The sequence below is a fragment of the Hydra vulgaris genome, chromosome 11 (assembly GCF_038396675.1).
Source record: "Hydra vulgaris chromosome 11, alternate assembly HydraT2T_AEP".
NCBI lineage: Eukaryota > Metazoa > Cnidaria > Hydrozoa > Anthoathecata > Hydridae > Hydra > Hydra vulgaris.
The window spans coordinates 12,100,695-12,244,873 of NC_088930.1; the positions used below are offsets into that span (position 1 = coordinate 12,100,695).

The 144,179-nt window shown below is 27.4% G+C and overlaps 6 protein-coding genes and 2 long non-coding RNA genes across 16 annotated transcripts in view; 1 reads left to right on the top strand and 7 right to left on the bottom strand.

Annotated features, from left to right (window-relative positions):
* LOC101240177 (uncharacterized) overlaps nucleotides 1-6,302 on the bottom strand; it is a 54,831-nt gene extending 48,529 nt beyond the window's left edge. For 4 of the 5 annotated variants that reach the window (XR_010641774.1, XM_065810123.1, XM_065810124.1 and 1 more), the window contains exons 1-2: nucleotides 6,225-6,302; nucleotides 3,380-3,413 (exon numbers count right to left, since the gene is read on the bottom strand). Coding sequence is in view for 3 of the 5 variants with exons in the window: in XM_065810123.1 (XP_065666195.1) it covers nucleotides 3,380-3,413; nucleotides 6,225-6,248 (58 nt within the window). In the remaining 2 variants the exon portion in view is untranslated. Of the gene's footprint in view, nucleotides 1-3,379; nucleotides 3,414-3,720; nucleotides 3,783-6,224 lie in introns of those variants that run through there. The other variant, XM_065810126.1, reaches the window with a different exon arrangement.
* A 29,658-nt stretch (nucleotides 6,303-35,960) lies between these two features.
* LOC105850223 (dickkopf-related protein 3) lies at nucleotides 35,961-38,479 on the bottom strand. The gene is made up of 3 exons (XM_065810127.1): nucleotides 37,696-38,479; nucleotides 37,225-37,592; nucleotides 35,961-36,318 (listed from the first exon to the last, which is right to left on the bottom strand). The coding sequence occupies exons 1-3, from the start codon at nucleotides 37,894-37,896 to the stop codon at nucleotides 36,264-36,266; spliced, it is 624 nt and encodes a 207-aa protein (XP_065666199.1). The 5' UTR covers nucleotides 37,897-38,479; the 3' UTR covers nucleotides 35,961-36,263.
* A 3,432-nt stretch (nucleotides 38,480-41,911) lies between these two features.
* On the bottom strand, nucleotides 41,912-45,090 carry LOC136087189 (uncharacterized). Its single transcript, XR_010641609.1, has 2 exons — nucleotides 44,939-45,090; nucleotides 41,912-41,988 (listed from the first exon to the last, which is right to left on the bottom strand). It is a non-coding gene; the product is annotated as an uncharacterized LOC136087189 (long non-coding RNA).
* A 9,767-nt stretch (nucleotides 45,091-54,857) lies between these two features.
* Nucleotides 54,858-71,016, bottom strand: LOC100202793 (uncharacterized). 4 transcript variants are annotated; one of them, XM_065810130.1, is made up of 7 exons: nucleotides 70,820-71,012; nucleotides 59,779-59,870; nucleotides 59,663-59,698; nucleotides 59,316-59,397; nucleotides 58,402-58,431; nucleotides 57,045-58,310; nucleotides 54,858-56,495 (listed from the first exon to the last, which is right to left on the bottom strand). In XM_065810130.1, exons 4-7 carry the CDS (start codon nucleotides 59,359-59,361, stop codon nucleotides 55,561-55,563), a joined length of 2,277 nt encoding a protein of 758 aa, XP_065666202.1. In that variant the 5' UTR covers nucleotides 59,362-59,397; nucleotides 59,663-59,698; nucleotides 59,779-59,870; nucleotides 70,820-71,012; the 3' UTR covers nucleotides 54,858-55,560. The 4 variants fall into 4 exon arrangements, with proteins under 4 accessions (XP_065666202.1, XP_065666201.1, XP_065666203.1 ...); XM_065810129.1 differs by lacking the exon at nucleotides 59,663-59,698 and having other exon boundaries at nucleotides 59,753-59,870; nucleotides 70,820-71,016; XM_065810131.1 differs by lacking the exon at nucleotides 59,663-59,698 and having other exon boundaries at nucleotides 70,820-70,959.
* Nucleotides 71,017-71,532: 516 nt separating this feature from the next.
* Nucleotides 71,533-90,940, bottom strand: LOC100209924 (uncharacterized). The gene is made up of 17 exons (XM_065810132.1): nucleotides 90,737-90,940; nucleotides 90,425-90,461; nucleotides 89,679-89,732; nucleotides 89,308-89,387; nucleotides 83,373-83,477; nucleotides 83,215-83,298; nucleotides 83,015-83,057; nucleotides 82,547-82,702; nucleotides 82,112-82,267; nucleotides 81,841-81,987; nucleotides 73,694-73,858; nucleotides 73,509-73,611; nucleotides 73,349-73,404; nucleotides 72,973-73,137; nucleotides 72,822-72,891; nucleotides 72,143-72,305; nucleotides 71,533-72,026 (listed from the first exon to the last, which is right to left on the bottom strand). The coding sequence occupies exons 1-17, from the start codon at nucleotides 90,854-90,856 to the stop codon at nucleotides 71,889-71,891; spliced, it is 1,842 nt and encodes a 613-aa protein (XP_065666204.1). The 5' UTR covers nucleotides 90,857-90,940; the 3' UTR covers nucleotides 71,533-71,888.
* Nucleotides 75,525-79,353, top strand: LOC124813304 (uncharacterized). The gene is made up of 2 exons (XR_010641775.1): nucleotides 75,525-75,770; nucleotides 78,261-79,353. It is a non-coding gene; the product is annotated as an uncharacterized LOC124813304 (long non-coding RNA).
* A 1,005-nt stretch (nucleotides 90,941-91,945) lies between the features above and the next one.
* Nucleotides 91,946-118,402, bottom strand: LOC101239705 (sorting nexin-4). 2 transcript variants are annotated; one of them, XM_065810133.1, is made up of 15 exons: nucleotides 118,054-118,402; nucleotides 114,290-114,383; nucleotides 112,689-112,718; nucleotides 112,478-112,570; nucleotides 111,977-112,048; nucleotides 109,731-109,778; nucleotides 107,422-107,477; nucleotides 103,790-103,862; nucleotides 100,551-100,612; nucleotides 100,406-100,471; nucleotides 97,165-97,257; nucleotides 95,217-95,331; nucleotides 94,973-95,130; nucleotides 94,585-94,699; nucleotides 91,946-92,410 (listed from the first exon to the last, which is right to left on the bottom strand). In XM_065810133.1, exons 1-15 carry the CDS (start codon nucleotides 118,206-118,208, stop codon nucleotides 92,363-92,365), a joined length of 1,278 nt encoding a protein of 425 aa, XP_065666205.1. In that variant the 5' UTR covers nucleotides 118,209-118,402; the 3' UTR covers nucleotides 91,946-92,362. The 2 variants fall into 2 exon arrangements, with proteins under 2 accessions (XP_065666205.1, XP_065666206.1); XM_065810134.1 differs by having other exon boundaries at nucleotides 112,478-112,555; nucleotides 118,054-118,356.
* A 16,109-nt stretch (nucleotides 118,403-134,511) lies between these two features.
* LOC100212263 (DNA-directed RNA polymerase I subunit RPA2) overlaps nucleotides 134,512-144,179 on the bottom strand; it is an 89,623-nt gene continuing 79,955 nt past the window's right edge. The window contains exons 26-30 of the mRNA XM_065810136.1: nucleotides 137,008-137,133; nucleotides 135,296-135,423; nucleotides 135,162-135,209; nucleotides 134,928-135,044; nucleotides 134,512-134,839 (exon numbers count right to left, since the gene is read on the bottom strand). Of these exons, the coding sequence (XP_065666208.1) occupies nucleotides 134,621-134,839; nucleotides 134,928-135,044; nucleotides 135,162-135,209; nucleotides 135,296-135,423; nucleotides 137,008-137,133 (638 nt within the window). The 3' untranslated portion in view covers nucleotides 134,512-134,620. The remainder of the gene's footprint in view (nucleotides 134,840-134,927; nucleotides 135,045-135,161; nucleotides 135,210-135,295; nucleotides 135,424-137,007; nucleotides 137,134-144,179) is intronic.

Sequence of the window (144,179 nt, forward strand, 5' to 3'; positions counted from 1 at the left end):
ACCTTTTTTTGTTGTTGCTATTAACATTATTATTAAAGCTATTATTATTACTATATCATACTATTACTATTACTATTTTTGTTTTTAATGTTATTAAAAATTTTACTATAACTATTATTGTTAAATATTAATAATATTTGTATTTAATAAAATTTTGTAATTTTAGAACAACTTCAACTATTATGTTAGCCATCAAATTTACAACAAGAAAATAAAATGTTATTTCAGTCATACTCTCATTTACACCATGTGAGACATGTTTTCAAAGTCATTAGGGGCAAATTGTCATATAAACATATGTCATATTTACTTCCATACTTTTTTTTCCATTAGTTATAAGTGTAAAGATTTCAGATTAATGTTAGTTATGCATACAAATCTTGTTATATGTAACAACATTAGTAAAATTAACTAGAGACTAAGCTTTGGCATTATAACTAGGATATAATGTAGAAGCTTTATTATTTATTTGTTTTTTATCCTATGGTGACCTAATTATTAAAATGATATTATTATGATACTATTAAAATCACATTGGACTTGACTTTATTAGTTTGCTAACACATACCCAGCAAATATTTTATAGCGGATTTTTAGTGGATCTATGTAGGCTTTTTGAGCGGTTTACTGAATTTCGCTCATTGGTTATTTAGTGGACCATTGTTGGCAGCCACCGGAATTGGCTAACGAATGACTAGCCACTATATCACATGTTGAAAAGTTATCGGCTGGCAACTTATAGCAGATGCTGCTAATGGACCACTAAGCAACCTGAACAAAACTCGCTGAAAATGTCTGGTCTACTGCGGATATCCTATAACAATGTTTTCAGAGTATATTCTGACATTATTTTTTAATTTAATATTTTATAAATCATGGTGCGCAGTAATGAAATGAAAACCAAGAGAGTAATCACACTGCTAAAATCAGAATCTTGATAACAATGATAGCTGTAAGGTTAAATAGCTCAAGAAACTCTACATTTTAATATCAACCATAAAAGTTGCAACGTGCAACCTTAGTTTTTAGAATATTGATATATTTAAGGATTATAATTTAAAATTTTTAACTTTAGGTGAATCGATAAATTATGTATTTATTATGATGTATATTTTATTTTATATTGACTCGAATGCTTCTTTTTGAACTTTGCATCAGATATTTGCTTTGGTCTTTGGTACAAAACAGTGTTAGAAAACTAGCAAATCAGTTTGCTAATAAATTGGCTTGTAAATCAAAACAAATATTGAAATAACAATGTCTCAAGTTTCTAAGATATTCATAAACAAAACTATGATCTTCTGTTTATGGTTTATAAATTCACTTCAGCATCGAGTTTGTCTTTGTCATTACAGAGCCTTCAATATTTTATGTAGAACCAATTTCTTAATGCTCTGTGCTTGTGACACCAGATAAACTGAGACCATTACCAATAACATTCGAAAGAAAGTTTTCTTTTTAAAGGGTTTACTTCATAGAGCATATTTTTTGAGCGTTTTTCCAAATGCATTTGACTTTATAAATCTACAGGTGTGTTAAGATATAATTATGACAGCCCCTCATTTCATGATAACTTCCCATACCATAGAGGCTTCTTTTTCAAAGGTAACATGTTAAAAAAAAAATAATCTAAAGCTTTTTAGAGCTTATTTATAAACAGCTATAATAATAAACGAATAAAATAGTTTTAAAAAAAAAATCGACGAAATAGTTTTTAAAAATTTTAAAAAATCTAATACTTGTATAAGCTTAGCATTTTGTACAATTTTTTAAGATGTGTTTTAAAATGATCATTAACAAACAGTATATTTGTTGTAATATTTTACTTTTTTCAGCGTGCAACTTACCAAAAAGTATTTGCATTTTTTAACATCAGTTGGTTTTTTAAAAAAAATAATTTCTGAATTTATTTTTTTTCTTTGCTATTTATAACATTTACTTTAAAATGTTTGCTAAAAATTAACTGGAAAGTATAAATAATAACTGGCGTCTCGTTTAAACAGATTTCTACTTAGGCATATGAAAATATCCACAATATTTAACACACAACGTGGTTGCACAAATAAGAAAATATATGCAAAGAGGTTTTAAAGTACTTGAAAGATTCAAAGCATTATTTAAGCTTGATTTGCATATACTTGGTTAAGGGTACGAGTTATGTTTGCATTGTATTAGTTGTATAAACATTATAAACCATTTTATCTAATTTTATAATCAGTCAGAATATGAATACAAGATCTTGTCAAGACAGTAAAGTCCAAGACCAAGACATTTGGCCTCAAGACCAAGATATAAGTTTTTAAGACCAAGACATCAAAAAATAAACCCAAGACAAAGATCAAGACTTTAAAAGTCCAACACAATAATGCTCACACATGTATGTATACTTTTAGGCCTTTAGTTGATTTAATATTTTACCATTTATACAGGTTACTCTATTATAAATCGTAATAACACATTTATTATACAATTATGTCATTGAATATTGTGTAATGCACTGTTGCAGTCTACAAAAGGTATCTTTAATAATAACAGAAAACTAATTTAAAAAAAATATTATTAAAAACAAAATGCATTAAAAAAAAATTGTGCAAGACCTTCACACTGAGAAGCTAAGAATAGCACACATATAGCTGACATGCTAGGCTATTAGCCAAGACAAATACGAAGTGGGAGGGTGTGAAATCCCCATTTAATGAACTTTTATAATATTAGTTGGCAAATTGGAATCTTTTATGTGCCATCAGTCGGCAAAATAGGACTCTTACTATTTATCTCAAGTCGACATATTGGGGAATTAGAGAAATTTTTTTTTTAATTGTTGGAAGTCTATAAAAGTCAAAATAAAGAGGGTCCTTTCCCCTCCCCCTCCCCCTTCCCCCAACACATACGACGCCAACTCGCGCAGACCCAGCCAGAAATAAAATTTAAAGTTTACATAATCTACATAAGTACTTTATGTTTTTAAAGTGAAACAGACCTATCCATCCGAGACCAAGATCAAGACAAATGCGTTAGGTCTTCAAGCCTTAAGACTAAGACCGAGAGCAAGACAGTTAAGTATGAGTTTCGAGACGTCTCGAGACCAAGAAGTTAATCTCGAGAGTTACATCCCTTGATATCGGCCATTTATTTACAGCAAACATACTATTATTAAAACTAATAATAACTAAAACAAACCTATTTAAAGTTTGTTTTAGTTGTTATAAATTATTATTTTCAAATTTTTTCTTGATCATAACTCCCCCTCCCCTTTTTTTTTTAATCTAAGAAACCCAAGGCCCCCCAATATCAAAATTGTGGTTACGGCTCTATAAAGTATGACATAAAGAAGTAAACTTTAAATAATTGTAAAATTTTTAAATAATCACAAACTTACATGTTGTACATTGAACAGGTATTCCTATAGATATCTGAAAATAAAATTTGGTATATTTTTTTTATTATTTTTTGTATGTTAATAAAATATTTATATTAAAGTAAAATGGGAGCAGTTTAGTAGTTGCAATAATTAGAATGCTTATGAGTCAATTAATTTTCATACTACATTGAATGCCTAAAAACAAAACAAAAATTTAATTGTTTTTAAAATAAATTTATGATATATTTAAAACAACCCTGATTATTTCATTTTTTTAATTATTTTTATCATTCATCTGCTATATATCAATGAATATCAATATTTATGTCAACAGGCAACTGGCAATAGAGTAAACTGACCTGTATCTGACGGTGTCCTAACTATGGACTATTTTCAGTAGCTTTAATGCAGAGTGGTATTAAACTGCTATAAAATAAGATGAAATATTTTAACTTTGTAATTTTTAAACTTACCGTTTAAAGTACTTAGTTGCTCATTCTTTGAAGTCATTCTTAAAACATTTGATAAATTTTTTTTTACCGGAAACTTTTGGTATTTATAATGACATTAAATTAATTGAATTGCTTTAAAAACTTTATATAAGTTAATGCGTATTCTGGTGAATGTTTTCAAATAAAACAACTATTTTTATTTTTTAATTTCTAAGATAAAATTCAATTCTGGCATTGTATAAATATATATATACATACTACTACTTGAAAATCTATTTTTAACTCTTCTATCCAAATCGTCCCTAACTAGCTCATTTAATTACAAACCGGGTGATTTGGATTTAGCCATACCATAATTTCTATAAGTTTTTCAATACTTTTCTCATTTGAAATACACAGCATACACAGTTTTAATTCATTATTTGTATCATTATCCTCTTAAAATATGAAATTTGGTTCAATTGTTATATTTCCAGAAAGCAAAGCGTAGTCCTGATAAATTTGTAAAAATCCTTTTTGTTAAGTTTGCTATCTATTTTTAGTATTTTAAGTTTGCCTTTTATTTTTCTGGCTTATTATTGCCAAAACACGCCCAAAACTATAACATTATCTTCACCATGTTTAATTGTTGGCACTGTACGCTCTAGCAAAGTCTTTAGATCGTGAGATAAATACTCTTTTGTCTAAACCGTCAATATGATATTGAATTTGTTCGCTCAACCAGTTTTTCTAATTATGTTTTATTAATTACGATTTTTTAGCTGCTACTCATCCTCGGAGACCGGCAGAATATAGTCGCCTTTTAACTGTTGAAACTAACACCTTATATTTTGCTTTAAAGTTACCTTTATATATTGATCTTTAGCTACTGTTGTACTGTTATGGGTAACACTCCGTTTCTGTCTTGATTACAATTGATTTTTTGTTGTATTTTTAATGTATAATAAACCCTTTATATAGAAATACACAGTTTTTTTGCAGTTTCTCTTTAATTTAATCTTCGCCTTTAAATGAACAAATTGCACTTTGTTTATTTATTGTTAACTTTGACCGTTTTGCCATTATAAAATTAAAAAAATATAAACGTGCAAAAAGACTACTCTAATATAATTTAATTAGCACACTGTTATTAAAGAGATATTTTTTCGGTCTGCTAATAATAACTGACAGAAAGATTTAACAAATAACTTTGGTAACATAGTTGCATAAACAAACTTAGTTTTACCAATTTCATTCAACAAATTCAATGATGAAATTAGTTATATATATGTATATATATATAACTACTTTTATATTTTATATATATATATATATATATATATATATATATATATATATATATATATATATATATATATATATATATATATATATATATATATATATATATATATATATATATATATAGACAACATGAGATTTAAGCAGTATATATATATATATATATATATATATATATATATATATATTCATTTATTAATTTATATATATATATATATATATATATATATATACTGCTTAAATCTCATGTTGTCTATAAATTTTCTTGCGCTGGCTGTAATGCCAGTAATGTTGGAGAAACCTCCAGACACTTGGCAACTAGAATAAATGAGCACCTTAAAAGTGATAAACAGTCTCATATATTTAAACGCTTAAGTTTATCTCTTAATTGCAAAAATTTGGCTAACTGTGATTCTTTTGAGATTTTGGATAATGTCCCAACCAAAAACAAATCAAAGATAAAAGAAGCTCTCCACATTAAATGGGAAAGTCTCTCACTTAATAAACAAACCTCACATTATGCTATAAACTTATCTATTTAATTTGACTGTCAGTTTATTTATTATTACTTTTTCAGACAGTTGGTTATTTTGATTGGTTATTTACCGAGTTATTTTGTAATAAATATATTGGTTTATTATGTATTATTTTTTGTCCGTTGATATTTCTTTGTAAAGACTTCTATTTTTTAATATTTATTTCAGAGTTTTTTACTATTGTAAAATAATCTTTGGAAAATATAAATTTTACGAAACATGTCAAGAATAAAAAACGTCGTGTTATTTTTAAAAATAAATATATATATATATATATATATATATATATATATATATATATATATATATATATATATATATATATATACATATATATATATATTTATATGTATATATATATATATATATATATATATTTACATATATATATTTATATGTATATATATATATATATATATATACATATATATATTTATATGTATATATATATATATATATATATATATATATATATATATATATGTATATATATATATATATATATATATATATATATATATATATATATATATATATATATATATATATATATATATATTACATCTTGAGAAATTTTTAATAAGTAAAGCTTACCAAGAAAATAACTTCAAGTTTCATTTTGTAACAATCAAAGTAAAAACTTTTACTTTTTTACTATTGACTTTCAAGAATATTTAGAAAAAGAAATGCATAAATAAAATACATATTTTATTGGGTAATAAAATATGTATTTTAGAAATATTAATGAAACAAAACAATCGCGTATTTAGACCTTCAAATTAAATCTGTATTCATGAAAAATATTTTAGAAAGAACAACTCTTTTCACCAGTACTTAAAAAAATCAAATATTAATATGAAAAAATAAATTAATAAAATGAGAACCAAAATCAACGAAGTTTATACTTTTTAAAAGAAAAATGAAGCAACAGATTATAAATTGAAAATTAACAAGATGTCCAAAAGTTATATTTGCAATATTATTTTAAAATTTTTTTTTTTTGTTTCTTTTTTTTTCTTTTTTTTGTTTCTTTAAAACGCGTGAAAAAGATAAATAAAAGACCGTAGAAAATTTTTAAATGTCTTTTTTTGTTAATGGTATTTAGAAAATAACTTATTTCACCTCAAGATCCAACAGTTCTGTAAAAATGTTCAGAATTTTAAAGTGCATTAATTAAATAGACACTAACAACTTCCTTAAGTCATATTATTAGTCATAATGATAAATGTGTTAACTTTTAAAATTTCTTTTTACGCTAAAAAAACTTTATCATTTTTAGATATTTTTACTTAATACACGTTTGATTGGGGTCGCATTCAAGAATAACACATTAAAAATAGACTCTTATGTGTTCAACTCTTTTTTTAAAACTACATTTTTATGTTTTTATTTTATAAACCCTTAAGAGGTTTGAAATTCTAGAAAATAAAACGTATAAAAGTTCTCACTCTTTTTTTATTGGTCATTTTTTTAGATGCCGAGAACATTTGAAAAAAAAAAGTGAGGCAACAGTGGTCAGCAGAAGTTATGACAACAGCTATTAATGCCGTTAGAAAAAAAGAAATGGGCTATCTAAAAGCTAGCAAAGTCTTCTATGTCCCTCGGTCAACTCTGGAACGCAAGGTAAAATGCAACGATCATCCAGTACAAGTATTGACCAGTCTCCCACTTGGACGAAAACCCATTTCCTCTTCCAAATTTGAATCAGATTTGGCTGATTACATAGTAGAAATGGAAGCCAGGCTTTTTGGCCTAACCAGCTTAGATATCCGTAGACTGACCTTTCAGCTTGCAAAAATTAACGGTATTCCCAACCGTTTTAACTCTGCAAAAGAAAAAGCTGGAAAAGACTGGCTAGCATCGTTTTTAAGACGACATTCACACTTATCTATAAGAACCCCATAATCCACTTCCATTGCAAGAGCTACAGCATTTAACAATTTAAATGTTTTTTTGACCTTTTGGAAAGGGAAATCGATGAGAAGAAATTTAAATCTCATCAAATTTTTAATGTGGATGAAAAAAGCATTACCACTGTCCAGTCCAATAATGCCAAAATAATAGCACTGAAAGGGAAAAAACAAGTTGGCATCCTTTCTTCAGCTGAAAGAGGACGGTTGGTTACTAAAATACTTTGCATGAGTGCATCTGGGACATATATCCCACCTATGTTTATTTTTCCTCGGCAGCGCATGAAAATTTTGTTAATGGACGGCGCACCAGCAGGATCTACTTATGCCTGTCATAAGACTGGCTGGATTCAACTTGAATTGTTTACCTAATGGCTCAGACATAAAAAAAATGTGTAAAGCCTAGTCCGGAAAGCCCTGCTTTACTTATATTAGATGGTCATGCCTCACATACCAAGAATTTGGAGGCCATTAATTTGGCTAGACAACATTTTATAACAATTATCTGTCTCCCACCGCACTGCACTCATAGAATGCAACCTCTTGATGTTGCATTTATGAAGCCGTTATCTTCTTATTATGACTCTGAGATTCAGATGTAGCTCCGCTCACATCCTGGGCGAATTGTCACAGAATTCCAAATAACTTCTATATTTGCGAAGGCCTATCTGCGCACTGCCAGCCTCGCAACAGCAGTTAATGGATATGAAAAGACTGGAATTTGGCCAGTGAATAGGAATGTATTTGAGGAGTGGGAGTTTAAGGCGGCAGAAACAACAGAAATGCCTGCCCCTGAAAGTGAGATAACCCTTCAATTGCAACATCCGCCAGTGGCCTGCACCTCTAGTGATACACCCATGTTGGCTAGTGACATAAGTCCTTACCCGTAGCCAAAGAAAGGATGAACAGATGAACAGAACCAGAAGGCGTAAAGGATTTACTACCGTGCTGACAAGTTCCCCTTACAAACAATCGCTTAGTGAGAAGCCTGAAAAAAATGAAAAGACAAAAGGAAAATTAAAATTGGAAAAAAAACTTTTTTCAGCCGAAAATAAAAAGTCAAAACAAACAGGCGCAACAATGACGAGTGCGTTAATGGTTGATAATGACACTCCATGCATATACTGTACTGGCTTATTCTCGGAAGATGGCCAAGGAGAGCAGTGGGTCATGTGCCAAACTTGCAAAAAATGGGCCCACACAGAATGTGCAGGGGCTGATGGAGACGAATTTAAATGTGATTTATGCATTGACAGCGATTAAAAATTGAAATTCTTTTTTATTAACCTTTTCTTTTTTTTGTAATGTTAACGCTGTTTTTATTTTTATTTATAAATTTTTGTTTTGTTTCATCGATTTATTGATTTATAAGATCTTGCATAACTCATTACCATCCTTAGCTGACATTGATCAGGTGTCCCATATTACCCCACCCTTGAGGGTAATATGGGATACCCAAACATTTTCTGTTTATTAAATTTTCTTTAAGTATTGAAGCTTTTAGGCTCATCTTTTACAGAAATGATATTTGATAGCTATTGAAACTAACTGACTATTAGCAACAACATTATTTTTTTTAAATTTCATTTTTATAGGTCGTTAAAATTAAAATTAATACCATATTACCCCACTTTCCCCTACTACATTTATATCAAAATAGCCCAGGTGAATAAAAATGAGCAATTGCTTTTACTCAGTAATTGGTCACCTTTACGTGAATAAAAACTTTAGCAATTTTAGTTAACTTTTTATTCACGTAAAGCTGAACAATTACTGAGTAAATTGCTTAACTTTACGTGACTGAAAATTTAGGCAAAACTTCTTAGTTTTTATTCACGTAAAGCTGATCAATTACTGAGTGAAAGTAACTACTCATTTTTATTCACCCGGCCGAATATCATTCATTCAGTCGTAAACATTTGTTTTTAGCAGCAGCAGTTTTTCGAACATCGTATCACTTAGACAATTATGTCTTGGCGTTTGGATTTGTCCCGCTGTGCTAAACAGTCGTTCAACTGGAGCCTACGATGGTAGAGTGGTATTGAATTTAACAAACAGTGACCGAACAATCTTATACTTATTCGGAGCATTTAAATTTGTATCTTTATCATTCAAATACAACATGCACTCTTGATGAGCACCATTTTTTGCACCAGCATTTGGAGTGTCATCATTATATACAACAAAATTTTCAGTTATGCTGTCAGTGGTCACATTGAGATTGGTCGCTGTCGATGGTTCACTAGAAGCTAGTATGGCATTTTCAAATATTTCTATGCAGGTAGCTTGTTTATTAGTTGGCACCCACCGTAACTTAAACAGTGGGTGAGAAACTGCTGCAACAATCCTGCATGAATTATTGACATCAAATCTCAGCTTATTTTCAAAACGAGTTATCTTTTGTGCTAACATTGCTGCAGCAAATAATTTAGCATGTTTTAACTGGCAGTTTTGAAACGCTTCCAATTTCGCTTGTAAGCTATGCAAATGTGGAAACACATGAACATAATACACATTATCCCCTTGTAAAGTATCCAATGTTGTAGCAACAGGTTTCATTACCATGACATATTCTTGCAGGCTTTCTATTTCTTGCTTTTTAAATTTTGGCGCACTCAATGCATTACATATATCATTAAGTTTGTCACATAATTTAAGTAATAGCTTGATAGCATTGTACTGAGAATTCCGACGTGTTGGTACGCGACAGAGTATTGCTTTGTCTGTAATATGTGACATAGCATCTAATGCTTTACTACTTCGTCGAGTTGCATTCCATATTGAAGTGTATTTTGCAAGTGCTGCTCGGTAAATGCGCTTAAACGCACTATCTGTATCACATGCTTTGTTAGCATCATTAGTTGTCAACAGATTCAGTGAATGGCAGATACATGTTTCTTGAGATGGCAAAGAAATTCTTTCAGCTAAAGAATCATCATCATCATTGTCATCATCATCATTTTTTAATGAAAATAAAAGAACGTCTCCAATATTAATTACTACAACTACTGTAAGTGTGATAGTTGCACTTACACTAGTTGTTGCAGCACTTGTAGTTGACTTTTTAACAAATTCTCTGAATGCTTTTCCAAAATTTGACGCATTGTCGGTAACAGTTGCTGAGATTTTTTCAACGTTAAGGTCATATTGACGATGAATTTGAGAAATCATTGCAGCAATTGTGTCATATGTGTGACTACCATAAAATCGACTGCAAGTAAGGGGTACTGATGCTTGTGAAACAGAACTAGATTCGTTTAGAGGCATTTCAATAAAGTGTGCAGTCATGCCAAGATAACTTTTTCTATTCACTGTTCATATATCAGCAGTTGTGCAAACAAATGATGCTTTTTGCAGTTTGCTTCTTATTTTTTCATGCATCTCAAAAAGCTTTGGATTTAAACGTTTGTTAACGTTAAGCATCATGAGTCTTGCGACACATAATGCTTACGTTAGGATTGGATCCACGAAGCAGTCGACGAAAAGCCGGTTTTTTGACGGTAGCCAAAGGACTCATCTCTTCAGCAATGTAATCCACAATTAAGTTGTCAGCTTCTTTTTGCGATGTAATACGACGTTGTGCTGATAATTCTGATACTGCTTCATGGTAAGTAGTTTATTTGAAATTCTTTATAGCAGGGCCTCCATCAGCCGCTTTTTCTACACTAGCTTTGCATAGCTTACGCTTCTTCTGAACATCTGCCTTATGTAACTTATAGTCTCTAAAGCGATTCTTGTGCAAGTTCTATACAGTAAACATAAAACCTTTTAAAAGTTTTTACTTTGCTGTAACTGAGTAAGTATTGTAAATTTCGATTAATATTAATTTATACAACAACATTAAATAATTGCTTGTTGATAATCAATTGCATATTATTCACAAAAAAAAAATTAATTTAACTAATACCAAATTGAAAATTACCTTCAAATGCTTAACAAAGTTTGATGCTGATGCCAGCGTGCTCGATAATGGTTTTGAATTACGTACACATAATAAGCATATTGCTGATATTTTATTACTTTTTTTTGATCTGGCTACGATTTTAAAAAAGGTACCATCTACAATGGCTGGTAAAATTTCATTATTTTCTTGATTTTCATTTACTGATTCAAAAGTCTTTTTATTTTCGCTGTTAACCGCAGCCATCTTTAATTTAAAATAATTCCCGCGATATAACTTAATAATTACCCTAATGAAACCAAGGTAGATAAATAAAACAAGAAATAATTCAGAATATTAAGATCTATACAATACTTGCAGTAGAGCCATAATTATGGCTCTACAGCACGGTATAAGACAATAAAGTTTTTGAAAATTTTTTTCACTATTTGACTAGAAATAAGAAATAAAAAATTTTAAAAACAAAAACTTTCAGCGCTAAAGTTAATATATAGTTTTGTTGTAAAAAATTCTGCTGAGGTTGAATGATGATGAGGATGAACCTTTTTAGAAGTGAATATCAGCCAATCCCATAATTTTTTAATTCATAAATTTTTTTTTGAATACCAATTTTTATGAGGAGTGGCTAATGAGTGGCGTAGAGGTCATATTTATATTAAAAAAATATATTTTATTTTTATTTTTTCTTGATACAAGTATTCGTGCCAATTGTTCAAAGTTATGCTTTTAATGATTTTCGATTAAATTTAAAGCAATTTCCAAGCGTTGGCGCGAATAGATTCTGATGTCAAATCCAGTTAATTTGTTCAACAATATTTTCTTAATGTGTTCCTGTATCAAAAAAGCATTGTGCCAAATAATTTAAGAAATATGTTGTACCTATCTATCACTAACTACGATAGATAGTTAACACTTTGGCTGTTGTAAAGTGATTTTATTTTGATCTTTGAGCTTTTTTCTAGCCATACGACGAACTTTATAATTTTTACCTCATTTTAATATTAAATGATGTTTTTTTAAAAAATACTGTTACTGGAGCCTTGGACAAAACAAATCCAAAATGGTTTTCTAAAAAGATTGGGTTTCTTTCAATCTTTTGTTGTAAACTAAACTAGATCAAAATATATCATGTGATTCAAAAATATATATACACATTTTTCTGTGGTTTATTTAGGTGCTCCATGAAGACCTAATGGTCGCATCACAGAGCACCGTAGAAAAGCATTTAACTTGGAAGTTTACGCTTGCTTTATGTCAAAAAAAGATTAGGCATCGAACCACAGATCAGTGAAGGATTCTGTGTTTTTGGTGTTTCAGATAGCTAATAGACACAACGCAAACTCCAAACATTTTTATATTTACACTTATGTCAAAAAATGATGGTTTGCAAAATATTGCGATTATTGGAGGCTGGGAACAAAAAAGCCTAAAATTTCATCCCCCTGCCCCAAATGTGAGAGCAACAAGTAATTGTTTATTATTTTTAATAACTGAATTATTAATTGAGTTATTAATTGAATATTAACTTAGTTAAAAATAGAAAAAAAAATAATTTTTTTTCTATTTTTAACTAAATTAATATTCATCAATAAACTTTAAGTTTTATAGAATTATCTCTCAGCATTCATAAAATATGACCATATAAAGTTAAAACCCCCCTTAACTTGAGTGGATCACAAATTTTATAAGGTCATAATTTTTGAACGCTTAGAGATTGTAAAACAATACATAAAGTTTATTGATGAAATTAAAAATTAGGTAAGAATAGCAAAAAGATTATTTCAACAACTTGTTGCTCTCACGTTTGGTGTAGGGAGGAGGAGGATAAAATTTTAGGGCTCTTTTGTTCCCAGCCTCCAATCATTGCAGCTTTTTAAAAAGCATAGTTATTTAATAAAAAAAAGGATTTTGCTCCGTGTTAGCTATCTTAAACACCAAAAAATACTGGATCAATAATTGATCTCTTGATCTCTTTTTTCTGAAGCAAACTTGCTTCAAAATTTCATTATTTAAACGCTGCAAATGTACAATAAATATTTATATACATATAAATTTTCAGCCTAAGGCAAATATCTCAAGAAAATAAGTAAAAAAATAATTTTTACATGTACTTTTAAGGTTCAGAGTCTGCAGTTAGGTATCAGATCAAAATTCATAGAACCATTCAATAACAAAAGAAAGCGAGAAAGCAGTCGCCGTTGCTAGCTCCTTGAATCCACTCTTTTTTAATGGTTTTTTTACAAAAACTCTTTATTGGAAGTAGCTTCTGAAACTTCTCCAAGCTCATCACACGCTCTACATTATCTTGAATAAATTTTACGCATTTTTTAAAACTATGACCTAGAATATCAAAATTAACCAATAGTCTGGTCAAATATATTATCAACAAAAACTGCTTTCAGAAATATTTCAGCTTTAATTCTATCCGTTTTTACATCTTTTCGGACCTCCCTTTGTTTTTAAATACAGAACTTTTTACCATTTTTATATGATGATCTCGGTCAAAAGATGCTAACGCCAGCACCAAACACCTCTATGGTTTTACCATGATTGGAATTTCACCTCTGCAGCAGGCTCAATATACATTTACCAAAAGTCTTGTTGATCTTAAAAGTGTAAATTAAAAATAATACAATGTAGATAAAATAAGGTTAAAACTGACACTGTAAAAAACTTATTTTATTTAATTTTGACATAAAAAAAAAATCAAAACGCTATGGATTTCATTTTTATTATATTATTACCGATTTTAAGAAAAGTCTGTCATGGGAAAAAAAACACCGGTTTGGAATTATTTTCTTTGTATTTTACATCTGATTTTAAACCGTTTTGCAAACCATTGCTTTTAAACAACTTGTTACTTTATGTCATAAATTATTCTTAATAAATGAGACTAAAATATCAAAACTTATGAAATAAAGTTTTACTTTAATAATTGCAGAATCAGAGAAGTTGCAGGTCAAAAACCGCGATGACCTGGAGAGAGAAATGTACTCAGCCATTCTATTGATCTCTGAGTATTTTATTACACAGAATAAGAAATTGCCAAATTTTAGACAAATGCAACTTGAATTTCATGATATTCAAGGCGTGTGAAACAGCTCCAATTTATTAATTTTCACCTAATGGTCTGATTTTTTCCCGCAAGTTCACAATAATCTCTGCACTTCTCCAAAGTCTAAATGTAAATAATCCTAAAATTAGAAAGTTATACATTTTTTTTTACTTTAAAATCACTTTAAAAAGGTATTTTAAAGTGAAGTTGTTTTATCTTTATCTACTATCTTTTAACCTTTTTTTTTAATGATATAAATAGTTTATTCTCCGGCTTAACAGCTTTATTTACGGCTATTGCTATATGAAGTTCATCGACACGATGGCAGGAGGTTAACAAGAATAATGGTCGGTCAGGTATTAATTGCAGTAATCAAAAGTTTATCTGATCTAGAACTAGTCCAAAAAAATATATAGCTCTTACTATATTGGTCTAAACTTTGGGGCATGGAATTTAATATAAATAAATGCAAAGTAATAAGCTTTTATGGTGGTTTCGATGTTTTAGACTACTCTATTGGTATGCTTAAGTCATCAAACACTCTTATTCCTTTTGAAAATGTTGATATTGAAATGTCACTAGGAATTTATTTCAAAAATAAACTTAAGTGGTCTGATCAAATAATTAAAGCAGCATTAAAAGCTAACTAGATACTTGGTATTCTTAAAAGAACTTTTATTAACTGGAATCCTATTATGTTTTCAAAACTATATACTACCTATGTTCGTCCGCTGCTTGAGTTTTGCGCTCCAGTGGAAACCCCTATTTAAAGAAAGATATTGAGAGACTCGAACAAATTCAACGCAGAGCAACTAAAATTGTTCCTCAATTAAGAAATATGAACTATGAATCTTGATTGGAAAATATGGGATTAACAACACTTTCAGAAAGACAAATGAGAAACGATTTGATTCAGTATTTTATAATCTACAAGAATTTTAATGAAGTCAAGTTTCTAAATCCAAATATAACTCCCACTTGTTTTTCAAGTTTTCCTGAAGGAAACTTACGAAACAAAATTTCAATTCATAAAATGTCTGAAACTGGTGATGAAATCGGCTTTAATGTTGACAAGAATAATCAAACAACTCTTTGCAAAAGGAGTTTTGAGCGTCCTTCTAAAGTACCGTAAATAATAAAAAATTAAACTACCCAGTATACTGTGTATACTGTATATATACTGTGTACACAGTATATAAACACTTAATACACAGTATACTGTGTATTAAGTTTATTTAAAACTCTTTCTTCTTTATTCGTTGTTATCTTAAATGCGCTAAATTTTTTGGTGCAATACCAATAAAAACAAATTCTTTACTGTGCAAAGAAGAAAAAAAAATTAATATGCAAAACATGCAATCGGAATTATATTTAATGTCAGAGCCGGTGCAAAGGCCAAGCGAAACATGCCATCGCACAGAGGGTCAGATATCAAAAAAGCTGGTCAAAATATAAAAAACGTTGTTTTCTTGCTTTGACAGCTTTTATGTTTTGAAGTTACTGATTAAATAGACAAAGTAAATAGACACGCATTAATTCAACTTTATTACTCAGTTATTCGATGCCATCTAAATTATTCAAAAATTGCATGGGTTAGTGCTAAAAAATGTCAATTAGATCTTTATCCGCAACAGAAGCATATAGCACGACTAATAAACTTTAAAGATCGTTTTACTCATGCAAAACCACTTTTATTTGAAATGAGTATTTTTAATATTTATCAACTAAATGTTTTTAACGTTCTTTGCTTTATATTTAAATGTAAGATAAACTTAACTCCTATATCTTTTTAAAATTTATATGCAATAAAGCCCAAAAACAAAAATGATCTAAGAAATGACCATTTTATTTATCAACATTATTCGCATACAAATTTTGGAAGGTCTCTTATATCTTATCGCGGAGCTTTTTGTGGAACCAAATAGTTTTAAAAAATTTTGATTTTTCTCAGTTGGTATTTTTCTACTTTCAAAAACAAACTGAAAAAAGTTATTTTCTCAATAGATATTATTTTCGAATTCTTTTGATCTCGTTTCTCTTTTATAAGTGTTATCTAAATGTAATTTAAAATATTTGGTTTTAATTTTCATTGTTTTGTTAAACAGTGTTTTATAATTGAATTGCCTTAGTATGTTGTGCCAGGGATATTCTTTGATATAGAGTCTTGCAGTTGCTGAGACGTAACCTCGAAACTTTTCAACGTCGATTTCATGTCCACTCGAAATTGTTTGCAAAATTATATGAAAACGGTGGATTAGTTCTTCGTAAACACCAATTATCAAGGTTTACGTTTGAGTGTTTTCAAAGAAATTTCGAGCGGTGTTTCCGTCATTCGTGCTGCCCAACCCATGCTCTGGCTAAAAATTCCAAATTGCTGTTTGAAAGCTTTTTGGATGCTAACTTTCATTGTTGCTTTTTCCTGTTTATCTTCTTCTTTAAGCCATAACCATTTTTTCATTTTTGTTTTGTATCCCAAATAAATACAGCATTCAAAACATCGAATTCAGGCGTGTAGAGTTGACAGTTCGTACTGTAGCTAATCGGTGTTTACCGGTCTTTGCAAAACTTTATCAATGTTATTAAATTGCTTGGAAGTTGCCTAGCAAAGATAACACCGATGGACAGATTTTGTGTTAGTAATAGCATTGCATACTTTACCATCTATCATGGTCATACTTAAATTGTATTGAATGAAAACATTTGTCATAAGAATGATTGTTTTTAATGGTTGGAGATGTTCGATCTGTTTGTCAAAATGCGTTTTCTCATTTAAAAAAGCTTTCTCGGTTTCCTTTGTAAATTGCCATTTCGGAGGTCTGCAAAAGAGGGTTAATGATGGCTTTGGATTACTCCATAAGAGGTTTTCTTCTTTCGTTTTTTGATTTACACCTGCAAGTTGCAATGGAACAAGCGAAGTAAAAAATAAACTTGCATCTGATATAATCGGATCTTCAAAAGTCGTTTTATAAATGTTCTGTCCGTCAAAACCCTACTTGCAAATCAAAGTCACATTCAATATTTCTGAATCACTCTTATATGTATTATTGTCTTGGTTCAACAGGAAAACACGTTGAATGGTGTGGTCTAATAAAGCTTGCAACTATACCTCGTCTTTTGATTTGGTAAAACTAAAGGTGTTGTAGTGGAGGGTAGCAACATATTTTTGCTGCCAATACAGCTGAGTATGGTGGATAAAGTGTATTTAAACCGTTTTTTTTTTTGCAAGATTTCTTAAATGCTGGTACAAATCTTTCGTCAAACTTAGGTCTAATAGAAATGCTAAAGCTTCATTTGTATCATAAAAGGCTGGCAATGATAATGATAGTTGTAAGCCTTCCTTGTATTTTGTTTCTTTGAATGGACTTGACAGTATAACGTCGTTCACAACCTTTCAGCGTCTGAATGCCCTGAAGATTAAAAACTCATTTGCGTAGCGAAAGATAGTTCGGCAGGACTGAACTTTGTACGCGTCTCTTTAGTTCTTCTTCTTTTGGACCTAAATTTTGACCGAGTTTCAAAATTTACGGTAGGCCGATCTGTCGATTTATTTACAGTTACACGTTTTGCGTCAATCTAAAAATTTACTGAAGTTTTTAACCAGTTTTCGTTCTTTTTGAAAAAGTAATCTTGTCGTTGAGCTGCTTCCTTATATTTTAAAACAGAAATAGTAGGTCTCATGTCTTAGGGAATTGAAATTACATATTTAATTTTTTCTGTTAATGACTTTTCCAAATGTTCTATGATCTATTTTTTTTTTTTTTTTTTTTAAGTTTACAATGTTAGTCGTGTTACATATTTCAAAAGCGTAATACATAAACATTAGTCGTAATACAATTACGCAAATAATACAATTCAGCGTACTAACAAAATAAAGCTAGGTTTCCAAAAGAAGATCATAAGGATCTTATCATCGGAACCTTAAAAAGTAATATTTATAACGTATATATATATATATATGTAAAACATAAATATATATATAAAAGATTTAACGTATTTACATTATGCAAAGATACAACACATTTTAATATATAATAAGCTGAAGATTTAACAAATAAATTTTACTTACATTTTTAGTATTTTACAATTTTAGAATGTTGTCCATAGAAAGAATTATTATTTTTAACTTAATTTTAAAAACAGGAAGAGTAATAGAAGGATCAAAGTTTGGTAATACTATTTTATTCCAAAGATGGGGTGCACGATATGAAATACAAAATTGGTTCAACTTAGTTCTACAAAAAGGTTCATTTAAAAAACTATAATTTCCTAATGTGTATTTATTTATTGGTTTTAAAAAAAAAAGGTCATTAAAAAAAAATAAAGATAGATCGTTTTTCCATATAAAAGTAAAACATAAGACAGTAAATACGTTCAGTTTATAAACATCTAGAACCTTCATATTATCAAAAAAATATTTTGAATGTGAAAAGCGATCCGCATAATTAACTACGCGGATTACATGTTTGCATGATGGCGATAAAGATGTTGTAATTTACTTTTATCCGTACTTCCCCAGACAATGATTGCATAATTTTGGCTTTGTATAAAATGCCAATATTTTTGGAAATTTTTGTGCTTACATGATCAATATGTTTTCTCCAAGTAATATTCTCATCAAGATAAACATCTAAGAATTTTATAGCAGTATCTCTTTTTATTATTGTTTCATCAGTATAAAATTGAGGCATATTACTTAGTAAAAAACGTTTTTTCGCGCAGGAGTGAAAGATAATCCATTTTGTTTTGTTAATATTTAAACTTAATTTATTAGCTTTGAACCAATTAGAAATAAGATTGAGTTCTTTGTTTGTAGTTGAAAAGAGTTCATAAACATTAGTATGGGATAAGAAAAGATTAGTATCATCAGCGAACATTATACTTTTCAATTTGGAAGCATTGTTTAAGTCGTTTACATATATTAAAAATAGTAGTGGTCCGAGAATAGAACCTTGTGGAACACCACAGGTTATGCTCAGGGGTTCACTTTGCTAACCATCATTACTATATGTTGTTTTCGATTTGTAAAATAGCTTTTAAACCATTTTAAGATTTTATTGTTTAAACTATAATGTTTAATTTTTTTGATTAAAATTCGGTGATCGACCGTATCAAAAGCTTTTGATAGGTCAATAAAAACACCTAGTGTATATTGAGATTTTTCAAAAGATTCAGAGATGTTATGTATAAATTGAATAATGGCATGTTCAGTTGAACTCCCTTTTCTGAAATCATACTGATTGTCATGAAATAAGTTGTTGTAATTAAAATAATTGTATACTCTGTTGAAGATAATTCTTTCTAAAATTTTAGAAATTATAGAAAGAACAGAGATAGGACGATAATTACTGATATTGGATCTGTCGCCTTCTTTATGGATAAGGGTAACCCTGGCAAGTTTTAAACGTTCAGGAAAAATACCTTGATGAATAGATGCTCTGAAAATTTTAAAAAGAATATTTTTTAATTGTTCGTAGCAATCTACAACAATATTCCCGTTTATTTCATCTGCACTAGGGGCTTTTTTTTTTTTTTAAGGATTTGAAAGCTTTTTCAAACTCATCAAATGATAGTTCGGCAGATAATTCTTCAGAGCAAATATCTTTGTCAATAGGTACCAAAAAATCATAAAATGAGGTTTGGGTATTTGGTATTTTTCTTGACAGAGTTAATCCAATTTCAGTGAAATATTTATTAAATTCATGAGCTATTATTTGTGGTTCATACAAGCTATTGTTATCGACTTTCAGCATTTGTGGCAAAGAGCTTGAGCATGTTTTTTGTTTTCCAGTAATTTCTTTTAATACTTTCCAAGTGCTTTTTGAGTCATTTTTAGCTTTATTAATTAATTTTGAATGGTAAGTTTTTTTGTAATTTTTTCGAATTTAAAAAAAATCACTTGCAAATCGTTTGCAAAATATTCTTTTGTTATAATGCATATCTCTTTCCTCGAAAGTCCATATACGGCAACCGGTGGCATATTTTGAAACCCTATACAGACTCAGAATAGGCAGAGATATGCGCAATCTGATTCGCTGATTTTGAAAGAGAGGTTTTTGCGCGTATGCTTAAATCAAAACAAATGTCAAAAAACGTATTGAATAATAATAATAAAGTGAATTTGAGTAATTTCATAAAAAACCAAATAATAATGGCAAAAAAGATTATGATTTTTCTATCCAATTTTGTGCAATATAGTACAAATACTTATACAAACCCTCACAACTCAAAACATTCGTAATTTAGAAATTATACAAACCCTCACAACTCAAAACATTCGTAATTTAGAAACACATTTAGAAATTGCACACATGCAAATTCAAGTGAAATATTTCAAGAGTTTATACATTCAAAACACATTTTATAATAACAAAAATATTCATAGCACGACAACTTATTTTGTTGTTTTTTTTGATAATTTTATTTTCTTTTTTTTTATTACTCTTTTTTCATTAAAACGTTTGATTTTAACCACTTAGTTTAGTTTTTAAAATCTTTTTTTTTTCAATCAATACAATACAAAAAATGCCACAATCATTTGCCATAATCCACTTTTATTTATGCCATAATCCACTTTTATTTGGTTAACTTATTTGACTTCAATACTTTTTCTTGCTTTTAATGTCAGTGTTTATATGTAACTGTACAAAAATTACTGTTCTGTAGACAAACATAAATATCACTTCTTTTGTTAAATTTTCAAATATTTTATAACTTAATGTAGCCTGCCAAAAAATTTTTAAATTTAAAAAAAGTTTTTAATGGTTTAACACGATGTTTTATTAAAGTTACGTAATAAATAAATATATCAGCCTCCTCCAAACTATGGTTGAAACAAAGCATGAAAACAAAATCTCCTCAGAGTCCATATATTGACATGGAACATGTAAGCTAGTTTTGCAATTAGTAAACATTTCCTTTTTTAAAAAACTCTAATTTTCAACTCTTTATAATAAACATGTAAATCAGTTTATAAAAAAAGTTCTTCACCAGTAGTCACGTAAAACTGCATATAAACTTTGTATGCAAAAGTGCTTCACTGTTAGTCTCGTACAACATAGTTATATAAACTATGTATTTGAGAAAGCTTTAAGGCCAAGAGCATATTTTAAGAGAAACACATTTGTAGATTTTTTCAAATTTACTTCAACAAATTTTTTTTATTCGTTTCTTAAAATTAACAATAGATAAAATCTTTATCACCAAGATAAACTTTATTGAAATTTTTACAATTGAAAATTCTCTTGTACAAATAGATTTTAATACATTTTAAATACTCTGAAGTGTTGATAGTAACACATGTTTTGTATTGATAAACTTAGTATATCATAACTTTGAAATTTATTTCAAAAATCTGTTTGTTTTGATTTTAATTATATTTTTCAACAAAATCGCACATGCCTCTCTTTCAAAATCAGCGAATCAGATTGCTCATTAGTAATACGTCTTATCTTGAAAGTCCGTATACGGCAACCAAATTTTAAACAGAATTTATTTATTTTGAAATTTTTATTTTAATAAAAATGTATAATGTAGTCCCTCCGTTCCGAAATACTGTTCCGATTTCAGGTTGTTTTTTTTTTTTGTTCCAAATTACTATTCCGATTTGATTTTATTGCTAATTTTGATGAGAAAAAAATAAAATATCTGTAATTAAATGACTTATTTAGAAAATAAAAAGTTATTTGAAAATGTTTACCAAGGGCCTCGACAACGGGAGTACAAGGGGTCCTTGCGCCCCCTCGAGATTTTTGCAAAAAGATTTATTTTTTTCACCAATTGCGTTTTTTGCGTACTTTATTTACTAGTTTAGGTTTTTTTGGAGCAGCATATGCAGCAAGCAGTATATGCACATACCGAATAATAATCTAGGTATCTATCTTATTTTTGTATATCTCTTTGTCAACACAAGCTTACATATGATAATATAATAAAAAATCCAAATTATTTTTGGTTCTCGCTCTCTCTTTTATTCATTTAAAAATATTCAAAGCACATTTGAAATCATTTTAAACCAAAATGTTGTCTCCCAGCGGGCACACGACGTTGGAATAACGTTGAAATAACGTTGGTTGACGTTGATCAACGTTGATCAACGTTGATCAACGTTATTTCAACGTTATTCCAACGTCGTGTGCCCTCTGGGCTGTTTCTAAGTTTATTGTTATTGCAGTAAATGCAATAAAAGCGCTAGCAAATAATCTTGATTTTTTTGTTACAGATTTAAAAACAAATAAAGGAATCTATTAAGCATGAAGTATTCAAACTAAATGGCTTTAACCACTATTAAATAATTTAATACAAAATAATAATTTTTCAAAAGCTAATACTATATATAATTTTTTTTCAACTAAAAATGTTACAATGTTGTTAAATTTTTAAGTTTAAAATTTTTAACGAATCGGAACAGTTTTTCGTAACAAAATATTTCATAAAGAAAACATCCTTTTTAAAAATTAATGTTGGTAAAAGATAATTTATTACCATGAATTGTTCATAATATTATAGAAAAACATCTAAATATTATATAAAAAAAATATTATTTATTAATTAAAACATAATTTATTTTGAATAATTTTTTAAATTGAATGCAAATCGAAACAGTATTTTGGAACAGAGGTAATATTATACAGTAATTTAAATGAATTCTATCCGTACATCGTCGTATAAAAAGAATATGACTTGAAGATTTAAATTACTGTATAAATTTCATATAAATTACTGTATTAATACATTTTAATACATTACTGAATTATTACTGTCTAAATAAATTTGAATTACTATATAAATACTTTTAATACAAATGCTAATAAATAAATATAGACATACTTATGTATGTCTATATTTATTTATTAATTCATTTATAAAATATTTAAAAGCGTTAAAAAAGCATCTGCACAGTGTATGTACAATGTTTGTGTTTTGGTTTATATGTAATTTTTTCTTAATTTAACTATGAAGTTAGTAACTTTTTTAATGAAAAATATTTCTTAATATTAGTTATGTCATTAAAAACATAACCAAGTATTCAGTTTAAAATATGAAACATGGAAAAAAAAGGGAATGCAATCATTTCTTGAAGATTGGAAAATAGTAATCACTGTGTGGCGGTGTGTGTGGCGATCACTGTCTTTTTCTAAGTTATTCATCTCACTGTGTAGGAAAAAGCTACTTTTAATATTCTTTATAATGCGTCCAGACGTCAATTATAATTAAAATTGTACAAATGAAGTTCATAATTAAATAATTTTACTTTCATTTTTTAAGATGTCTCAATAACGACATTTTGCAACTGTCGTATAATACAAAGATTAAAAGTGGAGTTGGTACTAGTAGGTGGGGGTCATCCATAAATGATGTCAGTAAATATAGGGGGGGGGGGAGGGAGTGCTGGAAATTTTTAACTAATTGACAATGGGGAGGGGGTGTTGAGGCCAAAATGATGTCAATTTAAATTATTTTTTTAGTTTTAATAAGCAGATTTTAACGGTATTTACACCTACTAAATGGTATAGAAATGATCTTTTGTTTGTGTGGAAATAAATATTAAATGCGGGGAATTTGATATTTTATTTTATTAAATTATTTATAATATAATATTATAAATTAATATAATAAGTTTCCCATAGACATTAAATTAATAACAACTACTAACGTAAAATTAAAATTACTATCGTTTTATTAATATATTACCATTTGACTGCGAATCAAATTATATTAGAAATATTAACTCTTTGTATATAAAATTCACAATCGTTATTCGCTACCTAGCGGATTATAAAATGTGGTTCAAAGTAAATTCATAAAAGTAAACTCATAAATTTGTCATTTTTTGAAATTAAATTGTCGTTATTTCAAATACGAAAGTCTAATTGCTCTCTAGTTGATTGTAAAACGTGATGCAACGCAAACACATAAATTCTAATGAAAATTCGAAACGCTAATTTCTCCCTAGCGGGTTGAAGAAACTCTTTTAAAAAGCTTGCGCTAACGATGAGCAAAATCATTATTCTGATTGTGATATAAACAATACTAATAAATCAATATTAAAATATGAATAAAACCGCATTACTTAACTTATCGATGGTCTCGTATAGAAATGCTTATCCCGATAAAAAAAAGGCTAATATCCAGAAAGAAGTCCATAGTATATGGAATTCATTAAAAGAAGAGAAACTGGTGCATAAGGATCTTGAATCAAGAGTAATGTATTTAATCAATTTATTTAATGAAAAGGCAATGAAGTTCAAGAGCAAGCAATTATCATTTTGGGCCAATATACCAAAACAGTCTGCCCCCACGTATACTCCGCTTGATTTTGACAAGAATTCCTCACAGTTTGTTGAGCCCACCAATGAGCGATCTGTTATTGATGATCAACAAAGTGCATTAACTTTGAGTTTGTTGACCACGAAAAATCAAAAAAATGCAAGAACAGTGGCTCATGATTGACTCTGAGATGCTCAAGATCGACTCTGAGTGGCTCAAGATCGAATTCTGAGATTGCAGCTTTAAATTGTGAAGTTTCTGGACTGAAGACTAGAAAGAGAAGTGGATTCATTGCTGAAGCTGAAGAAGATGATTTGAAAAAGAAAAAGAAGAAACTAGCTCATCTATGGAAAGAACTGGCCAAAAAAAAGTATGATCAAGCTCAACAGAAGAAAACCAGAGAACTGAAAAATGCTAGAATGGAGGAAATCTGCTAGGAGCATCCAAAAGTCAAAGAAAAACTAAAAATTTGAAGGAAACCTGGTCGACTGTCATTAGAAGTAGATCAACCTCTTCTTTTGAAGGCGATAATGGATATTGCTCTCCATGGTTTGTTCCCTTGATGAAAGACGTCGGTCAGAGGTTCTTCGGGTAATGATAGCTTAGCTATGTTCGTTAATATTGTATTTGTTAGAACTTTTACCTTAATTAGAACTTGCACTATTGTAAATATCCTTGAAATGTTAACAACTAATTTCAAGATTTGATTTGAATATAATTTACGAAATAAATCCCGTTTTCTGTAAAAAAAATTAATTATATCCAAATATATTTCTTTATCATTTAGAGCATTAAAACTCTCGACAAATTGACATCCGAGATGAACAAAATTGGATTTGCAATCAGCAAGAGCGCCCTCTATACTCGTCTACTTCCAAGAAGTTATGGAACATTAGACAGGCAAAAGGCACGTCAAAACAGTCCCTGTTAGATTGATCAGTCCTTAGAATGAATCTCATTTAAAACATGTTGACGGACTCTTTTGCAATTCAACTAAAAAATATTTGGAAGAAGTTTGTTCTGTTTTAGGGTCAAATGAAGTGTGTTTATTAGCCAAGACAACAAGGCTAGAGTGCCAATTGGAATCACAGCAACCAAAAAACAGGCGCCGTTGTTGATGCATTTGGAGTACCGGGTAACTCTCCCGGACCACGACTGGATCGTGGCTGCTAAACACAAGCTTATACCATCTGTATACGTTGAAAATACGCCAGAAAAACAGATGCTGTTACTTAATCTGGACCTACCACCATTGCTGTTCGATCAGGAAAACACGCATCCTTGACTGCCTTTGCTCATGGATTAGACTTTCAGCGGCTCTTGGATACCAAAGAATTCGACTCTATTACCAGAGATCCTCAAACTAATATGGTTAAGCCTATCGTTGTGTTTTGCGTCGATGGAGGACCCAACAAAAATCCCTGATACCAGAAAGTAATTAAAATTGGGATTCACCATTTCTTGAAGAATAACCTTGACGCTCTTTTCATCATGACGAACGCTCCAGGCCGCAGTGTAATCAACAGAGCTGAGCGACGAATGGTACCTCTAACTAAAGAATTATCTGGGGTGATTCTTTAGTTAGAGCTCATCTTGATTCTTAAGGTAATTACATTGACAAAAGTTAATTTGTAAAAATATTAATATAATTTTTAACCTATAATAACCAACATATCTTTTTAAATCAGGCAGGACAATAGATGAAAATTTAGAAAAACAGAACTTTGGTCTGATCTACAAATTGACGGTTATCCAACCGTTGCAGAGTATATTGATCCAGACAAATCAGAGCTAGAGTCAAGGAGTCTTTTATTACAAAATCAACGTTGGATTGCCGATCATCTTCGTACAAGTCAATATTTTACTCAAATAGTGAAATGTGAAAATCGTTCTTGTTGTCGGACTATTAGAAGCTCTTACTTTATTCTAATTAGAGCAAGATTTCTTCCGCCACCTGTCCCTGTCAACCAAATGAGAGACGAGCTCAAAGCAGTAAATGTCTCAGAAGGAGCAAAAGAATTTTTTTCATCTTTATGCTCATTGCATCAAACATTGAAAGTATTCTTCCTCGTACTGCCAAAGGATTTCCAATTTTGCCGTATGATGCGTTTTGCCCATCAATTCAGTCTAGCCTAGCTGATAGAATCTGTAAAAAGTGCAATATCTACTTTGCCTCCCAAGCTATGTTGAAAAAGCACGCTTCTATCCATTCTTTTGCTATAACACACCCTCTAATCAATAGGGCCCCACCTGTTCGTATGCCAAGCGTCAGACAGAATTTTTGGCAGTCATCGCCTTGCAGAAGAGTTCGGAAACTGCTGAATGGTTAGATGAAAATGAAATTGACGCAACGAATTTGATTGTACCACAAGAATACGATATCCTTTTAGTGCGCGGAGAGCATTCACTACCTATTGTTTCAATCGATGATCACTTCAACAATCCATGGGAAGATTATATTAAAGATATACAATACTATTTGCTTAATTGATTATTTAACGAGATATCGACTATTATAGAATATAATTTGATGAGATCTACTATTACATAAATGTATCATTTAGTCAGAAAAAAAATCAACGGCTTTTAAGCATTTTTTTTGTTTTTACACAAAAACTGACATCATATATAACGGGGGTTGGCTAAAAATTGACAAGTTTGACAAAGGGGGGAGAGGGAGTCGAAATTTTGAGAAAAAAACACTGACATCATTTATGGATGACCCCTAGGTGTAGTAGGTGAGTTTAAATGTTAAATTACAAAAATAATAATATATACGTACAAACACAATGTAAATGAAAGTGGAATGTCGTGGAATTCGTAACATACCTATTTTTAAAGCAAATTTTTCAATTTTATAGAACATTTTTCTGTATTAAGTTAATTTAATAAAAACATTTACAGTTAATAACTTAATAATATATATTTTTTTAATTAGTACATACCTCGTGAAACGAATTCCATATTGAAAATATTTGTTTCACTTGCACACAACACAAATATTAACCTTTGAAGAAAAGACAATTTTTTAGCTTTAACGGTTGCAAGCACGACAAACAAAGGACTGTCGCGTTCGTCCTGCAATATAGCACACGAAATCAACAGCTGATCTTCTGCACAACCGGCATTAAGTAGTCCCAACATCACTGAAGCCAACCTGATAGTCCAAAACTACCGTGTCAAACCTTTTTTTTTTTCTTTTTTGACCAGTTTTTTTGATATCTGACCCACTGCGCCACGCATTGGACGCAGACGTAAACGACGTTTTTTTCTTTCTTTCGTTTTTTGTTTTAAATCTTGATTTAAAAAAAATAAACTTAAATATAACTTTAGGTGTTCGTAATGTGTGCAATTACTAAGTTCTTTATATATTAAAAGGCGGCAAATTTTATATGCTTGACTATTGATTTTGTATTGATTTTTTTTCTATCGGAACAGTAAAAGAAACATAAATACGAAAAAAAGAAAAGATCTAATTTAATCTAAACTGAATGAAGTAAAATAAATAATTGGATGAATAAATAGAAAATAAATTAATACTGCTTAATTTACGGCAAGTATTAATATAATTATTATAAGTGTTGCTTTATAACTACTACTTATAACATTGTGTCGTTATTATTTTTCGTTGTTATTTTAATTTAGATATAAATGATGAGATTTCAGAATTGTTTATTGGAGATATCAGTAAACTATGCAGATTTAGATCTTTAACATACTTTTTATTGCTAATGTAAGATGAGTGATGTATTTTTAAAACTTAACAACTTCAAGGTTTTTTTTTAATTTGGCAAATTTTCTTCTTTTATTTATCTCATTAGTTTTACCATGACCTCTAATTTTTGGGGAGTATGCACTGCATGTTCAAATATTTTTGGGGAGTATGCACTGCATGTACAAAAAAAGTTAGAGTAGTTTGCCGTGCAATTCAATGTGATGAATGTTTTTTTTTGGACTCATTCAAAATGTAGCAAGCGTTATGACCATGGGTACAATTTGTACATGTGTAAATTGTACCAAAGATGTCTTTTTATTGACTGTTGTATCTGATAATGAATTTAAGCTACTCTTCTTTTTAAATAAAGTTATTATAACTGATGACTTGCCTTTATCAACTAATCTCTTTCCAGCATCGGCATTGAATAAAATCTATACTCAATTTAATAAATTTGTTACATCACATGCTTAAAACGGAATCTTCTTGTGGTGGAACCTTGTTATGTTTATAAAAAGAACTGATTTATAAAAGAAAAGACGATTTGATCATATACGCACCAAACTATTTAGCATCTACTTTTGTTGAAATAATTTTACCTAAAAAATCAAATGTTATTGTTGGTTGCATATATAGACACCCTAGCACGGATGTAAGCGGCTTTAACAATAAAATGTCTGTTCTTTTCCAAAAAATATTTACTGAAAATAAATCTGGCTTTCTACTTAGCGATTTTAACATGGATCTGATACAGTCACACTCTGACTTAGCAACTTATGAGTTTTTAAACTTACTTATTTCTTATTATATTCACCCATTTATTGCGCTACCAACGAGAGTTACTGACCATTCTGCTACAATTATTGACAATATCTTTTCAAATTTAACCACTAACCAAATTATTTCAGGAAATCTAACAATTTCTATTTCTGATCATCTACCTCGGTTTCTTATTTGTCTTAATTTCAAAAAATTATTTACACCACGCAATCATCATTTATACCGCAGGAACTTTAAAAATTTTTAATAATAATCATTTAAATCTGAATTATTAAAAGTTGATTGGAATGACATTACCAATAAAAACGATGTTAAATCTAGTTTCTAAGCATTTATTTTTCAAACAATATTGTTGTTAGATTGTCACGTGCCACTCAAAAAAATTAGTATTAAGAGCTGCAAGCATCAATTCAAGGATTAATATAGGAATAATAAAATCAAATCAAATTCAAAATCTAATTCAAGGAAAAAGTTTTAAGGATAAAAGATACAACAAATATAATTAAACTAAAAATCTTTAAACGCTATAAATATACCATAATTAATCTAATAAAACTGAGTAAAAAAATACATTTCAAAAAAATCTTTTCAGAAAATGTAAATAATCTTCGTGAAAACTGGAAAGGCTTAAAAAGTCTAATAAATATTAAAAAATGAACCTCCAAATTGCTTACAAGTTGACTAAGCATAGATAACTGAACCAACTCAAACTTGCAAAGAATTCAACAACTTTTTCACAAATGTAGCTCATAAACTTAGTTCTAAAATTCAATCATCTTACATTAGCTATAAAAAGTTAAATAAATCTAAACATCTAAATCTTCATATTTTACTGATATCTCCTACAAACAATTCTGAAATCTCATCACTTATATCTAAATTAAAACCTAGAAAATTAATAGGTTCTAACAGCATCCCCACAAACATTCTTGTTGATTTTAATTCTGAATTTTCTCATAATCTCTCTTAAGTTACTTAATATCTCCTTCTTAAATGGAATTTTTCCTGACATTTTGAAATTATCTTGTGTCATTCCAGTATATAAAAATGGCTTAAAACTCTTATGTACTAACTATAAACCAATTTCAACTCGATCTAATATTAGAAAGCTGCTTGAAAAACTAATGTATTCTAGATTATACATACTTTTGAGTTCCTTTAACTGTTTAAATGATTTTCAGTTTGGATTTCGATCAAAGCACTCTACTTGCCACGCTTTAAGTAGTATAACCGAAAAAATATAAAAGACCTTAAATACTGGTCATTTCGTTGGTGGTGTTTTTATCGAATTGCAAAAAGCGTTCAATACTGTTAACCATACCATTTTAGTTTCTAAACTTAAACATTACGGAATCCGAGGATTTGCTTGTAATTGGTTTCAATCTTATCATTCAAATCGGAAACAGTTTATTAGCATTAATGGTTACAAATCAAATAACAAACACATAGTTTTTGGGTTCTGTTCTTAGTCCTTTATTGTTTTTGATTTATATTAATGATCTAAATAGCTCTTTCCACTTCTCATCAGTTCATTTGTTTGCTGATGATACTAATATCTTGCATATTATTAAGTCTCATCATTCCTTGAGTAAGAATATAAACTTAGATCTAAAAGGTTAAGTTCATCGGCAAAATGCAAACTTAATTTCTCTGAACTTGGCAAAAACTTTTATATACAATTATATAACTAAAATTAAAATTAATAATAAACGTTTATATCCAACACACGTTGTTAAATATCTGGGTATTTTTATAGATTCGAATCTCTCATGGAATTTTCATATAAATGCACTGCAAAAAAACTTAATCGAGATAATGGCATGCTTTCAATAGTTCACCTTTATGTTGATAAAACTACCCTTTAGAATCTGTGTTTTGCAACTTTTCAGTCTCATCTCAACTACTGTTGTCAAATTTGGGAACAAATTGGCAACTGTAATATTAATAAGTTGATATCAGCTCAGCTCCAATCAATACGAATAATAAATTTTCAACACCATAGTACAGAAACTTCAAACTTCTTTAAAAAACTTAAAATTTCTAACTTGTTAGCACTGGTTAGATTTGCTAATTTTCTTTTTGTTTTTGACTCCCTTAATAAAAATTTACCTAAATAAAAATTTATCACTATTACAACCTTCTTCACTGAAACTCGATTTGTACATTCACGTTTAATTAGAAACATCAATAATGGAAAACTAAATGTACCTCCCTACAAAACCTTGAGGTAGGGCAAGTATTTAACTACACATCAGTGCATCTGTGAATGGAGTCTAAGTCTTTTGTGCATTTTAAATGAGTTTGAAAAATTAAAACTTATAATTATTTATCTTCATTTCTTTATCTAAAACAAATAAGTTTAAACAAACTCCAAAAATTTATTTTAGTTTTTTATCATTATTATCACTTATTTTGGTTTTCTTATTTTTCTTTTTCTTCTGACTACTCTTTAAACTTTATTGTTTTTGTCATTATTATTTATTATTTTCATCACTGCTCTTTTTACTATTACTATTATTATTATAATTAAGTGCTATTATACTTTTGCTCTATTAATGAATAAAGTTATTATTGTTGCTATTGATTATTTTTAAATTAGTATTATTAATATAATTATTTGGTGTCATTCCTTTGATCAGGTTTCTGCATGAGTGACTTCTTCCTTGTCAATCATTTGTTTATATTTATTCTTAATAATGATGTTTCGGTTTTACTATTTATAATGATATAAATATTCTTGTTATTATTATTTTTATTGATACTATTGTTATTATTGTTATTATTACTATTGTTATTATTGTTATTATTATTATATTATTGTAATTATATGATTGTAAATTTTGAAGAAAATAAATATCTTGTTGTTATTGTTGTTGTTGTTGTTGCTGTTGCTGTTGTTATTGTTGTTGTTGTTGTTGTTGTTGTTGTTGTTGTGTTTTGTTGTTGTTGTTACATTTTTGCTCAGCATTTCAATGAAAAAATAATAAGATCAAAGTGTAGCAGTTAGTTGTTGAAAGAATAAGTTTGTGAGTTTTTTTTTATTTAAAACGTTTTTTTTTTTTTGTATGTCAAAAGTTTATTGTAATCGTAAATTTACATTTAAGGGCGCCATAATTTATATTGTAAACTATCGATTTTGGATGTTTTTGTTCTGCACTTCTATGAAAAAATAGTTACAGCAAAAAACAGTAGTTAATTATTTGAAAGAATAAGTTTGTAAGTCATCATGTTGACAAAAAAGAAACCTTCTGTTTGTTTTTCTTTATATAGAAAACGCAAATCAGATATAGAGAGAGAAGGCAAAAAACAAGCAAAGACATTTATTAAATCGATCCAAACAATAATCAAGTTAGTTAATAAATACAAAATAATAATAACTTATTGTTATTTAAGCAGTTGTGTTCCATAACATCTGTGTTCGATTTTTATAATATTTTTTTTCTTGATGTTGGGTGTTGAGTTTATTTTCAACCATTTTTATAAATCTTAACAAACAATAAATAAAATAATATGTACTCTTGAAGCAGATGACGTCAGGAGAAAATTCACAGTCTCGAGATTTAAAAGACATTCCCGATAAAGCAGTTGAATCTTTTTGTGTATAATGACGCTTCAATTAACAACCAAATATCTGTACATCAAATTCATCATTTTATTCTTTCAGCTTGTTGAACACATTTCAAAATTTGGCTCTGTATTTTCTGAACATCTTCATCGGGTAACTTTCAAAGAAACTCATGTAAAATCTTTGTTCTTGTAAAGTTACTGAGTTTATTTTGTGTGAACTGCAGAAAAAAAAGCTTTGTATTATTCTACAATTCTTGACTGCACTGCTAACATAAGTTGTAAAGAACAAATGATACTTGTTGTTTGGTTTGTCTCTGTAGTTCTAGGAGACAAAGTAACCTTGGGGAACATTTTCTTGAATTTTTTCAAGTTGTAGATATATCTGGAAAAAGGATGACCAGCTTTCAAAAAAAAGGAATGTTCTACAAAATATGCGCGACCAACGTTATGGTAATGGATCAAACAGGAAGGTAAAAAATGTAAACGTGCAAAAAACGATCCTCTATCTAAACCCATTGGCATTTTTTTTTCCTTGTGGAAGCCATTCACTAAACCTTGTTGTCAAAAATGCAGTATTTTCCCGCACTGTAGCTGTTAAATTTTTCAGCAATATACAGGAGGTTTATAACTTTTTTTTTGGATCAACCCATAAATGGAGTAAATTAACGAACCATGTAAACAATTTGACTGTAAAACCTATAAGTGAAATCCGTTGGTAGAACAGGATGGACTCACATGAACCTTTGCGGTACCACATTAATGAGGTTTATGACGATGTCTGTAAATCCACGTTAGATTCCAAGATTGATGCTTTTGGAAAATGTAACGCTGTTGGAATGACCAAGAAAACTACAGATTTCAAATTCCTCTGCTGTTTGATCACTTGGTATGATGTCTTGATCAAATTTAATTTAGTAAGCAAAATACTTCAGATGAAAACTGTTAATCTACTGAGCGCTTCTAATTCTAAAACTAATTGAAGGTCGAGACTTTTTTGGAGAACATGAGATAAAAAAAATGGGTTGTATATTGTTATTATAGACGCAATGAAACTGGTTTTCTGAATTTGTTGTGGTTGAAGTTGTCAGGCCAAATAAGATCAAGTCAAGTAAGGTCAGGTCGAGTAAGATCAAAAGAAAATTTACCTATGAAAGTAACTGATGAACCTGTCAAGTTGGCAAATGAAAGATTAACCTTTCAAGTCGGCAAATGAAAAAATAACATGTGAATTCGGCAAAGGAGTTTTTCAAAGTTAATTTCTTTTTTGTAGTTTCAGACACTGCAATCTATTCTTTGTCAGAAAGATTTGAGCAGGTGGAAAATCAAAAAAAACATTTTGAAGTTCTTTATAACATAAAAAAATAGAAAAATGTAAAAAAGATGCATTTAAAAAAAAGTGCAAAAATCTGTATGTCTTTTTGACAGCTGACGGTAAGAGTGACGTCAATAAGAATGAACTGCTTGGTGAAATTTTAATCTTAGCTCCAATGTTGTGATACGATAGCTGCCTCAATGTTGCAATTGGAACGAGAGCTGCTCTAAATCAATCTCGGTATAAGTGGGCAGCGGAGAAATAAGTTTTTTTAAATTAAAGATTACCAAAAACTACGTACGATTGACCCTTTATTAGAACCGCCTATGTGGATGGCCCACATTAGCAGTTGAACACCAGGTTATTAGTACAATTGAAACTATAGATGTACCGAAGCTGATATTTTATATTGTTTTACAATCCTAATTTATGTGTTTATTTTTGTTGTCTATTTATTTTGGAGTAAAACCTAATTTTCACAGAGTGGTCCTAGGTACAAAAACTGGTGGCCCTCGGCACAATTTAAAATAAGCTTATTGTATCTAGGCAACAAATTCGCAAACCCTTTTAAATGATGGACTTGTATACATTAAATCATTATATCTATATTAACACAAGGGAATTAGCATAGAGGTGTGATCACATCTGTTTCACCATTTTTAGACAAGTCCGGAGTCTTGAAATCGGTATTTTGAGGTTAAAGTCTTTAAAATTTTGATTGCAAATATTTAATGTAGACAAAACCCATCCGAAAAAAATGTGTTTTTTTTAAAACTCTAAAATGATTTCAAACTATTAAAACAACTTATGTTACGCTGACTAAAATTGTTGGGAGTTATCAAGGAGCTTTAAAAAATATTATTTTAAGAATTAAATCTTTTTCAAGGAAACCTTTTTTTATACATAGAAGTAATTGCTTATTTTTAAATACTTTTTCAGTAATTGCATTAATACATTATTTAATTAAGAAAGTAGTGCTAGCTAATTTAAATTAGATAATTTAAACTCTTCAACTATTTTTACTGTTTATATTTATTTTAATTTGTTAATAATATTTTAATTTTATTTTTTTACTTTTTAGGTTTTTTGTTTAGTGAATTATTTAAAGATAGGCCCAAGTAGTGCATATACATTGACTGATTTACTAGTAGAAAAAAAAAAAAAAAAAATTGAAGTTTCACCATTGCTGGATCATCAGGAAGAGTTCTTCCTGAGGTAAAAACAAGACCTTGTAATGCAAAACTTATGGTATGAGACTATATGAACTTATGCCCTGATATTCGTGACATAAACTTCGTCCATAAAACATTTAACATCAGTAGCGATCATCTTTTATTTTTGATATATGTAGTAGGCCGCAGCGCGAAGAAACAATTTGAACGCGGTACTACCAGGGACGTGATGGGGATTGAACTTGGAACTTCTCGCTTATAAGGCGAGTGATCTTCCACTACACCACTACTGCATATTTCCATATTTCCTTTTCACACACACGCACACACACACACACATACACACATCTACACATACACACACACACATACACACACACACACACACACACACACACACACACACACACACACACAACCGCCGCCCAATACACACACACATACACACATACACGCACATACACTCACATATACACACACATATACACACACACCTTCGCACGCACCTACACACACACATACACACCTACACAAACACACATGCACACACACACAGATACACACTTACACACACACACGCACGCACGCACACACACATACATACATACACACACACACATATGACTTAAGAGTTGATAAAAATACAACAGAAGCAATTTATTTTTGATAATTTATGATAAATCTGTGTTATATTATAATAGATTTATATTTATAAAAAGTTTAATTTATAACAACTTGTTATATATGTTTTAAAAATTTGCTGATAGCAATAAAAATAGATTATATCGTGGTTGGTTGTTTTAAGAATAAATTAAATTTATTTGCGAGGTTGGACATAGCGATGTTGGAGGTGTAGCGACAACATAATTGATCGAGATCATGTATTCATATGAAAATTTTAGCTTTGTAATATTCATTATGATTACGTTTTGCATCATCCTGTTTGCCAATACTTTTAGAAGATCTTTGTACAACGTCCAAATATGCTTAGGCGTTTGTCAGAAAAAATACTATAAAATAAAAAAATAAAATTTTAATATAATATATTTTATTTAAGTTTATTTAAATATAATATAGATAATGTTTATAAGTATACTGCAAATGTCTAGCAACTAGATTAGGTTGAGTTTTTTTACAAGTTTAAAAAAGTATATATTTTATGAGTGAATGTAGTAGTCTCAATTTGCCGACTGATAGTAAAAAAAATCATTAATTGCGCGGGGAGGGAGTCACTCCCCTTCCTCCCTATATTTTAATATATTTTATAGGTTTTAAATTTTATTTAATAATCTATTAGCATTCAAAATTATGACTAATAAAAACATACAACGCCAATGATTTTGGGGAGTTTTTGAAACTTTACAGGGTCTTACTTTAGAACAGTAAAAGATTATTAGATGATATTTAAAGCCTGTTAATGAATTTAAATTTAGTTTAAGATAGAACAAGATTGTATATAATAATAAAGAAAACTCATTGCCCTCACATTTGGATTGTGTATGTATGCATTTTTTGTAAGTAAGTAAGTAAGTAAGTAAGTAAGTAAGTAAGTAAGTAAGTATGTATGTATGTATGTATGTATGTATGTATGTATGTATGTATGTATGTATGTATGTATGTATGTATGTATGAATGTATGTATGTATGTATGTATGTATGTATGTATGTATGTATGTATGTATGTATGTATGTATGTATGTATGTATGTATGTATGTATGTATGAAGGTATGTATCTATGTATGCGCGTATGTGTTTGTATGTGTGTGTTTATAAAGTCAGAGTTAAAAACCAAAACAGAGATATGAATGTTGATTGAGCGTTAACAAGTCTAGAGCTTTCATGGGGGCTGGACTAAAAATCTTTTTATTTAAATACTAAGCATAACACAATCGACAAAATAAATAAAAAAAAATACTTTTCAATAAGAGTTGAATTCAACGGTTTGCAAATGAAGCCATTTAAACATGGACACTGGTTTGTCATATGTTTAAGGTCACCATTTATAGTACACAAATCGCCGTCTTTTTGCATTTCTTTGCAAACTGAATGTCCTGCTTGTTTGATGCAGCATAAACCGTATTCACAATCGCGATCTTTATTACAAATTGATTCAAACTTTGAAAGTTCTTTTTTTTTTTTACATTGGCTGTTGACACACTCGTATCCTCGACAGCACATTTTGTTTCGATTACATTTTTCAGCTATTTTGCGACAGTTAACGCAGTTTTTTTTATGTCTGCTACAAAACTGTATTTCAAGGCATTGTCTATCTTTATAGCAAGTCTAAAATAGATGAAACGCTATTATTTAAAACGTTATATATAAAACTGTAATTGAACGATCTAGTGTTTTCCAAATATTTTATTAATATTTATTTTATTAATACCTGCTTTATTATAGTATTATTTATTCTGTCGTAGTTATTTATAAATGATCCTTTTTGGCGCATTTTAAAAATATATTCAATTTCTTTAGCATCCAAAGGAAATGTTCGAACGACGTCTAACCAGCTTTGGCAACCTTCTTTAACAACATAACATAAAAACACCATGCTTGCAATCTGATACCTCTTAAAAGACGTAGCCATTTTAACACAAATAAAAATTTAATTGTTTAATGTATTAGCGCACGTTTACGTCTATGCTACACAATTTAAAAATCAAAATCATAACAAACCTCTGTTAATTTGTAATTATTTTTTATTGATAATATGTATTAAAGAAAAACTAAAAAATACGTCCGTTATAATAAAAGGGGAAGAAATATTTTAAAAAGAAGGGAGGTCCAACTACATCATAAACTGGTACCACTTTAAATCAGTCTATACAACTTTTAATCTTTTTGTTATGCTGAGATTTTACATCGATGTTATGTCTAAATTTCTCTATGAGTGTTGTGTCCAGGCTTATTTTAAAGGTTTCCCGGTCTTTATTCATTGGTAAATTGTTATCAGTAGGATACTTTTTTTATTTGAGAAGAACATTCAGTAATGTGTCTAAGCAATAGAATAAACTTTTGCTATGTTTAGAATTAAAAATACGTTATAAAATATAAAGCTTTCGCTGCGGGTGTTGTTAAACTCCGCCAAATAGGCGTGATAACCATATTAAACATAGTTAGGTAGATTATCTTTTAAGAGCAGTATAACGACTTTTGATAATAATTGGTGTACTTTATTTTTTTTTGATAATAATTGGTGTACTTTATTTTTGCAAAGAAGACTAGCTATATCAATGAAAACGTCAATCTATCAATTGTTTATATTAATTTGCGAATTTCCTATTTTTCTTTTAGTTTCCTTTACGAAAATATTTGTCTAATTAAAATAAAATTTTATTTTTAAAAATATATTGAGCTAAAAAAATAGCGAGCGATTTTTTAATTAGAAACTTTTTTAAAAAAGTTGTTTTTATAATAAAACAAAATAATTATCAATATACTAAATTAACTATTAAATAAAATTAAAATTAAAAAAAAAAAAAAGAAAAAGAAAGCAAGACGATAGGATGGTTTGAACTTGGTGAAAAATATAAAAAATCGGAGAACAATATACAATAAAAAATAAACGCAAGCACTGGTTTTTTTAAATATATATATATTATTTTCTGATGTTTATATCCACGAATGTTAGAAAACATTTGAATTATAATTTTTAATTATTCAAAATTCTTACTTAAAAGGGGTTTAAAACTTTCATTTACATAATTTTAACAAACGTTTAAATTTTAGCTTGAGAGATCATTAAATATATATCTTTTTTTTCTAGATTTAAATTTGGTAACCGTTAAAGAATTTCATGCTTCAATTTTAGCAAGTTTAAATTAATTGACACAGTTTTCTTCAAAGCAAACACAAAAAAACTCATTTACTATTGTATACTTAATATATTTTGATTGGTTTGCTACATTTAGCATCAAAGAAGTTTTTGATTTTCTTATTACAGTTTGTGTAGAAATTTTGCAAGAGACATGCATTTGACCAATTTCAGTGACCAGTATTTCATCATAGATACCTTTTCCATATCGCGTTCTTCAAATTAAAATAAATTGTTAAAAAAGTAGGTAAAAATCATAACAAGTTAAAATAAATAGACAAAAGTATTTATCAAATTATACTAAGTTAAACAAACCAAAATCAATATACAAAGGTGTTTATTAAGTTATATAGTTAAATAAACCAAAATCTGTTTGCAAAAATGTTTATCAAGTTATATAAAGTTAAGGAAATCAAAATATGCAGAAATTTTTATCTATATGTTTTTATCACCACGTTGTTTTTATTACCATGAGCATTAAACATACTTTAGCTAATAATAGTGAGAACTATTATTAACAAAGGTTTAAACTGACGTTCAATCATACAAATACTTTCTTATAGAAAAAGAAATAGTTTGACAATTCCTTACTAATGAGTTATAACCAAGTTAAAACTTACTTTTGAACTTGGAAAAATTTTTCTAAATGTTGTTGAAGATCTTTAAGAAGATAAATAAATGATAAGGGTTTTAAATAAATTATAAGGATAAGTAAATGATAAGGGTTTGATTTGGGTCCCAAAACTACTTTACCTTGAAGTTATAAATTAATTATGTAACTTAGGAACCTATGACGTACATTAAGATAAATCATTGCATTCTTTTATCTTTACTTTGAACGAATTTTATTATATATATATGTATATATATATATATATTTATAATAAAATATATATATATATATATATTATATATATATATATATATATATATATATATATATATATATATATATATATATATATATATATATATATATATATATATATATATATATATATATCTGTGTGTGTATGTATGTATATGTTTAAATGATGTTGTTAGAGTTTTGACTCATAACTAAGAGATTCGAGGTTTGATGCCAACTCTAGAAATCAAAAATCAAGAAGTTCTATTTGCAGTTATATTTACTAACTAGGTTTCAACAAAAAAAGTTTAAAAACTGTATCTCATCATTATTACACCTTTTCATTGCGATTTTTTGGTAAAACATATTTGATTAGCTTGAGATACAAAAACTTTTAGTAATAATTTTAGGAAGCTACATTTTATTTGTTTATTAGTGAAAAACAAGTTTTATATTCTATTGTTAAGAGTTTATGCAAGTGCGCATGTATACATTTATAAATATATGGGTATGATGTTTCTTATTTCAATTATATTAAATTAAATATCAAAACAATTTTAATTGTGACTCGAAATATTTTTTTCTGTTTAATAATTTCGGATTTTGCAACAAGAAGTTTTTGTTTAAACTTATTTTTCTAAATCTGTAGAGGTTTTTTACAACCAAAAAAAGTCCTAGGGACGAGTTTGGTATAATTTTTTTTTTTGTATAAAATTCAACATTGATTGAGGCAGTCTGAATATGTTATGCATATTGTTAATAATCAGTCTAGTTTTTTAAATTATCAACGTCGTTTTTTTAAAATGTCATTAATTACAGGAATTGCTTTGTTAATTTGAATGAATAAATATAATACTATTACATCAAAAAAGAATTGAACTTTGCTGTGATCGATATTGATTTTGGTTTGTTAACCAATCAGAATTTAATAACCATAACTCATGTTTTTGATAAAGTAGTTGTGTAATTTTTTGTAAATATAAATTATTTGTATTTGCTTCAATTACATTAGTTACTAATTATTCTTTATTAGGAGTTTTGTTTCACCAGGTTTGTTTTTACATAACTCTAAGAGCGCGTTTTGCATGATAAATATTTTTTACATTTTAAATACCCTTAAAGTTATAATTATTTATATGTTTAACGTAAGCGTAGTAAATGACTTGAGCTAAAAAAGGATAATAATCTGATCTAATTGAGTGCATTTCAATTTTATGCTTACTTTTGATTCATTGTTTTTTGGTAATTGAGTTTATTCTTGTGATATTTTTTTAATGTTAATTGATTTATTTTTAAGTTTATTCAGAGTTTCATTTAGAATTTTAAACATGTCATTTTTTTAATTCTATAATGGACTGTTTTATTTGACAAAAAAAAGATTATCAGCGTCACTAACCTTAATTGAGTTTATTAGTTTTAATACACTATCCTAGTCATTCATATAGCTTGAAATCAGGAGCGGATCGTAAATTGATCTATGACGTGATAGATCTTCTTTCTTTTTTATCTTTAATTATTTACATATTGTCTTTGATCAGTAATGCAGTTTTAAATCATATAAAAAAGTTAATTTTGTTCACTACACGTGATCCGCATTTCTTTCTTTATGTTTACTTACTGCTATTGATATGGTTAGCTCCAGTTTTATTTCAATATCTTCTTGAGTTTTAGCAAAGCTTTTCGTCATTTCACAATTAAAAGTAAGCATAAAGCTTCAGTAACTGGTTTTACAGGACACTTTTTAAAAAATGGTTTGCAATTAATTGATGGTATTGAATTATTTTAATTTACTGTTTAATTTATGATTTATGAATGAGATAAATTTTATAATAGAGTTTAATAATTTTGTATCTGTTCATTTAGTGCATATAAAAGTTCAACAAAAAGAAAAAAATGTGCAACAAAAGAATAAAGTTTGCAACAACAAAAACTTTCTTGAAAAAAACAAAGAAAGTGGAACTGTTTTATACCACAAAAAATTCTCGTAAGGCATCGAATACAAACCAAGCCTCTTGTTCCTGTAAAGAAAAAAAAATTCTTGTTCATAAATTAATACTTCCAATAAGTTTCCCATCCAGCAATTTATTTCTTAAAAAAAGAAATATATTGTTCGTTTGTAAATTTCCCACTCCGCACTTTATTTCTTAAAACAAGAAATATATTTCGTATTTGTAAACTTCCCACCTCGCAATTTATTTCTCAAAACAAGAAATATATTTCTTGAGTTAAAAAATAAATTTCTTGAACAATTGGTTTACGATTTCGCTGTGAATCTTACAACAAAAAATATATTTGTTGTTTTAAGAAAGAAATTTTCTACCCCGCAATCAAAAAAAGAAATATATTTCGTTTTTTAAGAAATATATTTCTTATTTCTTAAAAAAAAGAAACTACGGAAAATGGATTTGCAATTTTGCTGTGTTTGCATGGTTTTGTTCCTACCATAATAGGAAATGAATGTATTAACATTGAAATCAAGTCAAATAGTATTGAAATGTAGTCATTTAATATAAAAATCAAGTCAAAGTAATTTACGGCTGTAAAAGGTGGATGGATATAAAAAATACATTATTGAATAAACAGCGGAAGACAAACTACAGTTGTCTAATAAATCATGAACGTTCTTAGTTTCTTTAGAATTAACAAGTGCTGTTAACATATTTTGCTAATCTATTTTACATTGAAACTTAGAGCCCGTGCAACCAACTGAGGGCTTGTTTAGCCAATATTTGTTTCTTAAGATGGAAACTCGGGCTCCTTTTCTGATATTGTAAAACTACAATTTTTTGTTAAACAACTTTATATTGTTCATAGGTGCTTAGGTAGCCTATTATAAAGTTTAACAAAATTACATATTAACATTAAAATGCCTGGTAAAAATCAAATTTCAGTTAAAATAACAAATTTCATGAATTTGCAGAATTAATTATGGGCATTAAAATTAAAATATACAGCATTTATGTTTTGAAGTCTATTTTTTTTTTTATATATAATTTGTTTCGTCATTTTCATAATAAGTTATTTACAAAATATTTTGAGTTAAGATATGACCGGAGCAGGCAGAAGACATAAGTTCTATCATCTAGCCCCGTTGTATCGTTTACACTATCATAAATCTATCATAAATTTTTACAATATCAATAAAATAATATAAATGCTTTTAAATAAACATTTTACATTTTTTTTATACATAAAAAAAATAATTTTTCATACATAAAAATATATATGCATAAAAAAAAGGAAATAAATACAAATTTAGATAAATAAGCAAAAAAATATATGTTTTGCTTTTTAGCAAACGAAAGAAAAGTTAAGAATTAAAAAAAGAAGATATTAAAAATAAAATAGAATTTGAGATATGTCATAATCAAGTAACTGTTTTTTTAAAATAACTTTGAAAGTTTGAAGTGAAATTATAGTTTTACTTTCAATTGGAAGGAATAAGTTCCACAAATATGGCCCTCGGTATGTTATTGAGAAATTAGACTGTTTTAATAAGGTTTTTGGTACCTGATAGTAATGCAATGAATGCTTTGTTTGATATTCATGATTTATAATAATAAAATGGTCGTCAAAAATATTTGGCAGCATACAATATTTAAATCTAAACATGAATAAAAGAATACTGTAAATATTTAATTGATAAACATTAAGCACTCGAAGCTTTCTAAGCAGTAGATTGGCACTGGTGTATTTATTAGCATTTAATATAATGCGGCTTGCTTGTTTTTGTTTATTAAATATACGCTTTAATTTTGATGGATAAATGCTGGCCCACGCAATATTACAATAACTGGTATAGCTAAGGATAAATGAAAAGTAGATTAGTTTTAAGCAGTTTTTATCCAATATATGTCTTGTCTTGTACATAATTCCAATACTCTTTGAAATTTTATTTTCTATTAAATTAATGTGGTCTTTCCAACTTATTTGTTCATCAAGTAAAACGCCTAAAAATTTAATGCAGAATGTCCGTTGTAAATTAGTTTTTTCTATTGAAATATTTGGGAGTTTTAGGGGCAAAGTTTCAGACTTGGAGGATTTAGAAAAAAGAATATACTTGCTTTTAGTTTTATTAAGAGATAGTTTGTTGGCTTTCAACCATTCATTGAGGTTGTCAAGCTCACGATTCATAGTGATAAAGATTGACTCTATAGATTTATTTATATATCTATAGATTACTGTTTTATTTTATAGACTAACTGTTTGGTAACTAGTGCTAAAAACTATGGCTAAAAAAATATTTAAAAAAAATTGACTTACCAGGTAAAAAATAAGTTAAAAAAATATAAAACGAGTCGAAATAAAACAGGGGATTCTTTCAACACTAGGAAAAGCCGTAACACTGTTATGGCTTTTTCTAGTGTTAAAAGATTCCTCTGTTTTATTTTGATTTCTACTTTATTTATACTAAAATATTTGCTGACTGTTATTAACAGTTAGCATATATTTCAGTAGAAATATAGAAATGACTACTATTTACAGTAAAAGTTAGTGTTTTAATTGTTTAATATTTTTTAACATTTTCGAATTGTTACAATAAAAATAACGAAAAAAAGGTAGTAATGACTTTATAATTATAAATTTATAAATGTAAAAAAAGTAATCTATAATATTATTTTACCTATATTTTAATATACAATAAATTTGTTTTTAATAATTTAAAACCTGTTGAAAAAATTATGGGAAAACATTTTGTTAATATTTAAAAAGACTTTTTTTTTTTTTTTTAAAAAAAAAAACTCCTTAATAGAATTAGTAGATTTTCTTGACGAGAATTTTCCCGGCAATCAGTTTTGAGTACTGAATAAAAAAGTCGAGTTCAGAGTGTATTTGACACCCGTGTTTTAAAAATCATTTAGAGATTCTCTTTTACTTTTGGTAATTTATTTTATCTTAATCATTTATTTAGTAATAAATTTATTTCAAAGAAAAGGTAAAAACACAAAAAATATTTATAGATCTTACGTGAAGTAGGTTGAATTTAGAACTGCAGAGTTAATAAAAAATAAGACTTAGACAACATAGCTTATTTTGTATGTCAAATAGTAGTTTACGTTTTCCAAAATCTTTTTTAGGTTAGTTTTCTGATTTTAACAATACAAAAAAAAGTGTGAAACTAAGTTTTAATACATTGACTTGACTAATAAAGTATAAAAACTTAAATAATGAAGTTTAGCTTTTAATCAATAGATTTTTAATCGTGTTATTATAGAATTTAATTTTGTTTAGATAAAGGTTTCTATAATATCAAAAAACATAAATAAAATATTCCCAAGAAAGAAAAAATGCGGAATTAACGACGATATAATTACAGATGTCATGCTAGTTATCTATTTATATCTTTTTTAGTATTGTTGATGTGTTTTTCCTTTCGCTTATATTACTTTCATTTTAGAGCAAGCATCACCCTGCTGAAATCCGGCTGAAATCCGGCTGAGATCTGGCTGAGATCTGGCTGATAGCTTTAAAAAAGTAGATATGGAAGCACTTCGAGCTTGTTTCGGGCTAGAGGTTGTTATAATTAATAAACAAATATTTTATGCAGCTTGACAGCTACTCATATTAAGGAAGATTTGGCAGTTCTTATTCCTATTCATTACCTACTAAACTTTAATTATCATAAATGTTGTGATATTTCTTTTAAACATTTTTCATGCATTATTTTTAAAAATAGAAAAGCACCGATTGAAATATGTTATGGAACTATTTTTCAGGTTTTTAAAGGTACCGATGAGCTGCACATTTTAGGAAACAAGAAGAATTTGAATAAAATTAAATTTTGAATATGTTCTTTGTATTGTTGTATTATGTATTGTTAAAGTATTAAAAAGTTTGCTTATATTCAAAAAAGCAATTAAAACCACTGTAGTTATAAAGAACATAAATAAATAAAGAAGTATAAGAGAGTAAAACATACTTTGTTAAGATTTTTTTTAATCTTAAAAATAGCCTCAATTCTTCGTGGTATTGAGGCAGCAAGAGATAATACTCAAGCGCTATTTTATGACTCTACGCTTTCATAATGACTCTTAATTTTACTAAACAGTAAAAGTTAAACATCTGCCCTTAATTTTACCCAATAGTTCTTGATGGGGTTTATATTGAATGAAATTACCCAGCGAACAATTAACGTTCAAGAAACGTTGTCATAACGTTTACTTGGGTTTTCGTAACGTGTGCAACGAACTTTACGCGATTACATATAAATGGTATCAAATGTAACGAATGATATCATATATAACGAATGATATCATATGTAACAAATGGTATTATATGAAACAAACGGTGTCATAAAAAGTTTTTTTAAGCATCTTTAAACGTGAAGCAATTTTTCATTCAAGGCATCCTGTCTTCCATTTAAGTATGTACTTGACACGTTTAGCAACTGATTTTGTAGCTCTACTCTACGACATTAATGGTTTAACTACATATGCTTTTGAACTGTATACACATTACTCTATATATAGATCATATAAAAGATTTTCTTAATGATTGATTACTTACTCAAACACTCACTCCAGAAAAAAAACACTTTGGAGCGTTTTTGCCTTGGAACGAAACCACCCCAAAGTGATTGTCGCACTTATTCCTAATTTAAGAAAATTTAAATCCTGAAAATAAATTTAATTGTAGTTTAAGATTTATATATTTAGGGTAATGTGGGCTAAGCCTAGCCAAAAATTCCGATAGGACCTATAGGAGTTTGGAACAAAAAAAAAGACAAAACTTTGATAACTATAAACACTTTTTAACTAATGTGTTTTAATTAAATCAAATCTGAAACTTTTTTTGTTCTGAATTCTGATAGGACAGTATAGGACTTTTTGGCTAGGAAAATAAATCACTTAAACACTAATTTATCTAATACATCCTAAATAATGACCTTTGAAAACAGAACTAGATATTTTTTAAATCTTCTAACTTCTATCGCAAAACTGCAGTGGCATGGTCAACATAGATATTTTTTGACAATTCAAACCCTGTCTCATTTTTTTCCAATATATAGAGCAAAACGAGACAGATATATTATGCTTTTAAAATAAATTAATGATAAACAAAACAGAATTTTAAGGGGATCGGCGAATAAAACAATTTTATCATAAAATAAGGGAGAGTGGGCAGAAGTAGGACGCGGAATAAAAGAGGCATATCAAAACTCCTATTAAAAGAGGTCCATAATCAGTATTATTTTATTTAAAAAGTGTTCTCTCTAATTAAAAGATTTAGCTTTGCCCTAAAAAACGCTTTTTTGAGGAGTGAAGTAGGACAAAGATAATTAGTTTATCTCATTTCACTAATGTAATGATATTATGTAATAATGTAATGGTATTGTGTAAACCTTTTAAATACTTTGATGAAGATTTAACAATTTTAATAGTTTTTAATTAATAATTTTTGTTAATATGTTGTTTATTCCTCGCTTGTCCCCGTCACCCTTTACCTGTCCCAGTTTACGCTAATGGCACATCTCCTCTGAAGTCAAAAATATATACTTTATTATAATCTGCTGCTAATCTTAAGGAATTAATGCCTAAAATGATGTTTTATTTGTTAAAACTTGCTCGGTACAGTTTATTATATAAAAAAAGGAATATTTTTAAAATATATTACCGATATTTTACAACTCGTATTATCAAGCACAGTGTCACCGATCTATGTGACCGGTGACACTGTGCTTGATAATACGAGTGCCGACCAGCGCCGTAACTAGCTTTTCTAGTGCCCTGTGCAAAATTTCATTTTTCGGCCCCCTAAGCCTAACTTTTTTTTGGAAAAATTGTAAATAAAAAATATATTTTAATTTATTATTTTTAAAAATTTCTTTATTAAAATTGCACTTTTCTCGCTTTCATTTGCGCAAATTCATTTATAACGTCGTCATAATCAATATCTTTAACAATGTTATATTCAATAGATATTATTGAAAGATATTTTCGTCAGTTTAAAGTTCCATTTCACGGCCGCCTAATCTACGGGCCCTGTGCAAGTGCACCTGTTGCACCTGCCTAGTTACGGCACTGGTCACATATATCACATATGAATTCACCAAAATTTTAAAATGAAAGCAGTCTGTTCAAGCTCAAGTTAAACATTGACTCCTCTTCTCTTCTTTTCCAGCCTTAATTAATAATCCATTAAAAACATGTTTCAAGGCCTTACCAAATAAATCTCTTTTTTATCCTTTCCTTAAGCTCTTTCATTTTTTATTTTTTGTATTTTTAACTTTAGTTTTTACCTCTAAGTTAATCATTTGTTGCTTTTGCCAGGGATGTACGCAACCCTAATCCGCGTTCTTTATCGAAAAGTTTTTAGTGGCTTAAAAATGCTGCGATCAAGTGGCTGACGCTTATGAAAGTATGAGGCGGTAAGGCTGTAATTAAAAAACAAAAAAATAATAAAAGAATGTTCTTTGATTGAGTTTTGTGCTTATCTAAAATTAGAAAAACCTTATTTTAAGTAGAAACCACGTTTCTACTTAAGAAAGAACGTTTTACATGACTGTTAATCCCTCTTTCACCACATGTTACAGAGAAAACACAATGGCTTTTTTTTTGTTATAACTTTAACTTTATGTCCCGTTGTAATGTTTAATTCGTCAAAATTTTGATAAGGTTTAAATTTGTATCCATAACAGTTTCTATATTATCAAAATAAATGTTCGCTAAACTGCAATAAACTTTAAAGATAAGTTTAGGCTTACTTAGTAAAAGGTGAATGGATGGAATGAATGGATGTATCTTTAAGAATCCACATACAAAATCTTTCTCTGCAACATTTATAAAATGGATGGACCATTTTATACTTTTCTACATAGTGGAAAAAAATTTGTTGAATATCACTTATCGACAAACCGTAATACACTGAATCCATTTCTTTTACGTAGCTTTATAATATATTTTCCGCATAATCTGACAATACTTTCTTAAATCTTTCAAGTGAATTTTTATCTATATTACTTGAGTCTAAATTCTTCAATTATCTTTAAATTTTTCTATGTAAAGGAATTTTATTTACGTTAAATGTCAAAGTTACTTTTCTCAAAAGCGTAATTTTATACTTTATGGAGACATTTGCCAACAACATTATTTACTCTGAAAAATTGCAGTAGAAACGCAAATTGCGCTTTTCACCATACTTCATTTTTTTTTTAAATATATAAAATACGGGATTTATATTGTACCAACTAAGAGAATTTGTGAAACCATACATGCACATTTTGTACATTCATATATGTATATATAATATATCTAATATATTTTGTTTTTATTTTACTAAAATAACCTAAGATTTGATATTAAACTCAAAAAGAGATTTATAAAACAATTTTACACACAGTAAAAAATATAACGCTAACATAACTTTTCACTTACCTTTACGTAACGTTAACGGTTACATAACGGTGTGTGAAATATTTAGTGTTATTTTTATTGATATGTTAAGAAAAAATATGTGTTAGCGTTATGTTCCCCAAAGTTATTTGTATATTTGTTTATATATAAAAGGCGCTATATTTACCGTTATGTTAACCGTTATGTTAGTTAAATTACGTATTAATATGACATCATAGAAGTATTTGTAAAAAAAGCGGGATTTTTTGCCAATTGTTTATATATTTTATATTGTTTGTATACTCTTATTGCGTATAGAAAAATATCTTTAACATATAAAAATATGTTTGTTATATTTTTGGTTACAGAAGCTCATACTTTTAATATGGATTATTTCTAATATATTTAATATAATGTTGTCATATTATTTAACTTTATTAATTTTATATGTGCATATATATATATATATATATATATATATATATATATATATATATATATATATATATATATATATATATATATCTGTGTGTGGGTGTGTGTGTGTGGGTGTGTGTGTGTGTGTGTGTGTGTGTGTGTGTGAGTGTGTGTGCATGTTTGTACATTAAACGTAATGTTATACGTTAAACATATCGGTAATTACCCGCTATGTTCAATGTATAATTCATATGAAAAAAACATAACGGTATTTACCGTCATGGTTTTTTTCATATGAACTACATATTGAACTTAACGGTAATTACTCGATATAAAACACGAAATCTAGCATTTTGTTATTTAAAATATAATGGGTAATTTTGTTACTGTGCAGGCACAAACACAGTAAAAAAATTACCGTAAACACATTTAACAAATAAACCTTTTAGATAAAGTACGTGTTAGGTAAATAAAATAAATCTCGGCAAACACTATATAGAACGAATTAATATGTTAGATGCTTAAACATAGCAAATATTACGTATTTACATAATGTAAACACGTAGTATTTGCTATGTTGTTGCCTTAATTTAATGTATTAAATGAACAACTAGTTAATTAAACAATATTTATAAAATAAATAGTTTAAACAAACGATCTCAACAAAAGAAATAAAAGATATTTTAGATATACGCCGTTTGTTTTTCTTTACTAAAATTCCAAATCAAGATAAGCCTCATTGGTTTTGTTCTTGAAAAAAAACAAGTCATTTTGATATTTAAACATAAATTATGTTTTGGAACAGGTTTAACTAGTACAGTTTTAAAGCTTTGATTTCTTGGTATAAAGTTTTAGTGTTCGCGTATTCATGCATATTACATTTATTATACCCAGCTGACACAACTCAGAAAAAAGTTCAATTTTGACTAAATCATCTACTTTGTGACCGTCAAAGAAACCTTTAACAGTCACAAAATCACCTCCCCTACAATCCATAAGTTTGGAGACGGTATAGCAGAGATGACACCGAAATTAGCTTTTTGCAAACAGAATTCAATTCCTCATGGATATATGCACAAGATTCTTTTCAAAGCTCGTATTTGTAGTGATTGTGGTGATCACATTTCTATTTTGCGTTTACCTTACATATGGTGGGCCAGTGATTCAATCTGTCTCAAAACCACACTCAATGTTCTGTATATATATATATATATATATATATATATATATATATATATATATATATATATATATATATATATATATATATATATATATATAAATTAAGTTCTGGAGTTATTTTATTATACTTGTTGTTAAATAATTCCTCACCATATTTCCGGAGCGGCTTTATAACTATTTGGTGAAAAGTTAACAATTTTTTTATAATTTTGTTTACATTTTTACACAGTTTTGCGTAACAACAGTATTGATTGCTATTTTATAACAATTTAACATTTAAAAGGTAATACTTAGCCTTAGTTATGAATGCATCTTCTACAAAAGATTTAGCTATTTTACTGAATTTTGAGTTAACTAAGTAGCGCTACTAAAAACTAAGAAAAAAAGCCATGACTGTTTGGTCCAAAAAAAAAAATTTAGTGTCAGACTATTCAGCTGAAGTAAATATTCAAGCACTTTTAGATCAAATAGCCTCTCATCTGTGCTTGTTGTATTAAGAAGTAATTAATTCATTTGATCTACCATCTCTTAAACGGCTGTCATTGCGACACAAAATTGGATTTGAAGATAGTATTGGGAACTGCATATACAAGCAGACTAAAACTGATGGTGAAAGACACCTTGAAAGTAAACAAAGTCTATATCTTACATACCTTGTTCCACTTGAGCTATTTTGTTTTATTGATGGCTGTAAACAAACAATTTGGTTCAATCATAAGCCATCTTCAACATTGAACTGTTGTCCACTGCGTTTTAAATTTATCAAAAAAACAACAGATGTATCAATAAAAGAAAAGTCTTTTTCAATTTATTCAAACCTTGAAATTCAAATCTTGAGCTAACTTAATAAAATAATAAAAGTACATTTCATATCATTGAAATAACCATGGTAGATAGTAAAGTGGCGACAGTCTTATCAGTCGAGATCAATGCATCACAGTCCTGCTCAGTATGTGATAACACACCAAAAGAGATTAAGAAAATTGAAAAAATTGTAGCAAAAAATGAAAATGCAAACTGTTCTGGTCTATAGTATGGGTTGTCATCATTACATGCATGGGTTAAAACAAATGAATGCTGTCAAATGAATGCCACCTTGCCTACAAATTGGATTTCCAAAAGTAGCCGGCGCGTCGCACAAAAGAAAAGTCATCCGTGAGAACAAATAAAAAAAAATCTTAGATGCTTTTAAAAATTGTCTTTGATTAATTATTGATGTGTCCAGATCTGGTAGTTCAGCGATATCAAATGATGAAGATACAGCTCGTTGTTTTTTCCAATCTGAAAGTATTGTTAAAACTGGGTGTACTACTGCTGAAAAAGTTTCAGGGCATCTTGGTCACATCGTCATCAGCTCTGCAAATGCGTTTCAAAAGTACTGCCTTAAAGTAAGTTTATTTATTATTAAATATTGTTACTATGCTGAGCTGTGGCTAACTTAGCTTTTGTAATTACATGATTAGTTGCCTCTTTTAAGTTACTTATTTATTTGTACAGAGCTACCCATGGTATTAAATTCCACGAAGTTTGCACAAGATATTACTTAACGGACATGAGATCGTAAGGAAAATGGTCTTATCTATTGGCATGCTCTCTGAAAAGGCACAAGAAGCACAAAACAAGGATTTTAAACGTTTCCATGAAAAGTACACACGCAAATGCAGTCATTCAAATGCAAACTATGATGTATTATGCCAACTTTTGTGCTCATCAGACCCAAAAATAAGCAGCATAAGGCGGTCAAATTCTCAAAATTCAAAATCTCAACTCTCAGAGGGAGTTTGTAATTTGCTTCAGGCTGTCTAACTGTCGACTCACCCAAAGTATAATTTTTTGTTTTATTTATGAATGTATGTTTTATAAACTGGTAGTGTATTTCAAATTATCAATGTTTTATTGCGCAATTTTTTGTTTTTATTGTTAATGACCTATTTCTTTACCTAAAACTAATTATTTATATATTTAATATTAAATAATTATTTAAAATATGACGGTTGAAAATCCGATAAAAATTTATTCAGAAATCCATTTATCTGTGCGTAATTGAGGAAAGAATCTGGTTGTAAATACAATATAGCTATCCATAGCAACTAAATAAGAAAAATTATGACTTTTATATAAAGTCGACCTCGTATTGGTAATCGTGCCAAATAAAGTAAAATATATATTTTACTTTATTTGGCACGAGTGCTATATAGCACTCGTAAAAAACTATCAAAATAGGTTGTGATATGCAAATTAGGTATCCATAAAACTAGGTATCCATAGTAATCCAATAAAAAATATCTAACTCATAAGAAGAGCAAACCTCATATTAATGGACAAACTAAAAATAGTGTATATAGAACACATAAAACATACCAAATAAACACATAAAACATACCTGCAACTACCAAAAATAGGTTGTTGCTAAGTAAAATTAGGTATCCATAACAACCAAATATTAAAATATTAATTTCATAGGAAGCGCAAACCTCATATCAGTACTCGTGCTAAATTCAATTGATAAAGACCTAATATTTAGTTAGTTATTAATTTTGTCCGTTAAATGTGAATTCTGGCCCACTGTGGTATGCTGCAAAAGCATTGTTAACTCAAGGACTAAGTTATAAAAAAGTTTAGAAAGTGATTTTATTATGCTGTATTCGACATGGAAAATCATGTAATTGCTAGTGATAATGTTTTCAATAACTAAATTGGTTAAATAAATATGCTTTTCAATGACTTTCGGTGATATATTCTTTATACATACATATAGGTCTTTATACATACATATTTTTCAAATGCAAAAAATTTGCCTTTAAGTGGTCTCTAAATGCAATCATAAAAATATTTTTGGTCTTTTGATTATTTGAATCAATAATTCGCAATTCACGACATTTACACGAAGGTTTTTTGATTAGATTTAAATGTTGCGTGACTTTTTTAACCTTTTGCTCGGGTCGTTGCGTGATTTTATAAACCTTATGCTCTCTTTTAGGATGTTTTGTATCAATATAAACACAGTTCATTTTGCCCAAATAAAACGGAGTATTTTTATTTATTATATTTATATATTTTTATTTATTATACATTTTTTTATACTTTAATTTTAAATTTTGCGCTTATTTTTTTGTATAAAGAAATTATAAAGTTTTTGTATAAAGAAAAGCCACATGACTATGGACTCTGAAATGCTTTTGATCAATATGAACGCGCCGAAAACTCGTGACTTAAAGCTTTTTCCATGCTTTATATAAGGTTACTTTCTATATATATGTTTGTGTGCCACAAAATTTGAAATCAATTTTTGAAAGCTTTTTTCTCAACCAATTTTGCTCAAATTTTGCACACTTAATCATTTTCGATGACAATACAAGGAAAAGGAAAAATTTGACCAAAAAAAGTTAATTAAGTTAACAAAAATTAATTTGTATTTCCCCATAAGAACACTGAATTAATGAAAAAAAAATTTAAAAACGTAACAGTAATTTTTCCTTCTACAAAAGATAACAAAAAAAGAATTTCTAGGCCCAATAGAATTCTGCTTGCATAAAGCATGGATTTGAAAAAAGAATTTTTTTTTGATTTACTAGTTTTATAAAAAAAAATGTAAAGTTTTATAATTTGATTTTCAAATGATTAATAATTCCAGAACTTTTAATTCAAAAACTTAAATTTTTAATTTAGGATTTCTAAATATTAAAATTTCGATTAAAAAACTTCTATGATATTTAAAAAAATTTTTGATTGTAAGTTTCCCAAGTGCATTTTTTTTTTCAATTTTTAAATCTCAAAATTAGACAAATGCCTTTGGATCATTATTTTGATGAAACATGTTTTTAAACTTATGAATGCGTTTTCTTCACGCAAACAAACAAAAAAATTATTTTTGATTTTAGATTTGAAATCTTAGTTCGTTTCAAAAAGTAAAATTATTTGTAATATCAATCGTTTGTAAAAAATAGTATGGCAAATTTCCTTTTTTAGATCAATTTATTGATCAACTTTAACTCGTTTAAATCTATATACATTTTATAGTTGTTAAAAATACGATAAATAAAGTAAGGTCTTCTTTTTTTCGAGTTTGGACCATTTAGGTTGTTTGTTTTTTTGTTATAAATATTAACATATCAACAAAAAAAAGAAAAAAAAAAAAATCAATAAATAATACATTTTAATGTTTGTCATCGTTAAATAAGTTAGTCAAAAGGTATTTTTTTTTATCTTTTATTGTTTTTGCGTTGTAGGTTCTACCTCATTTAATTGCGTAAATTTTTTAAATATGCAATTCTACTGCAGAAGGCCTGCAATAATGAATGAGACCTTTGTTATTGCTGCCCAATGTATCAACGTCTAAATCAAACGTCAGAACATTTTAACCCCGTTAATTCATCAACTAAATTAAGGTTTAGTGTTTTTTTTTTTTACACATTTACTATTTGATCCTGTGTTTGATTGTTTCTTCGAGGAATTTTATGCTAATGTTTTTATCATTAAAATAATTTGCTTTAATAATTTATTTGAACTGAATAGTTTATTCGAATTGAATCCGTTTTACCTTGAATACTTGTAAAGATTTGCATATCTAGCAAAGCCAGTTCACAAGACGGAGATAATGAAAGAAATGGGAGGAATTGAAACAAAGGAAGGTTCTTCCAAATGTTTTATTTATAATAATCACCAATCGTTATCAAATGATTCTCGATCATAGAAGGGTGAAACGTACTTATCTCGTTTTGGTCTAAGTATAATGTTTTTTTTAAACATGTGGGTATTGTAACTGTTGCTAAAAGAGTTTTCTCTATTATCTTCATACGGCATATCCCATCGAGGAATAGCATGACGTACATAAGCCCCTCCTTCTGCAACTCCCATCGCACCTAATGCAGCATTAAGGTAAGAATCATCTCTGTTAGTATGCGTACGAGTATTACCTGTTAATTCTTCATTTTGTTCATAACCATGTAATCCCATTTGATCGTACCCAACCTCTTGACCAAAACCTTCTTTCATGCCTTGCTCAGGTATACTTGTAACTCCAGCTCCACCACCATTAACTAGTTCAGAATTATCAATATCATTCATGCTTGGACGTCTACCATACTCTGTACCTATTGTAGAATCTCCATCGTTAGGAATGCCTTGGTCAGATCCTCCAGGATTTGAATAAGGATCGGGTCCTGGTGATATATCAGCTCCTCCAAAATCGTTCATATCCTGAGCATCATTTTTTGATGGATCTTTAAGAAGGTCCATTGAACCAAATTTATTTATTGCCCCATCTTTATCTGTAAGTGCTTTTGAAAAACTTTCATCAGTTGACGCTAACTTTTCCATTACTTCCTTATCAAGACCTACAGCAGCTGCAGCTTGTTCCATTCTAGATTCTGAAATAGGTTGTGGTTGATCTAATGCGCTTTCTTTATCAGAAAATAATTTAGGAAGCGGATCTTGTGTCAATGAATCCTCTTTTAAAGGTGCAATATCAGGATTAACCGGTTTATCAATTAGTGGAGACTCTTGTGGATCTTTTGTCAAACTTGCATCATCACCATATGGATTACTCATATCTTGAGGCAATGTTAATGGCTGTTCTGGTGCAACATCACCACCTAAAATTAAAAAAATATTTAGCTTCCGAACTGTAAGTAAAAACCCAAATTTTTAACTATATATTGAAAATATAAATATTTATTTGTAAACTTATAGTGTCAAAACCTGTTTTTTGAATGCTCAACATTTTATTTATTTTTGAGAATTGTTTAACTTAAAAATGATTTTTAATTGTTAAAATTAAATTATAAAAATAAACCTGAAATATTTGAAAAACAATGTGAAAATCTATTAGTTTTAAGCATTTTTATTTAACTCAAAACCTTTTTTTTGTTCAAAACCTTTTTTTTATATTTTATTTTTTGTTTTAGGTGGCTCAAGAAAACCGAACGGTCACAGAGCACCTCAGAGAACCATTTAAATTTTTGGAGCATCATGTGCAACATCATTGGCTATTTGCACCGCTCCTTATGGGCTTTAGTACAGGTGCTTAGATATAATATTTTCAACCAGCTTTTTTAAATTTTTAAACTAGTTATAATTTTTTGTAAATTAAGCATATAAATAAAAACTAAAAGTATTGAAAAACAAATATAAAATTAATTTACCCCCAGCGTTTAGTTTATCAGTAAGACTATCTAGTAATCCTCCTACGTCATGCTGACCACTAAGAGGTTTAAAGTTTTTCATAGTTTCCATCTTCATCGGGGCTAGGTCAGAAGAAGGATCGTCAGTTTTCAGTACTGGAATCTTTGGACGATCTGGTCCAGCCGCAATTTCTGCATAAGGATCCGGAGCTTCCTTTGGTTGTTGTGTGGTTACGGTAGTTATATTTGTTTTTTCACCGGTTACGTTTTTGACTTTTTCAGATGATGTAATATTGGCAGTTTTCGTGTTTGCTGTTTTTACATTATCAGTAACAACTTTTACATTATCTTTACTTGATGAGTATTTAGTAGACGACAAAACTCTATCAATTAAATTATCAACCTTTTTGTCTTTGGAAACAGATTTTTTTTCAGCTGTTTTATGTAAGTTAGGTTCTGAAGCTTCAGCAAAATTTATTTTAAGTTTGTTTTTTTCCTCCACAGCTTTTGATGAATCAGCAGTCGAAACCAAACGGTCTGTCTTTTTGTTTGCTGTTAAAAGACTGACGTCATCTATTAATTTAGACAAACTCCAAAGCGGGGAGTTTTTCAGAGTCTTTAGGTTTGGTTTTCTAGTTGAAGTTCTTTTATCATTTGGATCATTATCGTTGAAAACAGGATTCAATGAATCCATTTGTTTTTTGTTGTTATTCACGTCTGCAGTTTCTACGTTATTAATCATATGATCTAAGTGCATTTCATTTCCAGTTAAACTTGGTGATACTACATCAGAAGAGCTGCGATGTGGAGCAACAACTTTATTGTTATCGCCACCCGTAATTATAGTTTCTTTATTAGACTCGGTTAATGAAATCTTATTAAACAAAGAATCGTTTTCCGGTACATGTTTATTGTCTTTTAAGAAAGCACTTACCGAAATTAATCTTCTTGTCAATAGTCTTTTTGTATCTGTATTATTTGACTTTATCTCATTAGATAGGATATCAGAAGTTGGTAATATACCCGCTCTTTTTGAAGTAAACGAAGACAACGCATTTTTGCTTTTTTCATTAATCTCGTTAAGTATCGATTCTGGCATGCGTTTATTAGAAGATACTGCACCTACAGAGGATTCTAGAATAAAACGCTCGTCTTTTCCTTGATTTTCACAATCATCATCAACAGAGCGTCTTATTCCTTTAAACACTTCGTCAAGATCTGTTATAACATGATACTTAGATCTTTTTTGCAGAGATTTTTGAAAATGAAGGGCCGTTTTTCCACAACCTAAATAAATTTTTCCTTTTATTTTAAAATGAACTCCGTTCTATTTAAGTTAATATTTAAAATATTACCTAACAAGTTATAAAAATGATACCTTTTCTGAGCAGTGAAACCTCCTGTGGAACTAAAATAGAAATAAAAATACTCTTACAAAATTATATACAAAAGATGCAAAATTTTCCACTAAAACAAAGACTTTTTTTTATGGCACAGAAGTGTTTAGAAAGTATTACTAAAGATCAGAAAAATGAATATAAGCGATCAGAGAAGTTTTTGCAAGAGCTTAATTTTCAAAATACTTGCGTCACAAAATGTACTTTTAAGGATATCATTTAAGATTAGGCAGTCGATATTTTAATTTAACATATTTAAAAATGTTACATTTTAACAATATACAATTGTTATAAACAATATTAACAATGAATCAAAAGTGTGTTTAAAAAAAAAAAAAAATCTGGGCTGTATCAAATTGAAATATGTGTAGACTTATGGTGCGTAGTTAGGATAAAATCGTGCTTTTCACGATTGGTTTTTGTAAAAATCGAATTTCACTATTGTAGCTCTAAATAAGAATTTGAATATTCGAATAGTTTTGATAAGTATTTTGGTACAATTAAATGGTTAAAAAAGCGTTTTATTTGATATCTGGATAATTAGAACAAAGGGTTTTAAAAATATTTTGAAGCATTCCGTTTTTTAACTTCAAAGTTAAGAAAAAAGTGTTATAAAAATTTATCTAATAGAAAATACTTAAAATATAATGATTTTATAACAAAGATTTAGCTCAAAGACAATGTTAAAGTATAATAATATAGTTTCAAACATTAAGCTCATAGGCAATATTAAAAAACATTCAATTGTTTTTATATGGTTATTTTAAATCGACTAATCGAAATTAAAGAATGTTTAGTTGATATTTTATAGTTTATTTTCATTTTTAATTATTCTTTTCTATCTAAAAAATTATTATTTTTAATTGTCTTTAAAACAAATAACTTTATAACTTACGTGATATTATAAAAAGAATGATGACGAACCGTTGACTGAACGTCATTAGCTCAACAATTTGTGCAAACCATTAACAGAAACACTAAAATTTAAAGAAAAGTTTATACAAATATGAAAAAACACAATTAATAAAAAAAAAAAACTATTTCATTATGGTTAAATAAAAATGCAATCAAAGAACTTTTAACGGGTGATTTAAACTCAAGATGGCTTTAAGACTATAACATAAAGAAATGAGTTTTATAAATGCAAACTGTTATGCACAATATATTCAATAATTTATTAAGCCTTCAATAAAAAGTTTTGAAAATCATCAAGGGATCAGGTCCTTAAAAAATTGTACTTACACTTATGCTAATGGTACAGTCCAATCGCACAAGTAACTGTAAAGTTACAAAAAGAGGTTGTACAAATACGAAAAAAAAGTAAGTACATACATTTTAAATATGTAAAAAGTGTTTACATATTCCAATCCATTGTGAAAATTGAATTATGAAATCCACTAATAGAAAACACTTTATACAATGTATATACGTCCTCAATTGGCTGCCATACCTAATAAAAGATATCAGTAAGTTGGAATCTGTGCAACAGAGAATTACCATACTATATATTCTTTAATGCTCCACCCATATACCAAGCGTTGCAAACTCTAGGTTTTTATAACCTTAAAGAGAAACGGAGGTATAGTGATGCGATTGACTTTTTTGTACCACAGACAACTCTAGTATATACTTCTCGTATTTTTAAACTCAGAGGATACCTTCATCAATAAAAAAACTTGACTTATTAAAGACTATGCTAAACAAAATGCTTTCTTTATAAATTGTGTCATTAATCTCCTCCCCAGTTTGAATTCGAGTTTTTTACAGTTACAAAGAAAAAAATAAATTTTAGCATAAAAGGCTTAACGTTAAATTATTAAATAATGCTATGTTATTTTTGCATTTCCAGAAAATTTAACACTTTCGCTTCAGAAATAAAAATTTTTAACTTAACTTTTTAGTAGAAATTTTAGGAACTAATATTTAACAAAAGTTTTTAAAAAAAGTTTAAAGGAGTTTATCAATGGTCAAATTAATCTTAAAAACAATCACTTAAACTCCTGCTGGCAACAAATACAGTATTTATTACACAGGCCAATGAAATTTTACTTTTTTACTTTTTTTTGCATACAATATGGTTTTCTTATAGTACTTCTCATTCTGATTTCAAATATGCAATCCTTTTTTTTCTATCACGTTAAGTTTTGAAGATATTAGAGTTCAAATCCAAAATATTTGGGGTAAAATCCAGGGTTGACATTAAAAAACCCGCCCAATAAAACCAAATAAAACCCGGGCAATCTGGGTTTCATTGGGTTTTTTTTAAAGATATTTTATATTTTTATGAACTATTATAACCAACATTACCATTATAACTATTATACCATTAACTAAATTAATTATTAACTATTATCATTAACTAAATTACTATTAACTATTATCATTAACTACTATAACCAGCAATAACAGCTGTTAGAGCAAATTTAATAATATTTGAATCATTATTTGGAAATACATTATCACAAATTTTATTCAAATATTTTTCAGATTGAGATTGTCACTTTTTTATCTTTTTTAGGTTATTCACCTCCAAGGCTGAGAAAGCCACTACAGTCAAGGAGGCTACCTTATTGTGGATACAACCCTCTCTCAACTCTTTAACTCCGAAAAACGAACCTTTATGAACAAGGCCACAGCGCGGAGAAACAAGTTTGTCCAAGTTCAAATTTGAAGTTCAATTGAAACTTTATGTACTTTTTTTTTTTTTTTTTTTTTTTTATACATGTTTTATTTTACAACTACAAAGTAATTACAAGTTACCAATCACTGATTGGCAGTAAAGATATACAAATTTAAATCATAAATATAAAGTTCAAAATATACGTGGTAAATAAAAATATAGTTGCTTACAACTCCGAGACATGAATAAAATAAATACCAATTACAACAGGATAATAACGTGTAAGTAAAAATAATCCGAGAAATATATCTCTATTTTACTCCAAATAAAATAAAAAATACAATAAATAAAAATAATCTGCTGATTTTTTGGAGGAGAGTTTAGAAGTTTCACTATAAGTTAATTTACCACATTTCAAGATAATGTTAGTGTATAAAATATGATAAAAACAAAATTCGTGTAAGATTGATAAGAAGAAATACTTATTTGTAGTCATAGGAAGCTCGCAGAAGACTCAAGTCAGTCTTGTCATCGAGTACCTATTTCTTAGACGTGTAATACACATAAAAAATCAGTTGCATACGCGGTATATATGTACGTGTTACATATATACCTTGTTATTAATATTATATTTATTATCGATTTGTATTAAAAGTTAAGTTACATTTATTTATTTATTCAAATTTAAAAAAATTCCTTACAGTTGTTTAATTTAATTATTGTAGATTTTAGCTTTTTTTTCAGAGAGTGTTCGTTGTTTAAGTTTAATAGTGATTCGTTTCTGGAAACCAATTTGTTAAATAAATAGGGACCACGATATGTAACTGAGAATTTTGAGATTCTTGTTGTTTCAAAAGGTATCGTAAAGTTGCCTGTTGCTCTTGTATTGTATTTACTTATGTTGTTTTTAAAAAAGTGTGTTGTAAAATGTTCTGGAACCAGACTTTATTTATATTTAAACATAAAAAGTATATTTTGAAAAATATTTATTTGGAATATATTTAGTGCGTTCATTTGTTCCAGTAAGGGTTGAGCATGAGTAAATTTGCTTTTTTACTTCCTCCCGTTCTCCAGCCTTTTTTTCCCCCTTTCTCATATATATTTTTAATTATAAAAAATATTACTTTTAAATCTAAAATAAATCAATACATATAAGTTTAACGTGAAATTTTTTTTTTCGATTAAACTTTTAAATTATGTTAAAAAATCTTTTTCAAAATAATTTAAAAAAATCTTGTTAGAGATTATTAAATAACATTATATAAAATATATTTTTAAAAAAGTCAAAGTATACTAATTTTCAATATCAATAAATATGCTAAATATGCTTGCTAATTAGTCAGAAACATAAAAGTATACCGATAAATTTCCAAAATTATTTTATCCAAATAAATTTTTTAGATATGACTAAAAACAACTTTTTATTTTATCTTTCAAACATATTTGCAGTACCCGTCTCCACTAATGTCAGTCCTGTAATTTTCGGCCTTAAGGCAAGGCCAAGGACTAACAACTCTGAAATAGATTACAAGTTCAATATCCAATCGCAAAATTGCAAAAAAACAGTTATCTTCTTTTGTTCTTTTCAGAGAAAAAAACAACATTTTAGTGGGAAGAGCGGAAGCTAACGGAAGGTTGATGCTATGAGCACATACTATGAGCACATAGCTGTGCCCATAGTGTGGTGTTAGCCGGATTAAAAATTTTTTGGGCAAATGGCGTATTAAAAATGTTTTTATAAAACTTGATTACCAATTTTGAAATTTTTATTATTATAATTTCGCTTCTTTTGAGTACTAGATTCACAAACATTTAAAGATATTTTTTTCATATGATATTAGGGACCCTAATAAATATTTAACCCTTTAAATATTTAAGGATTAAATATTTATTGGGTACTCTTTATATATTTAAGGATTAAATTTTTTACAGTATTAAACATTCATTAATTTAAACTTTAAAAGTGTTAAATATTCATTAAGCACCTTTTAAATATTTAAGGATTAGTGTGCTCCATATATTTAATATTTTTTATTATTCTATAAAATTTAGAAAACTAAAACTTATCTACATCTCTTCAACATAGTAGAGAAAAATTTTTACAAGTTGAGTTGTTTTATTAAAATAGTTGTTCATGTCCTAATTATGGTGTTTAATTAAGCGTATAATAACTATTTGCAATTTTTGTGTCTTTTTATTGAATCGGTGAGATTCAAAATTTCAAATTTTATTAGGATAAAGAAAAAACGTCAAAAATTCTCAAAATTTGCAAATATTCGAACTTTTTTTTTCTCATATATATCACGCATTAAAAAATAAATAATTGTCTAATAAAAAATTGATATAAAATAGTATTTTAATAACGTATATGTGTAATATGTATGTTTGCATTAAAAAAAGTATAAAAATTTTTTTTAATTATCTTAACTAATAATTTCAAAGAATTTTTACTACCCATTGACAGATCAAGGCGTGGGGGGAGGGGTAAGGGGTTACTATCTATTGTAGTTGCTGTAATAATAAGCAGATGTATCTAATTTTATTGTGATCCAAGTTCAAATTACAAGTTTAAAAAAATTAAAAAAGTCTAAAACACGCTATTATCACCATATTTTTAACACTTAACTGTAACTAAATTCTTTTCTATAAAACATTTTACCATGTAACAAGTTTTTACTGCTATTCAAAAAATTTAAACATTGACAATGCCAAAGCTATTGTTCATTATTGTTTTTTGATCCTAAACCTTACCTTACTCTGTACATATATTTACGCATATCCCAATGTGTCAGTCGATGTATATATATTTTTTGCGTGGTAAGAGTTACTTTGTTATATCTCCTAGCGTAGCACTCGCAGGCTATAGACAAAGGCAACATGTAGTGTTGTTATGTTATTAGGTAATGGCTCCTGATTCTTGTCTCTCGTTTGTGTTTATATTAATAAAATGAGAGATAATAAACAACTTGAGTTGCGTTTTCCAAATAAAGCAAATTTTTTGTTCGCTATTCCTTATGTTCCCTCGATCGCCCTCATATTCAATCAGTCACATAACACTCACTCCCATGCGTTTGGTTAACAGAGTACTAGATACGTCTTCTGTCTGTCTCTGATTCTTTGAATAAATATCAATTTAACTCTTTCCCTATCGGAAGCCGCTGATAGCGGCTTTTGATTTTTTCTTAGTATCACCGCAAGCCGCTGGAAGCAGCTTTTGAGTACGCTTCACAATTTATCCTATTTTGTGCATAAATTTTCCTTCTAGACGCATATAATTTGTTTTTTCTTAAAGTTTAATTAGTTCTCTACATAATCTAGAACAAATGAGTCATAATGTGTAATTATAATTAGTTATCACTTGACAAAGTTGAAAAATCTTCAGTAATCCTTGATAAAAAAAAATTTCATCAAATTTAGTTCGTAATTAGTTAACACTGTAAAATTTAATTTGTAGAAGCGTATGAGTATTTAGCTAAGTAATTGCAAAGCTCTTTTGAAGAAAAACCTTTTTTTAATACATTAAATGAGTTTTGTTTTGGACTTTATGTTTTAGTTACTATTTATAAAAACGATGGTTTAAGTACTTTGCATTTCTTATTGTTGAAGATGCGTGTTAAAAACTTATTTAGTTAAAAAGTTCATTTGTTTAACTTTCCATTGATATATAGTCTGTTATGCTTTTAAATAGATATACTATTCGAATTTTAATTAGTTGTAAATGTTACGTCATCCAAATTTTATTTAAAAAATGTGCTGTTACAGCGAAAAGATTTTTGTGAGAAACGGCGGTAGCGTTATAGTTAACTATTTAGTGCTTGACTATTATATTTTATTTGTAATAAGTATTTAACTGACAATATTCTCATCGATTTAAAAGGTAGTGTATTACTTCAATTCTACTATTTTACGCTAGCAAGTGATAAGTACATATTACACATTTCTTACGTTTTTTAACCATGTCTGAGAAAAAGAGACTATCAGTATAGAAAAATAAAGAAAGTCAAAATCAAAGAGGAGCTATTTTGAAATATTTTCGTGCAGAAACACATTCTACAGATACTGATTCTGCTACTGAAGGCGATAGCGATGTGAGTAAAAAATCTAAAGTGATAGTTGACGATGAAACTGTTAATAATGCTTATATTTCAAGTCAACAAAATGAAATTGCAAATATCAATGAAAACCAAATTTGTCTACCTGAAGCAACTCCTGCTGTTGATGTTTCAAGGCAAATTGAAACTGAAATTATGCTGAAATAACTGAAATCTGCAGACTACAGTGACCCTGTGAATTAGCCTACTCATTTTAGTGACAATTTTCGGCAATTTGTTATACAAAATAGACCGTTACAAATTGAAAAATATAACTTTCCACGAGATCGATATTAGAAAGATTAATGGAGCGTTCCCTCTATAGAAAAAAACCGCAATTCATTTTGGTCTTTGTATCCACCGAAAATAAACAAATTAGAGTTAAAGCTTTTTAAAATAAAGTCAAGTAATTTAATTTAAAACGACTTTTCAAAGTGATTTCAAATGATACAATATCTTTTTATAAACTAATAACTCATTCTATTTGAGGTATTAGTTTTTAAAAACATTACAGTTGAGTCTACAACAACAACAAAATACCGCGGTGGCATAACTTGTTGTGCTCCATTATGCAAAAATAATTAGCTCAAAAACAAAAACTTATCATTTTACATCATCCCAAAGGAAATTAATTTGAGAAAAAAATCTTTAATTAGCAGGAACAACTTTGTTCCTTCTATTTCTCATCGGGTTTGTTCAGTCCACTTTACAGAAGGAAAAAAAACTTATGAAAATCTGTCCAATCTTTACTGCCAAAACAAGTTAGAGACAACATAAAAAAAAAAAAAAATCACAGTAAGTAGTTCTATTGGATATAAAAGAAAAATAGACGAAATTGAAAACGAAAAAAATGATGTTAGTTTTTTATTTCAAGAATTCGAGTCTGAAAAGTTAAAAAAACAAATTATTATCCTAAAGGACAAACTGAACATTATAAAAACTAAAAAGAAAGAAATGAAAAATATTATTATGAACCAAAATCACACTATCAATCAAATAAAATTTACAGTTGACAGATTTAAACATAACCAAGCCCACTTTATATTTTATACTAGCTTTGTATTGTACAATCTATTTAAAGTTCTACTAGAATATTTAGAAGCTGCTGCAAGCAAACTTAAATATTCAGAACCTGCTGCAAGCAAACTTAAATATTTAGAACCTGCTGCCAGCAAACTTAAATATTTAGAACCTGCTGCAAGCATACTTAAATATTGGGGGTCAAGTATAAACATTGAAAAACAACAGATTTTAATTACAATAAAAAGGGAAAAGATAATGAGTTCAGAGTCTGAATTATTTTTAGTTTTAACAAGACTTCGACTTGGCCTTTTGGTTGGAGACATGGCGCTGCGCTTTGACATATCCTCAAGTCATGTTAGTAGAATCATAGTGACATTGACTGATTTTTGGCATTCTCAAATGCGTATACTACCAATTTGGGCAACAAAAGAAACAATGTCAAAATGTTTTAAAGAAAAATATGAATCAACAAGGGTGATTTTAGACTGCATTGAACTATTTATCGAAATGCCTACATCTTTTCGAAGCCAGTCTGCAACTTTTTCTAATTATAAACATAAAAAAACAGGAAAAGGATTAATTGGAATAGCACCAAATGGAGCCATAACTTTTGTTTCTGATTTATACTGTGGTCGTTTTTCGGACAAACAGATTACTAAAGATTGTGGCATATACAACCTGCTTGAACCAGGAGACAGTGTAACGGCAGATAGAGGTTTGGCTGAGTCCTGATGATTTACCGGAAAATGTTTCATTTAATATACCACCATTTCTAAATGGAAAAGCTCAACTCAGTCTAGAAGGTGAGAATGAAACTAGAAAAATTGCTGCTGTTCGTATTCATGTAGAAAGAGCAATACAGCGAACAAAAAGTTATCACACTTTACTAACACCATTTAAATTGTCTATGGCACCAGAAATTAATAAAACTTGGATAGTTTGTTGTTATTTAGCAAACTTTTTTTTATAACTTGATTCATATCTTCAAACGAAACTTAAGAAAGCTTAGAACCAATTAAGCTTTCTAAGTTTTATTAAGTTTTCTGAGTTTTTACCTTCAGCAGGAACATGCCATTGCTGTAACACTTCTGTGCATGTTTTCTCGAATCGTACAGAGTTTAAATTTAATTGATTATATTTATTTAATTGAAATAATACTGCAGCAACATGCTTGGAGCATCCTCCCATACCAGCTTTACAATCACATTTAACATGCAAAATATCTCCTTCTTTTTGACAAAGATGTACATAAATAAGGTACTGATTTTTTTTCATTGAAGCTGAAACGTTAGCTCTAATAAGAAAATAATTTATTTCAATGTTGACATTAGGTTTAACAACTAAATTTTTAACAAAGTTCTCCTTAAATAGCTGATACTCAGAGATTTTATGCTTTGAAGCACCTCTAGCTCCGAAATCAGTCGAACTATCGTCTATAATTAAGTATTTTTTTATTTTTTCTTATATTAGGTATATTATTTTCTTATATTAGGTAATGGTATGAAATGCCAAGTTTTGAAAAGCTTTACAATAACGCCAATGGAAATTTTTTTAAATTTGTTGAGTATCTCGCTTTATTTGACCCACTAATGAATGAACATTTACGGAAAATTAAAAATCAAGTAATTAAAACCGCTCATTATCTTGGAAAAGAAATTCAAAACGAGTTATTATATATTAAACTAATTAGCTAATACTATATAAGATAATATCTTTACTAGAGTAAAATTTACTGAATATTATTTTATAATTTTAGACTGAAAAATTTTGGATATAAATCCTCGGGCGTTTTTATTCCATGCAGCGCACATTCACTAAATTTAGTTGTGAATGATGCATGCAAGTGTAGATGCAGTAAGTTTTTTCGGTGTGGTGCAACAGATTTTTAATTATTTTTTGGGATCACCTTCTTGTTGGCAAGTTTTTTGTAGCTATTTTCCAGATTTTACTGTCAAGTCATTAAGTGATACAAGATGGGAAAGCCGCATTAATGCTTTAAAACCATTGCGATACAATCTCGGAAAAAATTACAATGCTTTAATGCAAATATTTGACGATCCAAGATTACAAACTACATAAGTAGGAAATTCTTCCCGAAATGAGACTAAAAAGCTTGCAGTATCTATTTGCAAATTCAAGTTCATGGTAGCCTTTGTTTCATGGTACGACATTCTTTTTGAAGTTAATACTTCTAATAAAATATTACAAAAAAAGAACGTTGATTTGAATGTAGCTACACAACAATTAAATATTAGTAAAAAAAAACTTGTAAAAATGAGAAATGATGAAGGCTTTCAAAGAATTATTGTTGATGCTGCTGTAATTGCAAAAGAAGTGGAAACAGTAACAAATTTTGAAGAAAAATAAGTCAGGAGAAGGAGAAAAAAGCGACAAGTCGATTATGAAACACAAGATGAAGCATTGCAAGACCCAAAAGAAAAATTTAAAGTCGAACTTTATTTTAAAATTTTAGACACTGCTATACAGTCTATTGCGGAAAGGTTTGGACAACTGCAACAGTATAATAATATATTTGGTTCCCTTCATGATATTTATTCTATAAGTTCAAAATCTTCAGCAGATATATTAAAATATTGTAGAAATCTAGAAGAAATTTTAACTCATGGTTCTCAAAAAGATAGTGCAGCGGATCTTTGTAATGTTATAAAAGTACTTTCTGGAAGACTCCCGCAACAAATGACACCATATGAAGTACTAACTTTTATTGCTGAACAACGTTTAATTGACTGTCTACCAAATATGTGTATTTCTTTTAGAATACTATTAACACTTCCAGTGTCCGTTGCAAGTGGCGAGCGAAGTTTTTCGAAATTAAAAATAGTTAAAAATTATTTGAGGTTGACAATGTTACAAGAAAGACTGGTGGGATTATCAATAATTTCGATAAAACACGAAGAATCATCAATATTAAATTTGAAAGAAATTGTAAAAACATTTGCAACTAAAAAGGCCAGAAAAATTATAATTTAATTATTTTTTTGCGTCCTTTTTTTATTACTTACTTAAATATGCTTTTATTTTTATTATTACATATTTTCAAAATACAAATGAACTTTCTAGTTTCTGAAATTCAAATTCTCTAATAATTTAATCGTCAAATTAGAAACAAGTTTTTTTATTCCTTGTAACTATATTATATTCCAGATTTTAAATTTTTACTCTTAATTCTAGATTATTACTCATTATTATTTCTTGTAATAAGCTAGGTTAATTATTATTATTTGGTACGATTAAATATTAAAAATAGTTTTCATTAATTCTTTTATTTGTTACCTATATTCTTTCAATTACATAAAATCCCGCTTTTTCCCGTCTCAAATATTTATAATCTTGTACTTAAAAGGTGAGTGGCTGAAATGAAACCTTAAATCGTCAAAAAGAAATATTAAATACTTAAATATGTCAACCATTTTATGTTTATGCTATTTTAAATAAAAATTATATTTATGTTTTCGCACTTTCAAATTAAAATATTTTATTTCTAAATTACACATGAAAATTTGCGTAGTAGTAATATATGGCCGGGGGGGGGGGGGTTGTTGTATTGTTTGAATTTTTTTTACGTAGGGCGTCTAGGTATTTATTTCAGTAATAGTATTTTGCAAGGTATTTATTTCAGAAAATAGTAACTCTTGATAAATATACTTGTATCTCATACTCATATTTGAGTAAAGATTAGATGAAATATTTTAGGTTTAAAATTTTAAAAACTGTATGATTAAAATCTGCCTCCTTCTGTTGTATTCTCAATTATACTAAAATTGTATGTGAGTTATAAAACATTTCTTGGACATCGCCCTTTATTTTTTTTTATGCGGTTAATTGGATAATTTTTTACTTTCAAATATTTATTTGACTAAGCAGAAATGACAGTGAGTGCCGCGCAGTGAGAGCAAGAAGTGGCTGGCATAATATTCCTAATCTTTTATTATGCGTCATAACCAAGATTCTCTGTTAAAAAATCCAGGTTGTGCTTCTGTTAGGTAATCAATGACAGTGACAACAATAGATAATTCAACAGTAACACACATTGGTCTTAGCCTTACACTTTTTTATCATACCAATTAATTAGCTTTTTCAAATTAAATTCCATTCCATATCCTTCTTTTCTGTAAGGATATTGATCAATTTAGATAGTTCTGTAACATGCAAATACCTTTTTTGTAAGAAAGAACTTTGTAAACATAGTAAAAATCTATTCTCCACCTTCACAATTGTAATCTCAATTAGAACTGTTCTTAATTTCACAGTGTGATGTCATTATCAATAGTCTTGGGCAGTTTTTTTTACTTCCAAAAGATATTTGGTAATCAAACGTATATTTAAAAAAAATACATTTTACAGACTAAAAACGTATTCTTTTAAAAATATGGCACGTACGCAACTTTAAATCACCTTATTAGTCGACAAACTTCTTTCAAATATACTTCCTGAAATATAACTTGATTTTTTTAAGAATAAAAAGATAAACTTTCTCTACTAACTTTATTACTGCTCTGCCCAACAGCAAAAAAAAAAAAACTCTTTTCATATTTTAAAAAGAGTTTCGACAGTTTTAAAGAAAAAATAATGCTGGATAATTTTTAAAGGTTTGCATTTTTCAAATCAAATTTTAATGTTTTTTGTCTACAAATATAATCAAACCTGTTTGATCCAACGATAATCTTCTGAGAAACCCAGCTCAAATGTTTGGTTGGCTGGTAATCTATGTTTGTTAATTATTATTGATAACTATAATTTATATGCAATATAAATAAATATTTATAAATTTTAAAAATATATCAAACTTTTCCTTTCAAGCATTAGTCGCATCGAAGTCTGTACACTAACGTCATTTGAACAGTTTAAGAAACAAAAAGTATCTATTTATTATGTTTGTTCATTCATCTGGAACATATCGTTTTAATTGCTCTTATGTGTTTGCTGAACGTGCGCAACTCGTTTTATGTTGTGATTTTTTCTTTCAAATATTTTAGGTAACGCTGCTTGCTCGAAGGTCGAAATAAATGAATGCTGTAAGTTACATATTCAGCTCAATAATATTTGATACATTCAGAGATAATAATTTCAGAGATTCTTTAAATAAGTAACGCACGCGGAGTAGACGAAAACCTCAAACCTAGTAATCAGGAGATCACGACAAATCGCTATTCTGGAATATATACATAATATATATTAACTAATATTAAAATGAATATAAATTAACAATAAATAAAATTTTACAATAAATTTTAATTTTATGAATTTAACAATAATTTAACGGACTTTTTTAGTGAGAGAACCTAAAGTTGTTAACCAAAATTAAACGATTTGACGTTTTTCGTCAAAAAGTGAGTAGTTACTGAGAAAACCACATATAAAATTCTTTTTACAAATCTATTGATTTTTACAAAATACATATATACATATATAAAAACAACAATTTAAATGTATTTAAAATAAGTATCAAAGGACGAAAATAGTAAAAAAACAAAACGTACAGAGCAATTTAACGCGAATTTTATAAATTAAGCAAAATCTCTGCAAAATGGTAATAAAAAAACACTTTGCAAAGTTTAATATATAAATACAGAAATAATAATTTAAAAATATATAATGATATAAAGATATTCTAGCTAATTTTAAGATCAAATTTTTGTGTTAGTTATTCATTAATTCAAGAAAAATGATACGTGTATAGCACGTTTACAAGCTAAAGTTTTTGAAAAAATATTTAAAGAGTACTTTCTGTAAGAATAAAATAACATCTGTCACAAACGCGAACAGGCTCACTGTATCCAATCTCAAGAAGAGGACATTTCCTTTGGGAACAAGTACCGCAAAAAATACCACCACATTTGCGACAATGGTGCTGAAAACAAACAATAATAAAAATAGAAATTTGTACCAAATTTATTATATTTTGTTACAAATATATCAAACATTATTAATATCAGACAAAAATATTTGGGGTAAAGAAATTATTACTCTTCGTCGCACAGTCGTAAATCGTTGTTTGCAAGCCATACAGCTCTTAGTTTCCTGATCGTGAACCCACGCTCTAATAACACATGCTGCTGTATGATAAGCACCACAAGCAATACTTTGTACTTGTTTGTATGCTAACGACTCTACTAGAGTAGGTACATACCTAAAAATTAACAGATGTAATAGCTTTTTGGATGCAATTGAAAAAATTATTATTCAATATGTAATTTATACATGTAGAATAATTAAAAATAAAATATGAAAAATACGTCAAAAATTTTGCTGTAATTCTAAATTTATGATTATAAACATTGTTCAATAGAAAAAACTAATTTTGAAATAATGTCTAGTGTTACATTGGACGTGGGTGAAGCTCAAATCACTGTTAAATATTCAAAAATTAAATATTTTATACTACTAAATATAACCTATACTTAAAAAAAGCTTGACTATAGGCTATTTAATAATTTAATTTCAGCATGCAAAGACATACAAAATATAATTATTTTCTTAAATCAAGTTTAGCGCACACATCACAGTTTAAATTGTAAAAATAATCAGAAATAATATACTTTTATGTTTTAGTAGTTACATAATTTTTGTTAAATATAAAAATCGAATATTTAAATAGACTAATTTAAAAAAAAAAAATTAGGTAGTATAAAGTAAACAAAAAAACCTGTCCTGATGATCGCCGTGACCTAAACGACCTCTGGATCCATTGCCCCATGTATATAAACAACCCGATTCTAAATAAAGACGTTATATAAACCTAGATATGAATTTAGCAACAAATTTATATTATAAATTAGTATATATAAATTACGTACCTGTGACTGCCGCAGTATGCTCTATGCCACAGTCAACTTTTGCCACCTTAGTGTTATTTGGCATAGATAAAATGCAAGGGTTGGTTATATAGGGGGATGTTTGATTGACTGCTACACCAAGCTGACCAGATTGGCCGTTTCCAAAAACGTAGAGAACACCCGTGCCTGTAAAATATATGTACCTTTTCTGGTAAGTATTAAGTATTCATTTATACTGGAACATACTTTATATATATATGTGTATATATATATATATATATATATGTGTATATATATATATATATATATATATATATATATATATATATATATATATATATATATATATATATATATATATAAACTCACGCATATATTTATAAATATTATAACTTACATGACAAAACCACAGTGTGACTCCCACCGCATTTTATATCTTGAATCTCTTCATTCCTTAACACAACGAAAGCAATTTTATTAAAACTATTTTAATGTATTCACACCTGAAAAATTTAATTATAATTATATTGATTTTTATAAACAAAAAGTAAACTCACCAAAACGTAGATGGTGCTTCAAAGGGAATATCATGTGCTTCAAGTTTATCTCTACCTAACTGTCCAAACTCATTTGATCCCCACAACCACACATCTCCGTTTACTTCAAATAAATAAAAATCTTATTTCAATACAAAGTTAGAAAATTATACAAAGCAAAAAACATAATAAAATTAATAAAATACCAGTAACAGCGCCAACGTGTTTGGAACCACATGATACTTTGCTGATACGTACGCCATTCAAATGTTTAATGAGATATGGCTCTTCAATATCATTAAAATGACCGGCGCCAAGTTGTCCACAATCATTTTTTCCAAAAGAATAAAGTTCTCCTTCAGAATTTAATGCTGTAATCAAATGGTTATAAATTGTAATTATTTATTACGGTTACGCAATATTTTTATACGCTTTATATTTTTATTACGCGCTACGCACTTTGGCATTAGAGCCACAAACAAGTCAACTTATTTCTTAGGGGGTCATCCATAAATTACGTCACGCTTTAGGGAGGGGGCGGGTTGCCGATTTTGTGACGCAACATTTTTTTTTTTTTAGTTTCAAATCTAGAGAAGATTTTTATTTAATTAAAAGAGTATCTGAACAAACCAAGACCCTCAGTTGATGTATCTACATAGTGATTGTAGAATCAACTACGCCTAAATCTTACATAGTCGATGTGTGCATCAGTAAACGGAGTAGTTACAGCCTCTTAACGGACTGTTACGGCTGTAACAGTCTGTGTGCAGAGCACGTTCTGCGCTTTGACTTTAAATGGTTCAAGGGTAGAACTTTATTTAGCTGATGCACAAAAGTGTGCAGCAACAAAACAACTTTTGTGTACAAAATGAGAATAAAAATCTATATTCAGAGGCGAACCTGGAACCCTTGCTTTACTAGTCTGAAGCGGAATCTACTCGGCCACGCTAAAATATCGGTTTGCAAGAAAATTTTATTTATAAAATAATATTTTTGCATGTATTATTTATTATTATGTATTATTATGTATTATATATTATATATATAACATTTTGCATGTATAATATATATGAAGAATAGATTTTTAAAATTGGTGTCATGTTTAGGATAGCGATGTTTGATAAAATTAGCGATAATTTATACAATTTTTGTGAAAAAAATTTCAGGGCGGGGGGGGGGTGAGGTACAAAATCGCTGCGTAATATTGAGGGGGGGGGGGGTCAATAAAGTGTTACGGACGCGTTACGTTACGTAAAAATGTCAAAAACTCCGTGACGTAATTTATGGAAGACCCCTAGTGGGAAAAAAGAGCCGAAGAAAACAAAATGAGATTTGTAGTTGCAAACATTTAATTTAGGTAGCAAATATTACGTTATATCATGTGTACTTAACAAAAACATTTTTGGATTTGCCGGAAGTCGTACGACATCCAGTTATGTTCATTGATCAAATATTTAAATACTAAAAAAAACTAAACAGGAAAAAATTTTGTCTTTTTTGATAAAAACAAAAAAATCACATATATTTAAAAGAACAATAAAATTAAAAAAGTCGTTTCATTCATTTACGCCACACGCAAACTTTTCAATTTTTTTTTATCACTATTTATGTTAAAATAAAATTAAAAAAAAAATTTTAATTACAAAAGAATTAGTTAATATAATATAATTAGTAGGAAAAAAACTTAATAATAGGACATTGATAAAAACTTGGTATTACAGTCGGTGAGATTAAAAACAAGTTGTCTAAGTATTAACAAAATGTTTTAACAAGTTAAAATTTTTAAAATCTATAACCAAGCAATTCATTAATTTAACTTTAAAGACATTATTCCACCGACACTTTAGGAGGCTTGAAATTTTAAAATCACTCTAAAACGCCAATATTAGTAGTTTTTAAATGGGTGCATTATATACGCTTTTGGGTAGAATATCAAATTTAAAAAAAAAAAATAATATTTATTTAAAATTATACAGATTTCTAAAATTCTACAGACCATCAAAAAAACAAAATATGCAGACAAATAAAATCTAAATTTATTTAAACAACGTCGAAACAGTCATTACAGAGGTCATTAAGGAACACATAAAAGTTTTTAAACTAAAAAATTGTTTGGAAAAACAACAAACTTCCAAAATGTAGGAACCAAATGTTAGCCAAATAATTAAAAGATAAACAGACCTATTTTAATTGAAAAATGTTGAATTAAAAAACAAGAAAAATTATTTAGCATATCATGGTAGAGTTATAAAGGTAGAAAGACATTTTAAAGGTGAAGAAAAGGTAATGTCATATATATATATATATATAGAAATATATATATATATATATATATATATATATATATATATACATATATATATATATACATATATATATACATATATATACACACACATATATATAAATATATACATATATGCACATATATATATAGATACATCTATCTATCTATCTATCTATCTATCTATCTATCTATCTATCTATATATATATATATATATATATATATATATATATATATACATATATATATATATTTATATACACACATATATATAAATATATACATATATGCACATATATATATATAGATACATCTATCTATCTATCTATCTATCTATCTATCTATCTATCTATCTATCTATCTATATATATATATATATATATATATATATATATATATATTATATATATATATATATATATATATATATATATATATATATATATATATATATATATATATATGTATATATATATATATATACACACACATATATATATATATGCATTTACATATATATATATATATTTATATATATATATATATATATATATATATATATATATATATATATATATATGCACGTTTATGTACACACACACACACACACACACACACACACACACACACACACACACACACACACACATACACACACAAACTTATGTTTGTGTGTGTATATATATATAAAATAATAAACAGATGTAATAATGTTCTAAATTACTTTTTTTTTTAATGTTATTAATTTACTATTTTCTGTCAACAGTCTTTTTCATAACCCTTTTTAAAAAAAGTCATTTTATTTAGTTAACTTCTTATTTAATTATATATTATTTATATCCTTTTTATCGAAAAATTTCGTTATATATAATAATTATATCAAATTCCTCTCATTCAATTCTATAATATAACATAATAAAATTCATATAGCTCGATTGTTTATTTGTTGTTAAAATAAATAAACAATTTATTAACATATAATGCGACAAAACTTTGATATTTGAGATGTTCTGAATCTTTGAGTAAATAAGATTTATCTTCAAACATTTCATTAAAAATAAATTATTGTTAAAAAAAAAATTTATATTCATGGTAATGGTAAATATATTTTATGTACTTCATTTAAAAGATATTTAGAATTTCAGAAGAATTTTTTGCAATTTTTTAAAGCAACTTTGTAAAGATGGAAATAATTTTTCTTTTAGCTTATATACTATTTCATGTGCTTTATATTTATATAATGCTTTACTATTTTAGAATTGATAACTATAAGACCTTTTTTATTGAATTGACAACTGATTTTGAATTATTATTACTGTTATTGCTATTATTATTATTTTATATATGTGTTTGTGCATATGTATATATATATATATATATATATATATATATATATATAATATATATATATATATATATATATATATATATATATATATATATATATATATATATATATCACTTTTGTGCACTGGATTTTAGATGTTTGAGTTTTGACACTTACAGGCATTGTGCAAACTCCAAACTTTTGTATGTTTATGCCTATATCAAAAAAGAATGTTTTGCAAAGAATTGGGGTGAATGGAGCTTGGGAACAAAAAAACCCAAATTTTTGGGCCCACTCAGCCCTTAATGTGGGAGCAACGAGTTTATAAAATGTTTTCTTTACTATTTTTATCTAAATTTATATTCATTAAAAAATTTTAAATTTCATGCTATAATCTCTTATTTTTCAAAAACTATGACCATATAAAGTTTTAACCCCCTCAATTTGAGGGGGCTGTAAAGATTGCAGGGTCATAAAAACTGAACACTAAGAGATTATTGCATGAAACTTGAAGTTTGTTGATGAATATGAATTTAGATAAAAATAGTAAAAAAAACTCGTTGCTCCCACGTTAAGGGCTGGGTGGGCCCAAAAATTAGGGTTTTTTTGTTCCCAAGCTTTTTTGATACATACAAAAGTTTAGAGTTTGCACAATGCCTGTAGGTGTCAAAACTAAAATTCCAGTGTACACCACTGTATATATATGCCTGTAGGTGTCAAAACTAAAATTCCAGTGTACACCACTGTATATATATGCCTGTAGGTGTCAAAATATAAAATCACAGTCCACACCACTCTATATATATATATATATATATATATATATATATATATATATATATATATATATATATATATGTATATATATATATATATATATATATATATATATATATATATATATATATATATATATATATATATATACATATATATAAATATATATATATATGTAAATATATATATATATGTATATATATATATATATATATATATATATATATATATATATATATATATATATATATATATATATATATATGTATATATATATATATTTATATATATATATATATATATATATATATATATATATATATATATATATATATATATATATATATATATATATTTATACACACAACTATTAAAATATTTAGAAAAAATGATGACAATGGAGAATCGTGCAGAAAGGTTTAATATTCAAGAAGATATACGCTTAAACATTCTTGTTAACTCATACGAGAAACAAAAACAAGACTCTTTAAGAAACATGGAAAATTCTCAAAGACATTTGGCTTTACAGTTTCAGCAAAAATTTTCGAAAGAAATAAGTAAAAAAAATGAACACATTTTTTTACAAAGAGAAAAAATGAACTCTGTAGGAAGTTTACCATTTTTATCAAGTAGCTATGAAAACATTTCTCTACTGGAACTAAAACACAATTCTGTAAAGACAAACCTTGCATCCCCTCTTACCCTCAGAAGACATAGCTCAACACAAGTATTAATACCGCAAATTAAAAAAAAAAAAAAAATTCCACTAATCAGTGCCAGCAGTTTACCATCCAGTAACAGCCTTGTTACTGAGCAACCACAACAGACTTACAACAGAATCACTGAAAATAAAGACTGTGGAAAAACACTTACAAAAAGTAAAAGTGACAGTTCTATTTCAAAATCAATAAATGAAAGCAACATAAATTTAGATAAAGATCTCAACGAAAATACTTTCTATGAAAAAAGAATGTCAACAACAACAAAAATGACAAGAAAAAGTTCACTTAAAATAAATGATGAAGTTAAAAACTATTTGATTAAAGACAAGATTCAGAAAGAAAAAATTGAACATTTTTTTAAGAGCATTGAGAAATTAAACTTAAATAAAAAATCAAATAATGAAACAAATAGTTATATAAACAAAATAAATAGAAACACATTGACTTTTGACCATATATTTGATTAACATTAACATGTTTTAGCTTATTAATTTATTAAAAATTTCGTAATGCATTTCTTGAATTGAAACTAATTATTGTAAGAAAGTAACCAACACAAATCACCAATCAAACAGCTGAAACATAGTAAAAAGCTTTTGACCAATCAATTAAGTGAAACCTTTTTTTATTAAACATTTATTTAATACTCCAATGACGAAGGATTACTCCTGAATTTTTTACATTAACAAAAACTTATAATATACATATGAACCATAGTTAAACATAAAATAAATATACTTCAAAATTGATTGAATTGATTTTTTTTCTTGTGTGTTTACATAGTAATTATAGTTGTCCTTAGATCTGTTAGAATTCTTTTAAAAAATCTACCTAAAGATTTTTTTAGTAAAATTTAATGAAATTTGAAATGATGAAGTGAAATCGATTATGATAAAAATAAAAAAAACAACAAACTATGTGAAAATTTAAAACCAACATTTAATTAAAGTTTAAAAATAAAAAATTAAGGTCACTGAGTTGCTTTATTGCTGACAGTGGCGGATCCAGCATTTTTTGATCTTTGAGATAATTTTTTGATATTTGACAAAAGTATAAACATTTATATGTTTATACTTAGGAAGAATTCTTCCTGTTGAACCTACTGATGGTAAAACACAGTGGGAACTTCAGGAAGAATTCTTCCTGTTGAACCTACTGATGATAAAACACAGTGTTGAAGAAATCAAAAATTAGATAAGTGTTTCTACTAATTTCTATATATATATATATATATATATATATATATATATATATATATATATATATATATATATATATATATACATATATATATATATATATATATAAATATATATATATATATATATATATATAAATATATATATATATATATATATATATATATATATATATATATATATATATATATATATATATATATATATATATATATATATATATACACAACCCGTAGATGTTGTCCAAAAGTTTTTTCCATATTTTGTTGACAAAAAGTAAAAATTAAAATGCAAGACCGGAATTATTTTTTTTATTAATAGATAGACTGCCTGCCCCAACCAAACCCTCAGTCGATGTAGCAACACTCCCTTGCGGGTCAGGCTAAAAGATAGTAGATGTAGCAGCACTCCCTTGCGGGTCAGGCTATTTGTCAGTCGATGTAGCAGCACTCCCTTGCGAGTCAGGCTATTTGTCAGTCGATGTAGCAGCACTCCCTTGCGAGTCAGGCTATAAGATAGTAAATGTAGCAACTTTCCGCGCATGATTTACAGTAAAAAAAAAATAAAAACATTTTATTAAAAAAATTAAAAATAAAAACATTTTATTAAAAAAAATAAAAATAAAAACATTGTTTATATCGTTAAAAACATTCAGAATGTTTTTAAAACATTCTGGTCAATTAAATTTGCGTTTTTGTGGTTTTTTTAAAAAACGATTTATTTGTAATTAAATTAATGGTTTTTACTTTCGTCCAACACGCAAATGTTGGACGAAAGTCAAAAGTAATTAAAAGTGACATATGTGTTGGCGTAAGAATTCCTTTTTTCCTTCTGCTCTTCCCAAAGACAACAAACTATATATATATATACATACATATATATATATATACATACATATATACATATATATATATATATATATATATATATATATATATATATATATATATATTTTATATATATATATATATATATATATATATATATATATATATATATATATATATATATATATATATATATATATATATATATATATATATATACACACACATATAAATCCTATAGTAAAGTAGTTAAAGAGACTTTAATGGTAAAAAAAAGCCTCTTTTAACGCTTTTTTTCAACAACAACAAGCAACTTTAACAATTAAGAAACATTTGAATGTCATTTAGAATTTAAAATAATTAAAAAAATTCGAAAGTACATTAGGTTTTATTGTTTTTAAAAAATCGCAATAATTATGACTAAAAAGTTTTTTAATTTTATGGTGTTTTTGTTTTTTTATTGTTGTATAATATTTTTAAAACATACGAGGAGTGTTGCTACATCGACTGACAATTAGGTAACACATGCAAAGAGTGTTACTTTTTTACTGTAAAACATGCGTGGAGTATTGCTACATCAACTATCTTATTGCCTGTTTCTACAAGAAAGTGCCGCTACATCAATCGAAAGTTTGGGCAAGCAATCTAATATTAAAAAAAACTTTATTCAAGTTTTTCTGGTCTGGTTTATTAGCATTTGATTTAAAACAACAGCTTAAGGATAAAACCTTTTAACTACCATGCAGGATTTTATATACATATATATATATATATATATATATATATATATATATATATATATATATATATATATATATATATATATATATATATATATTGTAGTGATAGAGTGCTCGCAAATTTCGCAGTTATAGAGTTAAGAGAGAGAAGTAGCAACAATTGATACGTAAAATATATAGATAAAATATAAACAAATGAAATATATATATATATATATATATATATATATATATATATATATATATATATATATATATATATATATATATATATATATGTAAATAAATAGGGTATGTTTTAGGAATAAAATTTCTGCACTAGCATATGAATTGCATCTTCGTTTTAAATTTTTTGAAATATTTTTATAAACTACTTTCTAACACAACTTGACAACACAATAATTTTTAGAAAAAAGTGTAAATTTTGCTAATTTAGCTGTTCTGATCAGATTAAAATAATAATAATAATAATTACCGATAGTAAACTCTAATCCACAAGAAACTGCTTTGATTTTATTTGCAGTGCTCAAGTCAACTTTTCTCGGAACTGCTTGTTTACGATCTTCTGTTGTATATCCAAGATGAGGCCCAGATCTTCCAAATGTATAAAGCTCACCAGATTCTTTAAAAAATACATAAAACAGTTAATGTTCATCTTAAAATAACTTGTTTTCAAAATTTATTAGATATATCTTTTATAAAACAAATTTCTCACTTCTTTTCATTGATATTTCTACAAAATTTACCTGTTACAGAAGCTGAATGTAACTCATTGCATGAAACAAAAGTAATATTCACATTTTCAAAAGCACCAATTTTGAGGGGCATATATCTGTCTAAAATATTCTTAAGTCCAAGTTTTCCCCCTCTTCCACATCCCCATGAAAACATTTCTCCATTAACTAAACCATAAACGTTAATATTGTATAGAATTTTTAGAAATTATTATAATGCAACTTTATAACGCCAAGAAGATGTTATAAAAATATAATCAAGATGTGAAACATTGTTTCAACTCTTTTATAATATCATATTTAAATTAAAAAAACGAATTTATGAAAACCTATCCAAACCACAGTATGTAACCATGGATTTAAAGTTCAAAAAATTACATAATTCATTTACAACTTTGCTAATTTTGTTAACTGTTATGTTATTACAAACTGAAAAAAAAAACTCACCACTAACGGCTAAAGTATGCTCAGTTCCGCAAGCTACAGTACGTATATCTCTACCTAATAAAGCTTCAACAACACGAGGAAAAAGTTCTTCTGTTTCCTCACCATGACCTAGAACACCTTTAGGGCTTGCACCCCATGTGTATATGTCACATGCATCTATAATAAGAACTTCATTAAAACTAAAACAACCATAAGTATATTAGCAACTAAAAGCAACAACAAAAATAGCAATAAACACAATTAAAAACATAAAATATGGATAATAAGAATAACAACTGTAAGTACAACAAAAAGCATAATAACAAAAACAACTATAAAAACAGCAATAAAAATGATTACAAACATAAAAGTAAGAATAAGAAAAATAACAACTGTATTTACAATAAAAACCATAAAAAACAAAACAAAAATACAACATAATAACTAATAACAATGATAAAAATTTAGAGACACTGCAACAGATGGTACCTTCTTTGACAGAAACCCTATCTCCAAATAAGCCTAATTCCAGCTGAAAATAGTTTTATACATAATGATTAGAAAGATAAATTTTATAGTAAAAATATGCTTATAATTAATTAAGTTAACAAAAAAATGCCTTTATAAACAATTAAAATATATAAATACAACTTATTCTAAAATCTAAAAGTCATTATTAATAAAAGTACCATTAACTTTCCATCAGCTTTGGAAAGGTCAGCTTCACTCATAAGTCTCAGGCCATCTAAGTTATCAAAACCATTAATTAGGGCCTAAATACAAAATTTAAGCTATATATTTAAATTAATAAAGTTCTTTAACAAAAATTTAAAAACATTTAAAATACCTGCAGTCCCACGGTCCAAATATCATATTCTACTCTGTCTTTACAAACAATATCCAAAGAACGTTTTGTGTTACCCTGTTTGTAAATGACTGAGAATGAGATTGCCTAACAAAAACAAACAACATTTTGCAACCAAAATGCTCAGCACATTCATTGAGTAGAAATAACATTTCTATGCATAAATATAACTGTGAAAAGTCAACAAAACAATTTATTTGCAATAAATTATTTTATTTATTTATAAATTTATATATAAAACTTAAAAATATATGAAGTAACATATTTAATATCTAAAAACATACTAGATAACAAAGTATGAAAGTAGTATAAAGTTAGTACTTGAGTTTATAAATACCTCTGATTTACATTTAGTGCAATGAAAAGTAATTAATTTAATATAGTAATAAATATTCCCCAATGACATAAAGTATAACATATTCAAAATCAAATGTCCTAAGTCATCAAAAAAAGATGAAGAAGATGAAGATCAAGATTTTCATCAACAATTAGAGCCACTTAAGAAGTAAGAAATAAAAGGAAGATCATTAATATAGATGAGCAATAGCACAGGACCATAGATGAAACCTTGTAGTACCCCCAGAAGATACTGAAAATGAAGGAGAGCGTTGTCAATCAATGAAAAGCTACTTTAAAAAATCTATCTTTTACAAATATTTGTAAAAGATAGATCAAAACAATTTGGAAGTAGCAATGGTTGTTTACCCCTAAAGTGTTTGCCTTGAAGGTCTTCCATAAAAAAAGTAGGTAGGTGCAGTTTACATCTGGCCAAATAAGTATTTTTATTGAGAAACCATCTCATGCATTTACTCAACCAAACACCAAAGGTAGGGTAGTATTTTAAGTCAGAGTTAACTTCTCCTAGCCTTCAACAGCTTCTATAAGGCAACAGTACGGGAATACATTTAGGGTTTGCAAAAACCTGGGAAACTTTTAACTCAAAGATATAAGATTTCCAGAAAATCATAGAAAAATCTTATGCTTCAAATAAAATTAAAACTCATAACTTTATTCAGTATATTACAAGGTTTGTGACATAAAATTTTTAAATTAGTTAAATTCTAGGTTGTTGTATTTTATTAGAAAGAGCAAGTGGATATTTTTAAAGTGGATATTTTCAAGTGGATATTTTCAAGTGGATATTTTTAAAATTCCTAAAATAAAGTTTTAAAAATATTCAAGTATATATATTTTAAAAATGAAAAAATCATCAAAATTGAACAACCCCACAAAAAGATTTTATGTTTTTAGTACCAACTTTTAGATATATGAATTTGTTGAAAAAACTGTAGTCAAAATAAAATTTTTATTAACTAAAATCATTAACTTTAATATTTCTTATTCAAATCCTTATATTTTGGTATCAAAAGATAATTCTGGCATGCATTTTGCCTACTTTGTTATTGAATAAGAAATACTATCACATATAATAACTTTTTATTTTTTTATAATTCACCTCCCCAAGGCCGAGAAGGCCACTACAGATGAGGAGGCTACTTGTGGTTATAACCCTCTCTCAACTCTATAACTCAGAAACACAAACCTTGACGAACAAGGCCACTGCCCGGAGAAACAAGTTGAGCGCGGTACTAACAGGGACATGGTGGGAATCGAACTCGGAACCTCTCGCTTATGAAACGAGCGCTCTACCACTACACCACTACCGCAATAATACTCAATACTCAAACTATGAAAATATTAACTGACCAAAAAACTCAGCAACTAAGTAATTTTTCAAGTGATGGTCAACAGCTTTAAAACCATTTTTATCTTGTGTGCAGTAAAAAATAGTGTAATTAATGACTTTTTGTATTTATAAGTTTTTCTACTCTGCCATTATACAAGACTGTTACTGTTGAATCAGTATCATATCATTCATGGAAGAGATTTCTCCAAACAGTACTTTCACACATAAAATCATTTTTTTATCATTCAAGCTTATAAATAAATTCATGACTTTACTGAGATTTAGCAAAGATAACAAAGTCAATAATAAAATAGTAGAAATAAAAAAGTACTTTATTTTTTCCGCAGCTATATTTCAGCATGCTGTAGTAGAGTTTTTATTCATTTTTTTTTACTTGCTGTCTGAATAGACCATAACCAATTATGCAACAGTTATATAGTTTACATTTTTAATGTAGTAAAAATGTTTGAGAAGTTATCTTACAACAATATGTATAGTATATATAATCATATATAGTATAGAATACATAATGTATATATGCATACACGAATATGTATTCGTGTATGTGTGTGAGTATATATATACATATATATATATATACATATATATATATATATATATATATATATATATATATATATATATATATATACATATATATATATATATATATATATATATACATATATATATATAAAACTTTGCTGACCTTGATCTGTGTGAGGTCGGCATCAGGTTGGCAGAAAAAATGTAAAACGAAGGTTTGACCTTAAAACATAGAAATGAGTTCATTGATTTTTTCCTTTTTCATTGATAGGTCGACATTTGATTTGTGTATATATATATATATATATATATATATATATATATATATATATATATATATATATATATATATATATATATATTTAATAATATATATATATATATATATATATATATATATATATATATATATATATATATATATATATATATTAATATATATTTCAATTACATAACTAAAAGTTTCACGCAATAGCGATCATCAGATGTAACAACAACAAAAAAGTAACAACATAAATTATATACAAAAAATGCTATGGAGTGTCCGCCTTGATGACATTAGAGTTCTTTATTAGAAATTTATTTTTATGACAGTATTTTGATGCAACCTTGGTTTGTTTGTAATAATGTGGTATTTTTCTGTTAAGCATAAATTGCAAAATTTGCCACCAGGTTTGAATGGCTCTGCTTGAGCGAGAATACTCCATTTTAATATAGGTTCCATAGTTATTTTTTTGCATTCCCACACAAATTTTGAAAGTTCAGTGGAGTTGGCCTTACTTTCATAAACAAAAGAGCTTTTATGTTTATACTACCTGTCTTTTAATGTTTTCTCAGTAGGCCCAATGTAATAATATTCTTCTTCTTCTTAATGAGTTTTTATGTTGCAAATATAAATAAGATTTTTTGTAAGACATTTTCTGTTGAGTGGGCATAAGGTGGTTTGTTGACAATTGCATAATTGATTGGCATTTTCATGAGAATTAAATAATATCTTTTTATTATGAGAAGTAATAATACTCTTGATGTTTGGAAAGCAGCTATAACTAACCTTTAAGTTGTTTTGATTAAAAAGTTTGTGAAATTTGTGGTCTTAAGGGAAACATTTATCAATTGTACTCAAAAATATTTTGGCTACGTTTTTTCTTACATTGAGCGAATAAGGTGGGTTAAACCAAATAATGTTTCTTTTTTGAGATTTTGTATTATATTTCTGATTATTTGGAATGAAATTGATCTTATCTTTGAATCCACAAGAATTGAGAGCGTTATTATAAAATGGTGCGGCTCTATCAAAAGCTTCTTTGCTTGAAGATATATCACTGATGCAATTAGAGATCATTTTTGGTCTCCTGGTATTATCTCCTGGTTTTCTATAAGGTTTAAAAGAGTTCTCAGAAAAGTTAAATGTGATATCTAGAAAATTTAAGGCTTTTAAGTTTGGTCTGATGTTAAGATTAAAATTGTCTTATATATATATATATATATATATATATATATATATATATATATATATATATATATATATATATATATATATATATATACATATATATATATAGAAAATGGCTTTAGTAGGAGTGTATTGAGTAAAATATCTTTAGCAAGTTTTAAGGTCACAGTGATATGTTCTTCTTTTATATTCTTTATGTGAAATTTATTTGTCAAAAAGTTTGTTCCTTCACTAAAGTGGAGTCTTTTTTTCCATTAATAAATAAACCTCTAATAGGTATATTGTTATTTATTCTTTCTTCAGACATTCTTACACTTTCCATTATTGTTACTCTTGTTTTTTCTTTATAAGATCAACTGTTAAATAGGGCATCTCAGGTGTCAAATACTTTGCTTTAATAAGGTCAGAAGAAATGATGAAGCCACAGCTGATGTTGCTGCAGGTAGACTATCATATCTTATTGAAACTTCTATGAAAATTTTACAGCTAAAGTTTCAATAAGATATATATTACAAACTATATTTTCATTAAAAGTTTCTTTTCCAATTATTTTATTTCTTTCTTGAATCATCCTCATTGAATCATTCTCAAAAAAACATTTAAAAACATCTTAATTTTCTTTTTCATTTCTTCTTCTTTGAACTTGCTTCCTCATTTTCTCCATACTTTCTAATTTCTCTTCTATCCTTGACTTCTTCATTTTTTAGTCTCTTTAATATCATTGAAGCCTATCATTACTTTGAAATAGATCAATCTTTTTTAATCTTTTTCCAATCTGGTAATAAGCTAAAAAGGTTCAATCTTGAGAATCTTTTTTTTGTTGATACAAGTACACTAAATATAAACCTGATTGATGCAAGAAGACTAATCAAACAAAACTGATAACACAAGATAATTCCATACTTGCAAATTGTGATATCTAACAACTTATCCGGTTTGGGTTCCAAAGAAGGCATTTGTGTCTCTAAAGCTTTCCCATACGCTTTGTCTCTGATAAAGCACATGAGAAAGCTTTACCGCTGGTTTAAAGCTTTAACACTGAAGGTTTAAAAAGAGCAACTGCTTTCATCCACTGTTGAAGAACAATGTCAGCTCGCAGCTGAGAGAGATTTCTCATTAAAATATTTCTTCTAAGAACAAAAATTATTATCATCATGCAAATTATTTTGCATAATATAGAAAATGCAAGAAGCCGTAGGAGTAATGCTTTTTTGATAGGCAGACAAAATATCTCTTAAAGTTAGCACACTAAAGCTTTAATAAATTGAAAATTTTGTTTCCGTATTTTGTTTCTTGCATTTTTTGAAGCAGCCTTAGTTAATTTATTATCTTTACAGTATCGGACAAAACATGGTGAACAATTTCAAACTTAAAATAAAACTTGATTAAAAACTGAAAAAAGAAAAAAACAATTGAACATTTAACTTTTAAGTAGTATTTTTATGTTCTGAATAAAAATATACTGCATTTTCCTTAAAAAACAATATTTTTCTTTGGGCAAAACAAGGTGGACAAGTCAAAAGTTCAAGCTTAAATTTATAGAAAATATAATACCGCCAAGTCTACTGTAAGCAAAACTGTAAAACCATTTGAACTTTGTGAATGCTATATAAACAAAAATTAGGGTGGAGACCCAATAAAAACATCACAAAGACTAGATTGAAGAATTGTTAAAGAGCTTAAAAAGACACACTTTTATCATCGACAAAATCAACAAAAAAACTCTAACTACAAATCTCCAATCACAATGTGTAATAAAGAGTTAACAAAATTGTTTACAAAAGCCTGTCATGAAACCTCTAAATTTTTTTAAAGTAGAAAACTTGGTAAAAGTATGTAAAAAAATAGAGCAAAAGAAGGTCCTACCAAATCTTGTCAAAAAGAAGTCACAAATGTACATTGAAAAACATAAAAACTTTATAGAAATATATAATAAAGTATGCAAATAAACAAAGGGTCCTCAGTGACATCATGGTGGTGGAATGCAGAAAATAGACTCTTGTATTAACTGGATAAGCAAATGGCTAAGGAAGCTATATACAAAGTTCAATGGCATGAGCAGAACTCATTTGGTCAGATGTTAGATTTGGAGGAGAAAAGAAGTACTTTTAGAGTTGCAAAGGGTTAAAGAAAATAAGCATGTTTGAGAAGATTTGTTTAAGAGAGCGGCAAATAAAGAATTTAAAAAATAAAGAGTTTAATTGAAATAAAGAAGACTTATTAAAAATTACCTCATATTCTGGAATAGGATTTCCTTCAAATATTTTTGTTTTTTGTCCAGTTATTACTTCTTCAATATCTCCTATTGCAACTAAAAAAATAAAGCTAAAAAAGGAATTACCTTGTTGAGTGTAGTAAATATAAAGAATAACCAAAAAAATCAAAGTTATGTAATTTTTTTAGCCTCCCTTTCACAAATTGAAAATATTATAACAAATTTCTTTAAAACCTTTTTCTTCTGCAATTATAATAAAGAGTTTCCTTAAATAGTTATATTTTACTTATAAAATAATAGTTTGTTCAGGTAGAACAAACTTTAAATCGTTAAGCTTTTATATTATGTGTACCTCAAACATTATTTCTTTATATATGTAAAACTCACCTGAAGACTCAGCAGCACCTTTGTTTGGTGACTCCCATTGCAACAATTTTAAATCTAATAAAAAATAACATAAGTAATTTGAACAAACAAACAAACAAAAAGAGGTATTATTTTATAAGTTTAAACTGTTTATAACTAATTTTTTTCAAATGCCAAAAATTAAAAAGTACACTTCTGAAACTACATAGTTCTCAAACTTACTAAAAAAATATTTTTTGTAATAATTTTTAATACTTAAATTAATGAATTATAACATATTTTTTCAGGTACAACAATAAGAAATCAAAAATTTTTTTTTTTCATTGTAAATACTTAAATGACTGCAAGTTGTATTACATAAATAATCCCACCAAAGTTTAAACTTGATCATAAATATTTCTATTAATATAAAGTAATCTTAAAATTATTTATATTCAAACATTTACAACTTCTTATTGCACACTCTATTTTACTTTTAATTGAAATATTTAACTTCTATTTTACACTCTATTTTATTTTATTTAATTGAATAAATAATTTAATAGATAAAGCTAGAAGTATTGAATTGTGTAAATTAAACTGCTAGTATACGCCATCCGAATAACTTTAAAACAAAATGAATATATCTAGAAAATTTTATTTTTAGTAATAAATCTCTCAAAAGATAAAAAAAAATGCATTGATTGCTTAAACAATATAATAAATACTTGAGAAATAAATATAATAAATAAAAATTTATATTTTAAAAAACAGAAAATATTTAAAACCTGCAGACATATGAAACTTTCGAAAGTGTGGTCGTCCCTGTAAAAAATATTAAAACTTATTATTTTATAAAAATCCCACAATAATACTTTATTCATCAAAACATTTGAAGCAAATAACAAAAGAAAAAAAAAAGTATAAGTCAAACAATATAAGTTATAATTATAAAAAATACAATATAAACATAAAATATAAAAACATAATAGTTACATAAATAGAAATCATAAGGAAATCACAAAAAATATTGACAGCAAATGTTGACAGTATTGCTAACAATAAAAAATTTAATTGTTAATATTATGTAAAAATATTACCATTCTTCCAGCTTTAAGCATTGTAGAACCTTTGATCATAACACATAACTCTGGTAAAGGACTAACAAAAACATCCTCTTTGTTACTCACTGACTCAAAACTGGGTATTTCGATTGTCATTCTCTTAATTATACTTTAGTTGGTGATATATAAAAATCTGTACTCTTGTTAAAAAGCACTAAATATTATAATTATATAAATTACACAATTATATTATCATAATATACATTTATTTTTTTATTGTGTTAATATTATCAAGTATTTGTCATTTTCTATATTCCTTAATTAAAGCATTGTGTTGCTATGATAACTGAAAAAAAGATGCAATCAATTTTAAAATAAATAATAAAATTGCATGACACAAGTTTTTTTATCTAAAATCTATTTTGTGCCATCATGTCATACCCACAAGATAAGCCAAACAATAAAAGATTTTCAGAAATGTAAAGCAACATAACAATAATAATATAGTATAAAAATAGCTACAATTAAGCTTAATGAAATTATAATTAATTAGCATGTTATTATAACTTAATTATATTTGATTACAAATAGTAGCACTTTCTCACTCTACCAGAATCACTACATACATACATATATATATATATATATATATATATATATATATATATATATATATATATATATATATATATATATATATATATATATATATATATATATCATATAATTTAGCAATAGTGATACACAGAGCGCTACTATAGTTACAAAACACAACAGTGGTGTAGTGGTAGAATGCTTATTTTGCATTCCCTATGTTTCTGCCAAACTCAAATTATTTTTACCGCACACCTATTTTTTTAAGGTTTCTGCTTCCTATTTAAAGAGTTGTGACCGGATTGTGCTTTCTAAACTGTAGTGAAACTACTCCACTATAGTTATCTCTTTTATCTTTATGAGTTTTGTCTTTATCGCAGATAACTATATAACATGATAATGCAGTAGTTGAATTATTTTCAGTGAACAACTATCTAAAACTGAAATAAATGGCAAGATTTAGGGACTATCAAAGGAAGATTAAAATGTGAAGAAGTATTTTATCTATAACTTTTTTAACTAAGCTTTTTAGTATAAAATTAATGAGCTTTTCCTGTTGTTTTTTTTCCTGACGATAGATGAAAATGAAATGAAAAAAAAAAAGACAAAAATTTTATGTTTTTTTGAAAGCACTAAAAAAATAACACAATATTGACAAATAATAACTTATAAGCATTTGAAAAATAACACAATTTGAAAAATAACTCATAAACATACTGAAATTTTAGTAAACACTTTTAAGATATAAAAAAACAACAAATTCTAAGATAATAAAAATATCTAGTAAGCCTACAAACTAACAAAAATCCAATAAAAATAAGATTTCTATACCGTAAAAGACTTCTTTTTAATAAAAACAATAATAGAAAATTTTGATAGAAAAAAAACTTTCTTTCACATTAATTTAAAAAATAAATAGAGTAAAAAAAATATCTTTTTAAGTTTCAGCAAAACAAAGATTTCCAAGAGTTCATGTTGCAGGTACACAGTCAATGGAAACATTCAGAATTCATACAATTTGAAAAAATCAAGACTATAATTGTTAGATTCAAAAATAAATTTCCAAAGTTATATTTGCATGAAATACTCTTTCATAGATTGCCATTGTTGTAAACCCTGTAAAGTAAAAAAAAAATTGACATCAATTAATTCAGATATTTTTGCCATCAAAGTGATGAGAAAATTAGAGCAGAAAAGAATTACGACTGAAAGCTGTTTATTATTTAAACAACAACTAAACATTTTAAACATGTCTGATAAGGCCACCGATGAGATTGAACAACTTGATATACAGAAAAAATTATATACACATTTATTAAATCAACAATAATATCTCAGCTCTGCAGGTAGAAATATTAGTTTTAGTACAAGCTAATCAAAAATGGCTTTAAAAAGTCCACATTTTTTTTCTTTTTACTTGGAAACAAATTTTTGAGCTGTATAAGAACCTAAAAAATTACATGTGGTTTGGGAAAAATAAAAAAATCTAAACTTTTGTATTTTGTATTGTGAGAAAGCTCTCTGGTTTTGCCAATTAAAGTACAAATGGTTAAAAAAAGAGTTACTTTGACTTTCTGAAAGTTAATACTCATAATCAAACCTTCCCAGGAACCATATGTGGTTGCACAACTTATTCGTCCACGTTCAAAGTAATTTATTTAGACATACTGACCATGGCAGTTCGCATTTTTTTTTCTTTAAAGCGTTTCAATAATTTGTAGCAAAAAGCTATATTATCTACTGAAAAAAGAAACCAATAATAAAAAAAGGAAACAAAATTGTAACATAATATTAAATTTTAATTAAAAAAACGAGAAAAGTTTAATAATTAAAAGAAAAAATTTAACAAAATTTTGATACAACTTTTCTATTCTTTTTTTTAGAGTGGTTGTTATTTTGAGCCACAGAATTTGATACAAGTCGAGGAAAAAAACATATAATTTATAACAACAAATTTATAATTTTATAACAACAATTGTATGCTTTGATATGTAATTTATTCACAATTTCAAGGAAACTAATTTGCTATGCACGCTAGAACTATGAGAAACTTTTTTATCTTTTTTTCTTATGTTAATTCGTTTTCACATCTTTTTACTTTAAAAGACGTTTGATGTTTTTTCTCAATACTTTTATATTAGGAAAATAAAAAAATAAGTTGCTATTTATTTGTAAAATATATTATTTGATTAATAAATATTGTAATGACAGAAGAAATTAAATGAAATAATACCATGGTTTCTTCTATAAATGTATTTACAATATGTGTTTTTATTTGAAATTGTTTCCTTTATATTGCCCAATTTCAAACATTAAGATGCAATACTATAATAAATATAAACAAGATAATAAACATGATTGCTTTGTTTGAAAAAATGTATTTAAAAACATAACTAAAATTTTTAAATTGACTCTTAAAAATTTCATTAAAAAAGTTAAGTAAATTAACAATTTACTTAACTTTTAATTATTAAATTAACATTAAATGAACATCAATAACAAAAGTTCATCAGGAAATAAACTATCAGGTTTAAATGCACAATATATAGAGACTCCAACAAAAGTGCAGACTATTTCAATGGGGGTAGTGAAAACAACCAAATATATTATGTATTATTTTACATGAAAAATTTGTTAAAAAACAAAAAACAAAAGTTTTAAAATAAATAGCAATTAGTTTTCTTGCTTTCCTGAGCATTGATTAAAACAGTTAAGTTTAGTAAAAACGTTTAAAAAACTAATTTAAGAGTTATCCCTATATTTAGTGCAAATAATAAAGTATTTCCTTAATATACTGACTGACAAAAGTTGCAAAAAAATTGTATATTAAAAAATGCTTTCTTTTTTGTTATACTCTGCCTTTTTCCTTGACTTGTATTAATTATGGTAGAGGAAAATAAAAAACGCCCTAAAGAAAAAAGAAAACAAAAACTGTAAAATATTTAGGTATATTATTTTTTTTACCAAAACTTTTTTTTTTAATTTTAAACTTTTTTTGTTGTTGTTTATTTTATTTAGATATTCTATTTTGGATAGTATTCATTTCCTTTCTTAAAGTATTTATTATTCTTTGTAGTTTCTTAGAGCTTTATTTTGCAGTAAATTCTTAAATTGCCTACTATATAAAAGGATGGTCTATTTGTCTAAATAAATTAGTTTAAATGTGGACGAACAAGGCGTGCAACCGCACACACTTCCCGGGAAGGCTTGAATAATAGTAAATTAGTTTTTCTTTTTTTATCAAGCAAAATTTTTTTATCAAGCAAAATTTTTTTATCAAATTTATTCACCAGCTTATTGACTTTGAATTGGGTTTTAACATAATTTTCCATGATCTCATTGATGTCGCGAACTTTCTGTTTTTTAAACCGATCAATATCTTTTAGCGACTTCTCCACAAAAACTCTACAAAAATAAAAAAACACAAAAAAATTAAAATAATAATAAAATAAAATATTTATAAGGAACAAAAAAAACTTTTTTTAATAATTAACTTTACTGATAAAAAGATACCATAATTAATAAAGAAAACAAAAATAATAAATAATAATAAAGAATACTAGTTTTTTGCCACAAAGTGAATGAACTCTCATTCTCAACATATTTCAATTTATAGCTATGGCAACAATAAACAATAAAAACATAAGTTTTATTAAACAATATATAATTACTACTAACTCAGCCTCTTCAGTAACCATCCTAAGATTTTCCTCAGCTTCTTTGACTTGTTCTTCAAGAAGCAACAACTTTTCCTGACGCACCTCCATGCTATCTTGACCAAACAGCATATTAGAAACAGATTTAAAAGTAAAACCACTTGGTGCTTCAGTGCCATTCTAAAAATCAAAAATTTAAAAGTCAAAACACTTTTGAACCATTAAAAATGTTTGAAATGCAACTTTTTGAAAATCAAATTGGCAACCTGTGTTGCATTGATTTCTTTTGCTAATTCTTCTTTTTGTTTACTTTTAGCTGCAAGAGCCTCCTCTGCCCTTTCTAGCTCAAATTGTTTTAGGTATTGCTTACGCACTATAGCTCTAAAAGGTAAAAAAGTTATTCTCCTTTTTGTGAATTTAAAACATACTTTTTCAAGTGTTTAAATTCAATATTTGGTATTGAAATTAAACAATAATGGTATTTTTTATTATTATTGTAAATAATATTTTTATTTTACATTATTATATATTAATATTATTATAAATTAATTTTTGCTTATTTACATCAAATTTTAAATAAAATTTTTTTGAAAAAACAAACAAACATTGAAACCGATTTTTAAAATTTATACTTTTAATTTATTTACGCCAAGTAATAAAATAAATTACTTATACTTTAAAATAAAAGATACTAAAAAACTAAATAAAAATATACTTTAGCATATATAATAATTCAAAAACAGGAGAACCTGAAGAAGAAACCTTATCATCAGTAACCTTTGGATGAAAAAAAAGTGCATTATTAAAAAATTGATTGACAATAAGTTCAATTTTTTTAATTTGTTCACTTTTTGGTTTCTTAAACTCAGAATTGTAAAATGGGTTTCATGATTTAGGGTTATAAAATGGTTCCATAGCCATTCATGAAATTCACAACTTTAAGGGCTGTAAAATGGTTCGTATCTTTTTCTATCTAATGTTAAAACATAAACTGCATGATTTTGAAAATAGTTATATTTAACACCAGGCTTTTAAAATAAGGTTTAGCATAGACATGACATAAGGACATTACTGTTTTTTGGGTCAGTAATATCTAGAAAAAAATTATTTTTTAGATATTACTGACCCAAAAGATAGTAACTCTCACATTAAATTATATTTGTAAAGTTTAAAACATTAAAACGTTTTTTCAAGTTACTGTGTTTTGGCTTTACATGGCGGTATAAATTTTTTTCTATTGCTTTACTTTTTATTGCAAAATAATTTAAACAAAAACAAACAAACAAAAAAAAAATGAAAACATCAACTTAAAAAGCCATTGAATGAAAAAACTAATTTTTTTATTCAATAGATTAAAACTTTAATTTTTAATAGTGCACTAGATCAAAAAGCAATACATCTAGAAAGAACAGGGTAACTAATAAGCTATATATTTTTTTTTAATTAAAATACAAAGATGACCAAAACTGTATAAAATAACAAAGTAGAAGAAATCTAGTATCACACCAGATGATTTTTCAGAAAAGTTTTTCTTATTAGTCTGTTTTTAAAGAATCATTTTAAGTATTGACAAACAAAATTTCATCATAGTTGTTAATAAAATTTTGTTTTAAATGTTTACCATGGCTATGCCACCTTGTAGCCTTGGTGATATCGAAACTAGGCGATATTGTATATATTGAAATTTCTGTGGCTAAATAGTATTTAGCCACAAAAATTTCAGAAATTTCTTTGAGGAGATACTATATCTGATAAAAATTATATTTTTCCAATAGTCAACCAATAAGAGTTAAATGGTAAAATGCTTTGAATAAATTAAATCACTTAAAGTTTTCTTTATAACTAAACAAACATCCTGAAACATATCTTGTCAAAAAGATTGTTGCACAATAGTTGTCAAATTTGAGTTACATAAAAAAATTACAACAAATATAATAAAAGTAGTAAATAAAAATGTAGCTTTTATTGGAAGAAAATATTTTTTGTTTATCTAGACAAGTTTAAAGAAGGTTATAGTATTCATGGACATAAACAAGAAATTAACAACATTTGTGCAAAATTATTTTTTACTCCTAAGAAGAAAAAAAAAGAAAGAATAAAATGTTATATTTTTTACAACTAGATTGCTAAAACGATTGTATAAACATTTGGCAAGAAGTTTAGAGTTGTTAAATATATTTCAAAAAACAAGAATAAAACAAAATCTAAATGTACCTTAATGATTCTGTAAAATAGAGATACTCCTTGAGCTGATCAATGTATGCAACTTGTTCGTCATTGTATATAGATTCTGATTGTGATCCTAGTCTTAAAATCAAAAGTTATAAATTAAAATACAAAAACACTTTTATATCAGATCATTCAGAAAATAATGGTTAATAACAAGAAAATTCAGAAAATTTTTTTAAAAAAATAAAAATAGTTTTCTTTTGAATTTATTCATTTTTGAAAAAATTTGTCAAGTTTAGTGATTAGAATAAAAATGTGGCCTTTTCTTCTAAAATAAACTTTTAAGTCTTTTTAAACTTTTTATGTCCTCTTGACCAGGTTGATTAAATTTATAATGAATAATACCTGACAAAGACCACCAAACTGTAATAATAAAATTTTTTTAGGGGTATAAACCTGGTTTTGGCATACATAAAGGTGCCTCATCTTATCCAACCAGTGGCTTGCTTGATGATGATTATTGTGAAAAAGTCACTTCTCATTACAGGTTATTATCCAGCCTATAGACAGTTTAGTTTTGCAGATGCACTAAAGGCAAAAGCTCTTTATTTAATTCATGAGGTACCCATTTATCATCTTTTACCTTTCTAGTTGTTTTTGAACCAGGCAGCAGGAGGGAAAGAGAAGTTAAAAATTCAAATTTATGATCTAAATTTGAATTTTTAATATAAAAAAAATTAAAGAGTATCAAAAAAATTAAAAAACTATAGTATATATTTAATGGTAATTTATATATTTTTAAATGTTTTTACATTATCACATGTAATGTTTTTACATTATCCTGCCTCATTGAGCACAGAGTGTATATAAATATATATATATATGTATGTATATTCATATTTTAAATATCTTTATTTTGATTGCAAATAATGTCTTTAATATTTAATATCTTTAAACATTTAAAAAATTTTTTTTTAAAAAAAAAAAAGAATCCCAAAGAACTAAGACAAGTTGAAATCTTAAATAAACCTTAGTTGAGCTAATTAAACTTACTGAAACAAATTATTAACTTAATTTATTATTTTAATTAACTTCTATTTTTAACGCCATATTATTTTTCGCAAAAGAAAGTTCTGGCATGTTGATTTTTTATTTTAAAAGAAATCAAGGATGATTAAAGTGTTTATCTTTGACATCAATAAAAATAAGTATCATTGTTAAAGTTAAAGCATATTTTAATTTTTGGGTTTTAACTTTTTTATTATGTTAATCTAAAAAAACTTATTTTTTTAAAAAGAACTTCAATTATGATTTTCTAAATTGCAATTATTAATGCAATTTTTTTAAACTATTATTTTAGCACAGAGGTCGCCAACTTGCGGTTTGCTAGCCGTAATTATTTATATAGGAAATTAATTAACTATGTTACCCTGCCACCTCTAACTTTTAAACTATACTGTACTTTCCCTAAACATTACTTTTCGACATTCAAAACATAAAATTCTTTAGGTAGTAAAAACAGTCAAATAAAACTGTCTCAAATACATTGAATTTTGCAAACTTTGTTTATTACTTAATGAAAGATATTCTAATTGTTCTATAAAAATGTTTGTTGGTTATCTAGAGGGTGTTCTTAAATGTTTTGGTCACTGTATCAGCATTAAAACATTTTTTGTCTTCTAAAGCTTTTGAATACCTGGAGTTAAACTATGGCCATTGGTTACAAAAATTTTATTTTGCTGTGGTTATAAGAGCTTAACAGTCTTAATAAGATATTGAAAGGATTTTAGAAATAGTTTTTTTTAAAAGTCAAATATCTGTGTTACTTCAAGATATTAGCAAACAAAATGTAATTCAATTTTTTTTTGGTTTAAAAAAGCATTTGATGCAGAAAGTGTTTTTAAAAGGTACAAAAGTATTTTCTTTGCTGCTATCAAAAAAATGAAAGATTCTTTTGCCAATTGTTTTACAGAGTTCAGAAAGGAAAAATTTGCTTTATAATTTTTAATTCATTCTAAAAGGTAAATATAGCTCAATTTTAACTTTAGTTAAAATTGTAGATTTAAAATTAAGAACTTTCAAATCTCAAAAAGAACATCAAATTATATTTGAAACATGAATAGTCTTTCTGAGAGTTACATTTATCAACATAAACGTCATTAAAAGTAACTTGAGATTTTAACTTTTTAAATGATATTAGCCTGAAAGGTTGTCTAAAACTAAAAACCTCTATTTAGGAACCTGATGTAAAACAAATTTGTGAATTAATTCTCTCACATAAATGTCACTAATCTTTTTGTTAATTTTTGATGAAATTTTTACTTAGATTATTTACTTATTTACTTTACAATACATAAAATAAGTATAGCTTATTTATTTAAATATCATTCATTTATTTAAATATTATTAAATATCATAAAACAACAACTTAATGATAATAAACGTTTTTATCATCCTTGCAGCCATTTTTAACACCCTTGCAGGCAACTTGTCTCAGCACTTGGAGATCCCTTTAACTTTCAAAATTGAGTTTTCAGAATAAAATTTTAATTTACTGCTAAAAATGGGTAAAAAAAAGGAATAAAAAATTATTGAAAGAAAAAAATTCTGGTTAATTGGGAGGAATATGTGGAAATTGAATATAATATAATTTTTTTTTTTTTTTTTTTGTTATTTCACCTCCCCAACGCCCAGAAGGCCACTACAGATGAGGAGGCTACTTAATTGTGGTTATAACCCTCTCTCAACTCTATAACTCCGAAACACGAACCTTGACGAACAAGGCCGCTGCGTGGAGAAACAAGTTGAGCGCGGTACTACCAGGGACGTGATGGGGATCGAACTCGGAACCTCTCGCTTATGAAGCGAGATATGAGGAATATATATTGAATTGAATATAATATAATATGAAGAATATATATTGTTCACTTCATACGAGCTAATCAAGTGTTGCATAAATGCAACAAGTGTGCAACCATGTACTTTATGAATTGAACAAGTGTGCAATCGTGTATTTCATAAATGTAACAAGCGTGCAATTATGTATTTTATGAATACTCACTAATAAAGCATTCATGAAATACATAAATCTCTGAAAAGCTAATTTAGTCATGTAATACTAGATTGCTCCATTCATAAAACAATACTTGATTGCTCACTTAGTCATGCAAAACCTGATTCTTCAGAAGAAAAATTGATAGGTCTTAAAAATGAATTATATCAAAATTAGTTAAACAGCTTTTAGTTGTCTGTTATTTTAGCATAAAGTCATCTATATTCATTTTACCTGTCCATTTGATGACCAGCTTGTTGTAAAGAATCACCGATTTCAGTCTCAATTGCACTCCATTCGCTGTAAAAAAAAAAAGAATTATCGCAAGCGAAAAAAGCACAAATAACTATAAAATAATCAACTAAATTCTTCTATTAACCTGAAGAGTTTTCCAAACTCAATGTGTTGTTTTAAAATTGTTTGTTGTCTTGCTGATATTTTCTAAAAATATGAAAAATAAAATAAAATAATAATTAAATAACAAGAAAAGTAGCAAAACATTGAAAAAAATAGTTTAATTAAAAGTTTTGAAAAAAAAAAAAGAACTCCAAAAAGAGCACAGAAAAGCTTTCATTATTTTCAACTTGATGTACCAGAAAAAGTATATATTGTACAACATACTTTGTAGCACATACATTAATAACTTCAAAACAATTACTAAACTACAAAGGTTTTTGTAATGACTTATCCTTGCTCATTGTATATTTCTTTTTTTTTTTACTATTTTGTTGTTGAAAAAAAAGAATACTGTAAACCAGGGTAACTTTGTACCAATTTTGATAAAGAAGATAACTTTTTGAAAAAAAGGAACATTTTCCAAAAACTATTTTGATGCTCAAAGTTGTGCATTACTAATGTCATTTAATTAGTAAAATGGTGTATTCATTGTATTCACCAAATCCAAGATTTTATGGAAATAATGAGGTGGTCAATGTTACCCAGCAATGGGGTAACTTTGTCATAGTAAATTGTTTATTTAGTAAGTTTAGTAGTTGTCATAATAAATTGTTTTTTAAGTGTTATTAACCACATTTAATGTAAATTAAACTTACAGTTAACATTTATTTTAAAAAGGGGTACCTAAAATATGTCAGGAAATTAAAAAAAGGGACAATAAAAATAAATATAAACAGTATTAAAAAAACATATTAGCTAAAATAATTTGATTTTTTTAAATTATTTTTTAACCCAATGATAAAAAAAACTTACTAATTTTTTTATTAAATGTCAGAAAAAGCAAAAAATAGTACTAAAGAATAAACATTTATTTGTAACATAAACACTGTTTTTTTTTAAAAAAAAATTTAGGCATCTCTTCAGTCATCGATCCTAAATTCAATAGAGACTGATTCACCTTCAGATGCTATTTCTGTTTCACTATCATATTCTACAGAAATAGATTTTCCTGGTTCAATTTCAAGTCTTTTTTTGGATATATTTTTTTTATTCTTATTTTTACTTTGTGTAACATCTTTCTTATCACCACCTTCATTTTTTTTCTTATTTAATATGTCTAAAGGCTCTGGTCCAAAGCTTTACAAGGACTTGAGACATTTTCACTTGGTAATTTGATATACACAGCATTAGGATTAAATGGCACCGAACTGCAAGCTCTAAATCCACTTAATAAATTTGTTCTCGAACATTCATTAGATGTCATTAAATCATTCAGCAACTTAGAGAAATCTTCTTTTGGTAACATTGAAAATTTTTTACCACGAAAAGTAAGTTTCCAATCCAGAAGTATACTTCTCCATGCTTTATTTAATGGAGCAAACAATGCAAGAGGTTGAAGCAAACAGGTTGAATTGGGCAGAAGACATATAAGTCTAATGTTATGTTTTTCACAAGAATGAATAACTTTATGACTTAAATGGAAAGAAAGATTGTCACCTATTAACACTTTTTTCCCAGTTTGTTTCTTATTGCATGGCAATAATGTTCAAAAAAACCCAATCCTCAAAAGTAACTTCATCAAACCAGCCAGATTGGGTTCTATTAAAGCGAGAATTTTTTGGACCATGTTTTATCCATAAATCATAGAGAAAACATTTCCACAAAACATTATAGAGAAAACATTTCCACAAAACATTATAGAGAAAACATTTCCACAAAACATTATAGAGAAAACATTTCCACAAAACATTATAGAGAAACAAGTCTTACTGCTATTCATTATTCTCTCAGGGTACTTAGTTCCACGTTTCATAACAACTTTTTTATTTCCAGGGTCATCACGCAAATTTGTTTCATCATAAGTGCAATTGTTACAAGGTGGAATTCCTTCAAGCTCAAGTTTAATATTGTCAAAATAAATTTTTAAATGTTCTTTGTTTATAGCTATACATTTTCTTTTAATATTTGATGCAACACTATGGGTTAACTGTGAATGTTTCATAAAACTTGAGACCCAATCATCACCAGAAACATTGTTTTTAAATATTTTTACAGTACAATTTTGCGATTTTAAATAACCAGCTACTAACATTTTAACATTAAGTTTATTTAATGGAAATCCCCAATCAGACATAACCTTAATTCTAGATGAAAATAACTGCTCTTCATCATAAGTAAATATGGTTGGTGCACCAATGCATTTTTTATGCTTTGACTTGATTTTATTACGTATAGTGCTTCTTGGTATACTAAACCTTTTTGAGGCCTGACGAATAGACATACCTTCATTAATTGCACTTAAACACTCTTTCAAAAGAATGGTATTAGAACAAGTGTTGTATGCACGTTTTCCAACACTATGCTTGTTATATTTACGAGGCATTAACCTTTAAACAAAAGTAAGTATAAACAACACAAGCAAACTGCAATGTAGTAATTTATTAAACTATTATGTAATTTTATTAAATTGCAATTAAATTTAAAACTAAGAGTCAATAAATTTTAAATGTTTTTCAAAATAAATTAATTGGATAACATGCTTCAAAAAAATTCTAGTTATAATAAATAACGATCAGACTACTTTAAAATGACTATTATTTAATTGGCCAAAGTCACCCCAAAGAGTATAAACCTACGGGGTAACTTTGACCACCCTGTAAAAAAAACTAGAATGTTGTTACTTGAGCCAAAAACATTTCACTTAATTATCTTAATTATCTATATTATTTTATCTGAGCGTTTGTCTTTAAAACAGAAGAAAAACTGAGTTTTTTGCTATCATTTTTATCTTCACCCAGACAACATTTTGTTTTACAGTTTTTGATTGTGTTTTACCGTTTTTGATTGTGTTTTTGATGTAGTTTTCATCCTTTTTCACTTATGGTAAGGGCGTTTGCAACAAAGTTCACATCAAAATTTAAGCAAGAAAGATTGCATTTACAAATAAAACAAAAATAGTAAAATGTTACTTAACTATTTAAAAGTTACAGATGTTTAATTAAAATTTTTAAAAATGGCCTAAGTTACCTCGCTGGCCAAAGTTACCCTGGTTTACGGTATGGTTCTTATTAAACCAATACACAATTAAAATAAATTTTTGAACAACTGACAGTAACACTTTTTTAGTTATAGCTTAACTTTATATTGGTAATTTTTAATTTTTTTTATTTATACCTGTTGTATTTTTAGAAGCAATATATTATTAGAAAATAGACTTTATACCTGCTGTATTTTTAGAAGTGATGTAATATTAGAGAATAGACTTTCACTATAACTGCGGATATCATCAAATCGTCTGAGTAAAAAAAACAAAAACATTTATTTTGGTAAATAAATTTAAAATTGATTTAGCATAAATGCTTTAAAACTAGTATTTTATTAAAAACCAGTTTTTGAGAGAGGGGAAAGTTTTATTTATCAAAATGTATTTTTAGGTGGGGGAGGAGGGAAGTACTTAATTATGGAAGAATTTGTTAAAAAAAAACATAACTCAGACATAGTAAAGATAAATAAATCTATTTTTTTGAAAATAGATTTTATTATTTTGAAATTAATGAACTTAATTTAATTAAGTTTTAATTCAATTTATTTCAAATCAGTTATCAATGAATTTAAAAATATTGCATTATGCTTGTTTTATTATTGTTCATATAGTTGCATATGTTACTTATGTTTCAGTATTTGCATATGCAAAAAAACAAATGCCATACTAAGTACCATGTCAGTAAACAGCCTAAATATATTACTCATATGATAGCAAAATATATTACTTGCAAAATAAAGTTTATTAAAAATTTTTTTATCTAATGAATTTTTATTCGTAATTTTACTTCATCATGCTTTAACTTTTAAAATTCAAAAACAAGATGTCAACTACAAAAAAAAGAATATTTTATAAATGTTATAAGATACTTTATATAAAATTATGATGACTAAAAAACAATTATTGAAATGTTACTATATTGCTTATTCATTATAATGCTTATTCATTATAATGCTTATTATAACAAATAAAATGAAATTACAGATAGGACTGACAGCTATGCTGGATCAAAATATAAGCTAAAACCAATTAGTTGGATTAGCCTTAATCATAACTTTTCAAGATTAAAAAAAATTCTAGAATTAGAATAGAATAAGAATAGAATCTAGAATAGAAATAAAAAAATTTATAGAATGGACAAATAATTTATGCACTTATTTATTTGATTATTATCATTATTATTATTTTACATAGTTCCTGTTTGATAATAAAAAGGTTCTGTAGTTCTTAACTAGGTTAAAGGTTGTATGAGTCAGGAAAACATGAAGATAAGAGAGAGTTCCAAAGGGTTATAGTGCGTGGAAAAAAAACTAGACGAATAAAAGTTTTTTGAGCATGCAGGGACAGATACAGTAAAGAATAAGACTTTGCTGAATGACAAGTCAAGCGAGAATGAGTTTTAGTAGATGGAACTAGAGATGATACCTCCTTTGAGCAGTGACCATGATAGTATTCGTAGAAAAAAGAAAGAGATGCAACTTTACAATGATGGGAAAGAGGCACAAGCTTAGCAGATAGAGTGGGCTCAATTATGTTTATAATGCGTTTTTGTATATATGGTTTCCATGAAAGGTCAGTAGTAAATGATAATCCAAGACATAAAAAAGAAACCATGGAGTAGAATGATGTTTGACTTGGAACCGATATGAAGGAATAAAAGCTTCAATTTAAGCCTGAAACCAGGTTACATAAGAGGCCCATTTTTTAGCTGAGAGAGAAAAGACATCAGCCCAAGGATCATCACGAAGAAAATCATGAAAAGAATTCTAGTTAGCTTTAGGGTAGTAAGTAGTGCGATGATGTAAGTTAAGTTAGATGTAAGTGCAATGATGATAATGGGTGAGTCCGAAAATGAAGTATGAGATAAAAGATTTAAAGAGATTATTGCATGGTCAGAACAACCCAAGGGAGAAAAAGGAGTAACTGAACACAAGCTAGGATCAAAGACAAAACATAAATTAAGGAGTGAAGGAGTGAAAAAACATATATGTATGCATGTGTATATTATTAGAAAAAAGTGAAACAACAATTTTTGAATCATTGTGGTGTGACTAATATGTTTATTACATTGCAGTTATTTAGAAAATTATTAAAAATGATAGGTCAAACATATATTTAAAATGATAGATAAAATATATATGTATATATGTATACATATATATATACACATACATACATATATATATATATATATATATATATATATATATATATATATATATATATATATATATATATATATATATATATATATATATATATATATATAGATATATATATATATATATATATATATATATATATATATATATATATATATATATATATATATATATATATATATATATATATATATATATATATATCTATCTATTATAGCGTATATAGATCCACAATTGCTTACTAATTAAGCTTATCTTTACAGCATACAGCTTTTTCAGAAAAAGTAGAAAAAATGAAGAATAATGAAAGAAAAGACTGCTGCCCCATCCCAAACCCTCAATCAATATAGCTGCACTTCTTTGTGGCAGCAGGTTATAAGATAGTTGATGTATGTACTGAGGCCCCGGGCGGCAGGCTATTTCAGTGTTGTATATATATATTTATCAGGGATGCGGAGTCCCAAAAGGACTCCGACTTTATATCTCTACTTTTTCCAAGTCTGTAGTGTCCATAAGCTCTAAACATGTTTGTTGACTTATGACATGTTATAAGAAAAAAATTCATGAGATTTAATAACTTGAAACTTATTGTTTTTAATTCCGGAGTCCCGGAGTGTAAAAAAATCTTATGTAAAAAATGTTATCAAAAATTATATTTTTTAATAACACAATCAAATATACTGATGTTTTAACTTTTTAAATCCCTAATTAAAACCTTCTTACATCTGAAGTTTACTCTCTGCCCTGACTAAACCCTCAGACCTGACCTTAATCATATCTTGACAATTCAAACCTCATTATATTTTGCCAGATACTAGATATACCTTAACTACTTATTTGAAAATATCAAATAAATTTAAGTTTCATTATTAATTACTTTAGCAATACACGTTTATTAAAAACTTGCAAAAAATAAAAATCTATCAATACTGTGCCTATTAAAAATAATCTTAAAAAAAAAATTTAACATTGCATTTAGTTTTTTAACATAGCACATACATTACACATAGAACACACATAGACTTAAAAAAACACTGAAAAACGATACACATTTATCGACATGGATTATCTACTTATGCAGCATGTAAAAATGTGTGTTTCTATGTAAACAACTGTAGTATGAATGGCTATAAAATTTAGTGACTGATGCGTCACTGAATTTTATAGCCACACTGTTAAACAGTACTTTTGAGTCGTTGCATTTTAGAGTAACATCTTTTAACAACACAAATACATTCTTTATGTCTCATTATAAAAACTGCACATCAGAACTTTACAATTTTTACTCTGTATGTTTCATGTATTTCTTACTCTTTCATTTTAATTTTCATGTATTTATTACTCTTTTATTTTGAATGCTTACTAAATATTATTCAAATCATTGAGATATAAACCTTTCTATCATTAGGTTGATCTAGATTAGATCTATTAATAATGTTAATCTTATATGTATCACTAAAAAAATTTTCAATGGTATGAGTGTCTCATTATTTACATCATTGTTTTATGTCATCTACTCAGGAAACATCATAATAGCTAATTTTAATCTGTGACAGGTTATGACAAGTAGGTTTGGTCAGCATTTTAAATGAACTGTGGTATTACAAATGAATACAATGATAATACAAAATAAACAAAAAATAACATACTGATCAGGTTTCTTGATACTCATAGAAGCACTAATGCTCTTAAAACGACTGTCAGACTAAAAAAAAAATTAAGAAACTATAACAAACTGGATTTTTTTAACTTAAATGCTTTTTATTTTTGTCTATTATATATGAAATTTAAAAATGCTTTATATTTGATTCATAGTATTATACTCACATCTTGACTTGGTGCTTATTTTGTTGACATTATTTTTACTAACATCAGATGTGAGTATAAATTATGCAATAAGTATAAATTACCTAAGTAAGTATAAATTATGTTATAAATTAGGAGATGATCTCCTTTGACAAACCGGACATAACATAAATCAAATATTTCTTTTGTTTTTATTATTTAAAAAATAATTTGAAACAGATTGGCACTGTTCTAATATATTTGGTACACTTTAAGCAATAAAATATGGACAGTCTGAACAGTATTTAGACAAAAAGAAATAAAAATTAAGGAATGAGATGAAAGTAAAAATTTTTCCTGAAATAAACTCCCTTCATACTTGTCTTAACCCTCAGTAGATGTCCTGAACACAACATCACAATGCAGATGGATACTTCAGCATAATTTTAAATAATCACATATTGTATGAGATGTTAGATTAATTTATAAATATTAATACTATTTTTTTATTATTTTTTTTTAAATTTTTTACTACTTTTTTTCAGCATCCTTTTTTAGCATCTTCAGTTTTAATTAAATACAAATAGTAACATCACTTTTAATGGATTCCCTAAAATACTTTCCCGGGATAGTATTTTCCTGTTGTTTTCCTTTGTTGTGTGAGATAAGCAAGAATGAAGAAGTTATGTGAGTGAGATAAGCAAGGATCTAAGGGTTTGATTTAAAACTATTCTTTAAGTAGTTTTCTTAAAGATTTGTAAACTCTTTGTTGATAATGTTGGAATCTACAATAGTGATATTAATAGTTGATATTAATAGTTGATATTATACGACATGATATTATATGATATTAATAGTTAACTGCGATAGTGATATTAATAGTTGGCATGATTGCACCTTTGCTAAATAAGACTTTTTTATTATTTGAGTGTGTTAAGTTTTTGTTAAATATCATTTGGTTTTGTAATTTTTTTTCTTTTTGTATCAGTTCTCAGCAAAAACATCCATTAAAAAATTAATAACTCTAAAGATAAATTCTCTAAAAATTTTATTTTGTGCTATGAATTGTATTTTACCTGAATGTATTTTAATAGTTATTTACAGTATATATGTTGAAATCATAACTAGCTGCTTGATTGTTGAAATCATAACTAGCTGTTTGATTGTTGGTTATTTAAACATCAAAAAAATTTAATCTTTTGTTTTCATCTTCCAATACCATTGTGTATTTAATAGAAAAGGTTGGTTGTTTAATATTTCGTCAGCTTAGAACAAAGAGGCTGTATGTCCACATTTAGAGTTTTTTCAGTTTATCAATAAATATTGGCCAACCAGTGGAGCGTATGTCCAATAAATCTATTCTCAAAAAAAAAATTTTGAAAATATAAATAATCAGTAGAACTTTCTGGTAAAAAGTCTTTACATGATAAAATCTAAAACTTGATTTTCTCAAAAACACAAAAAATTGACATATGGCCGCCTGCTACATTTAGTCCCACCTCATTTAAATTGTTGGTAATTGCTGAGTATGTAGCAAATCTACTTTTTTTTCTTTCATTCCTTGGTGTTATTTTCTTTTTTCGACCGCATTTCTGAATATCTAATCGAAGGCCATTTTTTGATTTGTCTCCTATTTGGTTCACAGTGTGTTTTGTGATATCAGGTAATGCTTATCAGTCAGAAGATATAGAATAATTACTTTTTTTCAGAACTGATGTGTTCTTTTTTCCCCATTTTGATATTTAGAATTTTAGGACAATATTTTTACTAAAAATTATTTTAAAACTGATAGAAATTGTTTTGTATAGAAAATATTGAAACAAAGTATACCAAATGTGTAAATATTGTTTTAAAATGGTTATATTATAATATAAATCTAATGTAATTAAATCACAATAAGTAACAAAAAATATTACTGCACTTTAAAAAAACATAGTAAAACAGCATGAATGGTAAAACACAAACATTATGAATTAAATAAATGTGATTTGTTCCCCTGAAATTGCTGGCACCCGGAAAATAATTTTATATTGCTAATAGCCTGAAAGTGTTAAGTTATAAATCAAAAAACATAAATCAGCAAATAAAGACATTGCAAGCCAATTAAAATGGCACCTAAACCAATAAATATTAAAATTTCTAGAAAATTTATAAAGTGCGCTAAAAACCAAACCTTTTGTTGCCAATTTGTTTCTGCAACACTTTCTTTCCATCCTACTTCCTTGATTTAAAAAATAGATATAAATTAATTATGTAAAAAAATTGAATAAACAAATTTATATATAATTCAAAGTTTTTTTTAAAATTTAAAATTTTGTCAAAAAATATAAAAACAATCTTTTTTATCTAAATTCATAAGTAACCTAAATGCATAAGTAAACTAAATGCATAAGTAGTCAATCAAATAATTCTTAGCATATATATGAGTAAAAAAACAATTGATGAATAGGAATCAGTGTTTTTAAAAAGGGCAGGTTTGCTCTAAAACATTTTGAGCAGATTTGTCTTTTTAAAAAGCACTGATTCTTATCTAGATATTTTTTTCTAACACATATTTTGTTGTTATAGAGAATGCTAAGCAATAAAATAGTTTTAATTTAGTATATGGCTTATTATATAATTAACTGTTAATATAACTTCAGTGATAAAAATTTAAAAACGATTAAGCTTATAAAATAGGCAAACATTTTAACCATTGACGCTTTAAAGAAGGCAAACACTTTTGTTAAAAAAAATTATAATGCAATTATAAAAAAATTATAATGTTATTATAATGCAAAAAAAAAAAGACAAATTAAAGACATAAATTTAAAATAGTCCCTGTAGCAGGGAAGAGGTTACTCAAAAGCAGTAAAAAGCTGGCAAATAGAATAGTTGAATTAGAAAGGAAAATAACAAATAAAAAAAAATAAAAATGGTAAATGCCCAAAAGTTTAATGCCGACAAGGCACAACAGGAACAAATAATTGAAAATATGAAAGTATTAATTGAAAAATTAACAAATGATAATGTCAATTTAACAAATAGGTAGAGGATTTATAAATTAGTAAATCAATAACCAGTCCTATAAATACAATGAAAAAAGGGAAAACACTGTAAAAAGTCACCAGTACAAATGCTAATGATAAACTGCGTAATGTTAACTTCGTAATGTTTGCTTTTTGGTAATAAAGGTTTTTTTAAAACTGTTTTTAATAATAAACGAACTAAAGTAAAAATTTCAGTCTTAATAACAATACCGACTTTACAAAATCAAAACGCCAACTGCAACCGCAACATTTGAGCACAAATTATTGGTAATGTGTGAGCTCAGGGTAAATCCTAAACGGGTAAATGGGGCTATATATATATATATATATATATATATATATATATATATATATATATATATATATATATATATATATATATATATATATATATATATATACATATATATGGCCCCATTATGTAAACATAATATGATTTGAAAATCATACACAATTGCGGTATTGGTCTTGAAAATCACAGTATCATATCTTGATACCTGCAGGGGTAAGCAAAATGTTTTGAAAAAATACAAAAGGCTTCTAGTGATACCATAGTAACATGTTATTTTCACAGATATATTAAACAAGTTCATAAATATCTTTTGATTAAAAAAACAAAATTTGCTTTTTTTCATCCCCTGATATACCATCTAAATTAAGTCTTTGATAACTGTGATAAGGCAAAGTAATTAGATTTTTTAATATTGTAAAGTAATAACAGCTTATCATTGTTTATTATCTTAATTCTTTATTTTTCATTCTTAGCAGAATAAAAAATAAGTAACTCATTACTAATCTCGGACAACTATTCATTTAAAAATTATTTTAAACTTTGTTTTTTTGTTGTGATATCGCATCAAATGAAATTTTTACTTCAAAATTATAAGCATATATATCCAAAAAATTATACAGAACTATATAAAAACTTTTCATTCTGTGACGTTTTCATAGCAATTTTCATAACGATAATTTACTTACAATGGCTACAACGACTTAAAAAATTATAACTTTAACGTTCTGGTTACAGCTGGCATTTTGAATACATAAAGTTGCTGATATAGTAATTTTGAATGAATGAAAAAAAAGAAACAAACTTTTTCAGAAAATTTTGTTTCTCTTTATATTCTTTGTGACTTAGGTAATAATAAAAATAAAGATAAAAAATAATAAAAAAGTTTTATTAATTTAAATAATCTTTAAACTTAAATACCTTTAATTTCTCTTTAAATCTATAGTAAATAGAACTAATTTAATGCACACCAATTTTCCAATTATATATACTTTTTTTTATCATAAGGTTTATCGTAATTGTCTTTTTCATTTTAAAGGTGCCATAAAGCACTGTGAAAGTTATAAACCTTTAGTAAAAGTTAAATGAACATGAAAAAACCTGGTTTAGAAATCCTCTGAATATTACATCTTGAGATATAACTGGATGAGATGCAAGTCGCAATAAAAAACACTAATAAAATAATAGTAAAAACATTCTTAACAAAACGTTTCTTTATAAAAATACATTTAAAAAACAACACACAAAATATACAGTATAATTACTCACTTTATTTTCTTTAGTAAATTCACCTCCTTAAATGCTGGAAGGACACTGGAAGGACACTGGAAGGACACTGGAAGGACACTGGAAGGACACTAGTCAAGGAGGGTACTATTTTTATATTTTTAGTTGTTGGATACTCTTTTTATCATATAACTCCAAAATATAAAACTTGACAAACAATAGTTGAGTGTTTCAAGGACTTAGTTAGGACTTAGTACTGTACCTTATGCTTAAAAAGCATCTACCACTACACCACTATGGGAATGGTAAAAATTCCTAAATAATTTTGAAAACATTTTTTTTTATTTAATCAAAAATTGAGTTTTTTTTGCTTACTTCCAATCCTTGTCGCCTTCGCTCAATAAAATCTGGATCAAACTTGTCAGCCGCGAGTTGGAACTTTGCAACATTAATCTGAAAAGGTAATGGCTGTAAACAGATATGAAGTGGTATGATATTAATTTTTTTTTTTAATTACTTTCAAAAATAAGAAAAAGCATATAAGAAAAAATGACCTATAAAAAATATAAGAAATTTGGAAACTTACCCGTTTTTCAGGTAGAGGAGGGAGAACGATCTGAAAAAAAATTTTGCAAATATATCAAAAAATTAATTTTTTACAAAATTTATATCAAAGCATAAAAAAATATTTAAGTAAGCAAAAAAATAACAATATTAAAAATGAACATTAAAAACAAGAATCTAAAAAACTTTAAATTTTGTAAAAATCCTTTTACAAATATTTTATGCAATAAGAAAAATATTTAAGATATTTTATGCAATAAGAAAAATATTTTATTATTTATTATTAAATAATTTTGAAATAACTAAAAAACTAAACATTAAAAAGTTAGTTGAAACAGTTTATAAAAATTAAACATTTACTATTATAAGCATAAACTATTTATAAGTATAACTATTATATTATATTATAATGTAATAGTTATAACTATACTATAAGTATAAACTATAATTTAAAATCATTTTTAAAAAGATCTAACTGTAAACTTAATTTCTTTGTTAATATTGTTTTCATACTTTATATAAACCCTAAAAAATAACTTTAGAGTTAACTTGGTACCAGGGATGGAATAAATTTCTTAACAAAAAATTGGAAACAATCAATAGACGTCAACTTATTTCTTTTAATAAACAAAAAAATATAAAAAGCATCAAATGAAAAATTTTTAGTTGAGACTTCATTATTTATGTGCATATTTAGCGTTATTTTACCCTAAAATGTAATCTTTCAGATAATACAACTAATTCAAAAATGTTATCTATGAAATAGAATTTTTTTTTTCAAATTTACTATGTTGACATTCAAAGTTTATATATATGAATTAAGGGAAATTTGGGACCGAAACAATGATGACGAGTTATTTAAAAAAAAAAACTCATATTCTGTTTCATAGACCACATTTCTAATATGTTCATCTTCAAGCCTGTAAAATTTCACTCCATAACCTATTTCCTATCAAAAGTTATATTTTCTGAAAAGTTAAAATTTAAGAAAAAAAGAAAGTTGCTAAAAAGTTAAAACCAGTATAAATAGTAATAAATTGTAATTATATGATACCAAAAAAATTAAATACTGAACATAACCATGTTATCTTTATTATTAAACCTTTTCTCAAAGCTCTAAGGTCAAATGCATTTTGGTTAAAGAGATATTAGAAATAAAGTGCTACTAATGAGGTTGCTATAACGACAGAACCATACTTCTGTTCAAAAAAAGGGTAAATTGGATAAAAAAATTTAGTTTTTCAACTTTTTGAAAAGCGCATATTAATATAGATAGTTTTAAGGGTTCAAAACAAGCATTTTTGTTTATTTAAGATATGAATACAATTTGTTTCATTGGAGATCACTTTTAAAAAAGCTTTTTTTTTTTCTTTTTTTTTTATACAAGCAATAACAATAAAATATAAATAAAATATATAACAATAAAATATAATTTTATTTTTTTAAAGTATTTTTAAAAGTGAAGAAAGTTTTTTATTGAAAGATTTAAGTAAGATTAGATGATTAAAAAGATAAAATAAAGATAAAAAGATAAAGATAGATTAAAAATACTTTAGGATTCTTTCAAAAAGAATTCAGGATTTTTTTAAAATTGATAAAAAATTAAAAAAATATTTTACTTACAAAAGGATAGATTGCCATTAAATAATTTCGAAGTGTTTCAAACTCGCTATATCTTCGCCATAATGTACATCCTGGTTCTAGACCATCTACCGCCCTTTTTAGTATTAAAGCAAATATAAATAAATATCTATTACATAGGAAGATAAAAAAAACAAAAACTAAAACTTAAATATATAATACAAATTTTTTTATTTATATTACTTAAATACTTTTGAAAACAATCTCTTATATACTTATTAAAACTCAAATCATTCTTGTATTTTGCTTAAGTATAACTTTTAAAAATAAAACATTTACAATGTAGGAAAAATCATTAAATCAATTTTTATGTCATTTGGAACTAAAGATTACAAAAACAATAAAAGTTAGAATGTATAAATAAATTTTCTTTTTAATCTTGGAAGTTGACAAAAAAAAATACATAAAAATATAGATTGACCTTTGTAGTAGTCACAAAACTTTATTTCATTTGATTATTAAAGCAAAATCCTGTTTCACCAAACTAATGTTTACATCAAATCAATAAAAACTACATAGTATTTATTTAAGAAAACTCCATTTACAAATAAGAGGAGTTTTTAATGATAGTTGTAAACATAATTTCTTAACCTAAAATCTAAAAATGTGTTTAAAAAAAAAACCTTGTAAAAAAAATATTTTTTCTATTTTTCAAATTTATCGACATCATTAACAGTTACAAACAATACTTTTGAAATTTCTAAATGCAGTCTTTTATATCAATGCATCCTTACATGGGTAGCATTGGTACACATGATTACATTAATACAGTAAAAAATTTCATCAAAAATAAAAGTTATTTTAATAAAAAATATAAACGCATCTTAAAACTGACAACATATTTTATAAATCATCAAGAAAATGTTAATATGAAAAATATATATATACAAGTACTTTATATATTTCAATTCTTTCTAAAATTGTATTTAATGCTTTACAATGTAAAGCATTGAATGCAATTTTAGAAAGAATGGAAAATTTTAGAAAGAAGCCATTTTGGCCAAGATGAACACTTGGCCAAGATGAAGTAAAAAATTTACCCACAAATTTTATTGATCAACAAAACTTTAATCAAGAATTTGAGAAAAATAAATTTTATAAAACATTTATAAATTTAAGAATGTTTTTTTCATAAAAGTTATGGAACTATCACCAAGAATGAAATCTCTTTGTCAAAATTCAATATTGCTTCCATTAGAATATGTCAAATATTATAATATATTAAACTGAAATGTTTTTTCAATTGACTAACAGGAATTAACTAGAGTAACTGAACTATTTTTCCTTCAAACTTATTTTTACCTTTTTTTTTTTTTTTTTTTTTTTTTTGCATCTAAAAGGTTTGTCTAAATCATTTTAGTTTTGCTCTTTTTCTAATACTATATTTTTTGGGTCTATATCCAATGCTGATGCTACAAGGTTTATCATACTTGCATCCAGTTTTTTAACTTTTTGATTTCCACATCCTAGTTTATCGTATTTACTTACATTTTTGAGTATTTACTAATATAAAAATATTTTATATTAGTAAATACTCAAAAGTTTTTCTTTTGAGTATTTACTAATATAAAAATATTTAATATTATTTACTAATAAGTACTCAAAAGTTTATATATTGGAAATATCAAAAATATATTTTTGATATTTCCAATATATAAACTTTATAATATATAAATATTATTATATATATATATCAATCAATCAATCAAAATTTATTGATTGATTGATTGATATATATATATATATATATATATATATATATATATATATATATATATATATATATATATAACTTTAGATTTAGATTTTAAAACCAACTCTTTTTTTTTTTTTTTGGGTAATTCCAACCTCCCCAAGGCCGAAAAGGCCACTACAGACAAGGAGGCTACTTGCCTCTTGTCTGTAGTGGCCTTCTTTATTCTTTATTCCGGTTATAAACCTCTCTAAATTCTATAACTCTGAAACACAAACCGTGACGAACAAGGCTGCTGTGTGGAGAAACAAGTTGTACTACCAGGGATGTGGTAGGGATCGAACTCGGAACCACTTACTTATGAACCAAGTGCTCTACCACTACGCCACTACTGCATACTCTAATGCAATTAAAGTGTTTTACACTCAAATTATATTCATGTGTAAATTATATGCATACAATTAAATACATATTCCAAAATCATATCAAATAGATTGAATTAAGACACTGATTATATCATTTAAGGGAAAACTAAATAAAAATATACACCTAGGGCATAGGGCTACAATCATGTCATATGATAAAGTATAGGTTTTTATTTTTATTTTTTATTTGGTGATTGCCTTTATATAGAAAAAGTTTACAGTAAAAAGTCTCATAGTTTATTTCAACTGATTATGCTAATTTCTATGCCTGCAAATTGAATGCAATTTATCATATTTTTCAAAAAAAAAAAAAGATATTTTAACAGACTGCTGCAAGTGTTTAACTAACTTTTAATGCATAATTTTGCTTTTACCACAGGTGGTTACCCTAAGTACACAAAAGTAACATAATATTTGCATTGCTATCTGTTGAAAACACCTGCAAAAATAGATTATTCGAGTGAAAAACTATTACTGTAATAATTTTCAGGTAATCACCTATTTTATTTAAGAAGTTATGGTCTGTCAAATATCATAAAAATCTACAGTAAGCTCCAGATACTAAAACTTTTCTAATTTTGGTTAATATTGATTCAATCATAACTTTTGAACGATTAAGCCAATGAAGCTAAAATTTTCAGGATTGTATTTTTTTCATAAAATCTGTGGCTGGTCAAAATTTGAAGCAAGTCTGAGGTGGTACCCTGGGACCAGTAATAAATTATTGGGGAAAAAAACTGTAACAGATTATTGAAGAAAAAACTGGAAGATATTATATGAACAAATTACTGGAACATATTCCAAGAACATACTAGAGGAACATATTAAAGGTATATATTACTGGAGCAAATTACTAGGTAAATTACTGAAACAATTTACTGCAATATATTATTTTAAAAAAATTGCTGGAACAAGTTACTAGAGCAAAACAATGAAACAAATCACTGAAAAAAATTACTGCAACATATTAGTGAAACAAATTACTCAGATATATTATTAAAATATACTACTGGAATAAGTTACTGGGACATAAAACTGGAGCAAATTACTGGAAAATATCACAAGAGCAAATTACTAGAAGATATTGCTGAAATAAACTTTAAACAGAAATTTGTTCAGAAAAAAAAATTTTGCAATGAAAAAATGGTAAAATTAAAGAGGGATTATAATATACAACAGACATAACAAGAAGTTGGGATTAATTCATCCATAACATTGTTTTAATTCATCCATAACATCATTATAAAATATGAAAATTTTAAGACTTAAAAGCTTTCATAAAAAAATTCAAAATAAATTAAAATGATGATAATAATAAAGCAGATATAAACATATTCTGGTATATTTATAGGTATGGTTAGGTTAAATTCAGAAAAATTTGAATCAATAATTACAAATCATATTTTAAAAAAGTGTTTTTAAATTTATTTATTTATCAAATTTTATCATAATTTATTCCTTATAAATAAATTATTTTAAACTTAACGTTAATTAAATGTTTTATTTGTTGTACTTTTTTAATTCTTACTGAACCAGACCTCAACAGACTTTAACATTCTCACAACAAAGGAAATAAAACAAAATTATGTAATAAAATAAAAATGAAAGAAAAACAAAATGTCACTAGCCTTGACTCAACAAGATATACAATAAAAGGTTCTTTTAAAATATCACTTTTCCTTCGTTCTGATTCAACGACAGCAACTTCCATTTGATTTAGCAGAGCTCCTTCAGGAAAATATAATTTTTTTCCATCGGAATCAGTGTTCTTCCTAAATGCCATGATAAAAGATTTCGATTTGTTAGTCTTTTCAAACTCTATGTCTTTACTAATTTAGGCTAATAGTCCAAAAAATTATAAACAAACGACTGTTATTGTTTTGAGAACTATCGTAAGTATTTGTTTTTTGAACTGTTTTTAGAGAATAACCGGTTTAGTTTTTCGCTCCGAGTTCGATAAAAAAGAAACCGGAAAACAATAATTAAGATAGGAAGATGAATATAATAGATGTATAATGGGGGCCAAATGCCAGAGGAGAGAGGTTGACGCCAACCTCAAGAAAGTTTTCCGCATCTTACCTAAGTGGCGTATCAAATAATGATAGTTATTATTTTATTTAAGAGTGCTTTTATTTTACTGAGTTTTTCACTAACCCTAGGATTTTTTCGCGCCTTTATTTTTTACAGGAGTAAAAAACTTTTTTTTTTTTATAGTTATAAAGGTGCTCCTCTTACGGTCTTATCACAGAGCACCGCGGAAAAGTATTTAACTAGGAAGTTCACGCATCTTTCCTTACCAATGTCGCCTAGAGTGCTAGAGCCGGTGTCGAACATTGAACCCCTTGGGTTCTGAGCCAGAATTATAATCACTACGCAACGGCTGCTATAAAACTTTTTACGCCAGAATTTTTTTAAAGGTACAAAAAAACTTTGTACACCTGAATTTTTTACGGATATAAAAGCTTTTCACATCTGAATTTTTTGGACTAAAAACTTTTTACATTGATAAAAAATTTAGGTCGGTTATATTGAAAAAGTTTTAGCGATGGTCCATTTACACGAGAAAAATTTTTTCGCATCCAGATTAATTAATGAGCGCGGAAACACCCCTTAAACTGAGCAACAGCGTCCATTACTAAATATAATAAAATCAACCGACCCCGTCCCGGTTGTATAAGTTTTTTTTTTGGATACCATCACCGATATTTTCAAATTTTTGGCCCGACCTCTGATAGGTGCTGATCTCTTGCAGCTCTGAAGTTGATTGCAAAAAGTTGTTGGGTTCCAAAATAGAACGGGTTAGGTGTTACTGCTTGGAAACCGTTTTTTGTGTTTATTATATTACGAGAAGAGCCGCCACAGTGACTCCAGAACAATTAAAAAATTAAAAAAGCTCGATAAAATTTGGTATAAATTGTAAACAAACATATTATATGTTAAAATAATAATTTTTGGGTCAAACATTTCAGATTTTGCTATTATAAAAAAGTTTTATTAATTTTAATTTTAATTTTTTTTAATTGGATTTATTTTTTTATTTACATTACAATTAATTTAATAACTTCTTTATTACATTTACATTTCAATTAGTTTAAAAACATAACATCTAATAATGGTTTTCCTCGATAATTCTTATTTTTTTCTAAAAAATATGCTTGATACTTTTGGACGATATCTTACTTGAAAGTAGTACATCTGATTCATCATAGCGTTTAGCTTATTAGATATTTTCCCGTGTTCTCAAGTCTAGAACTTTAAACTCTTCAGTGCATTTTCTGAATATACCTCGATTGAATAAAAAAAATTTATGTGATACAGAAGGAATATGCAGTAGCAGTTTATGTACAGTAAGAGACCTACCATACCAGTCGTGCAAACTCACTATATGTTTAGCTGTTTTAGTGAAGTATAAACTCATTGATACTAAAATAAACTCATTGATACTAATAGGATATCCACGAGATATGGTTGTTAGAATATTATGCAACATTTTTACTATATCACAATAAACCTGAGTAACTTAGGAAAAAAACTTTATAACTTTTAAATGCTCTTCGGGCAGTATTGCCGTCTGGCAGTATTGCTTTTTCTCTGAAGAGCAACTGAATCTCTTTCTTTTTTAAGCTTAGAGACAATTTCTGCTTAATAGTTTTTGCCTTATACCTTTTAACTTCCATTTTATAATTTAAATGAAGAATAAACTCCAAGCACTTTATTCAGCAGTGCAAAGCTGAAATTCTAAGCGTCAAGGCTAACTCATTTTCAGATTTTACTTTTACTTAATATTGTTCATTTGCAATGCAGTTATTAAACATTATAAGATCAATCCTATAGCTAATATTAAAGGTCACTGTTCTTCCTACAAGATTAAAAACTCTGCTGAACGTCACACTTAAAATAGTTGAAAAAAAATAAAGAGCTCTTTGCAGAAATCTCAGAAATATATATATATTTTCAAGATATCATTTAAATTTTTTCACTAAAATATCGTGCAAGGAAGGATAAGTATGATACGGCCACTTTGTTTTAGTTTTTTCTTCACCTTTAAAATAAATTTAACTAAAGCAACCTTTACTTTATTTAAGTTTTCTTTTTGAATTTTTTCAGTATTTTTTATTTCATTAAGTAAATCCTTTCATAATCGTAACTTATCCCTTCCTAGTACTCGTTTATTTGGGATAAGATTTAATCTTTTCATTGTTATTATTGCTTTAACAATTACCACATTTTAGTTATTTTCTGTAACGTAAAAGTTATTTTTACGTTACAGAAAATACTAAAATTGTTGAGTTAAGCTTTTTCAATCATATTGTACTTATCGAATAATAAATCTTCAAAATTGACAATAAATATTTTAACAAACTTCTAAATAGTATATAATGACAAAAGCACGTTTCTTAAAACTATATTTAATATTAATGATTTTAAAACTATATTAGAACTATATTAGTTCTTCAAGTAAAAAAATTTAAATTCAAGTTTTTCGTCATTTTTATTTTTTTTTGATAGAATAAAATACTTTAAAAAATGGCGGAAAACAAGTTTTTTGTAGGTTCATTAACATTTGTATTTCTTTAATAACTCCCAATACCGCAGGACACCGCAGTAATCCCTTTATATTCTGAAAGTAGAAATGTTTGTTAACTGGAAAATATTTATATTGAAAATAGTTAAATAGGTGGAATATTTTTTTAGCTGATATTTAAACCAATAAAATACAATTCCTTGCGATTTGATTTTAAAAAATTCTTTAAATTTAAACAAAAAAATCAAATTTTCTTTTTTCTTTCCATTAGATTTGAAATAGAGTCAAAAGATAATCTTAAAAGTTAATAAACATTTTTTTTTTTAAATTAAAAACTCTCCATTTTGTTAAATAAAGATCTCACGTTTTTCAGATTTCTTTGAAAATAATATCAAATTGTTTAACTTTTTTTAACTATAAAATATGAAATAAAGTTTTTTTAAAAAATTATTTTTACTTTTGAACTAAAAAAACTTTGAAATTTAATATTATTTAAAAAAGAGCGCTTAACTTATAAAAATGTTGGGAGGGGTTTATTGCCATTTTTTTATTGTTTCGAGTCACTGTGCGGCGAAACGATTCTTAAATAAAGTGGAACGGAAGCATTCTGCTACCATACAAACGGTAAGGCTGACCGTTGATTGTCAAATCTCGTGGTATTCATAACAGGGTTTGATTTTTTAAGTTGTAGGTCAAAACCAGTTGATTTAGGGCAATAGATACTTCCCCAGATAACACATACCCTGCAAACTCTCCATCTATGACTAGCCCACTATTGGAAAACAAGCATGGACTATGCCAAGTGTTGCTCACCGTTTAATGCATGGTCTATGTATGGCAGCCGTTTTTTTGCCGGCGTTTAACCGTTGCTTCGCCATTGCTTATTTTAATGTTTGTTTTGTTTGTTTAATAATTTGTTTTGTTGTTTTTAATAATGATCAATACTTTAACAAATCCGAGATTTTAACTTTTTAAGTTAAAAAGGAGACTTAATAAAAAGCCGGGAGATTTAGTAGAAATAAGTCGACTTTTATCTACCTAAAAAGGAATACAAATAATAAAAAAAGAACGTAAATTATTTTAAAATATATCTCTTTGTATTTCAACAAAACTTCATTAGAGTATATCACATATAATACATATTGTTCTTATACAGCACAATAAGTTTATGATTAGCAAAAAATTAAAGCTCAACTATCATTTTTATTTGATGATGCTAACATTTGATACTTCTTGATCTCCAAATTTTTTTACTTTAACACTTGCATCACTTACCAATCTACCATAAATATAAATACAAATACATTCTAGCAAAGTCAATTTTTTTTTTTGAATCATTGATAAACGCAGATATGAATTAATTTCAACTTGCTGAAACTTCGTTCACTACTACAGACTGTCATTGAAATTGTCAGCAACTTGCAGTAATATCCACGGATAAAAATGTATTTTCTGTTGGTGCTTTTGATTATATTGAGTGCTTCAAATGATAATAGTGTTTTGATGCTCGTCCTCTATATTCTGGTCACACCATTTGCCAAAAACAGTAGCTATTAAACTGACGTGTAGAATTTTTTTTATTCAGTTTTTTCCCATGTATATCTGAAATGTTTTTCACAATCAGGTGTTCTTGTAACTTTTTATAATTCTCTTTAAGTTTGTCTTTTGGTGGTAGTTTTTTCAGGTATTTGGTAGTATTTGGAGAACTTGTTCATTCGATTAAGCCCTGTCTGATATAATTACGTTCTAGCTGATGCAACCACAGGGAGAAAATGAGGCTTGTGGTGTTCTGCTGAAATTCGAGCTTGAACAACTTTTCGAATTACCACCATATTAGACCCTTTGGCATAGCCTTGACATCTACAGTTGTATAGGTCTAGCAAACAAGACTTTATTTCTTCAACTAGAAGGTTAAAATGAGCTTTAATTGAGTAAACAGTTGACTCTTCACACTCTTCATATCCAATAAAGTTTTCTTGGACGATGACTATTGGTTCATTTTCTTCATGAACATAGCGGATGGCTAAAGAATTTTTGAGCTTTGTGACCAAGGCTTAGAATGCAATCCATAATAACTTAAAAATACTTTTAATACTCTACCTCGTTCACGATAGCCTCTTTTACATGCGAAGCTAAGAGGTTAATGGCAATATTATGATGTACTTAACTGACATAATATTGCATTCACAGAATGCAATATTATGTCCGTCAAGTACATCATAATACTGTCATTAACCTCTTAGCACAATTTTCCTAAAAATGCTTCTCCACCATTCTATTTCATTTTTAACTTGCTAGATAAGACCTTGATAGACAGCTTGCTCATTTTTTTATCCTGATTGTTGCTTTGATACGTTTCTCATAACAACTGAAATGAGATGGAGATGTCCTTTTTAGGCTTGCTCTGTGAACTTTTTCCAGTTGTTGAAACCTTCTTTTTTCACAAAGTATGATTTTGGAGTTAGGTCAAATAGATGACAAGGATGGCAATAAGCTGAATCAGTTTCTGGAGAGTATATAAGCCATACTTGTTCATCATTTCTTGCTTCTTAATAGCAAAATTTATTTAAGAAATGGCGTATTTTGGTTTTAGGATAATCTTTATTGCTCTTCAGGAAAGCTATTGGATTCATTTTGATAATGCATTCTTTCTCTCTTCAGCCAGCCGTTTCTGTAAAGTGAACGGGTTATTTGATAAGAATTTTTAAGTGTCACTTCTGTGCAAAAAATCTGCTGTAGTTGTAAAATTGTCATCTGCTTTAACTATTATAGGCTTTACATTATATTAAGGTTTTTTGTTTTTCTTTGATGCTTGCTAAGATTTTTGACTACAAATGTCCAAGAATGAAGTTGATGAACAAATAGCGCAACTAGCCGAAGAAGTTGAACCACACAACAGAGGGTTACTCAAATTATCTTCCTCTTGGATTAAGACAGAGTGGAGGTCTCACAAGATATTTTTAAGAAATTTTCATCACATAAAGTGTTTGATTCACAAGGTTGTGAAGAACTTGGAGAATGAAAAGAATGCGTTAGTTTTAACTTAAGGTGGATAACCACAAAAAAAAAAAAATTTTTACGAAAAAATCAAGTTTTTGATATTTAAGTGATATAATGCTTCGATGATCCATTTTAATTATGATAAACTTAGTTTTATCTAACTCATTCTAAAAATTATTGTATTTTGGATAGTTTGTAGGTAAGTATAAAAAAGCGTCATTAGCAACGTCCATAGCAACTGCATTTTTTTTTGTTAAGTCATTTTCAACAACCCTATAAATGCTTCTCTTTTTGAACAACTGCCTACAAATTTAAACACTATATGGTTTATTATGCCAGCTTGGTTTGCAATTGATTACTGTAAGTCCTCATACTAAAATATTTATAGGTTAACAATTAGAACAAGGAGCTTTGTTTGCATTTATAGCGATTCGGACAACAAATTTTATTTACATTTCAACCAAAGATAGTATTTATATATATATACATTTTATAGTAATGGGTAATAAAAAAAAATTCACGAAAAAGAAAAAGATTTAATAGGTTTTCAAAAAATTGTACTGAAAACAAGATTCAAATACCATTTCAATCAACTTGTGTCAGTTCTAAAAAGCTCAGGTTTAACAATAATAAGGACACTGAAAACAACTACTACATTCTTTTCAACTTTCAAACTCTTGAAGTCAGTTGCTTTTTTTGGGCGGTCAAAATTTTAATTTTTTTTTTGTTTTAAATTTTTATTGTAGCAATTATTCTGCATGACGAAACTTTGTAAATAAAACAATAACTTGATACTTTAAAAAGAACGAACTCGTATTCCTTTTTTAATTGTATTCTGTTTTTTTAAATAATAAAAAATACACATTTTTATGTTATATCAAAAAAGCTTAAACTGAATACTTAATCAAGTATCGTTTTATGTAATACTACTATAATAAATGCCTAAGTTACAAAAAACAAAGTTTTATATAACTTAAAAATGTTTTTTTAAAGATACGTTTCATCTGATTTATTATCCAAAGTTTCATCGAAAGACGATTTTAAATCTAAAGACTCGTCTGATGGCGATTCAATTAATCAATTAATGTTTTTATAGTTGTTTTTTTCTTTTCTTTTTTTGAATAAATTTTTCGACTTTCTTGTGTAGGCCTTCGCAACGTATCTTCGGCCCATAATTCAATGGCAGGATTCACATCAAATTCTTCACTATTTGTTTCATCAGTGCACACCCGAATTAAATTATTGAGCCGTTTTTCAGTTAAGCGATTTCTTGTGTCAGTTTTAATTCTATTAATAAGAGAAAAAAGACGCTCAACCTTTCCATTCGAAATAGGAAATACGAACAGCAGTTCAACAAGAAGTAGAACTGGACTCCAAACTTTTTTCATAGAACTCGAAAAAATTTAGTACCATACTTTACGGTACTCAGTTTTATCTGGTGCCAAATATTTGACAGTGTAATCAACTAAGTTATGCCAAGCATCAAACATATTATTTACACTCCCAGTGAAGCCAGCATAACGTAACGGCATATTATAAAAGTCATACAATTTTTCGATGTTATCATCAGCAAATGAATAATTGGTGTTATTTTGAAACCAGCCACCAGTGTTTAGGATAAACATTCCATACATATCAGGAACCGTATTTTGTGTTCCCAAACGCTCTTCTATGGATTCGGCAATTAACGCTACAATCATTGATTTCGAATTCTTAACTAAAGTTAGTGCGTTTGTAAAGTCATGAAGCTCAACATCCTGGAATGAATACTTTCCAGTGTTGTTTTTTACTTTTGCAAGGAAACGTTTGACTGTTGGTAAATCCGCAAATTCTTTTTTCTTCAAGCGACTTAACTGTTTTTTAGTTTGTTTAATAAATCTAGATGATGCTACGGAATTGAAAAGATAAAGATAACAAGTTTGCTGGCGATAAAACTTCTATGAATAATGCTATATAAAGAGGTATTCGTCCATGATTCCACTTCTGATGATACTCTTTAAACTTTGCTCTTTCTGCTTGAGTAAAACTGAAATCTGCAGTCATGTTTTCGAGATGTTTCATATATACTCCATATTTGTCTAAGATCATCTCAAGTGCTTGAATTTTATGTGCAATCCATCGTGTTCCTATTTATTATTGCACAAGTATTTTATTTTATAAAAAGTTTTTATTGCTCAAAATACTGTTTTATAAAGAACTTTTGTTGTATAAAAAACCAGCATCTAATAAAGTATATTGTTTTATAAAGTATTTTTTATAGTTAAAATTGAAAAAAAAAATCCAAAATACCTAATGCTTTTTTGGGGCGAATACCTGCAATGTCAATTGAATTACCCTCTTCAAGGATAGCAATAGGCTTTCCTAACTGTCGTAACTTTTTTAGGGATTTTTATAAATGTTATACATTTTCAAAATGATGTTATTGACATCATTAAACGCTTTTATTTGTGCAAATTTATCTTTTACCGCTAACTCAAGGCGATGTGCAACACACTAACCAAAAGTTACCCATGGAATTTCTTTCTGAAGTAATACATTTACACTTGTTCTACTTCCTCTATTTATAGCTGCGCCATCAGCACCAAAACCAATTAATTTAGTTTTAAAATTTTCGATACCTTCTGATTCAAGGGATTGACTAATTTTATTAAAAACTCCTTCAGATGTTCCGTATTCAAGATAAGAAATAGAAAGAAAAGAACACTCAACGCATATCTCGGTCTTTCCTATTGGAGTAGGATCGAAACTGATAATAAATATAGCTTCTTTTTAAATTATATAATATCTCTAGCCATTCATTTGCATTATATTTTGCAAGAGTAGTGTTTACCCATTTTTGAGCTGTTGTTAGCTGTAATTTTCTACTATTGAGTTTTTTCTTCTTTTCAACAGGTGGTTTTAATTCCGATCCTGCTTGTGTTAAAAATGAAAGTGTTGTTTGTCTCTTTTTAGTCGCCTCCATTTTGAAGTGCTGATGTTTGACGATTCTCTTATAATTTAGTAATATAAAAAATGTTCAAATTCGCAATTGTTTATTTGAAATTTATTTAAAAATAATTCATTCATTGCTATGACTTCAGATATTGCGGGAAAAGGTTACGAGAAAAATGAATGAAAAAAAAGGAGAAAATGTTCTTAGTTACATTAATTTTATATAATGGTTAAATAAGAACTTCAGTCGTTACCGACATTGAAAAAGAAAAATGATTGCACTTTATATGAAAAATGATTGCATTTTATATCTCATTTGTATCATTTTATATCTTTCATTCATTTTTATTTAAAATCATTTTATAAACTATTAATGTTATTTAGTTGATAATAATGTTAATGCCTCTTGCCGGCAGATGCTGAACTAATATTTAATAGAATCATGACAATCGTTTTATGAAATACTGTCAAAATTATTTGTGTTACTTAAAACGAAACTTTATACTACAATATATATATTTTTAAGATTTTAATAGTAGAAAAAATAAGCAAACGCGCATTTGGTAATTTTAAATTTATCTAAATAATAAAGTTAACTTCTCAGTCACTCAGCGTCAACCGAACAAAGAGTCTTTAAAATAGAGAACATAAGAACCTCGACAATTTCAAATACGAACTTTCTATTTTCCGGAGTCTTAACTAATTGAAATCTGAAAAAATTTATTTTCATCACAGAAGGGCTTGGTGTGCGGCTCTTAGTCGATACTTTGTAAGTTTTGTTGACTACGGATAAATGAAACTAAAAATAAAAGATAAAGGTATTTTTTCATTGCAATTGGCAGCGAAAGGTAAAATGTAAAAGCAAAAGGTAGAAAAAAAGAAAAATAAATAAAATGATATAAAGAATATATAAATAAAATGTAGGAATAAAAAAATGTTCTTAGTTAATATCATATTATTATTAAAACAATAATAAAATAAGAACTTCAATCATTTATGAAAAAAGCAGTTATGGATTTCACCACCAATAAAATGAAATTAGTCTTGATAAGTGAAGCAAAAAAATTAATAGTTTACGTCATTTATAATACTCACTAACGAAGCGATTTAAAGTAGCATTTTATGAAATTTTGGTAAATGCATTTTCAAAGGCATCCTGATAATTTGTCAAACGTTATATAACTCTTTTTTTCAACCGGTCAACCTTGACCGGGAAGAATTCGTTTTGAGAGGTCAAAATAGCAATTTTAGTCATTTCGGGCGGTCAGTGACCGTTGACCGCCCGTTATTTTCCACGCTGTACGCCATAGAAATAACATAAATAAATTAGAATACTTCATAGATATAACGCAAATAAATTAGCAAACGTCATAGAGGTAATACCATAATTAAGGTAATGAAGATAAAAATGTTGATACACTTAATGACATAATTTTTGTATTAATTATTTTTTTGTATTTGAGTTTTAATTTAAAAAAAACATTTAAAATCGAATATAATAAAATCCATAAGTAAGAATGCCTGTTTTGATTCATTTTTAAACTGCTCTATACTACTTTTATGTGTATTTACAATCTTGGGAAACATTTTCTTCAAGTAAGGTCCACGATAAAAGAACTGAATATGAAGTTAGCTTTGAATTATATTTTGGGACAACAAAGTTGTTATTTGAAAGTTTTGTTGGATATTTATGAACTATTTTGTCAAAATAGGATTGAAATATATAAGGAGATAATCCTATATTTGTTTTAAACATGAACATTAAAACTTGGTGTAAGTTAATTTATATATATTTAATGCTCCAAGTATACGCAGAATAGGCTAACAAGGTTCAGTTCTATTAACTCCAAAAATTGTTCTGCACACGTGTTTTTGCATTCAGTACAATTTTTTTAATTTTGTATGGTTTGTACTTGCCCATGCAGTATTGCAATAAACTAAATAACAATAAATAAAAGAGAAATAAAAATTTTTTAAAGAATTATTGTTTAAAAATAGTTTAGTCCTATACACATTGCTAAATTTTTTGATATTTTATTTTCAATACTTTTTATATGTAAACTCCAAGGTAAATGTTCATCTAAGATTACGCCTAGAAAGAATTATATTAGAATATAATTCTAGAATAGAATTATTTACTTTGTGGGATAAAATAAATTTGGTTTTATCCACATTCAAAGAAAGTTTATTACTTATAAACCACTTATTAACTTTCAATAATTGTTCGTTTGTTGTTTCAAATAGTGTATTAATATCTCTGTTGGAATAAAAAAGATTGGAGTCATCTGCAAAAAGAATACAATTTAATAGGTCTGCTGATAAATTTAAATCATTAATGTACAATAGGAACAACAGTAGCCCTAAAATAGAGCTCTGGGGAACCGCACAAGTTACTGCAAACGGGAATGTTTATTTTTGTTCATACACTATAAATTGTTTCCTATTGGTCAAATAATTTTTGAACCAAAGTAAATTGTTATTTTTTACTCCATAGTGTTCAAGTTTTTTTATTAGTATATTATGATTAACGGTATCGAAAGCTTTTGACAGATCAATGAAAAGGTAAAGTAGTTACTACTGAATGCACTTGGTATTTGATTGACTAGTTCAACCGCTGCATATTACGTTGAATTTTTTTTTTTAAACCAAATTGTTTTGAATACAACATGTCATTTTCTGATAAGTGATTAAAAAGCTTATTTTTCATAATTCTCTCAAGTAATTTTGAAAAACAAGGTAAAAAAGATATAGAGCTATAATTAGAGATATTTGAGTCATTTCCGGACTTAAGCATCGGCGTGATTTGTGCAACTTTCAGCTTTTCAGGGACAATACCTGTTATAAATAAAAGATTAAATATATGAAACAACGAGGGTTTATTATATTATATACTGATATTACAACATTAACGTTAGTTTTATCAAATCCAGCACTTTTGTTAGTCTTAAGATAAATAAAGGTGGTCTGCAATTCAAATTACTTTTGAATCAGGATCATCCATAACTTTATCGTAACTTTTTAAATAAGATTCAAATGGTGTTGAATTCATCGGAATTTTTAATGTCAAATTCGAACCAGCATTAGTAAAGAAGCTGTTTAGTTTTTCAGCAATAATTGGTTTATCATAAATTGTGTTTTTATCAATTGTTATTTTTTTTGGCGGAATGTTTCTCGCATATTTCCGCATATTTCTCGCAATAGTTTCCGATTATTTCTTTAACTACACTCCGTGTTTTTTTAGCGTTTCCGGTGGCTTTACTAAATAGTTTTGCATAATAAAGCTTTTTTGAGTTTGTTTTTTCAAACATATTTTTATAATTTTTATATGTCATTTCGTTTTTATAAGTTTTTTTTTCAAGTACTTATCATAAAACTTTTGTTTTCTTTTTAAAGGTTTTAGTAACCCGTTTGACATCCATGGAGTTAAAACAGTTTTGTTTTTTACAATAATTTTTTTTTCAGGATATGCTTGCAGAACTGATTTAAAGATAGATCATATGCATTGTTAACGTCATGTGACTGCAATACCAGATTCCAATCAACGTTGTCTCTTAAAAGATTTTGAAAATTGTTTTACCAAATTTTCATTGATCTGTCGCCTAAATATAATGGGTTGAGAAGGAATACTATTAAATAATAATTTGTTAGTAACTAGAAATGTTGGATGATCCGATAAGTCTGTTTTGATTATGCCTGTGTAAAGACGGTTATTAAGATGGTTATTAATTATTATATTATCAAGAAGTGTAGAAGAGTTGTTAGTCACTCTCGTTGGCTTGTTTATTGTCGGAATTATTTTGAAGAAGATTGTTTAAAAAATTATTAACATTATTATTGGAAGCATAGTTTTTTAAATTCCCGTTTGACAACCATGGATTTAAAACAGTTTTGGTTTTTACAATAATTTTTTTTTCAGGAAATGCTTGATCATATAGCTTGCAGAATTGATTTAAAAATAGATCATATGCGTTGCCAACGCCATGTAACTGCAATACCAGATACCGTTAAATAATATATTGTTAGTGTTATAACTATTAGTATTATAATCCTATAATAGACGTCTAAAATACGTTTGAATATAGACGTTTTATGGATGTTTGTTTTAAAAGTTATTCTGGATTTCATTCTAAACAAATAATCAACCAAATCTGAACGTTTTGTCAAAACGTTGTTTTGACGTTTAATAGACGTTTGTGTGTTTACTAGGCCTCAAAACCAAATATGTTTTTTGTTTCATAAACTCTATTAATTTACCACTACAGCTTCCCCAGCTTATGATCAGCAAAATTAACATAGAAAGAGACCATTCAATGAAAATCCTGGGAATGATTTTTTAAGAAAATCTTAGATGGAAGAATTATGTTTTGCACATCGAAATTAAAATCTCCAAGTCAATCGGCATCATGCATAGAACAAAACACCTTCTAAATAAAACTTGTTTAAAAGATATATATTATTCGTTCATTCACAGTTATATCAACTATTGCAATATCGTTTGGCAAGCACATAATCTTCAGTACTAAAGAAAATATACGAATAGTATGCAATGCTAACAGATATACCCACGCCAAACCAATATTCAAGGAAATTGGAGCTCTAAATATTTATGAACTGAACCTCCTTCAAAATTTATTATTTATATCTCAATTGCAAAATAACTTGCTACCAAAATACTTTAAAAATTAATTTTACACCATTGATCACAAATACCCTATAAAGTACTCTTTTCACAACTTTATAATTCCGAAGACTTTACTTAAAAAAACTGACTTCTCTATCTTATCTCTAGGACCGCGGCTATGAAATTCGATTCTTAAAGAGGAAATAAAAAAACATGAAGTAATTAAATCCTTTTAAAGCAGCAGTCAAACTGCACCTGTTTGACTTAAGTGACGTCAACATACTCTCCTATTTTTAAGGAATTAATAATAACTAACTGAAAGTAATTTACTCCTTTTGGATGACTACAAAAAAAAAAAAATTTCCACTGTAACTGACGGTTCATCAGCTATGAAAATTTTGGAAGATTAAACTGGATGGATCACCAACTTTGTTATGCACATGGGCTACATTTAGCAGTTTGTGATGTTCACTAAAAAAAATCAATGGCTTTAAATTTATCGGGTAGTGAGTGTCATCCGACAGCCAGAATTCTGATGCAAATAATAGTAAAGATGGTGAGACTGAAGAAACTGATTTTACAACTTTAGCGGATTTACAGTCAAGCCTAAACAACGATTTATTTAATTTAAGAAACATTGAGCTCACTGATGAACTATTAGACAACATCAGTATTGCAAAAACAATTCAAAAGGTCCGGAGAATTGTACGAATGTTTCGTAAATCACAACTAAATTTTTTTTTCCATAAATACGTAAAAATAAATTACAATAATGAACTCAAGTTAATACTGGGTGTAAAGACGAGGTGAAATGGTCTTCTTGCAATGTTGGAGCAGTTAATTGCATTAAAATATGGGTCCGGTGTGGTTGAACCGATTTCTCATCACATTAACTTTTGAAATTTTTGTACTATAATTTCATTTCTTTGTTTAAGGCTTCTTGTGACTCTGCTGAATTAAATTCGATAGGCAGTTTGTTTCTGAAATACGAGTCCAATGCTCCAGGAGTTTGCGTAAAAGTGGAGGTATTGTATACAAGGCATACTTCCTATTAATAGGCCGGGTGAATAAAAGAAAGCAATTGCTATTACTCAGCGTTTTTAAAGTAGTTACTCAGCTTTACGAGAATAAAAATTTGAGCAATTCTGCTTAAATTTTTATTCATCCGGTTTATTAAACTTACAGTGTGATTGCAAAACAATTTAAATTACACACTATCTAGTTTGAAACCCGAACAAACTACTATTAGGACCTTTTTAAAACCTCAACTTCAACCCCAGTTCTATCAGACAATATTTTAGCATCTTTAAAATCCCTCCTTGCAGTATTTCCATCGTTTGTGTTTCCAAGTCCAGATTTTGGAGTACTAACAAGTAGGCCATGTTCTTACCTGCATCTGGCTTAAATGATCTTTTTTCTATTCTACACAGAAATCTTGAGTTCAATATTCTTAGCTTGATGAAGCTTTGCATCAATTTTTTAACCTAGATGTAATATGTACTCAAATGTATTTATGCAGCAAAGGTGAATTGACAGACCAAGTTGCAATGCTTATTTGCAAAGTTGCGCACTTCCTTTTTTGTATATTTTCTATGTCATTCATTTGAGATGGCTTTGCTTCACAAGCATTGTAGGTTTGAGAAAAGACATTGCCGGTAAAGTAATTGATAACCTTTCCGTCAAACATTTTAAAATCTAAATTGTATTTGATTTTGAACGAATGTTCTTTTGAATTAATTTCAAATAAATGCAGATTTGAAACTTCTAATCTTAATCTTTCTTCTACTATCTTGCACAGTTCTTTTAATTCTGTCTGAAGGTTAAGAGGTCTACAAAAATGAGTACTCGAGAGCTTAAGTTTAACCATACTGTTTCATTGTTCACAACTAGTTTTAGTGCAACCAAGGCTGTCTGGACCAGAGTTTTTTTGTTCTTTAAAGCCTCCTGAAACTCTGTATCCACATACTTTTGTTTGGTATAAACGTTAACTAGATGATCCATCAAACACAATTTTACAGTATAAATTACCTAGCTTGTAATCACCAAGTTTTTGAAGAACCTCCTGGCGCTATGGTAGTACTGAAACTGCTGTTATTCAAATAAAACGAGTAGAGCTGGATAATGTCAGCTTTTTGCATTAGTGAAGTGTTTCTTATTAATTTGTATTGGTTATCTGAAAGGTCACATTGTATTTTTAGGCTGAGAGTATCTGCAGAACTCATTTTAATTTGCTGACTGACTTTATTCTCAATGTTCTTTACTAACACTTTGCCTCTGTTACTTGTAGTTGTTTTCAGTTGAGCTTTAAATGCTGCTTTACTAGATAATTCTTCAAGAAGCTGAGCTAGTTCTGTAACATTTCTAAGTTTACTTCTTAAGCTCTCTCCACTCTATAGGAGATCTCCCTGAGCATATCTTAGATATTCATGACTCGAGAGTCTGATCCTTTTTTTCTACTCCGTTTTTGTGAACTAAAATATTTTCTTCCAATTGACAAGATGTACGCGCAGATTATTAGTACAAATCCCATATCTTATTTCTTCATGATTAAAAATAAAACTTAATATTGTATATTTTGTGTATACTCGCTTTTCTGGAATGGTTATAAATATAATAATATGCAAGGAATGCATAATCTTATGTTGATACTATTTTACTCATTAATGTATCAACAAAATAAACACAGTTTATTGCCTCCATGTTTTTATGACCAGAATGTAAAAACACGTATTAATCAGAAGAGATATAGTAGACAACGCCCTATGCAAATTAGTTGTTGTAATTAGAGAAACTCGATTAGAGCAACCAGATAGCGGTTATTGCGAATCAATTTATTTTACTTATTTTATTTTTAAACAACCTTAAAGTATGTAAAATTAGAGTAAAAAATTTATATTTAATAAGGATAAGGAATGTAATATTTATATATAAAAATAAAAAGTTTCGATTTACTAGTTAATTCAAAAGAAACACCAACTCCTAAACAAACGCAATTACAAAATCTAGATGTCTTTAACTAGAACATATTTTGATATTGGTTTAAAATAAATACAAAATAGCTATAAGTACTTAAAATAATACAACTAGAAAAAAAGTATAGCATACAATAAATCGGTTATTATCTAACATCTAAAACTAATCTGATGTTCATTGCCGTCAGCTCTGCTATTAGATATTTAAAAACGTAAGGTACTAACATCTTCTGGATATTATCGCCATGACCACAGATTCGACAAAACCACTTTCTATCGTTGAAACCAATTAACGAATCGTGATGCGTAACAGGTTTACGTACAATTGGAGTAAAAATAGATCCGCATTTTGTACAAACATGTGTCTAAAATAATTATACATCCTTAAGAAACTTAAGCATTCAAAATATTATACTAGATTAATATGGTAGGAAATAAAATAACATAGGTTACTTCACAACGGTCTGAGCAGTTAAAAAGTCTATCGTGCAGTAAAAAGCCACTTCCATGCGCAATTAACGCATCACGCTCCATCTCTCCGAACCGTATTCCACCTTGTCTTTTACGACCCTTAAAAATTAAATTGCAGAAAAAAGTAAAAGTACTATTTTCAATTTCTTTAAAAACAAACAATCTCAAATAAATAAATCTTTAAAAACAAATAAATAAACATCTTAATAACTCTACCTGTACAGGTTGATGAGTTAGATTATCAACCGGACCTGTTGAACGGACCTGTCAGGAAAAATATTTTTTATTATATCTTCTTAATTTTTTGTTTTCACATGACTTATTTTTTATAAATAAAATAAATATTATACTTGATACTTATCAGCTACCATGTGTCTAAGTCGTTGATAATATACAATACCGATAAATATATCAACATCCATTTCCTTTCCGTTAATACCACTGTACATGCGTTCATTGCCATAGTAATTGTACCCAGCTAAGATATAATTTAATATTAAATCTAATCATAAGCTAATTTTTGATAGAGTTACATATTCAATATCATAATAAAAGAGACGACAATTGAATAACTCGCTTATTAAATCAAATTTCAAATATTTTTTTCTAATGAACAAATTGATGGAAAAGAGCTTTACTATTTATATTATTTCAATTTTGAAAAACATTTTTTTAATTTTGTTAGTTCACGGACCTAATTAAAAGAGAAATAAGAAAAAAAAAACACAAAATTGCGATTAATTAATACACAATAAAATTATCAAATTAAATAAAAATACTTTATCTTCTTTACACTAAATTTATCATTTAATTAATAAATAATTAGTAACACACCAAGAAAAAGTTCTATAGAATTTCTATACACTTTTGAAACATATTGCCGATAGAAATTCTATAGAATATCTATTAATTTCTATAGAAATTGCTATAGAACTATTTTTTCTATAGAAAAAAAAAAAAAAAAAGCTTTATAGGAATTTCTATAGAAATTAACAGAGATTCTATAAAATTTTTATAGAATTTCTATAATCCATATGTTTTAAAAGTTTATAGAAATTCTATAGAACTTTTTTTCCTGGGCAACCGTTGCTTAACTGTTAATTAACAAAAAACCGTAAATATAAAGTCCCTTATATATGTCAATCATTTTCATGTATATTTTCAAGACAAATCGCTACATCTCTACTAAAAAATATAGTAACGAAATCACTAAAATATATATATAACATGGTACCTGAATATAAATAACATGGTACCTGAAATTGCAGTTTACTTGAATATGTATAAAATTTTTCATTTTGACATTCTTTGCAAAAAGATCTTTTACAGTTAGTGGTTTAGAAATTCAATGCAAGGAATATATTGTAAAGTTAAATACAAAAAAAAAAAAAATCATATTTCAAAGGCAAGGTGTAAAGCAACTTACTAAAAATAACTTTCTTGCATAGTTCTTAAAAGTAGAGAAGTGATCGAGTTAACAAAGCATTATCTCGATGCAATTTTTCATCAAAGTTTTCAGTGTTCATTTTTTTTAGTAAGCTACGGCAATAAAAGATAAAGTATTTTTTGTCACTTAAATTAGTATTTAATAAAAATTAAACTTAAGTGATAATCACACTTTTTAATGTCAAAAAAAAACACAACCTTTTATTGAGCTAAAAATAAAAAGTAAAGTGCAAAGGGTAAAATAATAAATAACAACCAATTTGTGTTTTACTGCTTATAAAATAATTTTTTCTAACAATGAAAAAGTTCAAGATACTAAACTTTAAGTTTCAATAACTATTGATTTGCAGAAAATTTCTTTAATGTTGTAACTGCTTTAAAAAGCAATTACTCAAATTACTATTTTTTGAGTAAGCAAATATAATATGTAAACAAATATAATTAGAAACTTGTTGCTTTTTCAGTTGACACTAAAAATGCAAGATAAAATAAACCCAGAAAAAAGCGTTATAATTTTATGAAATTAATATTTATTTGTATATATTTAACAAATGAAATGATGAAAATGATTTTTTAAATACACAAACAAAACGAGAAACTATTAATGTAAACTTGCCTTTGACTAATATTTCACCCATGTAGTGAGCAGCAGGTTCTTCTTCTGAAAAAATAAAAGGTGTTGAATCGTGTGTTATACCATGAAGAGCAGCAGACTTTCCAGCCATAGATTCAATCATCATACCTAATAAAAAAAAATTTAAACTAACACACACATACATATTAATACATACACACACAAATATACTAGAATAAAATATTATAGACATACTAGAATTATTATAAATATACTAGATATACTAGAAATATTATAAATATACTAGAATAAAAAATTTAAACTAACACACACATACATATTAATACATACACACACAAATATACTAGATATACAAAATATACATAAAATTTAAACACGAATATTGTAATTATTTTATAATTTTGCCTAAATAAGGCAAAACAATACAAGTCAGATGAGTTTGAAGGCCAGTCAGCAAAAAGTTAAAAAGCATTGTCTGCAAACCACTTCTTTACTGACGGCATTGTGTGAAATGGAGCTGAGTCATGCTGGAACTGTGTCTGGAGTTAAGTCTTTTTGTATCACTCATATTCATGTGGACCTGTACCTTATACTCTAAAACCTTTATATACTCTGCTGACACCCTTGCCAAATATTTTCAGTTCATTTTGCCTGTTCACTGTTAACCCTAAGATATTCAAGTAGATGATGCACATGGACTGCAACAATGGCTGTTTTAAGCACTCACATGTATTTGTTTTTCATTTATGACTACTGTAGGACTGTCCAGAAATTATTACACAACCCAGAACATAGCCTAGTGAAGTTTTTCCCATTATACTATCAATTCTTTATTGAAAAACATTTTTTACAGATTTATTTTAAGTCTTCTAGGGGTTGCTCAAAGCTCTTGAACATTTTAACTAAAATATAACAGAAAATGTATTAAAACGCTATCTTACTTTTGTTCTTACTTGGTCTTACTCAATTAAATTTATTAAAGTAATTATGGAAATTGTTATTTTTTATATAGTAGTAATGATGCACAACTTGTGCATGTTTGTTTACGTTCTACATATATTTCTGAAAAATAATTCAATATTTTCATAGTTTTTAAGGTCCAAAATGAGGAAAAATGTCGAAATTGTCACTTCAAGTTATTAGTTTCAAATGTTTAGTGTTTTTTTGTCAAAACTTGGAAACAGCTTCCGATGTTGTTCCACACCTTGCAATAGCCATGCTCTCTGTTGTTCATCTGTTGTTATTATTGTTGCAAAATCTGAGATTAGTTTGACGCCTCGTTCGGCAGCATCGTTGACAAACTTTTCAGCAACTTGGAAGTCTTCATCTGCTGCCCATTGATTCACTGGTTTAGCAAGCCAATCTCTTCTGATGTTGAGATTCTGGAACAACAGATGTGACTCCGGTCCTAACAGACTCTTCAATGTTGTGTTGCGTTTGATTTGTCTGAAGATTGGTTTACCCATTCGGAAGTTTTCAGGCACTGCTATTGTCCACAATTTGTTTGCTATTTCTTGCTTAACATGGTCACTCATTTTAGGATGATGACTAAATAAAGCAAAAGGAACAACTTCTTCAGTGAGGTACCATCGATGGTTGTTTAGTTTGGCTACCACAACATCTGCAATTTCTCTGTCTACATTGCGGAAATCCATCATGTCATGAATGAGTTCTAGATCGTTTACGGGAGCATCGGCTCCAATACTGGCTTGCATCCATGCTGAGGTGTAAAAAAGAGCCAAGAATCTGTTTATACGTTCCAGTTTAATCACAGTTTCCTTGTCATATTTCATTGCTTTTGAAAACATGAACATCTTCCCAGCATATATGTTGCAAGCCATCCAACAAGCCTGATGTATGGCTCCAGGTTTGAGGAAATGGGTACCACGAGGTGGTGTTTCACCCAGAACAATAAGATTATTTTCTGCGCACTCTCGGTAGTCATCCCGAGGAAACACAGATGATTCCTTGCTATTGAGCAGCATTTTTAAATTTTCAATGACTCGTTCTTTAACTTCCAACAACCATGGATTTTCAATTTTCAGCAACTGGATAGGTGATTGCTTATCGAGACCTGACCATGCCTCTTTGAAGGTAGCAAACATTTTGTTTTCTGGTCCTCTGATTTCACCAAACAGTGATTTCCAAACAGCGCTAGCTACAAGTTCAAGGATATGGTGATGACAAGCAAGATAAAATAGCTTTTTATCAACAAATTCTTCGATAAGTTTAGCTGCACCCTTAAGGACCCCACTGTTGCTTGCTGTAGTATCAAATACCAAAGCGACAACTGATTCTTTTAATCCCCATGCTTCTAAGAGATCATATGAGGCATCAGCTTGAGTTTGTCCTTTAGAATCTCCTAGTTGTGGCACACCCAGCAATTTTCCCGATGAAAATTCTGGTGAACCTGACAGAAGAATTGCTAGACGTTCAAACTTATCACCAAGAGAGTCCTGCAGTAACTTTTCATCCCAGTGCATGGCACCAAATTGAGGTGGTTTTTCCTTTATTTTCTCCATTATGTTTTCTGCAATGTCCTGTCTGTTTGACATTCGCTTTTGACGCGTAGTTGAACGGGATACATCGAAGTCGTCTAGATTGCCACCCGCTGCTTTTATTATAGCTGAAACTATCATTGTAGTTTGATTGTCGGACAACTTTAACCGATCGGCTGCTGTCATTAACTCGTCACATTCCATAATTTTTCTGGGAACTTGAAGTGTAACAAATTCTTGAAACTCTATTTTTTCAATAATGTGATCTGGCTCAAAATCCGGATCAATTTCCGTACAACCAACTTGTGCATCATCCTCAGACTCTTCAAAAAATTCATTTCCTTCTAGCTCTGCAGCTGCTCTTTTCTCTAGTCTTTCTGTTTCTTTTTCTTGTCGTTGTTGCTGCTGTTCAATTCTGGTCAGAAACTGTAAAGCCTTTGCTTCAAAAATTTTATCCTGGCCATTCATACTAGACTTTCTTTCATGTTTCTGATCAAGATAAAACGCAATGTCATCATCTTTGTGTTTCTGAGATAGAAGTCTAGATTTTCTTATGTCATCAATTGCATCTGGAGCACCAATGTCGAAAAGCATATCAAGCTCTGAGATGAAGTTTTCTTGTTTGTTACCAGGGTCGGTGGCACGACTTTTATTTTTTTTTAAACTGGTCCATTCATTCCATAATCCAAGAACATCAAACATACAGTTTTGTCTTACTTTGGTTTTGATGCGAGCCATGTGCCAAAAATCTGCAACACTGTCTGCAACGATGTAAGAAATTTCTTCATTCTTAACACTGTTACCAACGCTATCAGGATCATGTCTCAGATATAAAACATACTTCATCACCTGTCTGTGTGTAGGTAACTTTGCTCCTGTAATTGATGAACACGACTGACCAATCAACCAAAAATTTCTACTAGTTCTAGTGGTAGGTTTTGAAGATGACGGAGTTGCGGGAACACTCGAAGGTAATGGCGAAGACGGTATAATTGGGTTTGTCACTTTTAATTCTTTTCCACTCCTAGTCAACATTTTCTATTTTTTCTAAACAAAAATGCAAAATTGTATGTACCCAATCATAGCATGCAGGTAAAATAAATAACTATTATAACAAAAACATTATTTCCTATGTGTTTTAGAAAATGACATACAATTTGTTTGATTTGGGTCAAAATTGGGTCAAAATTGTGTAAAATTAAAAAAAAAATACTTACAATAACTTAAATCATCAACTTATCAATTGGCATCCATAACTTAATTAATCAATAACTTAAATTGATCAATTTCAACATTTTTCGACAGTTATACTAAAAATAACATAGCGTTTTTGTACATTTTCTGTTAAAATTTACTTAAAATGTTTAAGAGCTTTGAGCAACCCCTAGAAGACTTTGAATAAATCTGTAAAAAATGTTTTTCAATAAAGCATTGATAGTATAATGGGAAAAACTTCACTAGGCTATGTTTTGGGTTGTGTAATAATTTCTGGACAGGCCTAGACTACTGCCTTACTAATAAAAGATTTGAAATATACACAAAAAAATTTGAAAACTCCAAAAATATAAGATATAAGGATGATATAACTAGAACTTTTTAACATAACATTGTTAATAATGAAAGTTAAATATTTAAGGCTAAAATATTTAGAAAGGAGACATCATTGGTATGTTACAACTACCAGATAACACAATCAAAGACCTAAAAAACAAACACCCCAAACCATCAGTAGTAGAAATAAAATGGCTTATTGTATGGCCCAATAAATTCAATGCCCAAATGTTTTTTTGATTGTCTTGATGGGCAAACTAGTTATGAAAGCCGCTATCAGATGGAAATGGATTCTGATATTTATTGACGCATTTACTGCTCTTAAAACTTCATCAAATAAGGTAAAGTACTCAGAAAAGAAATTACTACAATTACAAAAAGTTTAGTAACAGAAACATATGAACCACTATTCTTAGAAGCTTTCATAGTATGTCGACTAATTCCCTTAAATAAAAACCTAGGTGTTAGACTAATTGGAGTAGGGGAAGTACACATCATTGGTGAATTAATTAGCTTGAATTTCAATAGCGAGATAAAAGAAGCAGCAGAACCATTACAAACATGTGGTCCAGCACATGTTTGTAATGGTTCAGTTTGTAATGGTTAACAATGGAGCAGGAGCTGAAACTGCAGTACATGCAATGAAGAAAATATTTGACAATGACAAAACAGTTGCAATACTTTAGATTGACCCAAAGAATGCCTTTATTTGTTGAATAGTTAAGTGAAATATCTCAAAATGAAACTGTTTTTATCCACGTCATTACAATCAAGTACTTTTCATGTGTCATGTTTCTGTTTTATTTGCCATTCGATAAAAGACATTGAAGAATGAATTTGTATCTAAGTTAAATGCAATCTTGAGAAGTACAGCTCATGATATTCAACAGGTAAACAATCATGCTTGTTTACCTGTTGAATATCATGAGCTGAATATTTCCTTTTATTTTTTTTCTCTAGTAAGTAGTATAGTTAAAAATGATCAAATGAAACCAATACCAGTTCTAGAAAATGCACATAGCAATTCTTTTAGGCAAATTAATGGTAGAGGGGCCATTAATTTTTAAATAAGTTAGCATTTGGGAAGTTAAAAATCTATGATTCCGCATCATAGATTTTTAACTACCCTTGAATAATCAAATATCATTCTAATAACTTGATGATTTGCTTCCATTACCTGACTTCATTTTTGTATACTGTATTCATTTATACATTAATGTATACTTATATACATTAATTTAAACTTTACATATTTTTAAATATATAAATAAATTATCTTATAAATCATAAACTCAAGATGTTTCTTTAAAATAATTTCTTTTAGTTTTAATGGAAGCTCAAAAAGTTTTCTGTATATTCAATTTCGAATATATATTTTTACAAATTTGTTTTTTAACTTTTTCAGTCATCACGCAAACAAAGTTTTTAATTTATAACTTATATTTATTCATTAAATAAAGATCTGGATGATCACTTATATAATAAACTATTAAATTGTAATATAAAAAATGTTTTATATGGAACATAGACCTACTTTGACTTGTACTAAGGGTCCTCACAGCTAACAATTCTTTGATAAGTTTTTTATTTAATGACTCAAACTGGAATTCCATGGGCATTGTTTCATGAAATCATGTTGATTTTACTTTTTTGATTTAAAGTCTTGGTACTTACATTATCATGTTCATTGAAAACAACTTTTTCAGTTTTCATTACAAAGAATTATTGGTACTGTTTGAAGAGATATGCAGTTCATGATGTGTTTTGAATCTAATAGAATGTTAGACATAGGAGTTTAATTGCCATGCTCTTTTTCTTTTATTCTTCAGAAACCCAATAGCTTTAGTTTTGGCATCTCTTCTTGTGAAACGAATGATGTTGAGAATGCCTTAAATTACTGCTAATTTTTCACCACATAAATATTGACTAAATATAACTGAAGTAATTTATATTTAGCTGTTGCTAGAGCTTTGTCAGTACACACATTGCATGAGGCTTTTAATTTTAATAATTTTTATGAAAAATTGTACACATTTTAGTTGTTTATTATGTCTAATTCTTGCAGTCTTTTCATCCAAACCATTGTTGATAAAGAATAATACAAAACATAGACATAAAAATCAACAGAAAATAATTCAAATTTCAAATAAATACTAGTAAATTGCAGCAACATGCAACAAAAAAAATCTAAGGACTATAGAATATAAATTTATAAAATTTAACAAGTAGCATCACTTTAAAACAGCAAAAATATAGTTATAAAGTACACATATATATACACACTATATCAATACAATGATTATTACAATCATTAGTATATATACTCAATGATTATTATAATCATTAGATACAACATGTTGATTCACAATCTATTGATTATAATTATGTACTTTTATAACTAAATTGCTGCCTAGTTTTAAAAATGGTGTTACTTGGTAATCTGTAGAACTAGTTTTTAGAATCCTAATTAAAAATAATAAATAATTCATATGAATACAATTTCCAGTTGTTATACATAAATATTCATTAGAAAACACTAATATATACATATATGCAAATATATATATATATATATATATATATATATATATATATATATATATATATATATATATATATATATATATATATATATATATATATATATATATATATAGGCACACACACATGTATTTATAAATGTATATATGTATGTATGTATTAGAAAAAAGTTTTTCTGCGCATGCAAGGTTTTTCTGTTCTCTGATTTCATATGTAACAAAAAAAAATTTTTTGACCTCATTTTCAGCAATATGTAAGATCTCAATTTTTTTAATTTTTTATTAAATTTGTGGTTTTTTTCATTCTTTAAATGCAGGACACATAATTTTACTATCTTATTTGCTGTCCCTTTCCTTTAGATGATTTGAAAAACCAATTCTTTTAGTATTTATTTGAACTAATTTATTCTAACAAAATCATTTAGTATTTTTAAAAAAGTATTTTATATCTACTGTATAAATATTTTACATTTTTGTAAAGATACCATGTAATGTAACATTTAAACGTACCAATTGTTCATGTTTTAGAGTATTTATTAAAGCTATTTATCAGGGATGCGGAGTCCTAAAAAGGACTCCGGATTTGAAAGTCACAAAAAGATTA

Bases quoted from the DNA above. Each gene is read 5' to 3' on its own strand.
- LOC105850223 (XM_065810127.1), bottom strand. From the start codon at position 37,896: ATGGCTACGTCTTTTAAGAGGTATCAGATTGCAAGCATGGTGTTTTTA. The intron at 37,593-37,695 runs GTATTAATAAAA...CATCTATTTTAG, and splicing joins ATAATACTATAATAAAGCAG to ACTTGCTATAAAGATAGACA. The intron at 36,319-37,224 runs GTATTTTTTTTT...TTTATTTTATAG, and splicing joins AATTCAACTCTTATTGAAAA to TATTTTTTCTGACAAACGCC.
- LOC100202793 (XM_065810128.1), bottom strand. From the start codon at position 59,361: ATGACGTTCAGTCAACGGTTCGTCATCATTCTTTTTATAATATCAC. The intron at 58,432-59,315 runs GTAAGTTATAAA...TTTCTATTTTAG, and splicing joins CATTCTTTTTATAATATCAC to TTCCACAGGAGGTTTCACTG. The intron at 58,311-58,401 runs GTATCATTTTTA...AAATTTATTTAG, and splicing joins GGTTTCACTGCTCAGAAAAG to GTTGTGGAAAAACGGCCCTT.
- LOC100209924 (XM_065810132.1), bottom strand. From the start codon at position 90,856: ATGACAATCGAAATACCCAGTTTTGAGTCAGTGAGTAACAAAGAGGAT. The intron at 83,299-83,372 runs GTATTTTAAATG...TTTTGTATTTAG, and splicing joins TTTGGACCGTGGGACTGCAG to GCCCTAATTAATGGTTTTGA. The intron at 72,306-72,821 runs GTTTTTTTGTTT...GTTAATTTTTAG, and splicing joins CACGGCGATCATCAGGACAG to GTATGTACCTACTCTAGTAG.
- LOC101239705 (XM_065810133.1), bottom strand. From the start codon at position 118,208: ATGGCATTTAGGAAGAACACTGATTCCGATGGAAAAAAATTATATTTT. The intron at 112,719-114,289 runs GTAAGTAAAATA...ATTTTTTTTCAG, and splicing joins TAATGGCAATCTATCCTTTT to ATCGTTCTCCCTCCTCTACC. The intron at 112,049-112,477 runs GTAAGCAAAAAA...TTATTTTATTAG, and splicing joins GAAGGCGACAAGGATTGGAA to TGTTTTTTATTGCGACTTGC.